The sequence below is a fragment of the Diceros bicornis genome, chromosome 31, assembly GCF_020826845.1.
Source record: "Diceros bicornis minor isolate mBicDic1 chromosome 31, mDicBic1.mat.cur, whole genome shotgun sequence".
NCBI lineage: Eukaryota > Metazoa > Chordata > Mammalia > Perissodactyla > Rhinocerotidae > Diceros > Diceros bicornis.
In genome coordinates this window covers 17,799,423-17,943,601 of record NC_080770.1, presented here as the reverse complement: position 1 = coordinate 17,943,601, position 144,179 = coordinate 17,799,423, and the positions used below count along the sequence as shown (strand labels likewise).

The following is a 144,179-nucleotide window of genomic DNA, read 5'->3' as shown; positions in this document are numbered from 1 at the left end:
GACATTAGAAAAATAATATCAGTAAGCTGCAGTGTTTGCTCACCAGGAGCAAATTCATACATGTGTATACATGTATATACCCTATGTACGTTTGTGTGAGTGTGTGGTTCTATATGCATGGACACACATGTTGAATTGAGGTGGAAGAAGTTGGGTTGTATTTGTTTTGGTACATTTATTTATGTAACCGTAACAGTATTACTTTGATTCTGCTTAATAATTGGCAGGGTAATGTTTATACCTAATTCTATATCATACACACACACACATAATTAGGGAGCACTACATGTATATGTGTATACATATATATGTGTGTGTGTGTATATATATAATGAATTCAAATCAACATCATTTATGACCATAATTTAAAAGAAGATTATTGCTTTTAAAATTTGTGAACAAGCTGAAAATACAGCATCACTACGAAGCCCTTATTTTGAGTTCATATCTTTATTATAAAAAATAATATGTGTCTGTTTTCAACTGGAGAAAAGTCTACTGGAATAGAAAATGACTAATACTGTGTTATTTCTCTATAGGAAGAGAGTAGACCTCTTCATTCAGTGGCGCTTAACACTTCCATCACTAAAGTCTACCCTAATTCACTATGTGGTAAAAATATGCAATTAATTAAGATTTTTCTCCACAATAAATGATGCATCTTTGTTTACAAGAGGTGAAATCTTTTGTTTTAGTGAAACGAAGAAAATAACTAAGAAAAAATAAAATATAAACAAGAAAACACAAAAAATTATTAGTACCTGCAGCTGAACTGGTGGTGTTTATCTTGTACGCAGCTCTATATGCCTGCTTGGGGGTTTCATTGTCGTGTCTGGAATAGCGTAGATTATATATCTATCGCTGTGTCTGGTCCCCGGGTTTTTCAATATTTTATTCTCAGAAATAAGTGACAGATATAATCGTATGGTTTATCTTCTGATGCTTCATATAGGTAGCATTATTGAGAAAGAAGTATAGAATATTTCCCATTGTTCTTTTGCTCCTATCTGCATAGATGTTCAGTCTTTTACCTGATTAAAAATAGGTCATGATCTCCAATCAACCAACATCTATTATTTATGTTTCACCAATCCTGATATAGGTATATTATTTTAATTCCATGATATTAAGCACACAAATGTACATGAACATGCACACTCCCATTAAACACATTGTGACAATTAAGGAAGATTTTATGTAAAGATAGGAAAAGCCAACTGAAATCACACTGCCTAGAGATAACCATGTTTTCTTGTATATATTATCAGATTTTCAAACAAAAAAGAGATTATAATAAACACATTTATATATAAAATATTATCAACAGAGGCATTATGTTTCTTTCCATTGATGTATACTCATTTATTTCATTCATCCTCTGGCTTATATACAATTATTCATACCTCTTTTGCTTTTTTCAACATGGTGTTAGTGGAAAGATGGAAAATTTATACACAAAAATACTCATATACAACTCTTTATATCACAAACAACTTTAAAATGAGCGAAAGTATGCATGTATAATTCATCATATCCAGTGTTTCTTTAAGGAAATCCTCAGAAATGGACTTGAGGGACAAGAAGAGACAATTTTGGAGTTGTTACCAAATGCTAGGAGTTTTCGTATATTACCTCTTTCATTACTATAAAATATCGCATATTTAATATATTTTCTAATTTATTCTAAGTGATTATTAACAACCTCCTTAAACAGATGCAGACATTGACATCTAGACTCCCACAGATATTAGGCTTTTCTGGTTGCAAAGCACTTGCTCTCAATAGGGTCCTGATGACAATGTAATGAAATACGTCCCTCTTAAGAAATAATTATCTTAGTTAATATCATGAAACACTAAAGTATGTTTACATGAAAGTCTCATTTGAAAATTTACAAAATAAGTGGTCCCCAGATTTTTAGAGTTCTAAGCCACTGAAAGACCATCTAAGTATCACCTCTAATACAAAGCAGGATTTCAACCTTGGTGATTGATATCAGAGGGAAGTGTAAAAAGAAGGGTCACCAGATGTGGAAGTGGTCTGTTTAATTTATTACAATGAAACACTTGAACTCTGTTAACCTTTGTGGGAAGAGAAAGTCATGTGGGGTGAAAGTGGAGGGTGGTGGCACTGCACAGTTCCAGGGAGAAACTAGAAAATAAGAAAATTGGTGACCCCTGAGATTGTGCAGCATGGCAGCCCTGGGGGATACTCTCTGTATTGGCCATGTTCTGAGTGATATTTTACAATATGTAAATCAAGACAGCTATGTGTTCGTTGAATGTCTACTGTTGATTGATATTTCATGCATAATAGTAATTCACATCAGCTGTATTTTCTGAGTCTTGATATAGTTAATTTAATTGCCGCTAAGCCAGTAAATGCAAAACTTGAGGGGGAGGAGAAAGTAAGAAGTGTTAGGCGTGTACTAGTTTATGCTGCAGAGCATTACAGGTTCTTTCCTGTTTCTTCAAAACCTCACCTGGACATTAGCAGGGACATAGGATTTCTTCTGTTTTTCCTGTTTGTTTCTTTTATTTGTTTGTTGTTGTTTTCCTCCCTTGCTTTCTATAAAGCTATAAAACTCATCAGGCTAAAATTAGTAACATTAGTACATTTTTAAATTTGGGAGGTGATTCTTAGCAACAATTTTTAATGCCTTCATATATTTCAATGTCATTCTTTATGTGATGTTCCCAGTACTAAGATACCAAACGTACTGCTGTAGGAGATACTGTCAAAGCAAAGCTCAAACTATATAATGAATTGCTAAATATTATCCACCAGTTAAATTCAAGAAACTGATGCATTTGTGCTACCCAAGACATTTACTACCACTGTTTACTTTTCTGGTACATATTTTAAGGATATAGGATTTTTCTTGGTCTTTTCTCCTGAGTACTTTCAAATCAATGTTTTTCCTTCAGTTGCTTCCCTGTGCTCAGGGATGTGAAAATCCCTCAGGTTACATTTTGATCAACTAAGACCTAACTCTAGCTTCTTAGACAGGGCTGTTCTTCCAGAACACGTAGACCACGTTCCCTTCAATCAACCCCCTCCTACGATTTAAACCTGAGTTGTGGAGCTACATTATTACAAATTGGATGAGCTAATTTAATTCCCAAGGGATTTCTGTTTTCATTAAGAATGAAACTACAAATAATTGAAAAAAAATGTCTTTAGGAGAAAGACATTTACTTCAGATAGAAGGAAGTGAGAAAAATTTATCTGTATGTAGGAGTTTCCAGGTAACCTTGGTGACACTACAACAATACTGTGTAAGCAAATGTTTACCTAGAAGATCACATTCTTCAGAAAATAGTTGTGTGCTCCTGAAGCTCTATTATGACACAGTTTTTATTTCATGATATTGGTACCAAAACACATTAAATTTTCATGCTGCTGGAGGAAAGACTAGCAGTGCCTGTGGGTGGATGAAGACGTGGTTATTCTACAAGCAAAGCAGCACTTTAAGTTACATAAAGATTATGTATTGAGATAGTCTATGAAATAAGTGTACTACATTAATTTTACAAATATATTATGAGTACTTATTGTGTACAAGGACTTGAAAAATAAAATCCTGTGGTGGCTTACAATCTGATAGTGAATATACTTTGATTTTGGAAAATCTATTGAGTAAAATATACATATAGAAAATTTTATTTAAAGAAGTATACTGCAAGTAAGTTTTCAGAAGTAAAAGATTCTCTTCAACTAGAACCAAGCCAAAAAAAAAAAAAAATGTCTAGTATCAGAAATCATCCCCACACCCAGCACAAATTAATGTCCAATGTGGTAGGTTAGTTTCTAAGTTTTTGAAGTATATAGTAGTAAAATTATACAGCACTTATACTTTTTTGTCTTGCTTATTTTACTCAACATATGCTTGTGAGATTTCTCCATGTTGTTACATGTGGAGGTAGTTCATTCATCTTCATTGCTGTGTAGTTTTCCAACGTACAAAATTACCATAAAGTTATTTATCTGATCTAGAGCAAGAGCCAGCAAACTATGGCACATAAAGTTTTATGGGACTTGGGACACACCATTTTACTTATGTATGATTGAGCATTGTTTTTGTGATACATGGACAATCCTAAGTGGTTGTGACAAAGAGTTTATGCCCTGTAACACCTAAAATATACAATATTTAACAGTTTAAGAAAAAATTTGTCAACACCTGTACTATTGTGTTGATAAAAATTTGAGTAGGTTTCAGTTTTGTACTATTGTAAATAATGCAGTGGTGAATATTTTTGTAGTTGTCTTTGAGTGGACATAGCCACTCGTTTCACGTTGATATAAATCTAGGAATAGAATTTTTAGGTCAGAGGACATTTATATGTCCAGCTATAGTAGACACAAGATTACATTTTACAAAATAAAATGCCAATTCTCATTTCTACTCTCAGTGTGTAAGATTCTCAGTTGTTCCACATCTGTACCAATACTTGGTATTTCAATTGTTTACATTTTTCCCATTCTGTTTTGAGGCATAATACTCCGTTTAGATATTCATTTTCATATCCTTGAATAGTAATAAAGTTGTATATCCACTTATTGAAGTGTCTATAAAATTCTGAATTTCGATAACAGGTCATGAAAAAGGGTCATATTTATAAGTATTTGGCCTTCTGAAATCTGTACTATCTAGCTGGCTTCAAAATCAGGGAGAGGAAGCCCACAATTAACTGAATCAGTCAATTTTATTTTTATAATTCCATTTATTGGGTTTAAAGTTTCCTATTTCTTAGTTCACACCAACTAGATCTGATAAAACAGTCAATATGTAGATCAAATCAGTCCTCAGATGCTCTAATATATAGTGGTCAAACAGAGGGAGATATATTCATAAGATTACATGTCTACATCCTCTAATTGAATAGCCATCCACTGACACTCTATTTTTCTTGGATTTATATATTTCAAACAATGTTTTCTTCCATGCTGCTGCTCATTAGTAACAATTTCAAAAGAGTGTCAATTGAGAAAATATTGTACAGATGGAAAATATTGTACAATTGAGAAATATTGTACAGATTAAATCCTTTTATCAAAAAGAAATATACTGCTCATAGGTTTTTCCTACCATGATACCTAGTGACAAGTCACAGCGTTCAACAAATGCCACCTTGGAAAGCAGAGGATCCTCTTGGGTTTCACTTCTATTCTGAAATGTTTTGTCACAAGGCATTTTAAAATAGCTGCTAAAAAAGCTAAGACATTCCTTGGCTTTTAACTTTGACGATTGTAATGGATAATTAAGACTTCCCTTTAGTTTTAAGGGCATGTGGTCCTTCAAATATGTGGCCATATCCATGTTGTCTCAACAGCTGAATCAATGCTTTAACCATCAGAAACTACAGCAGAGACAGATGAAATAGACAAATATTAGGAATGTACAAAGACAAATGCTCTTTACTTCCAGTGTGATTAATATGTAGGTCTTTATAGTCCTTAGTATCCACAACCATTTGCACACTATTTTTTTTTCTTTTTTCTGCTGAGGAAGATTAGCCCTGAGCCAACATCTGTTGCCAATCCTCCTCTCTTTGCTGAGGAAGAGTAGCCTGGAGCCAATATCTGTGCCCATATTCCTCCACCTTGTATATGAGACACTGCCACACGTGGCTTGATGAGTGGTGCATAGGTCCATGCCCAGGATTCAAACCTGCGAACCAAGGGCTGCAGAAGAGGAACACACAAACTTAACCACTAGGCCATTGGTCTGGCCCCATGTACTTTCTTAAAAGTTTTTTATATAGATATATATATACATACATATATATATACATACATATGTATTCAAGCTACATACTGTACCCTCATTTAATTGAGTTACTAAATTCTAAAAGGCATGCAAAAGTGTGACCTGGTGTTTTTAATTTATTATTTGTTTGTTTTCCCATTTTGTGTCCCAGACACTATGCAGGGCTTTGGATAAGGGATGGAAAGCTCAGTCCTTGAGAAAAGCATGCTCTAAATCTCATACTGGAGGCAGTGATTTAATCAACATGATATTAAAACAATATTTAAAAGAGATTTTTGACCATTAGCTACCGAATAGGACATTTAATCAGAGCTGACAAGGGGAAAGAAGGGAAGGAAATTTTCCTGGAGGGTTATTGGAGGAGTTTATTGTTGATAACCACACCACAGTGATGTACTTTACCCTTTTCATTGCTCTTTATAGTCAAACCAATTGGAATTATTTGCTTCTTCACTTTTTCCAGCTTTATTGAGATAAAATTGACAAATAACATCGGGTATGTTTAAGGTGTACAATGTATGTTTTGATATATGGATAATTTGTGAAATGATCACCACTCTACCTTGTTAAACAACCCATCACCTCACATAGTTACCATTATTTTGTTGTGTTGGGAACATTTAAGATCTACCCCCTTAGCAAATTTCAAGTATACAATACAGTATTTTTTGTGTGTGTGTGAGAAAGATCAGCCCTGAGCTAACATCCATGCTAATCCTCCTCTTTTTTTTTTTGCTGAGGAAGACCAGGTCTGAGCTAACATCTATTGCCAATCCTCCTCGTTTTTTTCCCCAAAGCCCCAGTAGATAGTTGTATGTCATAGTTGCACATCCTTCTAGTTGCTTTATGTGGGACGTGGCCTCAGCATGGCCAGACAAGCGGTGCATAGGTGTGCACCCGAGATCCAAACCAGGGCCACCAGTAGTGGAGCGTGTGCACTTAACCGTTAAACCACAGGGCGGCCCAACAATACAGTATTTTTAACTATACTCACCATGCTGTATATTAGATCCCCAGAACTTATTGATCTTATAACAGAAAGTTTACACCATTTGACCAACATCTCTCCATTTCCTCCAACCCCCATCCCGTTCCAACCACCATTCTACTCTCTGTTTCTACGAGTTCAGTGTATTTAGATACCACATATAAGTGAGATCATACAGTATTTGTCTTTCTCTGTCTGACTTGTTTCACTTAGCATAACGCCCTCAAGATTCATCCATGTTGTAGCAACCATGACTTTTTACCTCTAAAGAGTCATGGACTTGTCCAGCTCAAGACCTCTCTAATTATCAGACCCACTGCCTACTATCTTTTCCTCTCCCAACTTGTACCTTTATAGATCTGAGACTCAATATCACCATCAAACAAAGCCTTTCTTTTATATTAGATTTAGACATTTTACATTGTATATAAAGCCCCCAGTTTTTGCTTCATAATATCTTGAGGCTTAATATGAATTATTTGAGTACTTAGTCAATTCATGTCAATTACTTCCACTAGATTATAGGATTCATTTGTATAGAAACTACTGGATGTACCATGGAATACAAAGCATTTAAAAGCTCAAAGTTCACTTAGTAAACACACAATTAATTTCTTGTAATAAATTAATGTTCAAACTAACAAAAATTTGGCAAAGTTAGAAAAGTCAGGAAAGATTTCAAACAAGGAGCAAGTTTCATATATAAATTCTAGACACATCATAAAGTAAGGCATGTTTGGGGACCTGAATATTATTATGTTTGAGCTTTAAAATAAATACAAAGTATTAAATCCAAGTATTTGAGACAATTTTGTTTTTCTTGTATCATGCCATATAATGTTGCAAAAATAATAACAACAATATGTGTTTGTGTGTATGTACAATACAAATATTCAAAACCAACTTTTAGTTTCCAGTTTTTCCAGGGCATCTTTCACATCCTTGTTCCGTAGGCTGTAAATCAGAGGGTTTAACATGGGAATCACAAGAGTGTAAAACAATGAGGTTATTTTGTCTTGATCTAGAGAGTAGGAAGAACTTGGCCTGAAATACATGAAGAGCATAGTTCCCTGGAAAATTGCCACAGCAGTTAAGTGGGAGGTGCATGTGGAGAAAGCTTTGAATCTCCCTTCAGCAGAGTGGATCTTCAAGATTGACAGGATAATATAACAATAAGAGACAAGAACTCCTGAAATGGTATTCAGTTCAATGAAGCCAAAAATGGTGAATAACACCAACTCATTGATCTGTATATCAGAGCAGGAAAGGACGAAAAGTGGTGGTAAATCACAGAAGAAATGGTTAATCTCATTTGACCCACAGAAACATAAGCGGAATGTTAATGTCGTGTGTATCAAAGCATCTGCCATTGCCACCAGATAAACCACAGCCATGAGCAGGGAACACACTCTGCTGGACATGTTGGCTGTGTAGAGCAAGGTGTTGCTAATAGCCCTGTACCGATCATAGGCCATCACTGCCAGCAGTAGACACTCAGAATCTGCAAAGATACAGAAGATCAACTACTGCAGAGCACAGCCATAGAAAGGGATTGATTTGTTCTTGGCAATGAGGTCCACTAGCATCTTGGGCCCAACTCCTGTGGAGTAGCAGAGGTCATAGAAAGAGAGGTGGCTGAGGAAAAAGTACATTGCTGTGTGCAGCTGGGAATCCCTTCTAATTAAAATGATCATCCCAAGATTTGCCAGGAGATCAATGAGATAACTAGAAACACGGCAAATAGGGTCACTTTCATCCCGGGGTTGTTGGTAATTCCCAGGAAAATGAATTCAGTCAAGGAGGAGCAATTTCCTCTATCCATTCTTCTTTGTTCTTGTCTAAACTTTTGAGAAAATGATCAAGAAAAGGATAGATGCATATTTAACTCTTCCGAACATCCACAAATATCTATAAGGCAAAACACAGTTTCTTTCTGCAATTGTTTTCTATACTCAGAAAATTTCTCAATCATATGTCACTCTTTAAAGAAGCATTGCTATCTATAAAAAAATGCTAAACATCTGTTATAAGGAGTTGAGAAACTTGGATCCAAATCTAAATGTCATACATGAGGTATGTGACTTTCTACCAGCTCCTTAATTTCTCTGAGCATTACCTTCCTTATCTTACGGAAGAGATTTGGATGATTACATATCTCATTATATATTCAAAATGATATGGTAGAAATACTGACGTTAAAGATACGAGATTGTAACATATAGGACTAAGCAAAGCATTTACTATGCTTGAAAATATGCACATGGACACAAAAAATGATTACACTTGTTATGTTCCTCAAAAAACATAATTAATTTAAAGACTTTATATTAGTTTTAGAAACAATGGGTATATTACACAACAATAATAATGAAAATTATTATGTTACTGATCCTGGTCTAAGTTGTCTTTAGCATTTGAGGAGACATGAAATAAGTATTACTGACCTTTTCTCTAGAAATGTGTTATTGCTCTGCCACAACACTAGTTACCTGTTTGTAGTGGGCTGGTGCCAAGGAGGAGGCTTTTGACCAAAGAAAAGTGCTAAAAAAAGAAGTGAAAACAACAGAATTTAACACATACGTTTGCAGCTCTTTGGATTTTAAATAGTCTTTTATATTAAAAAATAGAAAGTATGAGAGACAATACATTCTTCTGAGATATATAGGCTTCTCTTCCTTGCATACGTGTGTGTTTACGTGTGTGTGCTGTGTCATTTCCTTGCATGTGTGTCTGTCTTTGTTGATATATAAGAACTGGAATGTGGGTGATGGATTCATGTTTTTAGACAAGAAAATAGGGCACATCGTCCACATGGTGTTATTTGAACATGTCATTTTTTGTAACGTGGTACCTCAATCACTTTTGAAATAAAACCAAAAAAACCCACTTAAATTCTTGTATATACTTGCCCAGAGATAAAAGGCATAAAGGCTTTCCATTGAACCCAGATAAAAATTTAAAAAATGTTATTTTGTGAATATTAATAATTTCAATCAGATTCTTTCAGTTCTGAGACGAAAATGTCCTTTGTGGACATTAAATTGCAGTTTGTCAAATTGCTTAAGCAGGCAGAAAATGATTCATTTACAAATCTCTCATTTTTTTTTTTCCAAAAAGGTAAGTTTTTTTCCCTTTATGTTCTTTAAATGTGGAGACTTGGGCACCTACTGGGGATGAGCGTGTCTTCAGCACCTGGACAATAAGCAGACGGCGTTTATTTTACCAGGGAGCATCTGGGACTGAAATCTCTGAAGCTATTGCCCTTAGGCTTTGGTGTTACGTCAATATGTCGTTAATTATATTTCTGGTTCTGCATATTCTCCTGTGAATATAGCCCCGATTTTACTACAGCCTGAGCTTTAATATTTCACTGTTGTCACCTAATGGGTATAGACCCATTTGCAGGAACAAACCTGCAAATCATCTTTACGATGGCTTCACAGCTGCCTCCTTCCCAGTCACAGCAGACACCCAATGAAACTCAATAGAACCTACTTAATCGTTTCCACCTCCTTTCTAGTGTTCATTTTGTTTCTTCCATTTTTGAAACATTGTCCTTTATGACCATATTTATGAATATTGCTAACCTTCAATGGTATTTTTTTCTTTTTTTTTGAAATATGATTCATATACTATAAATCCACACTTTTAACGTGTATACTTCTTTGGCTTTCAGTATATTCACAAGGTTGTACCGCCATCACCACTATCTAATTCCAGAACATTTTTCATCATTCCAATAAGGAACCCATATCTATTAGCAGTCTCTTCTCTCTTTTCCCTCTCCGCAGCTTCTGGCAACCACTAATCTACTTTCTGTTTCTCTGTGTTTGCCTGTTCTGGACTTCTCTTATAAACAGAATCATGCAATATGTGTTTTTTTGTATCAGATTTCTTTCACTCAGCATCTTGTTTTCAAGGTTCATTCATGTCTTTGCAAGTGTCCGAATTTTGTATCCTTTTATGGCTGAATAATATTTCATAGATATAACGTATTTTGTTGATCCATTTATCAGTTGATGAACATTCGGGTTGTTTATATTTTTTGGCTATTATGAATAATAATGCTATAAACATTCTGTTAATGCTCCCTTTCAAGACCACTTTTATCACTGAGCATTTTCTTACTCTCGTCCCCTCACCAAATGTCATTCACATACATTTCATTGATTTTATGACTTAATCACATCCTCTACATTTAGTACTCTTTTTCTCAAATTATATTTACTTTCTTCATATAAGAATTTCTCTACTGTAGTTAAAGCTTCATAAATAAGATCAATGTTTATTTCCTGTATTCCCTAAAGTCTCTAAAACAAGGATTTATAAAGGTAATTGCTTTCTAAATATTTATTGTTAAGGACTTCAGACAACTAAAAGTAGAGGCTGATGAACAAAGAGCAGAAATACTCTGAATTGGGGAACTTTTTTCTACTAATATAGCTCATATGGACAAGTATGATCCATTTAAACATGTTTGCATGGATAATACTTTCTCTAAAAACACTGTTTTTTCTAAAAATAATTTTAGTGTGTGATTATCCTTACTAATTCTTTGCAAATTGAGAAATACAGGAAGTTTCACTTTTATATCCTCCCTAAATATTTCCCAAGAGATAGCAATACCATTCTCTATGCTTCTTGACCCTTGGTCTGCCATCTTGATATCTGGGGTGATATGACTACTTCCAAGGTTCCCAGAGCTAACGTTCTTTCACAATGACCTGAGATTGAAATGTGTCACTCTTCTTTCTATACGTGTGCTGTTTAAGTATTGCTTCATTCAAATATGAAACAATTTAATATTACAGAATGTTGGTGTGCTCTGTAGTCATGAGTGGCTGTGTTTTCCTTTTACCAAATGAAACAACAAAAATACTCAGGACAAGCATTGGTGGTCAGAAATCCAAAGTAGGGATTCTTAGGGGAATTTAAAACTGACAGTGATTTGGTTTGTATGTTTACAGTACACAGTGCATGGGTTTAAATATACTTTTACATTTTGATATTTCCAAGTCAAAGCTTGTAGACATTTATTATCATAGTCAAAATTAATAATAATAAATAATGTACAGCAAAAAATATCATTACTGAAATACATTTTGCAATGATACACGTCCTGCAATTTCAGTCTTCAAATGCATGTTTCCTGTGTGGTATCCCAACATGGCATGTGGGATGATCTCCCCACAAGGACACAGGTGATACGTTAGATAGCTGATTCTGTTTCTAAGATGCCAGAGAATGTTCCACACTCTCAGTAATACTTTTGTGTGTAAAAAATGAAAGATAGAAAGGAAAACAATTATTTTGCCTTGCAATTAACCTATATTATTCAAGCTGATACTTAGAAAAAGGTTCCAAATTACTTTGGAGTAATTGAGTGTAGAAGGTTATCAACTTTCTCAAACTACACTTAAGAAAATGTATTTGATTTTGTATTATTGCTTTCTTAACATTCCTGACTCTCACCATCTTGTTGTAGAACATACATTCTAATTAAGACTACATATCATAAAGTATATATAATGAACATCTATTAAGTGCTCAAAATGGTACAAGCACCATTCTCAGCATTTATTCAGTTAACCATCCAACAATCAATGACATAGGTACCATATTCTTCTCATTTTACAGATAAGTTAACTGAGGCATAGAAAAATGAAGTAACTTATTCAAAGTGCCACTGACTAGCCAGGTACAGAGCTGATGTATGAACCAAGGGAATCTGGCTTCTTCCTTCATCAAGTAATCTACTCTTGTAAATGAGACATTCTACACATGAACACACACACACACACTTTTCTGAGGTATTTACTATATCCATGAAGACAGCCTGATATAACCCATTTTAGCATTAACTCTAAGCTAGAAATCATTGAAGAGTAGTCTACTATTTAGCAGCAATTTTCAAACTTTCAAATGTTTTCTTATATCATGGGGTTATGACATGCATTTGGCTGAGTAAAAAAACAACTGTTTGATAAAATCTCAATTGTGTGAGAAATTGTGGGTGTGCTGGTGGGGTTGTTGCAGGTTCCAATTAGAGTTTCTAATTGAGGATTTAGATGAATCTTGGAATGTTATATCTCACGAGGAATTTACCTTTGATTTTATGGCTTTCTTAGCAGCGTCTTTCACATCCTTATTTCTCAAACTATAAATCAACGGATTCAGCACTGGGATGATAATGGTGTAGAACACTGAGATAATTTTATCAGTGTTGGGAGAATAGAGGTAGCTGGGCTGTGAGTAAATGAAGAGAAGAGTCCCCTGATAGATGGCCACAGACGTCAGGTGAGATGCACACGTGGAGAAGGTTTTCTTCCTCCCACTGGAAGAGCGGATCTTTAAGACTGAGAGAAGAATGAAAAAGTACGAGATGATGATGATGATGAAACAGATAATTTCCACTGAGCTGCCGTATGTGGCAAGAAGCCACTCATTAATTGATGTGTCTGCGCAGGATAGCTTAAGCAGGGGAGGGAGGTCACAGAAAAAATGATTGATGACATTTTTATCACAGTATTTCAGAATAAAAGCAAAAGATGTGTGAACCAGGGAACTCATGCTGCCTCCAACGTATGACAAGACAATCAGCCCTACACAGCTGCTCCGAGACATGACAACTGTGTAGAGTAAAGGGTTACAGATGGCGACATAGCGATCATACGCCATGGCAGCCAAGATAAAGGATTCTGTATCTGCAAAAGTACAGAAAAAATAAAACTGCAGGGCACAGCCACAATAGGAAATAGATTTGTTCACTGAGAGGAAATTGACCAGCATTTTGGGAACAATGACTGAGGAATAACAAAGGTCCACAAAGGATACGTTGCTAAGGAAAAAATACATGGGGGTTTGAAGGTGCGGGTCAATCCTGATTAACATCATCAATCCAATGTTCTCTGTTAGAATCATACCACACAATGTCAGAAACGCGAGGAATACGACAATCTGCAGTCTAGGATGAGTCGGAAACCCTAATAGAATAAACTCAGTTACCAAGGTGTAGTTTCTGTCTATAAATTCCATATTCTGTGTTGTTTTCATTTTATGAGATTTCTAACATCCTAAAATATAATTAGATATAATTATAAGGTTATTTTATTGTTTCAATAAACACACAAACAAGCAATCAAGTAAAAAATTCAAGCCCAAACTTCCTTTCAAATATAAACTCTGAGAAATATATTTCAGAATTTAGTAGTGATCACATTTCATGGTTGTTAGTTTTATTTTATTTCTTTGATTAATGATTATTTCTTCCATTGGAGAGTTAGCTCCCTGCATGCAGGAATCATGTCCGATTTTGCTTACCTTTTTTTTACCCCAAATATAGCACAATAGCTGGCCCAGAAGATTAAGGAAGTAACAAATTAATTAATAGACTGGTGATGACATTTAAAAAAGAATAAAAAATATATGATTTTTTATTTTAATTTTTAAAATTTTTAAAATTTTATTTTACAAATAAATTGACTTAATTCTAGAATATGACTTGGAATGATAATTATAGAACATTTTGCTCTTTCTGTCCAGATTAAATAGATAGTGGTGTGCCATTCTCTTGACAGAGCAGATGGAGTGGTATAATGAAACATATGCAAGTTAATCATTTTTTAAAAAAATGTAATGTAAAAGTAATATTAATTAACAACAAATGTCAATAAACATCAACCGTGAGTGTATTTTTGATAAGAAAAATGTTTAGGATAGCTTCATAAATCCTAATCAAGATACTAAACTAAAATGACTAAATTAATCAACTGTTTTTTCCTGTCTTTGACACTTATTATGATTCTTGGCCTCTAGTAAGCGCTCAGTGACTATTAGTTGACTGACTGAGTAAAGTGGGCAAAAATTTAGTCATAAGTTGAGTTCTAATTAGGTAAAATTACTCTATATGGCCTCCTCACTGATTATATGTTATGGGAGAACAAAATAGTTAGCTGCCATTGATTTTTATGCTAGTATAATTCAGAGTTTTGAGTCTAAAAATTCTGTCAATATCTGCTTCTGGGGTCTCAGAATTTTGCCAAGAGTAGGAGGAATTTGAATCTGCCTTTGAAGTACAAGCAATACCTTAACCTTGAAGGATGGACTTGGAAATATATAAGACAAACAAGCAAAGCATCCAATGAGCTATGTTTGTGTTGCCATGGTGAGCCAGGAAGAGAACAAAATGGTTTGGGGTCATTCTTTCAATTACAAAAGTGACGATGCTAAGACCTTCATTTGTGTATATCATCTAATCATTAAAACCACTGGATGACAGAGGCCCAGAGACGCCTAAGAGAATCAGGAGAGTTAATGTGCTGTCTATGTTATTGCCTCAGAGAACATGAATGAGGTGCAGCACTACGTGAGGACAGCGGTTAATTTATTCTGATGTTGCCTGTTTTAAAAGTAATCAAAGTATTTAGAAAAGATAAGACTTCACTTTAGAGTTAGTAAGAATGTGGTTAGAATCTCATCTTGGCCACATGTGGGCTGTGTGACCTTGCAAAATTTAACATATATATATATATATATATATATATATTTAAATCTGTACCGTGAGAATGACAATAGATATCTCACAAGGTTGCTGTGTGGGTTAAATTAGAAAACACCTATTTATCATCTATCTACCTACCTACCTGTCATTCCATGTGGTCTCATTTTAGACAGACTTGCACATACTAAGGTAAAGAACAAAAGTTAGTTTCAGTTGTTCCAAGGCTCTATCTTATCCTTAGCTTATGACTAGCACTATGTGGCAAGGTTTTATTGATAATAGCTGTCATTTATATAATGATTATTACATGCAATGCAATATTCTAAATACTTGACACATAATTTATTTAATTGCCACAAAAAAACTATCAAAATTACATGCAGTTACTATCACTATCATCTTTCTTTTACAGATGGGGGAACTAAGGCATGGAGAATTTAAGAGCTAACATGTAATAGAAACAGGATTGGAACCCAAGCTAGTGACTCAAAGCTTTATAATACAGTGGCTCCCTATAAGCTAGATTTTGTTATTAATTCCATATTTTGTACGAGAATCTTGAGGTTTAAAGTAATATCCCAAGTCATTCAGCTAGTAGTTGACAGGTATAATTCAAATTCAGATGTGTTTGAAGCCAAAGCTCATGACAGCAAACATGAGGGTGGATAGAATATTAATAGCGTGGCCACTGAGACAGGCTGAGGTGCATAGCGTTGCTGAAGGGAGGAAGGAATGGCTCATATATTTACTAAAAAAGCGGAACATGTGTTCTGGAGAACTTCACATTGATCCTCCTTTCTGATGGTCTAAGAATCTCATTCAGAGAAAAGTGAGAGAGAAGAGAAGAAGCCATGAGGGTAAAGGCAAGAGAAGATAGAGAATCTTGGATTCTTGCTTTAAAAGGGAAAGAATAAAAAGATTCAATCAAATACTATGATTCACTAAATTCTTCCCAAATATATAACAAAAACCATCTTAGGATAGAAAATAAATTAATTCAGACCATCAGGTAGCCAGCCATGTTTCAGTTCTCTTATCTGTAACAAGAAAGCTTATTTTAAAAAAAAGTGTGTCAGATCCTTGTAGAAGCTGTATAAGAAAGAGTGACACAAGACAGGTGACTTTGTGGGTGCAATATGAACTGATATGTGGTTTACCAACTCTTTGGACACAAATCAGTGGTCTTGCTCTCAGACCCCCAGAAGCCAATTTTTGCACCATTAAAGCCAGCCTAGTAACCACAGAAGCTACTTACCAAGGAAAGAGCTGTTTTCCAATTACCTAGATGAATCATTTTGCCAATAGAACCAGGGGCTTTTATATTCATTCTGGTGTCATTAGGGGCCTAGTACTTGAAGGATTCCAAACAGGCTCATTTTCAAGGGACACCTAAGGAATAATTAGCAAGGTTTTTGCCATTGTGAATTTTTTTCTAAAAAAAAAAATAACACATTGGTAATATTAATTGGTATAATTACACATTGATAATTATAATAGAAATACAGTTAGTATTAGTTTGAACAGGCAGTTTTCATTCTCAGTAATATTGGGCTTGTTTTTAATGACACTTGGGATCCTACAAAGGATCCTCTTTATTGTGAATGTCCTTTGCGAACAGTTCAAATATTGAAAAATGTAACTATGAGAAAATGTCTGTTCATATCCTCTGCCCGTTTTTTGATTGGGTGGTTCATTTTTTTGTTGTTGAGTTGCCTGTATTCTTTATATATTTTGGAAATTAAGCCATTTTTGGATATATGATTTGTAAATATTTGCTCCCCGTTGGTGGATTGTCTTTTCATTTTGTTCATAGATTCTTTTGCTGTGCAGAAGGTTGTTAAGTCTAACGTAGTCTCATTTGTCTATTTTATCTATTGTTTCCCTTGCTTGAATAGACATGGTATTCGAAAAGATACTGCTCAGGCCCATGTCAAAGAGTGTACTGCCTATATTTTACTAGGAGTTTTATGGTTTAAGGTCTTACATTCAAGTCTTTATTCCATTTTCAGTTAATTTTGGGGTATGGTGTACGATAATGGTCTATTATTATTCTTTTGCATGTGGCTGTCCAGTTTTCCCAACATCTTTTATTGAAGAGACTTTCCTTTCTCCATTATATGCTCTTGGCTCCTTTGTCACAAATTAGTTGTCCATAGATGTGTGGTTTTATATTTGGGCTTTCAATTCTGTTCCATTGATGTGTGTCTGTTTTTCTGCCAGTACCATGCTGTTGTGTTTACTATAGCTTTGTAGTATTTTTTGAAATCAGGAAATGTGACACCGCTAGCTTTCTTCTTTCTTCTCAGGATTGTTTTCGCTATTTGAGGTCTTTTGTTATTCCACATAAATTCTAGGATTCTTTGTTCTATCTGCATGAAGAATGTCATTGGGATTGGGATTGGGATTGCATTGAATCTGTAGATTGCTTTAGGTAACGTGCACATTTTAACTATGTTTATTCTTCCAATCCATGACCATGGAATATATTTCCATTTTTTTATGTCTTTCTCAATTTCTTTCAATAATGTCTTATAGTTTTCAGTGTATAGGTCTTTCACCTCCTTGGTTAAATTTATTCCTAGGTATTTTATTCTTTTTTGTTGTGATTGTAAATAGGATTGTATTCTTGATTTCTCTTTCTGTTAGTTCATTGTTAGTGTATAAAAATGCAACTGATTTTTGTATGTTGATTTTGTGAAGATATACAGATGGCCAACAGGCACATGAAACAATGTTAAACATCGCTAATTATTAGGGAAATGCAAATCAAAACTATAATGAGATATCACTTCACACCCATCAGAATGGCTATAATTAGCAACACAAGAAATAACAAGTGTTGGAGAGGACTGGGAGAAAAGGGAATCCTTATACACTGCTGATGGGCATGCAAACTGGTGCAACCAATATGGAAAACAATATGGAGATTTCTCAAAAATTAAAAATGGAAATACCCTATGATCCAACATTCCACTACTAGGTATTTATCCAAAGAACATGAAAACAATCATTCAAAAAGTTATCTGCACCCCTATGTTCATCACAGCATTATTCACAATAGCCAAGATGTGGAAGCAACCCAAGTACCATTAATAGATGAATGGATAAAGAAGATGTGGTATATATATACAATGGAATACCACTCAGCCATAAAAAAGACAAAATTATGTCATTTGCAACAACATGGATGGACTTGGAGGGTATTATGCTGAGCAAAATAAGTCAGCCAAAAAAAGACAAATACCATATGATTTTACTCATATATGGAAGATAAACACATAGATAAGGAGAATAGATTTGTGGTTACCAGAGAAGAAAGGATGAAGGGGCACATGTATATGGTGATGGATAAAAACAGGACTGTTGATGCTGAACATGATGCAATCTGTACTGAAACTGAAATATAGTGATGTACACCTGAAATTTACAGAATGTTGTAAGCCAATATGACCTCAATAAAATAATTTAGAAATAAATCAATAAATAAAACTATTTCCATTTAAATAATTTCAAAAACCACATGGAAACTCAAAAATGTTACCTAGTATTATCAGTACTGAAAATTGATCATTTTTTTTAATGACACTGAAGAGTGAGACCAGTGGAGACTTCTCTACAATTTGGTATCAGCAGGTCCTTTCTGAGAAGATGGAAGGACTTATAGAGAAGCATCTTATGCCAGAGAGCATCAAAGTGATGGCAAAGCCATCTCAATTAGTAAAATACAGGATCTCATCACCAACTTAGTCTTACATGCGCCGTGCGTGACAGTTTCACTAAAATAATATTTAAGGGCTACTTGTAATTAGTGGAACTCCACTGATTACATTATAGTCTCTACATTTTTTTCACAGCATAAAATGGGTTTGTTGACTTCTATATCTGCAGAATCTTAGTGGGAATCTTGTTAAAACTTAGATGCACTTCTAAATCCAATGTAAAAATCCACTTCTAAATCAAGACTGAAAAGTGATCATACAACTTCAGTTTAATCATTTCTTAGGGTATTTCAATGCACTGTGGAAGTTCTAGCTGTTGAAAAAAATGCCCATTATGGTGAGCTTAAATTCAAATTTTTTTTCCTCTTCATTTGCATTGTGATGCTTCTACCTACATGCACAATATTGAACTTATTTTGTGATTTGGGACCGTTTAGTGACAGAGTTGGTAAACTGCAAGTTAACTCTTTAAGCAAAAATGAAAGTTAGTTATTTTAGCATAATGTGGCCATACTGGGAATTTACCAAAATTTTTATTTACTGTGATAATAATGATGGTAATCAAATAATTTGAGAAATGTTTTAAAAATTTACTATATAAAATGACTTTTCTGAATATGCCTTCTTTCCGAATTTACATTTTACAAAAAGCTGTTTACAACTTCACCCATTAAAAATACCCATTCTCTTTTCCTATTCCTACTCTTCAGAGAGGAAAATTAGAACTTAACACTGAATAGTCTATTAGAACCTGCGGGCAGAGGTCCAAGCCTCCAGGATTGTTGTGAAAAGGGACCTTCTCTCCATTAAAAGCAGCATTGCTTCTGCAGAACAACACTTGCAATCTCTGCATAACCCCTGAGACTCAGCACCACACCATTGTGATTCTAAATGTCCCTGATTTAGAGTCCAGGAGAGATAAAGGGCAAGGTGAGATGAAGGGCACATTTCTTATAGCAGTAAGCTAATTGTAGTCAATATTCAAGTGTTCTAGAAAAGCATAGTTGTTAAGCATATAGATAGAGTTGAAATTTAGCTTTTTAACATCAAATCGGCTGGTATATAGCAAGTATGACACAGGCTGTTAGCTTTAGATTTGAGTTTAGAAAGAAGGCACCACAGACGGTATTGCTTTGCTACATTTGATTTTATATTATCTGATATCAGAAAATGACACAGGACTTTGCAGGAAACTGATCAGATATCTCCCATGTATGAAATACTGAGAGAAGAAAGAGATGTAGCACATACAAAATTCAATAGCCTCTGTTATTTTCATAAAAAATTTTAAAAAAATATAAGCCTTCCACTTGAAGTATAATTCCATAATTCACAGTAGTTTTTTGCTCCCATTGAGAACTTCTAGGAAAAAAGAAAGATAAATTACAAATATGTAGAACAAAAATTGTCTACTGCTGCCATACTCCACCTGAACACTAAGAACTAAGACCACACTTTAACGTCTACGTTAACAGATCTTTGCTATTCTGCTGTTTTCATTAGTGTGACAATTCTTCCAGGTGTTTCTTGCTCAGGCAAGTGTTTTGACTGCTCTTTACAGAAATTTCATAAACAATCATTGGACGCTTCAGTGGACAATATCAACAGAGAGTTTACTCCCCAAATTCTTCAAATCTCTTTCCACAAAGTTCTTGCCATGTTTCCACCAAGCTGAACTGTTGTCTTTTGATCTCTAACCAATCCTAATCAAACGCTTTCTTCGAAAGACCCACCTTAAACCAAACTTCTCATTCTTAATAAATTCTTTCCCTGCTTCCTCCTCCCCTCAGAAACTGCCAAAGCTCTGTGAGATGGTGTTCTCCCTTACTAAGGTGAGCAATAATCTCAGCTTTGTCGTATCAACTGGCTATGTTGGTGATACTCAGGGAATCACCTTTTGCATCATATATATAAAGTCATCAATACAGACTAAAGTGACTATAATTCAAAAAAGTTATAACTATTTAGAGGTGAGCTAAGACATGTAGATGTCACTGTAGGATTTTACCAATTATGAGTATGGGCAAGAGACTGAGAATATGGGCTTTTCTAGAGATTTGGGCAATTACAGTGCTGGAATGTCAAAACTGGAGATGTGAGGAATCTCAAACAAATGGCAGGTTTCTTATTTTAGGCACTTTCTAAATTCAAAGCTTCAGCATGCAATAGATGAAAAGCACTAAAAATCTAGGAAAAGCAAAGTGGAATATCCCCCAATTTCTTAGCACTTATGATACAGAGACCTGCTATGAATTTTGTTCTGAGAAGGAAAAAGTGTAAAACCCTGGAGGGATTTGTCATATGATACTGACAGTCATAAACAACAATTCTCTGAGAATCTGGGCACACGTAGCATCTAACAATACAGGAAGAGGGATTCAGCTGGGCTCAGGAAAACTTGCAGAACTTTTGGTAATTGCACAGGATTAGAGTGACAAAATGGAGACTTGCATGACCTCAAACACACAGTGATCTTCTTTTCACAACATTTGCCAAATTCTATAGTTGCTTGAGGTGAGCGATATAAGATATAAGCCAGAAACTGATGCAACACAAGAGGAGAAATTCTTGCATTCTCTTCTTGCTGAAGAGACAAAGGAAGCTCAAGCCCTTAAGTGGGAGCCCTGAGTTGCCATGGCCGAGAAATAGGGGTGCACTGGAGGTACACTGCATCTTGCTGAAGTCATAAGGAAGATCCAGCCCAGATCAGTTTCTGATTGGATTGAGCTTATCGGCCTTAACTTCATCAGAGAAATTATTGAGCCCCCTTTAGTGAGAGAAATCATCTAGAACATCTTTCTTTATATATTATGGCAAACATGAGAACAGGCAAGACCTTATGACCAATGCACAAGTGAAAAAAATGCTAAAAGCAATTTGGTGCTGGTAAGCAAGGACTTTAAAATAACTATAATATCTTTAAAAATTATTTTAAAAAATTTGGAAATGACAAGTGAAGAAATTCACCAAGGAAATGGAATCTATAGAAAATAATCAGATTGAATTGAAAAATAAAATATCAAGAATGAGCAAATTATTGAATAGATTTAATGTCATATTGAATATTAGACAACAGGGAATCGAGCAGAAAGTAACAAGGGTCAGGAGGGTTTAATGTGAATATCTTTTGCTTGGAACTTGCAACTAATGTAGTATAGAAAGTCATCAGAAAATATGTGCTGCTGTTACCCAAACACGTAGAATGTCCACCTTGAACCAGCCTTAAATCAGACTTTCCAGCAAATACTCTTTCATATTGGGGTTGCATGACAATGAATGGATTCAGAGTGTTTTCCTTTTACCAGGGAACCTGCAGAGTTCTTACGTCTTCCACACACTAGATGGTACCAGATACAATTATGTAATCACCTAAATAATAAGTCAGTCTCTAAATCCTGGAGAATTCCCTAATCTTTCAGTATTCCTAAGATCTTTGGTGCAATCAGTATCTCTCATTCGGTGGACAGTATCCAGTTTCTTGCCCTATACATATGTTTCCCAGATCTGTTTATTTTCTTTTAAGAAACTCTTCTGTTACTTTAGTAAGCTGGTATCACTCCTCTCTGCACATGATACCCTGACCCTCAGGTTCCAGTAAATCAGCAGCAAAGAGCTCCAACTCTATACTACCCCACCCCTGGTAGCAATACTCCAGTAGACTGGATTAATTTTAGCAAAGTGGAATTTACCACAATTTCTTAGTGCTTAGGATACAAAGACCTGCTATGAAATTGGGTGGCATATCAGTTAAAATACAATTGAATTAAAGTTGAACTCATGTTCTAGAACAAGTACCAAATTAGCAAAGGCTAATGGTAATTTATCCATAAAGCAGTTCTGGAGAAACTTGCAAAGCCAGGGGAAAATGTAGTTTACATGAACTAGCAAATATCTTGTAAAAGATGAGATTCTTCTTTTGGGAATAGGCTGAGATATTCAGAACAACTCTGTTACTAGAAACGAAGAAGATGTTGAATGATTCTATTTTAAATCTACACAAATGCATCAAAGAACAGACAAATTCCATTTTTACCAGACCAATCAATGGAAAAGGACAAATCTTGATCCCTTTACTATGTATAAATAATAGAAATATTTAGAGTTAATGGGGAAATGAATTTAATTAAAGCTGCAACAAAACCTAGACCAATCTCAACCACAGATTTGATTAACTCAGCCCCACATCCTAGTAGCTCATCAGAGGAAAGTTAATGATTCTGAGGGCAAATATTATCAACCTGAGTCTCTGTTGTTCTTTTATGCAAAATTTCCAGGGTAAAATGAAAAAAAAAAATCTTGAGACATGTGTTGAGACAGGAAAATATGATACCTAAGAAAGAAAAAAACAATCAATACTACAAAAAAAAACAGAAAAATTTCAACAAACTCACATGTAGAATTCTCAGTGAATATAAAGCATAATGAATGCAACGTGAATCACATCTAGGCATATAATAGTTCAATAAAAGAAAATGACACAAAAACAACTATAAAACAGACAAAACAGCCCAAACAACAATCAAATGAAACAAACATAAAAATGACAGTTTATTTCTGATCAGAAATAGTGGATTTCCAAAGACATTAGAATGACAACTTTGAAAAGATGAAATTTAAAAAGTCAAACTATTAATCTGTATTCATAAAAAATTAAAAACTTTCTTACAAAAAATGTCACTAGCCCAAAGGGCTTCTTTGGTGAATTCTAAGTATTTTAACAAGACATAATTTCAAATTTTGTAAAATGTTTAGGAAATAGATAAACAGCATAGTTTCATACTTTTTGTACGAAACCAAAATAACCCTAAAATCAAAACCTAAGAACTTTTAAAAAATAAGAACATTACAGGCTAATATGACTTTTAGAAATAGACATAAAAATTCCTTCACAAAGTATTAGTAAATAAAATCCAATGCTATATAAAACAGATAATATAACATGTTTAAGAAGAATTTATTTCAGAAATTCAATGTTGATGAACATTTGAAAATCAATTAATTTATTTAACCATATTAACAGATTAAGTGATAAAAGCCATAAGATTATCTCAATAGATGCAGAAAAAATGATGTGACAAATTCAATACACATTCAATATAAAATATTTTAGTGAATTCGGACAAGAGGGAACATTCTCAAGCTGATAAAGGATATCTATATTAGTTATATATTGCTGCATAACAACAAATTACCAAAAACTTAAGAGATTAAAACAACACCTCTTTATCATCTCACAGTCTCTGTGGAGCAGGAGTGTGAGCATAGCTTAGCTGGGTTCTCCACAAGTCTGCAATAAAAGCCTTGGTTGGAGCTGAGGTATCATCTGGATGCTTGACTGGGAAAGGATCCATTTTCATGATTACTCAATCAGTTGGCAAAATTAATTTCTTTGCTGTTATAAGAATAAGGGCTTCATTTCCTTGCTGGCTGCTGGCTGGAGGCTGTGGCCCTCAGCTCCTAGAGGCTGTCTTCTGTCCTTTGCCACATTAGCTTCCAATATTCCTGCCTGCTTCATCAAAACCAGCAAGAGAAAGAGGATGTCTTAGTAAGACATGTCAAAATGGAAGAAGCAAAGAAGTCCCTGGTCTGTAACAATTGTGAGATACAACCAGGCAAATTTCCAGTTCTCAAGAGCTGAGAGTAACTTTCTGTGGCTCTCAGCTCCACTCTGTGGGGTTTTTGTTCCATTGTCCTCTGAGTCATCCTGCTGGGGGAATATGTCCATAGAGTGAGGATGGACATCCCATTACACAAATTTTTGTTTCAGATGTTGAGACTGTTGATATCACACACACCAAGAAGGCATGAAAAGGTTGATTACATTCTGGGGAGAGCAGAGTGACTCCCAAGGAAGACCAAAAATGGTTTCAGAGAGCAAAGAAAAGAGACTGGCTTGGGGTTTTCATACTAGTTAGGTGGGAGAGCTGGAAGGAGGGTTTCCACATGCATTAGTTTTCCATGGTTCCTGTAACAAATTATCACAAATTTAAAAGCTTAACACAACACATACGTTTATTCTCTTATAGCTCTTGAGCCTGGAAGCCGGAAACCAGTTTTACTGGGCTAAAGTCAAAGTGTTGACAGCGCTGTGTTGCTTCCAGAGGATCTAGGGGGAAACTTGTTCATTGCTTCCTCCAGCTTCTGGTGACTACTGGCATTCCTTGGCTTGTGTCTTCATCACTTCCATCTCTGCCTCCATGATCACATCCATTCTTCTCTTCTGTGTTGTGTTAAATCTCCCTCCTTCTCTCTTATGAAGATATTTATGACTGCATTTTGTACCCACCCAGCAAATCCATGATAATCTGCCCATCTCAAGATTTTAATAATATCTGAACTTATCAAAAGATTATTAACATATGCAAAATACCTTTTCCTTGTAAGATAGTATTCGTATGTTCTAGGAATTATGACTTGGTATCTTTGGTGGCCATTATTCAGTTCACTACACTGTGCAGGTGGGCTAGGCCTTTCAAGGTTTGAACTTTCCACCACTGCCAAAAAGAGAGTACACTTTTTTTTTGTTTTTGTTTTCCGTTTTCTTTTTATCAGCTTGCCTAGACATGGGACAGATGTGGAAGAGAGTGAAGTGGAGCTGTCATCAGTCAAATATCAAAAATGGAGTCAGACTCTATACTACCATTCATCCCTGATGTTTGACTGACACTGAAATAAGCCATGTTTCACTTAATTGAATTTGAACTCCATGAGGCCTGCATCCTGAGACTGGCAAGGGAGATGGAAGTTTCATTGACTATCCTTTTTAATGGCCCAGTGTTATGTATTGTAGAAGTGAAATGAGTGACTTCATCACTATCAATAATATCTGAAATTCTGAATGGGACTTGTGAGGAATTATCTTTGTGAGGTCTTGTATTGTAGTTTTAGCACACATGGAGACGTGGGTGATTTTGATCTATATTTTGAGTATCTGTGAAGCAACAAGTTTTTTACCTCAAAAGGGAAAACTTGAATAAGGGATTATCGTCACTGCCATTGTGCAAACCAGACAACCCAAAAGTCTATAAAAAGGTGAAGGTGGGGCTGGTTATTGGCCAGAGAATCCAGTACTAAGGTGGCTGCTTGAAGTCTGAGCAATTGTGCTGATCCTTGCTTCTCATCTGTGATTAGGGATGTCCTGATTAGGGGACAAGAAGCAACTGCTCTGGAGAGCTCCACCTTGTGCAATGGTAGGGATGCTGTCCTTAGTATAAACTCCCTTTCCTGTTCATTCAACTGATTCCAAGAGCTCCTCAGTTATCCAAAGAGTCCAGGAGAAAAGTAACTCACCGAGCACCATGGTCTCTGGCAAGGGACTGAGGACAGGAGAGGCCACACACTTCTGCAAGTGGGATACACCAGACACCTCAGGTTTGGCTCTATCCTGTAGCAGGGAGGCCTCAGTAGCTGCACTAAGCTTGTGGGGGTGCTGCTTCCATGTCCAAAGGCATAATGGGCAGCTAAGGACAGAGGCCTGTGACAGCCTCTATTTTCAGGAGAGCCCAGCATGCACCTTACATCTGCCACTCTAATGGTGTGTAGCATGGAGCTGAGGAGGGCAGTTTCTTGTACCAGAAGTCTTTGGCAACTTTTGGCCATCTTGGGTGGTCCAGAGACTATAGGACCATGAGGAGGTTGCTAAAGTATCTAGAAGAAAGGAGCCTCTGGGAGACACTAACAGGAAATCCAGGTGTATTGTAATTTGGACAGACACTAGAAGCTCTTTTTAGGAGGCTTTCTTAAAGTTGGGCCAATTTGTAAGAGCATAAATTGGCTTAAGTAAAATTTTAAATTAAGTATATAACATCATAATGCCTTTCTTACTCAAAAGTATTTTACAATTTATTTGTAATTTACATACAGTAACTTTTAAATTTACATACAAAGTAAAATATACTGTTTTGGTGTACGTTCTATGAGATTTGACAAATCCGTGGTTGTGTAACTACAAATACAATCAAGAGACAGAGCAGTTCCATCACTCTCCAAAATCCTCACTTGTTGTCTCTTTATGATTAACAACTTCCACCAACTTTATCACCAGGGAACCTATCCTATTGTTTTGGTTTTCCCGAATGTTATGTAAATGGAATCAACTATAGTAAAGCCTTTCACGTCTGGCTTTTGACTTGGCAGAAAGCATTTGGCATTCCCCAAGTCATTGCGTGTATCAACATAGTCCTTTCATTTATATTGCTGAGTAGAAATACAATTATTATGATGTTATATATGGCCATTCCCTCGATCCAGTCTAAAAAGTACATTTTATCCTCCTTTAACAACCAATCTCCCTTGGCACCTCCATTTAAGAAACTATCTTCTAGAGTCGGCCTGCATATTTAGAAATAGTCTTGGTTAGATATTGGCAGGAGGTCTTTGTTGTTCCCCAGAGGTCACTTTTGTTTGTCATGGGCATTCTCATGCACTGGGTCAATACAGAGAGACAGTGGCGAATGATAGAACAAAATACACGTAGTTTGTTATATCACAAATATTACTAAGATATTTGCACAACATTGTTAAAACGTCTATATTTCAAATACAACAAACTGAAGTCTCTCAAGACAAAAGGATAACTCATTCTTCCTTATGAGGCCATTTGTAAGTATTTAGCATACTTTATCTTAATGATGAAATTACAGTTACAGGAACTTATTATCATGATTGCATGAATGTTCAAAGGAAAGACAGATTGAAACATAACCACAAATAAGTACTGATACAGGTACTATTCATCATAGGCTCTTAAAATAGTTTTTCCTTATTTGAGGTATCTCTAATAATAGTAAAGGGGTCATATTCATTGTAAGCTAAGTAATAAAGAAAATCTGTAAAGTCTGCAGATTTAACAATGCTTGTAATGTCAAAATCATATATGAGCAGCAACAAATTTGATGACAAAGTGGAATATCTTTTAAAATTTAAGAGATTTGCACAGAAACTTTTTTCAAATCATCAATTGTCTGGCTGTAGCTTAATTATGAAAGCCTCATCTACAGAAACATGCCATTCTTTTCTTTGAAATATCAATAGGTCATTTTAATACCTTTCTGGCTAACATAACCCCCACCCACCATTGCTACTTAGAGTATATTAAATTCTTGAAAAGTATTGTTGAAATGTGCCTATACCCGGAGCTATTTAGACCCAAAAAAGTTCATACATCAGGGGAAGGTGTGTTAAATATATGAGTCAAAAAAGAAAAGCACCCTGTGAACACCTGTAGTGTTCAGTCATATACACTCATTAAAAGTACCCAAACCTGCATTCCTGAGAAACATTTCCTACCACAAAAGGATTTCTGCACCAGCTGAAAAGACACTAATGAGATACTATCCCACCAAACATGGTGAAACATGAATATTGTAGATATTTTCTCCTTTAGAATCATGTTCAGGCCTGTACAATAAAATATATTTATTTACCTTACACAGCAAAGTTTCTGGAGAGATCGTGTAACTAGTCCAGTGCTTTTAAAATAACGACATCAAAGGGCCAAGTTTCTTACATCTTCCTGTTTTCCCATTCTCAGATGTGTCTTCTGCAACCTTCCAGGTATGAAAGGAAGTGGAAGCAGAAGACACAGCACTCGCTGACGTCTCCAGTCATCTCATGAGCAAGACCTGGGTCATCTCCTCATACTTAGCTGGAAAGGAGGCTGGGAAGCTGAATATGTCAAATCCCCAAACTCCAGTTAAATTGGTTTGGGTTAGAAGATTTAGATTGCTATATCCTGAGCCAGTCTACAACATCTCCTAAATCATTTTATGTGAATCTATGTACTAGTTTTCTATTGCTGTTGTACTAAATTATCACAAATTGAGTGGCTTAAAACAATACAAATTTATTATCTTACAGCTTTGTAGATCATAGGTCCAAAATGGGTCTCACTGATCAAAAATCAAAGTGTCAATGGGGCTGCATTTCTTTCTGTATGCTCTAGTGGGGATTTCATTATTGCTCAATTAGATTATTGCTCAATTGATATAGAATTCAGTTCCTTATGGTTGTAGGACTGAAGACTCTGTTTCCTGGCTGACTGTCAGGTCACCAGGAGATCACCACATTCCTTGGCTCATGGCCCTATCCATCTTTAAAGCCAGGAATGACAAATTGAGTCCTCCTTTCTCTGCTTTTTCTGTCATAACATATCTTTCGACTACCCTTCTTTCTTTCTCTTCCTTTTTTTACGGCTCATGTGATTAGATTGGGCCTACTACACCCCATATCAAGATTTGTAACTTTAATCATATCTGCAAAGTCCATTTTGTCATGTAATGCAGCATATTCACAGATTCCAGAGATTAGGACTTGGTCATCGCTGGGGGACAATTATTCTGTCTATCACAATCTCCCAATGAAATAAGATGATTAGCTTATGTGGTCTTCATTTGATTGAATCTCTAACTGCCATAAATAATTCACTGATGCATTATAACATTGTGTTCCAGGATAAAGCTGGTTAAGTTGTTCAGAAGTCAAACTCCACTGTGTTCATGTTAATTGGTAGGTTTTATATATTAAGTTTAAAGTTCAAATCTCAGGAGGAGAGCACCAAGAATAGATTTCCTCTGACTCCCCCAGGCACTCAAGACATTGACTCTTGTCCAGCTGCCAGGTCTCTAGTTTAGACGTGTGCTTAGATGGATGTATCTAATGTATTTAGACTGGCATCATTCCTCTAACTCCTCATTTGCCATCCTCATGGCATAACTCTAGGTGCTGCTCTTTATTGCTAACTTCATCTTGCATAACTTGTTGTACACTAAGAAACTATCCTCCTCATATCTAACTCTAAAAAAATTCTCTTTGGCCATCTGGTGAAGACTGTGAAGATTGCAACTCATGAGACAAAATGACTTAGCGAGTAACCCCCTTTCAGTCAATAAAGAAAAATCCAATTGAACTGTAACATCAGAGAGTCACCTCTCTCTACTGAGAGTTAGTCAACCTCATGATACTGTTGTCATGTGGTTTCTCTCGCCAGGTTTCAGATGACACTCGGTCCTTTGGATTTGCACAAAAAAGAAATTGTACATCTACAGCAGAGATATTTGCCTTTTAAATATGAAAAGATTCTTGCCTGGGTTTATTTCCAAAATGATCATTTTGTGTGTCATTACTGTTTGTTATCCTCATTGTTGTCACTATGGTTGTATACTCATTGAAAAATTATTGAACAAAGATTTTTCAAAAGTCAAAGATGGAAAAGCAAGGTAAAAATGTTTGGATCAGTCACAAAATTATATGTTATACATTCCCATACAGGTCTTGGAGGCAGGGGGTGGAACAGGCAGGGTTCATTGATAGTATTTGCCTTTCGGGTAGGAAACGTATAGTTCCATAGAGTTGATTTTTTTTTTTTTCCCATGAGCTTAGAGGTTTGAAGAGGTTCATGTTCTCTTGTCGAATCCATTGGTCTCTAATGACATAATGAACATGTACCTAGGACAGACATGTGAGTTAAAGATCTAATAAACCTGTAGTGAAACATTATCAAAGGGGCCCCACCAATCTTAGTGGGTAAGAAGTAAGCAGTCATTTATGACAAGCAAGACACATTGACAAATACTCAACTACTTCTTTACACCAGCAAAACAGGCTATTGGAAGTGAACAGGAAAATGATTTCAAGTGGACTTAGCATTGAAGTGGTGTGATCATGGATCGGGTCTTGTCACTAAATGCAAATTCATCATAATGTCAAAATAAGCACTGAATTATATATTATGACATGTTGTAGCATTGTCTTATGTATGATGAACTGTAGTATGTATGTAATTTGATATATATTATACTATACTGTATATATAACATAATGCAAATTATGTAATTATGTGTAACTGTATAACTCTATATAACTCGCTCTCTGTCTCTCTCTCGCTAGATATATGTGTATGTATATTCGTGCATCTAAAACAGTAGCTATTCCCACTTTTTAGTCGAAATCATACTTTTTATCCTCACTTAAGAGTCAATCTTCCTTGGCAACTCCATTTAATGTGACTTTCTTCCCAGGAACCAAAGACTAAGGAATTTAAAAAGAAATGTGAATAGATTTACCACAACTTAAATTCTTATTACTACAATTTACTACACCCTTGGCAGAGAGTGAAGTATTGAAGGAGGCAACACAGAAGATGTTAGGTGTAGTTCAGAGAAAACAGGCCACAAATTATTTTGGGGTTTAAAGTTACTATGTTAAAATCTTTTATATGTCCTCTAAGGACACGTATTTCTCACGTCATTAAATTCTTTGATGAAACAAGTTTCTGTGATGTATAATAACTACCACATTCTTTCCATATTATGGATAACTATGCTTAGCTTTCAACAAGTATTTTCTTTAGAGAGACGTTATGCCAAAGGTGTTACTATTGTTAAAGAAACAATGCGTAAACAGTCCTTGTGGAGAGGCAATCTTCTACATATAACAACACTCATCTGAAATGAATCTAGACAGGAATGTGTATGTGTCCTTTCTCATCAAATGTATATTTTTGATGATGAATATATTGATGCCACTATTTTAACATAACAGAGAATCTAAATCTTCAGTGAATGACTCACCAAGTCATATATTGGATCCCTCATATATTTGGGGTGCAAAAGTCAGTTAATGCTACTATCCAGAAAAATGGAGTAAAATAAAAATCAGAACAAAGCAAGATACATGAGAATAATTTTTTGGTCTTCACTTCAAGAAATGTATGTAGCCCTATCTGGCAATGTGGCTAGTCAAAGAATTATATAAAAACAGGTGACTGTTTTTATAAACTATGTCACAAGTTTCTTTCCACTCAACCTCAGTTATATTAGCTGGTAATGGATAGCAAATAAATAATTAAATATATCTAGGGAATAATTCCTAGAGGCTGCCTCATTGTGAATTAACAGATTGGGAAGACAAGGAGTAAAGAAATATCAGAGAAAATACAAAGGTATCAAGGAATTTTGTAAAAGTATTAAGGAAGTCATAATCCTAACTTGTTAATTGGCACTGAGTCCATGATGATATAAATGATAATATATTTCTTGAATATTAACAAAGATTTAGCTCTTTTCCATAGTCCCTGTTTAGATGAACAAAGATTTGACTAGCACATTTTTGAAAAGCTAAACATAGCACATTAGTGAAAGGTAAATAATTCTAATGTGTAAAGAAGCAAGTTTTCTCTTCTAGGTAATTGATATAGTGGAATGTCTGTTTTCCTCAAAAATAGCACTATGAATTGTCTATGAATTGGAATATAAAATAATACAAAGCTAGTGATTTCACCAAGAATTATACCAAAATAAAACCAACACTTCAATTTTGGTGCTTTAAACTTTTCCAAATACTTCTCCATGCCAAGTGGATATTAAGCCTTATAATAATCCCAGGAGTTTGTAGAAAAGAGTGCATTTTCCTCATTTTACTAATTGTAAATTGTTCAAGACAAGACAATTGACCCAAAATAGAGTTGCTTATGCTAAGTCCCATATCACCAAACTGAAACTTAACTTAGTTCCGGTTTCAACTCTACCAGAAATGAGATCTTAAAACAGTCAATCAGGATTGCCTGACCAGCGGTAGTCAGGTAATCTGCCTGATAAACACCTGCCCTTATAGGAAAAGTCACTTTGTAGAAAACAATCCAATTTTTGCCTAGTATAACTTCCTTGTTCCTGCTCCCTTCTGCTTATGAAATCTATTGCCTTGTGTAGCTCTTCAGAGCTTCTTTCTATCTGCTAGATTGGATGTTGCCTGATTCATGAATTATTGAATAAAGCAAATAATATCTTTAAAATTTACTCAACTGATTCCTTTGTTTTTTAACAGAATGTAATGTAAATAGTAGCTAAATGACTTGCTCAAGATTTTAGTAAACAGAAGCTTAAAAATCAGTTATCTGAACTCCCGGGACAACACTGTACCCATGACGTTGTGATTCCTGCTTTACTAAATTTCAGAAACAAAAACTACCATCACTACTATCTCCATCATAATCATCATCTTTATCATCACTATTATCATCTTCATTATGGTCTTCATCATGGACCATGGATAACATTCTTATAACATGTAAAACATTAAATGAGAAGGGATATATGCACATATACTTCCATGAATAAAATACATTAATAAATAAATGTGGTACATCATGTTATATGGTAGAGGATGTAAATGAGTTGATGAAGTAAAATATAACTGTTTATAGAACAGGAGCTAGCACTGTCTTATACGTGTGTATTCAGTTGTAACTAAAACTACAGAATGGCTAATTTTCAAAAGAACTGCAAACAGAAGTTCTCAGAGATGGATGCATTAAATAACCTCTTAATGTGAGTTGCTGACTTTAGAATCTGGAATTGGGAGGATAGGCATCAATGGCTCTGTTGATAGATACTCACTTTCCTTGATAATACCAGTTCAAAGGTTTAATAATTTCAAACACTTTAGAAAGGGTTAAAGACATGGAAGATTAGACACACCAATGTATTTGCAATTGCATGGATTTTGGGTAATCCTGAAAATAACTTTTAACACTTTACTTTTAAACTCATAGATATTTCATTTAAAAATTGGCATAGGAGTAGCTATTTGGAATGCAGTCTTGAAGGAGAGGAAAAAATTCAAAGTGAACTATTTTTGGGCCATAACTGCTGAGTAGAACATAGAATATGTGCAAAGTAAACTGGCTGAGACAGGTAGGCATTCTCTCTTATACTGTGTGTTGTGACAAGAAGTTATTAGGAAGCGAACTAAGTGCACACAAATTTTCTTTTGGTATTATGATTGGAATAATTCCACACAGGTGCATAGTAGGTTGCATAAATATGCTCCCTTTGTTGATGCTCTAAAATCTCTAGACTTTTCCAGGAGTCTGAGGTGGGGTGTAGCAATACCTGTTTATCTATTCACTCACTCAATCACGCACTCAACAAACATTCCTTATTCAACTGCCATTGCCAGTCTCTGTGCTATAGAATCAAAGAATGCTAACAAAAACAAATGTGAAGATTTAGGAAATTAGTTAGGTAAATAATCTTGTATATTTTCAAGTATATTTAAGGCAAAAATATTAATATATTGAATTCTGATTTCAGTGTTTATGTGAAATATGTGCTACACATTACTATTTTGTTCACTAGGTCAGATTATTCTTTAGGCATGGAGACTGAAGATAGATTAATTTGCCTAGTATATAACCAAGCACAGTAAACTGTAGATTAGTGCTTAAAACTATCTGAAAGTACATCATAAGCTGAAAGTAGTTAACTTCTTAAAGGGAGAATGTAGAGATTTGAAATGTTTCTCTGATAACTGTGTGGCAAGTAGTTAAAATATTTACAATTAAACTCATGACACTATTTTTTAAGTAATAATTTTCTCAGTGCTGCAATAACATCCTTGTTCCTTAGGCTGTATATCATGGGATTAAAGATTGGAGTCACTATGGTGTAGAAAAGAGAGAGCAGTTTGTCAGTTCTTGAAGAATGATCAGATTTTGGTCTTAAGTAGGTAATGGTAACAGATCCAAAGAATAAAACCACAACCAGCAGATGGGAAGAACATGTGGAGAAGGCTTTGGCCCGTCCTCTGGCTGTTGGCAACCTCAGAATGGTGGAAATGATTTTACAGTAAGAGGCAAGTATCAACATGAATGGTATTGCAACAAACAACATGGCTGCTACATAGACCGACATCTCATGTGCAGAAGTGTCTCCACAGGCCAGCTTGAGGATGGGGGGTATGTCACAGAAGAAGTGGTTAATTTGGTTCGAATTACAGAAATGCAGAGAGAAAATCTGACATGTTTGCCCTATCTGGACTGGGATTCCACTGATCCAGCAGCCAACAGCCAGTTGGATACACCTCTCATTGTTCATGACTAGAGGATAGCGCAGAGGGTCACAAATGGCCACATAGCGGTCATAGGCCATCACAGCTAAGAGGAAACATTCGGTAGCTCCCAGCATAAGGAAGAAGCACATTTGGGTGGCACAGTCCAGCATAGAAATGCTTCCATCCTGAGTCCAAAGGCTTACTAAAATCCTAGGGAGCGTGACCGACACATAACAGATTTCCAATGAGGAAAAATTTGCCAGGAAAAAATACATGGGTTTCTGTAGTGTAGTGTCAAGCCTGATTATTATTATTATGAGGCTATTTCCAAGTATGATAATAATGTAAATGATGGAAAACACTCCAAATAGTAACCCCGGGAGGTTTGGAAGGTCAGAAAATCCCAGGAGTACAAATCGAATCACTGTGGAAACATTGTCTTCTGCTTTCGTCTCTTGATATTGCATCTGTGGGGATGATTCAATCAGGAGTACAAGTTACTTCATTTCCCTGACTTTTGTTTTCTTATGTATAAACAGGATGGTATGCCTTCCAATTTTTCCAATTCCTTATTAAGACAAAACGTATAACTGCCAGGTGCTCTGAAAGTGTGGTGAAGTGTATTTTTCCTTATTATTAAATGTATCTGTAAGAAAATAATCCCCTTAGTCTTGTCTTTTCTGTTACAGATTGTCATATTTCTTTGTGTCTGAAGATAAGATATGTAATTGTAATTTTTCTATTCATCTGATCACTCAAAAATGCAAAATCTGAATTTATGTTCAATTGTAACAATGATTCCATTCTTTCAGCTGACTTATTTTCCTCCTCACCTCTCAATTCTGTTTTCTATTATTATCAACTAAAAATCAATTTCATTGCACAAGCAAATATTTTGTAAGTCATATAAAATAGTTTTAGGGATGAATATTGTTAATTTTTAAATGTGATGGTTTTTTTGTGGTATTTACAAAATCTTGTTTAGCTTTGACATTCTGCATATTTAGACTATTTTATTATAAAACAAAATGGATGAGTCAACTACTATAATACAGATATTATAGTCTGTTATTTAATCTTTAAAACTATGTATTTCAATGTAAGGTCTATGAATAAGCAGTCATAAATTTTATTCAGATTTTGCAGTGGGGAGAAAAGGAACTCTAAGATCATCTTCCTGTCCCGGAACACTCAAGAGGTAAGAGGCAGGTTCATTTAGCATTTATGTTCAATAAAGCAATTCCAACTAGAAGGTACACCCCACACATGCTTATGCTATGAAAGAGACATCAACCACAACTTATCTCTGACATCTTTCTAAATTACCCACATCCTCAATAATTTCTATTATTCTGCCAACCTCATTTAATCCATCATTCTTTTCCTTGCACACATGCATGTGTGTTTCATACACATGAGTGTGTTGTGGTTACATTGCTCATCTTTATTATGTACTTTTCTTATTGCTATAGCTAGATTATAGTCTTCTTTTGATATTCTATACATCTTTCTGCACAATGCGTAGTATATTTGCCCCTCAAAATGTGATTTACTAACTTCTTAAATAAATTACAAGTAAGTCAAATTGATTGCTTCTTTCCAACCAACCAATTAAGCAGAGGTTACTACCCAAAATGCAGATCTCCCCTCCTTATCCATTCTGGTGTAGATCAAGAATGCCTTCTGTGTGTGTATTTGTGTGTGTATGTAGGAATTATACTCTTTTCATTCACTCTTGCAAAAGTATCAAATTACTTCATTGTTTTCACTATGTTCTAGATAACTTCCATATTATGTGTTAACCAATTTGAAAGCTGATAGAGACTAACTCACTGCAAAGAAGAGACACACCTATAACCACATTCTAAAGTGTTAAGTGTGAGCAACAGTCAAGATTTCAGCAACAAAATGTAGACACAAATGGGGCAGGAGCAACAGTCCATGAAAAACTTGAGCGTCCTGAGGGTTTTCTGTGAAAACGTTTTCTGAGAAAAAGAAAGTTAAATAACAATTTCTTTTGAAATTTACAGTATTCTAGACTACATATTAAAGTACTAAATATATTTAAATCTTGCATCATTATTATACAATTCTCCCAATTAAAATTTGATTGTAGAGAATGTAAAAATGCTATAACTGAGTCTCTAAGATGGTCAAAAACTAGTAGCTGACAGACGACATTACTAAGATATGATTTCATGCGTATAAGACTACTCAACTATGCCTTTTTTCACTACACCATCCTACACATGTTTGACCATGTTTTATTCATCTATTTAATTCAATGTAGAGTCTAATACTTGGACAATGATTAAAACTGTTTGTTGACTGAATCACCACATCTTTCTAGGCTAGCATGCATCCTGCACTCACATTTGATGAGCTAACCATTGTCTTCAGAAACTGCCATCCTCTTTATTCTCCTTATTGTCTCTGCTCTTTATGTGCGTTCTTCGCTCATTCTCCAATCCCCTCTCTAAATTATTCCTTACTGTTCAAGCAGGGTAGTATATTTGAGAAGTAAACTGAAACTAAGGTGACGAAAAAATTAGCAAGAACAACAGAATTTGCAATCAAGAATATAGTGTTCTACATCTAATGAAATCTTTTTTGTTGGCCTCAACTTTTTATTTGGCAAAGGGAGTGACAATGTCATGAATATTAAATGGAACTGTCAATGTAAAACTATTTGTAACATAAGAAATATTATAATCATTCAAATTCTATCCAAATGGTACTTATCTTCTAAACACAAGCTCACCTGTGAAAGCTTCCTCAAGTCTTGCAGCATAGCTACTGATTTCTCTGACTTCTGGAAATGTTCAGATGCTTCTATTTATGCAACTTAGTAAGAAATACAATATATAATTAGCTAAATGTAGCCACTTTCGTTTCTGTTCAAATACTTTATGTTTATTGTTCTGATCTTCCCACTGAATAATGATTTTCTTTGGTGTGGAGATTGTGATAGCCATTACACCATCTATCATCAGAATGTAATAGTGCTTATATTCAGAGCAAGTTTGTTAAATCAAGTTGAAGATAGGAAATAAAATCAGAAATTGATGAATGCAATTTAGAAAGCTTTTTCCTTTAGGAGAAGTCTCTAAAGATAAAAATAAAAACATACAATATCTCTACAGCATTTTTCAGATTCATTTATCATGGACCTTAACATTTAACAAACAAGGAATCCCATTGGTACTAGTAAAACCCATTTCAGTAAAGTCAATTCACTTTCTTCTTCCTTAGTTATGAATAATTAAATTTTTTATGAGATAACGACTTCCAGATTTAATACATGCAAACTACTTAAATGCATGCTTAGCCCATGGTAATCACTTAATTAATGTTAGCACTTAAGATGATGATAATGATGATTATGATGATGAAGATGTCAGTAATCTTTGGGATATTGGCCTGTTGTATTGCAAAGTACTTAGTATTTCCTCATTTATAGTAATGAGCGTCAGAAGAGTAAAAAGACTATTCAAATCAGAGTTTTGAAATTAAAGAGCAAAAAACAACAAAGGATTTATTTTTAAATTTTCTGTAAATGAGTGTTCTTTGCTGAGGCTTAAAAAATACAAATATATGTAAAACTAGATTTGGTATTGGAAAAAAATAATTCACGCTTACCTGTTTGGATTGATGTTAAATATAATGCTTACGTTTATTGATTGAGTTAAAAGACAGAGAGAAAATGAGAAAAAAAAATATTTTTGAGAGGTAATTTACTTTTATTTGAAACAGAGCTTAACTACCTTCTAAAACATGCTCTATGGTCATAACAGACAGCGCTCTTTAAGTAGGAAATAGTCTTCACCCTCGGGATCAGCTTCTTTCCCACGTCACTTTCTAATTGAAGTAAACCTTTCTGCCTGCCCCTCAAGGAGTTCGGTACAACAACCACAGCGTATCTGGCCATACTCCTTCTTCTCTAAACTCTCTACCTCTCTTACTTTGTCTGTGATTATCAAGAAATATAAGCATTATAAAATCATAAATTTGTAATGACATATAAGTTATGATATAAACTAAGATATCCTTGTAAAGATGCAAGTGTACAGGGTCTTAAATTAACAATAAGTTAATTTCTTTGTTATTAAAAATTCAGAAGCAAAAAGTCTAGGGCAGTGGGGCAGTTATGTGATCTTCAACATGAATCTTCCATCTCCACGACCACATTAGCCAAGTAGGCTGCATCGTCTCCTACACTCAGAAAGGAGAAAGGGGGTGAAGGGGAGCACTCATTTATTCCTTTTTAGATGGACAAACTAGCAACAGCATGCAGAATTTCCAGTCATCATCCCTCATGTCAGATTTAGTCACAAGATCACCCCAAAATGGAAGAGAAACTGGAAAACATTTCTAGCTGCACCCCCATGTGACCGGCTAAGACTCCTTGTGTCTATCGTTAACTGCCTTCATTTGTCAAAACCTAAAATTCCAAGTAGTTACTGCATTGAGTTCTCAGCCAAGGATGTCCTCAGGTTAACTGTGGCTCCTCTTAGTGTAGTGATTATAAAACAATGGAACAAGTTTCTATGACGCCCCTTACAAAGAAACACACATAGACACACATTCACAACATATGATGGATGAGAATATTACATCTAACTAAAGATAGCAGGAATAGATTTATATTTGTATAAAGATTAAGGAATAGAGAGATGGAAAAACAGATTTTAGAAACATCATGGTTCCTGCATTGATTGTTGTCACTATTCAAGGGCTATATATGTATTCATCAATTTTGAGTTATACCATTTTGTGATTTATTTTATTTTAATTCTAGCCACTAAAATACATGTGTAGCATAATCTCATTTTGGTTTTAGTTTGTGTTTTTAATAATGGCTAACGATGGTGAGCTTCTTTCATGTGATTATTTGACTTCTGTATATCCCCTTTAGTAAAATCTCTCCTCAAGTTTTACTACATTTGTTAACTAAGTTGTTTCTTCTCTTACTATTGCGCTTTGGGAGTTCTTTATATATTCTATATACATTTCCTTTTTTGGATACATGATGTGCAAATATTCCTCCAATGATTGAACAGTGGAGATTGAACAATGTCCATCTCAGAGCAAAATATTTTAATTTTGATGAAGTCCAATTTATAAATATTTTCTTTTATGAATTGTGTTTTTGGTAACATATTTAAGATCTCTTGCTTAATCCTAGGTCACCAAGATTTTCTCTTATGTTTTCTTCTAATAATTCTATAGTTTAAACATTCTACCTTTAAATCTATGATCCATTGTGAGTTAATTTTTTTTATAAGGCATGAATTTTAGGTTTAAGCATTTGCACCTTTGTCAAAAATCAATTGCCCAGACTTTCAGAGAGTAACTCAAATTCACAAAAATCAAAAGAGAACATTGGTAAAAGTAATTACATAGATAATTATAAAATTTAGCACAAAATATATTTTTCTATTTTCTCTTTAAAAAATTTTAAAGACAAATATTTAAAATAGTAGTTTATAAACAATAGTTCAAAAACTGTATTTTTGTATACATCATGACTGATCCTAAAGAATAAAAAATGATTATAAAGGATGGCATGAAAAATTTATACCAACCAATTAGACAGCTTAGACAAATGAACACATTTCTAGAGAGACATAACACTCCAAATGATACACACATAAAATAAAATATAATATCTACACAGATCTATAACAATGAAAGTATTGGATTGGTAATTTACAAATCTCCACACACAAAAAAGCCAAGGACCAGATGGCTTCACTGGTGAATGCTACCAAATATTAAAAAAATAAATAAATAATACCAATTCACAAACTCTTTCAAAAAAATGGAAAAAGAGGTAACAAATTTCAAATCATTTTATCAGGAAAGTCTAATCTACTACCAAAATGATTAAAAACCTAACAAGAATAGAAAACTACAAACTAACATTCCTCATGAATATAAAGAAAAGTTCCACAGTGAAATATTACAAACCAAATCCAACACATATAAAAAAGGATTATTCACAATACCAAGTGGAATTTATCCCAGGACTGCACATCTACTTCAACATCTAGAAATCAAGGTAACCCACCATTTTAATGGGCAAAAAGTGCACGATTATGTCAACAATGCAGAAAAAGCATTTGACCAAATGCACTACTTATTCATGATAAAAATTTTCAACAAATTAGGAAAGAAGAGAATCTTTGAAACTCATAAAAGCCAGCTATGAATATTTCATATCTAACATCATGTTTAATGGTGGAAAACAGAATGATCTACACCTAAATCAGGAATAAGACAAGGAAGTCCACAATAACCTTACATTTAACACTGTACGAGAGGTTTGGGGCTGTGCGACAAGGTCAGAAAAAGAGAGAAAAGACATCCAGATTAGAAAAGAAGAAGAAAAACTACGTATTTTCAGATGACATGATCTTTTATAATTATATACAATATGTTTTATATTATACAGTAAATATATAAAAATATAAAATATAAATAAATATAAACATAAATACAAGTATATTATATAATAATAGTAGATATTAAAAACCCTCCCATATCTCAATTATAAATCGACAATTGACCCAAGTAAAATGGGACAAGCCTTTGAATAGATGTTTCTCCAAAGAAGATATATAAATAGACAATAAGTACATAGAAAATTCTTAATGTTATTAGCCATTAGGGAATTGCAAATCAAAATCACCAGGTGATACCAATTCATGCCCAATAGAAAAATTATAACCAAAAAGACAGATAATATCAAGCATTGGTGAGTATGCAAATTAATTAGAACTATCATATATTCCTTGTCTGGATGTAAAAGGAAGCCACTTTGGAAAAAGTTTGGTCATTTCTTAAAATGTTAAACGTAGATTTATCTAATGATCTTGCAATGCCACTCCTAGGTATATACCCAAAAGAAACAAAAACATATGTCCACATAAAAACTTGAACACGAATATTTATAGCAGTACTATTATAGTAGCCAAAATCTACAAACACCTCAAATGCCTGTCAACTGATGAATAGACATGCAAAATGTTATATATGTATATGCTACAATATGGATAAACATTAAACATAACGTTGTGATAAAAAGTTACAAAAAAATCACATATTTTATAATTACCTTTACGTAAAAAGTCCAAAACAGGCAAATCTATATAGACAAAAGTAGATTAGTGCTTACTAGGGCTGGGAGGAAGAGAGGACAAGATGAGGAGTGATGAAGGTTGCATAATTCCATGAACGTACTAAAATTACTAAACGGCAAATTTTAAATGTGTGCTATTTTTTGGTAAGGGAATTATATCTCAGTAAAGCCATTAAAATGAGTTGTAACAAACGTAATTATTGATGAATAATACAAAATGAAATTAAATATACAATTCCATTTACAATAGCATAAATGAATAAAATGCTTAGGAGTAAATTTTAGAAAAGAAGTGCAATACTTGTACCTTGACAACTACAAAATATTGCTGAAGAAATTTTTTAAAGTTTAAATAAATGGAGATAAATCTCATGTTCATGGATTGGGATACTTAATATCATTATGATGGTAATTCTCCACATGTGACCTTTAAATTTTATACAATCTCAATCCAAACCTCAGCTGGTATTTTGCAAAAATGATGAGCTGATTGTAACATTCATATGTAAATCTAACAAAGTGAGTCTTAAAAAAGAACAAAGTTGGGGGCCGGCCCCGTGGCGTAGCAGTTAAGTGTGCGCAACCACTGCTGGCGGCCCCAGGGTTCAGATCCCGGGTGCCCACCAATGCACCTCTTGTCAGGCCATGCTGTGGCGACGTCCCATATAAAGTGGAGGAACATAGGCACAGATGTTAGCCCAGGGCCAGTCTTCCTCAGCAAAAAGATGAGGATTGGCAGGGATGTTAGCTCAGGGCTGATCTTCCTCACCAAAAAAAAAAAAAAAAAAGAACAAAGTTGGATGATCAAATTTCCTGATTCAAAATTTACTACAAAGATACAGTAATTAAGAAAGTATAATATTGATAAATCTATAACATAAATTAATGCAACCAAATTGCAAGTCCAGGGGAAAAAAAATATGTTTATGTGAATTTATTTTCAACAAAATTGCCAAGGAAATTCAGTGGGGAAAAAGATGCCTATTTCAAGAAGTGATGCTGTAGTAACAGGTTATATATATGCAAAGATAAATTTTTACCTTATCTCACACAATATACAAGCTCTCAGGGAGAACCTATCTTGAGGCAGAATTTCTTCTTTCTCAGGGAAATCTCGGTTATATCATTAGCAGATAAAACAGAGAAATTTTCCAGTGTCCTTGACAAAAAAATCCCACCACAGCAAAAAAATCCTCAATTATAAGGACAAAAGAATCAAGTCTCTGTTTACCTTTCACTTTGAAGGACTTCTGAGAAAGAAGGTTGTGAGTTGTGTTAATTTTAGGGTAGTGATATGACATTTCTTTGCCCTCCTCTGTGTATAATGAAGGCATATGTAGAAGCAATAAAATTATACTTGTAATACAAATCTTATCTCCAGTGTTAGGCATGGATTTAAAACACTGGAAACCATATTTTACTAGTCATTAAGGTGAATGTTTCGTTATGAAAATACTTAGATGTCTTAGATTGTGGCTTTTCCATCCCTCCCTCCTTTCCTCCCTCCTTCCTCTTTCTTTCTTTCTTAATTCCTTCTATGTTTCTTTCCTTCCTTCTTTCTTTCTCTCTTTCCCTCTCTCTTTCTCTCTTTGCTTCTGTTGCTTGAATTTCATCCCGTTTCTTTCTGTTACTTAAGTGTCACCTGAGAAAATAAAATGTGCACAGCCTTATGGTAGATGTGGATAATACCACCACCTCCGTGTTGCATAGCATCATAATTTAGACGGATAATTTTGGGAAATTAAATATAAAATCATTTAATAAAGTAGAAACTGTCAATCAGAGTCTGAAATATATAGTGGAATTAGAATAGAGTTTGTAGCCAGAGAGTGTTGGGTCTGTGGATTGATTCTCTGTAACTTAGTTCTCTCAAATTTTCTGGGTTATTAAAAAGTTTAAGATTAATTTATTAACACAGCACAATGTCTAATCAATATACAACATCTTTAAATATAATAATAAATCTCTTTATGATTGGCGTTACTGGAATAAACTGAAAAATTTCCAAATTCATAGAGAAAATGCTGAATATTGCTATATTAGGGAGTTTGTGATACTATAATATTTAAGGAGGCAATTAGAAATTGGGTAGAAATTGCTTAATGATTCTACTTCCTACATTTCCAAAGGCTTTATCATGCAATAGCTCATTTGATATTCACAACGTACATGGAAAATATTTAAAATAGTCATCATTACTTGTTTTCTCAGAACTTGCCTCAAATTCTGTTTGAACAAATTTGTGACTTAGTCAGTTATAGATTATTTGTTTCTAATTTGTTTTCCAATTACTTGTTAATTTTACTTTGTTCTCTTTTCTTTTTCCAAAACACTCCCCTGTTAGAATATTGGAGAAGAATGAAGACAGGACCTCAGTGTGAGGGGGTAGAGAGAGGTGAACACAAGACACAGTAATGAGAATAGCATATCCCACATCAACCATTGCTGGAGTGTATGGTACATGCTGGTTAATAATGGAAATTGTTATCCATTCATAAATCAGATGCTTATTGAGTGATTTGCATGCATTAGATACCCAGAAAGAATATACTATACACACATTATTTTCTAGAGTCCCCTGGTATTACCTGTTGTGGTAAAAGTAACTTGGCTTTTGAGTTGCACAAGCCTGAATTCAAATCTCAATAATACCATTTGTTTGCTGTGATCTTGGTTGATTTATATAACATTTTTAAGTTGAAGTTTACTTATAAGCACAATGGTGACAGAAATGCCTCACAGCACCATTGTGAGGATTACCTAAGACAGTATCTGCTCGCACACCTGATGCCTGGTGAACCACTGCAGGTGCTCTTTAGCTTCCCACTTGCACCACCTGCACTGACAGTGTGCAAGCTGATTTCAAATAGTCTCTCCTGTCTTCCTGCGCATGAGCCTATCTTCAAGAGGCTACCTGCTTAAAATACCATCCTCAGATACTAGATTAAGTGCATGTCCTTCATTCAGCACCATAGCAATGATACCATCGAGACCACTAGTGTGAATAACTTTGAATTATACAATCACTCTGTGAATCAAACTCTTGTGGAGTTCAACCTTGTGCTGTTGGTATCACAGAAAGATTTGTAAGATGTGCTTTAGGAGTTTATTTGAGAGAGCGAAAGTGTACTGGGAGACAATAGAGCTCAGGAAACACTTGGATGGTCTAGGAGAACCTCAGAAAGTAACTGGGACTTACGTGCAACTTACAGAATACTGTAGTAAAAAAGGATGGAAATAGGCAAAATGAACAAATGATCAGAGTTGGATGGACAGCTTTTTGCTTGGACCAGAAAACCCTTTTAGATTTCTCTTCCTTTATCTTAGGTCTTCAATGAAAAGCATGGCTATTAATCTTAGGAATTAACACTCAAATATAAAACCAGTGTTTGAGATTTGATAAATATCTTTTTCCCCTTTGATAGACAGTTCTTTATGACTTGTTTCAGTTGAAATAAATTGACTATAACAACAATTAGAATAAAAAAAATCACAGAGATCACCCAAGAAAATCACTTTCTCCAGCTTATTTTTTGCGTATAACTACATAATGTCTCAAAAAATATTCCAGACAGCTTAAATGAAAATGTGAATAAATACAATTATTTTAAAAGAAATGAGATGAGAAAGAATTCAGCGAAAAGGCCGTTCCAAACAAAATTGTCAAATTACCTGCTACAATTAATATTTTTATTTTTGATTTATTTTTACTAACATAATTCCAATTAGACTGATATTCCTATCACTGAAGCTGAATAACAAAACACAGTATTACATATCTCACCATCAGTAACAAGAAAATATAGCCATCTCTCAGTATACCTAATTCCTAATAAGAGTGTTTTCTGATGGATAACTTTGAGAGAAAGAATAAACATTTTTTTTACTACAATTCAACATCAAATTCAGATATTTTCATAGGACTGATTCTTAGTGACTGCGATTTTTTAAAGCACAACATACATAATTATATTTGAGCAAACTGCAACTCAGGCAGATAATGTGACTTTACATATTGAATTCCTTATATTCACAAATGTTACCCAGAGACCAAATAGCAGAAGGCAATTTATGCTTAGTCATGGCATGTGTTCTCCTGGGATTTTCTGATCTTCCAAACCTTAGGGGTTCCTATCTGGAATTTTCTTTCTCATCTATATCATCTTAACAGGAAATAGTCTTTTAATAATTACGAGAGTAGACTCTGTTGTCCAGACACCCACGTATTCTTTTCTTGCAAATTTTTCCTCACTGAAATCTGTTATTTTTCTGTCACTCTCCCCAGGGTTCTGGGGAACCTTTGGACTCAGGTTAGAAGCATTTGTTTGCTGTGTTGTGCCACTCAAATGTGCTTCTTCCTTGTCCTGGGAGCCACAGAGGCATTTCTTCTGGCAGTGATGGTCTATGACTGCTACCTGTCCGTTTGTAACCCTCTGCACTATCCTCTTGTCATGAACCACAAGATGTGCATCCAGTTGGCTGATGGTGCCTGGTTCAGTGGAATTCCCGTCCAGATAGGACAAACATGTCAGGTGTTCTTGCTGCCTTCCTGTGGTTCTAACCGAATCAACCACTTCTTCTGTGCCGTCCCCCCATTGATCAAACTGGCCTGCGGGGCACCTCACTTAATGTGAAGTGTGTCTATGCAGTTGCTGTATTATTGCCGTGATTCCCTTTCTACTGCTACTTGACTTTTATGTCAAAATCATTTCCACCATCCTAAAGCTGTCCTCAGCCACAGATGGGTCCAAAGCCTTCTGCACCTGTCCTTCCCATCTCATAGCAGGGGTTTTATTCATTGACTCTGTTACTATCATCTATTTAAGGCCCACATCAAATCATTCGACGTGAACTGACAAAATGCTCTTTCTTTTCTACACTATTGTGACTCCAACATTTAACCCCAGGATATGCAGTCTAAGGAACAAGGATGTGATTGCAGCATTGAAAAAATTACTACTTAAGAGAACAATGTGAGATCTTAGGGCTACTCTTTAATACATTTGTCTCATAGTGATCAAAGAAATATAATTAAATTTCACTCTACGCATTTTTACTGACAGTGTAATCATTCACAATTATGTAATCATTTACAAATATTATGCGTTTTAGGTTCCCTGCCTGAAGTTACTTGTGACTGCATCTTTTTTTGTGTGTGTGTGAGGAAGATCAGCCCTGAGCTAACATCTGATGTCAATCCTCTTCTTTTTTTTTTTTTTCTGAGGAAGACTGGCCCTGAGCTAACATCTCTGCCCATCTTCCTCTACTTTATATGGGACGCCGCCACAGCATGGCTCGACAAGCAGTGCGTGGGTGCACGCCTGGGATCCCAACCAGCGAACCCCTGGCTGCCACAGCGGAGCACCCACACTTAACCACTTGTGCCACCGGGCCGGCCCCCATGACTGCATCTTTAACAAGCAGATTAATCAATTTTCAAATGCTCTATTCTTTAGGATAAATCTTTTTCACAACATATTATACGTTTACCCATCTTTACAATGTTCAGATAATCTAAACTGTTAGAATTGTGTTTAAAGATTTACAGAAGAAATCTTTTACAATTTGTCAATTTGTCAAATATTTACAATTTGTCAAATATTTACAAATATTATGCTGGTATTGCCATTTATATTCATGACACATTCATTTTTTCATGGTAGGCTTACACTACATATGTGTTGAGGGAGTAAACAGAAAACTAAATTGTAAATCATATGTTTCATTATGAAACAGAATTTAAAATCAAAATGAAAACCTTGCACCCACTTTCTCAGTATGAATTCAGAAAACGTTTCCGTGTGTATCCAGAGGGAGCTGAACATCTGGATCTTTCCTTCCCAGCTCTTCCCAGAGTGTATGGCAATTGACTAGCAAACATCTGACCTGGCTCTGTCATCCTGCTTTAAATATCTTTCATCATTGTGCTTCATACCAGTTTTTGCAATGCGCTTCCAACTTCTCAGAATCCTTTGCTATAGCTTACTTGATTTATCAAATTTGCAATGAAAAAAGCATCTATGACTTTTCTCATACTTAATTTAAAAGAACACATTTGAAACTTAGAAGGGGAAAAAGAAAAGCTAAAACAAAGATTCACACATAATTACTTAATATCACAGTGACTAATATATACACATTGAAGATGCCTAACACCACCTGCCTACAAGTTATATTTAAATTAGTATAACCATAACTAATCTTGTCCATTTTATCTTTCTCTTATTTATATGAAATTTATCATAAAGTACAGATAAAATCAAGAACTAATCAATCATACATATCTTAGGCAAAAAAGACTTGTGAGATTTAACAAAATTGCACTTAACACCCACTCTTCTGTTTTGAATGTGCAACTCAGAGGATACTCAGTCTATTTCTAAAATTTTTGTTACTACTTGTTGACTGTATTTATCTAACTATTATATCACTTTACAGCTTTGATTATCTTTGTAGATATTTGCCCCTTCAGATTAGTTTCTCTTTATAAGGGCTTGTATTTTAATTGTAACATTTGGTTTATAAGTTTTAATTTTCATTTCAATGGCTTACATTTTAACCTTCCCTCAGTTAGCATGATATCCTATATCACCTTTGTTTTTGTATGTATGTATGAGTGTAAATATCTTAACCTACCTCATGTATTTTCTTGCATGTATCAAGTATTAAATACATTTTCCATGGTGATAAGGATGGTATTGAAGATTACAATATTTGTGGGAGTGCTATTTTTCTGCTCTTACATAAGCACATGACACGGTATAATGAAAAGAACATTAGTTCAGAAATCAAGACAACTGATTTTTATTTCTAATTTGCTCTAAATTGTGCATTCTTGAGTAACTCAACTGTTCTTTGTATCAATTACTGTGTCTATAAAATGGTAATAGTGCCTAATATCACTATCTCACAGAACATATAATTATGGTCTTGGATCCAAGGAGTCCTGTTGGAAAATTCAAGAATGTTAGAAAAGCAGGCATCTGATGAAATCTAGTTTTCCAGAAAATGAAGGCTACACATTTAAACATGGAAATTATTTTAACGTTAACTACATGCCAATGTAAATCCTTCTATAAGAGCTTCAAAATTTCCCTACCTTTTTAAACCTTTGGGCAGAGTTTTTTCTACTTTGGATTCTCAAGATATGCACGAAAAAATATTTGGGCTTCTGGGACTCCAGGGCCTGTTGTTGTTTGTAGACATGGAACATCATTTAGCTTTATATCAGCCCTCCATGAATCACGTTATTTTCCTCTATTTATCATCTCTTCTTGCTGCTAGTCAATTGATTTTCAAAGTATCAGCCTCTAGAAATATTTTCTAATTAATTAACTAATTTTATTTTATTTAATATGTTTCCAATTATCATTTATTATCATGCTTTATACTGAAAGAAGGAGATGGTTTGTTAAATTAGTTATCTTATTTTACTTACAATTCTAAATGTGACCTCATTTAAAAGAGAAAAGGGCAAAGATTTTCTGAAGTTTCTTTCTTTTATTTGATTTAGGATATTAAACAGTTTTCTAATGTTTATATGTACTTTCAATATGGAAACCAAATGTATAGGGTTGCCTATTGATAAATTAATAGACTCACTGTTTTGCCAAATATTTGGTCTGTCGTAGAATAATGCCCTTCAAAGACAGATCATATATATCAGTATATGTGCATGGCAACCATAATCATCAGAAATATAATTAGTTGCATGAAACCATCTAGAAATTAAACCCCACAAATATGTTGGTGTGCGTACACACGCACACACACACACTCTATCTATGTATCTATCAATCAATAGATCTATTAATCCACCAATCTATCTATCTATATTCTATCATCTGCCATACACACAAAAGGTAAACATACATACATACATATGTATACCTTTTGTGCCTAGGGCTTATTATAGCAAAGTTCAACAATTGTCTTCTGAACTTAGCATTATCTTTCCAAAAACTTTGTTGCATAATTTATACAATTTCTTTCTTCTTAACTCTACCTTTAGTCCATATGATCAACTACCCTTTATCTTCTAATTTATTATTCTACTTCCGCCTATGTGCTCTGTACTAATTATCTGACTTAGTGAAATGTTTATTTTTTTTTAATTAATTTATTTTTTTTGTGAGGATGATCAGCCCTGAGCTAACATTCGTGCTAATCCTCCTCTTTTTGCTGAGGAGGACCGGCTCTGAGCTAACATCTATTGCCAATCCTCCCCCTTTTCTTTTCCCCCAAAGCCCCAGTAGATAGCTGTACATCATAGTTGCACATCCTTCTTATTGCTGTATGTGGGATGCGGCCTCAGCATGGCCAGAGAAGCGGTGTGTTGGTGCGTGCCCAGGATCTGAACCCGGGTGGCCAGTAGCAGAGCACGCTCACTTAACCGCTAAGCCATGGGCCAGGCCTGAAATAAGTTTATTTTGAATGTTTTGATGTTTCAGCTAAAGGAACAGTCTATCTACAAAAGAGTTACATATGGCACATTACTGTTCCAAGTAACAACTGTATTATATACATGCATATATATACATATTTAAAAAGAAAAAAGAGAGACTAGATTGTCTACCATTACACCTTGCATATTCTTTTACAGCCAAGAATCCATAACTACAAATGCAAATTCAAACTGTAAATATATTTAGCTTTTTCCTTCCCAAACTCAAGCTGCTTAAAGATTCCACAGATATTGCTGGTCTCCCCCTTCTCCCTTATCAATTGACTTCGGTCCAGGAAAGCATTTATCTTCTCCTGAAGTGCACACATACACATATACACAAACACACACAAGAGTGAGTACCTAGGTAAATAAATGTCTGTGTTTATAAAGAAGTTATGTCAGTTTCTTAGAACTGCAGACGACTTGTTCTAGGAATAATACAATTTGAATAATAAACAAAAGATTATCTTGGTAAAAAAGATATTAATAATTTACAAAGCACATATATTAGCTGCACATATTCATCATGTTTAAAAATTAGTGGTACCAATAAATTTTTGGCATATTGTTTCCATTGATAGTGGTGACTATTTTAGATTTTTGTTTGTAATTCGTCTAAATAACTGAGAAAATAATTTTTGGTACTGTTCACAGATTTTGAGTGGGTATAGAACTTCATTACCTAGCACAAAATAATCATAGTGCTTCAAGAACATAGCTCTTATTTGCCCCTCTATAAAAAGAAGTTTTATACTAGTTCACATCTATTAGAGTTATTAATATTTCATAAGTATTCTTCATCTTGTTAGTTATCTCTTTTCTCTCAGCTATTTTTTTTTCTGTATTAGGCAGGAGGAACACTGAAAATGAGAGAACTTCTCAATATCTGTCTCACTCCATTCCACATCTCATAGCTTCAGGAATTACCCAATTTCTGCTAGAATATTTTCCTGGAATTTTTTTGTTGTTATTATGTTTCTCTTTCTTTTATTCTTTCCTTATCTCCAATCATTTTCATAGTTTCTGATAGGCCTGTTTATATACCTGTGAGCAGAACTGACTTTTTCACTTCTGGGCTAAAGCTTTAAGAGCAAGTCAAGCTTCACCACATTCTTTTTTAGCCTTAAGTACCGATGACAGGTCACGGTTCCTTAGAGACGTGTTACCTGCATATACAAAGGATTCATTAAATAAGCACCAATATGGAAAATTAACAAGATTAATTGTATTAAAACAAGAAATTGACCATAATGAGTTTCCTGATACACAATGATTACAAATTTATTGTTTGCTTTTCATGATTATGTGAATAACATAGACACTGTAGTAAACTATAAATATGAATAAAACAGAACAGAAAATAAGAGAATATTTTACTCTAAGATATCCATAATTAACGTCTATTATCATGTTTTTATTGATCATTTTCAATGCATTTTTGTGGTATACAAGTTATGTGTGTGATATCTGTGTTTTTATAGCAGATATATTTTTTGAAATCTTATTTCCTTTCCCTCATTTTCCCCTCACTACTATCATCTCTAGGAAAATATATTTAAAAATTAGCCCGTGACTATCTCTTCTCTTATCATATGCAAATATTTTAATAACACATTTTATTTTTATCATATCATAGGGCTATATTATATAGAAATATTTAATCTGATATAAACATAAATCATGCTTAATATTCACTACTATTAGTGTACCAAAATCATTTATAACACTACATCCCCAAGGAAAGGTTCTTTTTTTCTCTGAGAAATGATTTCTTGTAGAGTCATTACTAGACCAAATACATATATATATATATATATATATTTATTTATTTAATGTTCATTGCCAAAGTGGTGCTTAAAGTGGCTGTTACAATTCTATGGAGATGAATGATATGGTTTCCAATAAGTGATATAACAGAGTCTCTATTACAATTGAGTTTATAACATCAATCCTTGTCAGAAGTTGTTACTGACAGAGGACATTGCATAATAAAATTATAGAATTACCAATAGGATGATTTGTTATTTGATGACATGTACATAAATGCATAACAAGACATTATAAGTAATTTTTAACTTGGAAAAAAATTACAATTGTATAGACAGATAAACAGAATTTAATATAAATTTCTGTTGAAATTTCAATACCGATATAAAAGAGCCAATTCCTGCAAGTATAACTTATTTTGTAATGAAGTAAATCATTTACATAGCAATTTTCTCAGTGCACTAATGACTTCCTTGTTCCTTAGACTGTATATCATGGGGTTAAACATGGGAGTCACAACAGTGTAGAAAAGAGAAAGCACTTTATCAGTTCCTGCTGAATGACTTTTCTTAGGCCCAAATAGGTAATAATGGCTGATCCAAAGAACAATGTCACGACCATAAGATGAGATGAACAGGTTGAGAAGCCTTTGGACTGACTTGTGGCTGATGGCAATTTAAGGATTGTGGAAATAATTTTGCCATAGGAGATAAGTATCAACAGACATGGTACTGTGACAAATAACACAGCAACTATGTAGACCATCAATTCATTCACAAAGGTGTCCCCACAGGCTAGCCTGAGAATTGGGGGGATGTCACAGAAGAAGTGGTTGATGTGGTTAGAACCACAAAAGGGCAGAGAAAAAATCTGAAGTGTCTGCCCTATCTGGACGGGAACTCCACTGACCCAGCAGCCAGCCACCAGCTGGGCACAAACTTTGTGGCTCATGAGTAGAGGATAATGCAGAGGCTTACAAATGGCCACGCAGCGGTCATAGGCCATCACCGCCAGAAGGAAACACTCGGTGGCTCCCAACACAAGAATGCAGCACATTTGTCCAGCACAGGCAACTAAAGAAATTGTTCTTCTCTGGGTCCAAAGATTCGTGAGCATTCTGGGCAGAGTAACTGATACATAGCAGATTTCCACAAAGGAAAAATTTCCAAGGAAAAAATACATGGGGGCCTGGAGAGCAGGGTCCAGTTTTGTTATTAGAAATATGGTGCCATTTCCCATCAGGGTAATGATATAGATGATTAAGAATAATGCAAATAGGAACCACTGGAGATGGGGAACATCAGCAAAGCCCAAGAGAACAAATTCCATCAGTTGTTAGATTTTCTCCTGGTGGTTTTTCTTGGTGTTTCATCTGTGGAAAGAGAAAATTCAACATGTACTTTCCATTTTACCTTCATGGATCAGTGTTGGCTCTCTAAATTGTATCAGGACATCAAGATTGGTTCTCATGATCACTGCAATTGCTTCTAATTTAATATGTTACTATTTATGTATGTCCCACATTCTCAGTTTAAATCCTATGGATTATCATTGTACAAACTCCCTTGAAATTTCCTTTAAGATCATTCCATATACTTTCTGGATACAGCCCAGGATAAACCAAATTATGCCTTGCTCAGCACAGACCCTGGAAAAATTGGCAACTGTGGAGATAGACCCACAGCTTTGCCATATGATCTCACTTTTAATTACTTACACTTTTTGATAATTCTATTGTATTTCTCTATGATTTTTCTCTATCACATTTCAGTAGAACTATATCAGAAATTATCTTCCCCTGATATTTTCAACTGCCGATTTCAATTCTTCGTTTCCCTTCCAGCATTTGATGTTCTTGATCATATGTGTCCTTATTATACAGTTTATATTATTAGGCAGTTTACCAAAAAGAATGAGACAGAATTTTATTTTAGGCACACAGAGAAATAAAACACGTATCTTTTGGTAGGACACCAAGTGGGGAATATAAGAAGGTTTTATTCAGGAGAAGTTGCCTGGGAACACAGATACAGGTGGAAACAAGACAGAAGGTAACCCTGGGAAAACAGGAATGGCCTGGAGTGTCTTCATTACCATGTGCAGGTGTGTGGGCAGTGGGGAGGGGAGATATTGGCTGTTATGTTTTACCCTGTGTGCGCCTCCACAATCTTTGTTGCTCCTCAACAGAACCACTTCAGATAACCATTTCTAAACTCACTTTCCTTAGAGATAAAGATATTGAAACTTACTAAAGATGGATAATTTGATCATGTATGCATAGATTTGTGATTGTAAGTCAGTGTCTATTTTTTTTTATTGGACTGAAGTTTGAATACTAACTCCAGGGTTTATTATCTGTGTGATATTAAGCTATTGTTTAAATTTTCTAAGGTTTGCTTCTTCATTTGTGATAATTAAATGAGAAAATGTCAGCAAAATTGCCTATCAATTTTAATCTGATTATTTATTAGTTATGGTTCTATAGCTATAATTATGAATATGATATTATGTTCTTAAGTCTTTAGTCCCCAGGGTAGTAACACATTGCCAAGTAAAATTTTATTTAATAGAGTGGTTGAGTTGCTTTTTATTGAATTACTTTTAAGTTATTGAATTACTTTTTCCTATTCCTGCCTTTTATTGGGGCCGGTACTAGAGTAAGGTGAGTGAGACTCCTCGGGTATAAAATTTAAGAGACATTCACTCATTCTCAGCGCTGATTCTGCATTGCACAATCCTGCAAGTGTGTGCCTCTTTAGATATTGCACCCCAGGCATCTCTTGACCCAAGATCGGTCTCAGCCCTGCCTTTCATTGCTCCATCCTGGTGTGTTTGGACCTTGTCTAGCATAAATATAGTGTCGTGGATAAGGTATACAGTCCTACCACGAGGAACTAGATTCGAATTATGGCTCCACCACCTGCTAGCTGTCTGACCTCTTGCAAGTTGCTTAATCTCCCATGCCACAGTTTACTCATCTATAAAATTGCCTTACAATTGTGCCAATGCTTCGGAATGATGTAGGAATTAATTCATTTAATACAGTCCTGCATTGCTTAACGATGGGGATACATTCTGAGAAATGCATTGTTAAGTGAACATCATAGAGTGTACTTATACAAACCTAGATAGTATAGCCTACTACAAACCTAGGCTGTATGACACTAACCTTATGGGACCACCGTTGTATATGTGGTCCATCATTGACTGCGACATTGTTTATGCCGCACATGACTGTATATGAGAAACAACTTGAAAATGTCCTAGCATTTACAAAAGTCTCTATAAAGGTAGCTATTATTGTTGTTATTAAAAACTAAATTTTATTCTTCTAAATTTTTCTCTCTATTCTAAGCAACATCAAAATATTTCTCTAATTTAATTTTTTTTGTATCACATGGTTATTGTGGGAATGGAATGAGATCCTAAAGCAATCATCAGAGTGTTCTAAAAATATCAAACTCTTAAGATGCAAATTTTCCATCAATTCTCAATATGTTTGTTTATGTCATTATCTCTACTCTGTGAACCTTATACCAAGAGTACACATGACAGTTCAAACCATAGTGTAGCAATTTGGCTAGTTCTTTTTGTATGCCTTTTCTTTCACAAACATTAAATGATCTGAGAGGTAAGGACTGTGACCGTTGTCCTGCTTGGGAACAATACAGATCTTAGAAAACGCTTACACACCTAATGTGGTGATCAGTATTTGTTTCTGAAATTAGGTGAAGCAACAGACACTTTTTAATTGGAATCTTCACTGTTAAAAGGGAGAAAAAGGATTGATATGCAAGAGAATAAAAATTCCAATCTTTATGTATGACTGTTATGAATGGCAGCATTTAATAGAAATAATTTCACTCATTCTTTGAATAGAATTACTTCCAGTGCTAAATAAAATACAACTTATAGTCGTGCAAACCCAATGTTTTGGTGATGAAATCATAAATGTATACTATATAGATCATGTCAGATTGGTGTATGTTTTTCTCAAGAGGAGAACAAGTAGAAAGAGCAGAGATTTACTCTGTGTGCTCTCCATACAAAATTATGTATGTTACTCTTTTTTCTTCTACATGTTTAAGTTCATATTAATCAAAGGAAATAAAACTTAATGTTCTAATAGTTTTATTTTAAATTCATGCCTCTATTCCCTTAATAAATACAAATGATTCAGGGAATGTGAATTAGAATAATAATATTCTAATTCAGTCAGATATGGGAAGCTACCCTAGCTTCAGCTATATTTGTACACTTGACATAAATTAGCGACTTAAACCTTGAAATTAATTTAAAAGACAATATTAAACTTAAAACTTTTACATGACATAACAAAGTCCTTATTTCTATATTTTTTCTTTAGAATAAATGTTTTTTGAATCCCCAATGATTATAAATTTATTTCATGGATTGTTTTACTTTAAATCTCTTATTATAACATCAAGCTAAATACATAAATATAATACTTATTTGTTACAGTATGTTGGTTCAAAACGAGATTTTCCTATAGCATTAACTATACCTAGAAAAAATACTTCAATTATTAGTTTTCAATACTTCAAAGTGATTTAATATTCTAATTTATTACTATTATTTCACTGTAAATTATATATAACAGAGTCAGAAATATATAGGAGCTGCTTAAATAAAATGACACCTTTGCTACTATATGTTGAATATTAATTTCAAATGTAAAAATAATAGGCACTAAAGCTTAATATCAGTATAAAGTAGTTCATATTTACCTTTCTTATTTGGAGTGTTCCTGATTTTTCTCACCATAGATGGTTTAAATATTTAAATTATTGTAGGTGAACCCACTTGTTTCATCAAAAGAGAGTCAAGCCACCTTTAAAATACTCTCTTCCTTCTAAACATAAAGTGCTCTTTAAATAAAAGTAGTTATCTCCACCCCAGGGATCTCTTACACCTGACACATTTAAATTTTTAATTAAAAGCATGACTTTGGCCCTCTCTGATTTGTCACATGTTATTTTTTCCAGAGAGCTCTCACTCTACCCAGAGTACTTTCTCTTCAGCCTCTCCATGGAAGAGAGTGCACAGCACATTTTATTTCTTAGACATGAATAGGGTGCTGGGCAATATTATTTGAGAGCATCTAAAACTGACACACATCCAATTCTTACCTTGTGTATTATGAATGCTCCATGTGGAACCTCTGTTCCTGTTAGACTGAGCTCTTGAACATGTTTTTCTTATATTCTCCTCTATAGTAGTTCCTTGATCCCTAGTTAGAGGGCTGGCCTGTGTAATAGTTGAAAGAAATATCTTGATGACAAATATTTTTATGTATAAAACTAATGTGTTATTGGTTTCTCAATGACCACCTGAGCAACCTGAGATTTAGCTGTTAAATATATTAAACATAGTTCAAAAAATTAAAATTTTAACCCAAGATTATAGGTGAGAAAATTTTCCTTTATTTTGTAGCATGTCACCATCTTTTCCTAATTTTAGTTTATACCTTTAAGATGTGAATTCTTTCAAACTTTATTTACAATAAAATGAGAACCTGGAATAAGCCCAGCTGAGATAACGGGAAACGGCCAAGCAAATAGTCTGTACATTCTGGGCTTCAATTCTGGGCAAGCCAATTTTTTTCCAACACTTAGTTTGTTTAAGAATCTTGGCTTGGAGTCAACTTCTCATGACAAACATAGGACTTGCTTCCTATTATTTAGTAAATAGTGATTTCTAAGGGTTTATGATTATGAAGAGAAAATATTTACAAGAGAGGAAAGTCCTCTAGTAATGTGATAATAGAGAGTGATTGGGAAAGTTAAGTACAAAGTCTCAGGAGCCATGTGCCAGAAATCATGGAAGGCCAGTGAGGAGCGGGTGATGAGTGAGGTATCACAGGGGACCATATGCAAAGGAGCACAGTACGGGGGTGAGAGACCAGCCAGGCCTGAGCTACTGTGGATCCACATATAAGAAGTAGCTATGCTGAAAATGAGTTCTAATACATTGAAATTAGCACAGTGTAGTGGTATGCAAGGATAAAGAGATCTTCTTATGCCGTAGAACAGAAATTCCAGAAAAGGGCTCAAGTACAAATGAGGATTTGTCATTTAATAAAGACAGTTTATCACACTGGTGAAGAATGGACATTTAAAATAAATTCTCTTGGGACAACTAGGCAATCTTGGATAAAAAATGATAAAATTTGTTAATACATTATATTAGAGAAGGAAAAACTCCAAATGATACACAGGTTTAAACGTTTTAGAGAGTGAAATGATGAAGCATTCTAAGAAAAAGGTTTTATAATTTTTGAATATGGAAAGTTTAACTCTGACTTCAAATTTAGAATGCAGGACAAAAGTTACAAACAATATCTCAAATAAAGTATTCTTGGCTTGTTCTTAAATATTGATGGAAAGGCCAAAATAAAAATAGAAAATTGGACTAAACAGATGAAGTAACATTTCACAGAAAAGAGAGGAAAATAATCTCTTTAACATAGGGATACTCAAATTCATTCACACACACACAATGATTAAATTTTCTTCTGAACAATGATCTAGCTTTAAAAAAAAATCGGAGACATTTTCCTAGGCATATATATATGGAGAAGAAGCAGGCACCATTGACCAGTATCACAATTATGTTTACTCTTTGAATCAATCAATATACTGGCACACATTTGAAGTTATGCAGTAATATGATATTGCAACAAATTTGTACTTGCAAAAGATTGTCAGCCAACTAATTGTGAAGAATCATGTGGGTTTTCTTTCTCTGACTTACTGAGTCTCAACTTTGATATTGTCACGTATTCTATTTTCTCCCACAGCTATATGATGCCTCCAAAATATGAATTTTGTAATTTATCCAAATTTTTCTAGTGCTTGCGACAAGACTGGCTTTCTGTGACCCAGTGCATCTTAACTAGAAATGGAATCTATTTCTTTATTTGTTTTAAATCTTGGAAATTATATGTGGCTTAGTTTTAAGTATGTCTATTTATAGAAGTTTTGATTCATCTCTTCAAAATGATTCAGTAGTATCACCAGTCTTGAATCATATTTTTGTTGTCAATTTTATTTTTTTTGAGGTAAAAGGCAATTAATTTTTTTCAGGAAATTAATTTCAGGAAAAAATAAAAGTATGGCATAAAAATGATAAAGAGCATTAGGTTTTTCTCTCCATTACAAACATGATATGTTCATTAATGAAAATTTAGGAAATAAAGGGAAAAATGAAATATATGTGTATATATAGTTAATGGGCATTCCAAATTCTGTCTCTTAACCTTAACTGAAAGGATATGTACAGATATGTGCAGTGTGATTATGGCTTGTTTAGCTCAACAATATGCTCCATCCATGTTGTATGTAATTGTGTTTTATTCATTGTTATCACTCTCTGATTTTCTTCTGTGTGAAGTTATCACAATCCTTTCCATTCTAATTTGATAAGGATTTGACATTACGAATGATGCGAAGATGAACATTCTTGGACGTGTCCCCGGGCAGACATATGCATGGACTTCTGGTACATGCCTAGGAGTGAGGTCCTCTAGGTACAGGCAGGCTGTCTGCTAGAGTGGGGCACCAATTCCAACACCAGCCTGGGGCAGAAGCTGACATCGCTCCACATCCTTTACACATGTGGGATGGTTATTTCTGTATTATTTTAGTCTGTCTGATGAGTGTGTCATCGATCTCATTTGGTTTTAATTTGCATTTTACTGGTTACTAGTGAGTTATTTTCTTTCTCTCCTGCCCATCCAGATTATCTCCTTTTGTGAAATCTCTCTTTAAGTTTGATGTCAATTTTCTCCTGTGTTTTTGATTCGGAACACTTCTTTATATGTGGTGTGTTTAAAACTTCGCTGTTGAAGAATTTCACTCTGAACTGCTTCTTTGGATGAAGGGTACTTCTTAGTCAATGCAGTTCAACTTATCAATGTTTTCCACTATGGCTAATAATTTTATTAAAAATATTTTTCTCACACTAGGGTCATGAAGTTAATACACATTACCTTTGAAAAGATTAATTAAGTTGCATTTCATATTTAGGTTTACACACTATCAGGAATTGTTTTTTCTACAAATTATATGAAGTGAGTCAAGTTCTTTTTTATACATTTAAATTAATATAATTTATCAAAAGATCATCTTTTCTACATTATTGTGCAGTGCAAAATTTTACATGTTCAAGTGTATCCATGTTCTGTGGTCATTCAATTCTCTACAGGCTTTCCATATACGGTAATCTTTACTAGCTGAAAACTTTTTTTTTAAGTAAATGATAACAATAAAGGGGAGAACTAGAACATACACTACCAATTTATGGAAAAAATATTGGGATATGAATTACAAGATTAAAAAAACTCTATTTTTCAGTAAACAGTCTCAGACGGGCAGTGAATTTGGGCTGACAGACTAGTTCACTAAATATGCGATTTGCTAAAAAAAAAATACTATCTTGTTGTAAATACCACTTAGGATATAACCCTGATCTCAGAAAGTCCAACATAAAATGAAAAGTTCAAGAATGAGTAAGGATAATCAATCCATCTTAAGGCAGGAAAGTAAACTACAAGATAACTTCTGATTAAACAATAGCAGAATTAAGTGGGAAAACAGGTAATAAGTTCAAATCAGGGATGAATGCATTAAACATTGAGGTAAACATTTTCTCAACGCCATCATGACGTCCTTATTCTTCAGAATGTGTATCATGGGGTGAAACATCAGGGTGACAATACTATAGAAAAGAGAGAGAAATTTGTCTGTTCTGGAAGAATGTTTGGATTTGGGTCATAGATATGTAACGATCCTGGATCCACAGAACAAAGTCACAGCTATCATGTGAGATGAGCAGGTGGAGAAAGCTTTGGGTCTTCCTGTTGCTGACGGCAACTTCAAGATGGTGGAGATGATTTTACTCCAGGAGCCAAGTATCAACAGAAAGGGGATAATTACAAAGAGCAGAGCAAGTGTAAAGACCAACATCTCATTCAGAAAAGTGTCCCCACAGGCCAACTTGAGAATTGAGGGGATATCACAGAAGAAGTGATAGATTTGGTTAGATCCACAAAATGACAGAGAGAAAATCTGGCATATCTGCCCTATGTCAGCTGGAACTCTACAGATCCCAGAGCTCATCATCATCAGCTGGATACGGAGCTTGCGTTCACAACAAGAGGATATCGCAGAACGTGGCAAATGGTCGTGTAGAGGTCATAGGCCATCACTGTCAGGAGAAAGCATTCTAGGTTTCTAAGCATGAAGGAAAAATATATATTTTTTTCATTTTCTAGGTCCAAAGGTTTATGAGTATTCTAGGAAAAATGACAGATAAATAACAAATTTCCAAGGAGAAATGACTGAGGAAAAAATACCTGGGAGTTTGGAGAGCCTGGTCAACTCTGGTTATGAGAATAATGATGCCATTTCCCATGAGGATTATCACATAGGCAAGAAAAATATCACAAGAAGAAATATCCAGAGATTGAGAATACAAAAAAGTCCCCTAAGAACAAATTCCATCACTGAAGTGAGATTGGATTCTGTTTGGGTTTTTTGGTGTTCCATCAAAAAAATAGTGAAATTACTCATTTATCCTTTTGGTTTGCTTTTTATTGACTAGAGGAGTTTGAGGAATTAGTTACATACCATTTCTTATCTCCATTCAAATTCCAGCATTTTATATCCTAACACCAAAGAGCAAAACTGAATCGAATGGTGAATGCATGCTAAATTCTAAACATATCAACATATTTAATGTATAATAGTAGGTTTGCATTTAAATGGAATTGAAGGGTTCTAGAAATATGCATTTTCATTTTTCATTTGTGGACAGAGCAAAGCGAGTCTTCTTACTCCATATATTAACAAACAGAATCCTACAGCAGAAACTTTTACATCTGTCCCAAATCCCAGTGGAATGCTCACCATAAAATTTTGAATTGTATTTTTCAGTAAGGCAACACTTCCATGGAGCTTTTTGCAAGTACAGCATGTGTCTCTCCTCACCTATAGTACTGACTCTGCACGAACTTTGCTTTAAAATTGTATACCTCTTTCATTTATCTATCAAAATCAAGTAAACATCATTATCACCAGGCATTATATTTCAAGATCTTTCACTTGCCATATCCCATTATGCAGCAGATAGTCAACAAACCTATTTTGACCTATTGGTTGGCTTAATAATAATGGAATAAATTGCACAGATGATATGATTTCAGGAACTCTGCCTAGTCCGTATAACCTGAAGTCTCTCGCTATCTGCCATTAGTTAATTGTTCTCATTAAAAATTTCTTATTTTAATAACATATCTGAGATGAAGCATATGGAAATCCAAATTGAACAGTATTAACTATTATAGTATATAATTAATAGACAGTTACCCAAAAGATCAAATACTGAAGTGTTGGCTTAAAGTTTTTAGTTTTCCTTTTAAGAAATAAGGAACCATCCTATGAGGGGGAAAAAAAAAATCAAAAGATGACTAAGAAATGAGAAGTCCCACATTTGTAAATTATTATTTTAATTCTACCCTTCTTAATAAGAAAAATCACTTCTAGAAAATTATTTTAGAAAAAAAATTATAGGTTTAATCTCCCTTAACATAGTATACATGTTCTTCTGTAGTGAGTCATAGAAGCATATATAAATAAAGACAAACCAATATTTTGCTTATTATAAGGAAATTGGTCCAAATAAGTTTCAGTTATTTACCTGATTGATTAACACAAACATACTGTACTTATATAGGGTTCTGTAATCACCTAAGTGTTTTAGTGTCAATTTTGTTTTCAATTTCCCCTACTATAATGAAAGTGAGAAATCCAAATTTTCAGCTTTGATTTGAGTGCAAATTTTGAGCATAAAAACTTTACATGTTGAGTAGCTGTTGAATCTTGATTCTCAGAGTCTTACAGTGTTCTAAAATAATAAAGAATATCAATACAATACTCATATTGACATAAAGTGTTATACTTTTTCTTCCGGATTTAGTTATATCTGTTTTTTTCCCCTCAATAGAAAAGTTTAACTACATATACTTATATCTATCTATGTATCTGCTTACCTACCTACCTATCTATATACATATCTATCTATAACTACATATATCATGTAAGAAACTTTTGTTTTAATAAGAAATTGCGGGGCCGGCCTATTGGTGCAAGCGGTTAAGTGAACGCACTCCACTGTGGCGGCCCGGGGTTCACTGGTTCAGATCCCAGGCACACACTGACGCACTGCTTCGTAAGCGATGCTGTGGCGGCGTCCCATATAAAGTGGAGGAAGATGGGCACGGATGTTAGCCCAGGGCCAGTCTTCCTTAGCAAAAAAAAAAAAAAGAGGTGGATTGTCAGATGTTAGCACAGGGCTGATCTCCTCACAAAAGAAAAGAAAAGAAAATAAGAAATTGATATTTTTTTCTCACAATTGAAACTCATAGTTATTTTAGATTATCTGTGCTTTCAAAATACCAAGTCCTCTTTAAATAAACACATTCCTCTTATTCTACTGGTTTTATTTATTTCCCATGTATACCTTAATATTTAACTTTATACTTCTGTTTAACACTCATTCTAATTAGTTTTTCCAGACATTCTGGACAAAGCTATCCTTCTGGACAGTCACCCTATGGAATTCAGGTCCCCTGACCATCCACCCTACCACCTATACCAGATCTTGGCAGGGAGGAAGAATGCCCTTGAGAAAGCAGCATCACATAATTGTCCACTAATATTCACAGGAGAATATTCAAACTCAAAATTGTACATGTGAGATGCTTTCTTATCTCCACTTTTTTTAATGTTTTTCCCTTGATTCTTCTGCCTGGGCCCTGGAGTAGAGCAACACTAGACTTCTCGACCATTACACGTGCATGCTTCATTTACTGTGATCTGTTTCTTTCTCTGACTAATACAATCCTGTTGGAAAATTATTGTTACTTTTTTTGTCATCAACAACAGGGTTCTATTTCAAGGTGTATATCCAGTCTGTGTTAAATATAAATATTTTAAATCTGAAATATATCAGAGGAAAAAAAACCTACAGTGCCTGCTGTTATCTCCAATCTACTTCCCCAATCTGTGTGAAATTGTTTATTTGATATAACTGAGACGTATGTGCTTACTCTCATATCACATTTTCATTTAGAATGAGATGTTTGATCCATGTTCTTTTTTTCTCCCCTCTCTCTCTCTATTTGATTCTAAGACCAAACTCCCCATGATTGTCTCAATTTCTAAATTTTTAAATGAAAGTAAGATAAATTTTCAAGTTGCTTTCATATTTTTCAAGAAAATGCGGCACCTTTTTCTTTGAATCATTATTGTGACAAATTATATCAAGCCCCCAAAATGACATCTAGCTTACAATGCAGTGCGCATTGAGTACAATATTCTCAAAATCAACTGAATTAAATGATTTTAAAATGTTAAGCAATGCTAAACTTTCATGCGTCATGGTTACAATTGTGGTGATACTACAATTATGAATTTATATATGTATATATGTATGAGCATATTTACCTATTTGTGGAATTCATGTTTTCTTGGAATTCTATGCTTTTTTTCTATTATTTGTAGTTTCAGCAATGCTATATACAAAAGTCTATCTTACATTTTAAACAAATAACACCAGTTCCTGGGATCATATTTTCTCGTGTATTCCTAGTAGTGACGATGTTTGCTTTGTCCTCCTTCAATACAACTTATCAGATTACTTGGCTGTGTTTTTTTCATAGAATTGCTCCATCAAATTTAGCTAATTCCATTTTTCAATATTTTATTTAAGTTTTGCTTTTATATATGCTTATAATTTCTTCTGATTTTGTCTTTTTTTTTTTTTTGTAACTGCGGTAGGTACAATTCCAAGATGACCAAAGATTTCTGCTCCCTGATATACACACACCGCCTCCTTGCTGTTCAATCACACGCTAACATAGGCATTATCGTAAAGGCATTTTGCAGATGTAATTAAGGTCCAATATCAGCTGACCTTAAATTTGGGAGGTTATCGAGGTGGGCCTGACCTAATGACATAAGTCCTTTAAATCTACATATAGCAGCCAGAGCCAGAAAAAATATTGGAGATTCAAGGTGAGGGAAATGGAAGAAGGCGGGAGACATAGAATGCTGTTGGCTTCTAGGAACTGATCATTGTCCCCAGCTGATATCCAGCAAGGAACACTGACCTCTGTCTCATAACTTCAAGGAACTGGATTCTTCCAAGAACCTAGAATCAAATATTCTTCCCCAGAGCCTTAAGACAAGAATTCCACACGGCCAGCCCCTTGATTTCAGCCTCTGAGACCCTAAGCAGAAAAACAAGCCACACCATGCCAGGCTTCTGACCTACAGAAACTGTGGGATAATAAATTTGTGTTGTTTTAAGTTGCTAAGTTTGTAGTCATTAGAAGACTAACGCAATAACTTAACAGATATTGAATTTAATCGTTACCATTGTGAAGATAGAGTGGATATACACCCGGCCAGGAAACATTCTATCTTTTTCTCTGGGAGTGTCTGGGTGCCTCCTATTTCACTCTTAGCTAAGATAAGGCCAGTGGACTTTGTGACATGCTGTGTACGGTCTAATAGTACTCTGGAGACCCTAGTCAGTTTCTTTATTGATGGTTTGTAACTGTCCTAAAGGGTTTGACAATCCTGGCTTGATTACATAACAGAAAAATCACAACCCCAGCCCAACTCTCCTGTTCTCTGAACACTCTAAAAACCTAGATTCCTTACACAGCTCATCCAATCTCAAGTAAATGTGCAGTCTTACATATGGGGGAAAAAAAGCCCTGGAAAGTTCCTGGAGCTGAGTGTCTCTCAGACCTCTAGGGCTTGCCTGCATTAGAGGGAAGGGCACATGCGCAGTGGTGCGTAGCAGCTTCACGGGACTCCACAGGTGCTCCTCTGCGCATGCACTGTGGTTACGCAGTGCTGGCGTGGTAGAACTTGCCGGAGCTCTGCACCATGTTCTTTTAATTTTATTTATTTGTTTATTTTTTCTCCCAAAGCCCCAGTAGATAGCTGTATGTCATAACTGCACATCCTTCTAGTTGCTGCATGTGGGACGCGGCCTCAGCATGGCCGGAGAAGCGGTGCATCGGTGCGCGCCCGGGATCCGAACCCGGGCCGCCAGCAGCGGAGCGCGTGCACTTAACTGCTAAGCCATGGCCCCGGCCCTGCACCATGTTCTTTGACCATACTTAAAATTATTTTGTGAGTACGGTCTGTGGAGTCTGGTGAATCCTTTCAAATAATCAAACCGGAGAAAACAGTGCAAATGTGTTTGTTTTCTTTTAGGTTTAATAACGTTTTTACAGATTGGAAATATTTGTTTAATTATTTGGCATATTCAGAGATATATATTTTCTTATTTGGATTGATATGGTGAAATCCCCAAAGTTTTAACGTATCTATTTTATTGTCATTAAGTTTAAATAAATTTATGTTATCAACTTGCTATTTCGTATAAACCTAATTTATTAAGTGCTTTAATATCCAACATTTTTAGTGTGTTTTTTTAAGCATTTACATTTTTGCTTTTTTTTACTTTGGTAATTTTGAATTAGTTTAAATTATTGTCAGCAAGTACATGAAAACATTTTTATACATATTTTTTGGTACTGAAAAAGAGATATATGTCCAATTTATAAAATTACCACTTACATAATCTCTGATAATCATACACATTCATTTTTTTTCTTTAGATTTGCAAAAGATCCAAAAATCATATTTGTCTGTATTTGTATAATTTTTTATATTGTTTATTATTTTTCTGATTTGTCAAGTACTGAAAATCCCTTCATTGAGTCAATACTTCTTGACATTTTTCTCTTTCTTTTTTTGATTTGAGAATTCTTTCATTTATCATCATTCAATGCTTACTGACAATCATTCATTTTTATGTATATCCTTTTTTATAATCTTAAATTTATTCATCACTGTATCCATTGTTAAAGGTCTCTTAGTAATTTAAAAAAAATACTCTAAATGTTATATATTCTAATTCCTTTTAGTTCATAAAAAATCTGTTGCTTCTTTCAAAAATTAAAGGTAATTTGACTGATACTGAAATTTCTCTGCTAGATGTTAAATATTCTTTAAGACATTTTGTAGCAATAAGAAAGGGAGAAATGTAAGAATTTTCTTTGCTATGTAGTTTTATGTTTTCTGAATAAAAAGTTATTATTTCCTGTGATTTACATATTACATTCTCTTTGTAATAAGTCCAAACTAGAAATAAAATATAATAAATGAATCAGACATTACTTGAAATTCTGCTAGTGTGAGGAAGCCAAAATTCTCTTCTAATCCGCATCCTCCCAGATACTGCTAACATGCATACACACGCACTACCGACATGCACATGTAAAATGTTATGTGAAATTATGGAGTGCTATCTTTCTTTGTTTTACAAAAATAGAATTATGTTTTATACATACATTTACATTCTTTCTCACATGTTGAGAAAGCTTGGAATTTCTTCAGCAAAGGGCTCTAAAACACTGTACTCCAGTGTCTTAACACTTTCCAACTGAGATTACCTCATCTTTGCTTCCAGTTTTCTTTTGCACTGTAAAATATTTAATAAACATTCTTGAACAAATACATGTTCGATAAACCTTCTTAAACACATGTAATAATAATTCTTGGACAGATATTATTTCTACAAGATGAGGTTTCATTGTTACAGTTTTTAAAATAAAAAGATAAGTATTCCGATTTTTCTTTCATAAGAAAAAAATGCAAAATTACTGCCCCCAAAAGACACAGAATTCATTCCAGAGAATTCACATAAAAGCACTTCAATGAAAAGACTATTTACATGGTATATTACTTTCTTAGATCTGCTGTAACAAAGTACCACAAGTTGAGTGGCTTAAAAGAACAGAAATTTAGTCTCTCACAGATCTAGAAGCCAGAGTCCAAATCACAGGGTTTGCAGGGTCTTCCTCCCTCCGAAGGCTCTAAGGAAGGATCCTTCCTCGCTTCTTCCAGCTTTCGGTGGCTCTTGACCTTCCTTGGTTCATCACCGCGTCATTCCAATCTCTGCTCCATATTCACGTGATGTTCTCTGTGTCTCTGTATTTATTTTCTAAACTTACTCTGCCATTCTGTCTCATTAGGACACTGGTCACAGGATCTAGTGCCCACATTCAACCAGGATGATCTCATTTCAAAATCCTTGGCTTAATTACAAGTGCAAAGGCCTTTTTTTCCCCAAATAAGGTCACATTTACAGGTTCTAGAGGGACATATATTTAGAGGGGCCAATATTCAACTCACTGCACACCTATATGGATAGCTCATAGTGAAAATTGGGGGGGCCGGCCCCGTGGCTTAGCAGTTAAGTGTGCGCACTCCACTACTGGCGGCCCGGGGTTCGGATCCCGGGCTCGCACCGAGGCACTGCTTCTCCGGCCATGCTGCGGCCGCGTCCCACATACAGCAACTAGAAGGATGTGCAACTATGACATACAACTATCTACTGGGGCTTTGGGTGGAAAAAAACAATTTAAAAGAAAATTTGGGTAACTTCTGATACTAAATAGATATTAGCAAAGCAAAACCTGTAGTAACAAGGGGAAAGAATGATGTTACCAGAGAACAGAAAGTGCTGGGATAATAGAGGAGGGAACACTCTCAGGGTTTGTAGTCTTAAGGCAACATGGACAGCAATGAGATAGAAACAAGGAAAAATGCAAAGAAAAGACTAAGATTCCCTTGCTTCCGCCATCTCAGCTGCTGCTGGTTTTTCTCATTGGCTGAGTCCACTCATAGGTACAGACAAGGACAGCAAATATATCTGAAAGAATGGGAAAGTTAAAGAAAATTTATCACAGAACATGACCCTAATTCTTGGTTATATGACACACTAGGTTAACTAACATTGTATTGCTCAGACAATCTCTTAACTCACTAGTTCACAGTGAGGGGAAAGATGGATCTTCAAATTAGATCATTGCAATTGAGATAATTTTTGCTTTGATTATACAGAAGCCCTTATTTTAATCCTATGAATCTAAGGTCCCATAACATAATGTGATGCTGCTATGATGATATTAATTATCATTATTTAGGAACATAGGAGCAAAAGTAGAAGATATTTTACATTGTATCTACATATTAGCAAATTCTTTCTATAATTTCCAGTGTTTGAGTCAATGTTAACTGAATAGTTTTCTCAGTGCCACCATAATGTCTTTGTTCCTCAGCGTATATATAATAGGATTCAATGTTGGGGGCAAAACGGTGTAGAAAAGAGAGATCAGTTTCCCGAGTCTTTCAGACTGATTAGGTTTGTGTTGTAAATAAGTGATAGTAGCCGTTCCATAGAATAAGACTACAACTATCAGGTGAGAAGAACAAGTGGAGAAGGCTTTAGCCCTCCCGCTGGCTGATGACAATTTCAGAATGTTGGAGATAATTTTGCCATAGGACACAACAATCAAAAGAAGTGGAACCATAATAAACACTACTGCAGCTACATAGACTGGTATCTCATTCACAAATGTGTCTCCACAAGCAAGCTTGAGTACTGGGGGGATGTCACAGAAGAAATGATTAATTCTGCTAGACCCACAGAAGGGCAGAGAGAAAATCTGACATGTTTGCCCGATTACAGCTGAAACTCCACTGATCCAGGAGGCAGCCACCAGCTGGACACAGACCTTGTGGTTCATGACTAGAGGATAGTGCAGAGGGTCACAAATGGCCACATAGCGGTCATAGGCCATCACTGCCAGAAGGAGACACTCTGAGACTCCAAGCATAAGGACAAAGCACATTTGTGTAGCACAGGCCAAGAAAATATGCTTCCTTTCTGGGTCAAAAGGTCCATGAGCAATCTTAGGATAGTGACGGTGACATAACAAATTTCTAGAAAGGAGAAATTGCTAAGAAAAAAATACATGGGGGTCTGGAGAGCAGAGTCAATTCTTGTTATCAGTATTATGATGCTATTGCTCATCAGGATACTCAGATAGATGACTAAAAACATCCCAAAAAGAATCCATTGGAGATTGGGAATATCAGAAAACCCCAAGAGAACAAATTCTGTCTTTGTGGTGATATTTGATTCTTCTGTTTTTAATTTGTTCTTCATCTGCAGATATAGTAAATTCAAGATGGTTAATTCACTAGTGTTTTTGAACCACATTTTCCTCTTCTATTAACTGGATGGATACATAAATGTATCTATATAATCTCTTAAACTTTTTCCACCATTACTTTGCTCTGTTTCTAGGAAAAGGGATTTGAAAATTCAGAAATGAACTGACGTGCAATTAAAATCAATCCCAGAAATAAAATCTTAATATATATTTTTCATACTTGGATGTAATGATACCAAATATAATGAGAAGTGTGCATTGTTATTTAGAGTTTATTGTGAAAGAATAATATATAATTATTATGTCTAATAATATCTAATCACTCTATTATTTAAAGCATGGAATTGTGAAACAAGCTTTTTCTATTGTTTTTGTTTGAGTTCATCATTTTTTTGTGTTGGTTGACTTATTCCATCTTCTTTCATTTCAAATCATTTCCCATAAAGCTTTTGTTTAATTCTTCTTCAAAATGAGTTTTAGGTCCTCGCATTTATATTCCGATGAAAATCCATTTTCTTAAACCAATCCTTTGTTTTTGAGGGAATAAATATATGCAATGTTATCACTCCACCCTATGTACCTCTCCCATAACTTATGCTAAATATGGAAAACATTAATCCCATCATGTTCTTCAATAACTTTCCCTATTACCCCTTATACAGTGTATGATAAGTATCAATTAACTTTTAACTCAATCAAGAATGTAACCCATACACCGCAATATTTTTTTCCTGTTTCTCTCCATACCTATATAAGATTTTATGATCCATTGTCATGTAATTTCCTTGCAACCAAATACAATTCCCTACTTCTATGTTCCCTTCGTAATTGTGCCTAATAAAGTGTAACTGATTAAACTGAATTTTTTTTTTTTTTTTTTACTTTGGGCATGCAAATGGCTGGAGCATATGAATGAGACTGAAGAAAAACAAACACACACATCACATCACATTAATGTCATCCGATATCAGGCAGTCAACACTGTTTGACAGTTCCCATTACACTGTATTAATATTTGTTCTCCAACTTTCCAAAACAAATATTATATGTTTTCCTATCTCATCATATCTACTGTATCTGTCTCTACCTTCTAGCTTCATCAGCTGATATTTTTGCCTTAATACTCTGACAACTAAAACTGAGCAAATATTCTCTCATATTTCTATATTTCCATTTGTACTAGTCTTTGAAATTACTTTAAGTGAATAATTTTTGTTATAAATATCATTATTTTAAATATGTCTAATTTTATTTTACTTTATAATTGAGAAAGTTAAGAACTATATGAGTTATCTTAAGTAGTTCACTCATTTTCAGATAAAAATCTCAGATTTTCATGCTTTTCTGTTTTATTCTCTGTACGTTGATCCTCAAATTTAGAACTATCCTTATATAAAATAGTCTGACACAATTATAGCTTACCTTTATAGATTGGCATGAAACTATCTGAGTGTAGGTGTTTTTTTAACCTATAAACTTTTTAAGTTCTTTCATGTCAGGAAGTCTCTGTAATTCTTGCTAGCTTCACAATATCCTTGCTAGCTTCAAATATTAGCTGCCCTTAAATAGGACGCAGTCATGCGCACCCGGAGGACATCTTCTCTTGTGTGTCAATTTAATTTCCAGAAGACTGCTTCGTTTTGGGAATCATCCAGTTTTAATTTTTAAAACTACTGTCTCTGTAGATGACCTGTCCTTCTCTTCAGCCTCTTCGTGGCATAAAGTTCCCCCACTATAGGGGAGTCCCCTGGTGGATGGGTGGGGGTCCCTGGTGGGGAAGTATCCCCTAATCGTCTAGTATTACTTTCAGGAAAAAGTTAAAAATCTTTCCATCAATTGTATTTCAGACCTATGGCAATTGGTGTTGATTTTTGCCTTCTTTACTCTTATTTCCATAATTCATCCAGATATGGATCATCCACGCTTTTAGAAAAATGTGTCACATGTTTCATCACATGAACATGATTTGCTTGGTCTCTTGGTGGAATACTCCTTCCTAGATTAACTTTTGTTAAAATTAAAGCATGTAGTGTCTGCTGACAAAAGTCTGGATGTATCATTCATGTTATGATGTCTACTTGGGCATCAGAGAAGTTATCTAGCTGATTGAAAATGTAATTTTAGAAAAGATTGAGACAGAAAAAGAAAAAAGTAAGAAACTTTCCTTTCAAAATCATTTTCCCAATTCAACTACTTCTAGGCAGGTATGGAAATAAAATTATCAGGCATGAAGTTGCAAGCCCTATAGCCACTTCTACATGTAATTACATTTGTTCTTTCCCGTTATGGAGTTCTTGGACTGTTTGACAATGTGTTTTTAAATTGCATTTCTTTTTGAATTTTAAGCCTGCTTCTCCTTACTACAGCATGCCTCTCCTACATTGCCCCTCTGTATGCTTTATTACGACTGATTCAGTATCTGTGTAGCGGCTTCTTTCATGTTTATCTACAAATGAGAACTACACTCTTGATTTACTTCAGATAAGCTTGTCAGTTACAGGCTGAGACAAATTGAATATCCATCCACCATCAGAGCAGACTGACCTAATCCCTAGCCTATCATTCAGATGGAGAACTGGATATTTCTTTATTCAATTAAATATCTCCATCTCCTGCAAAAAAATCTAAAAACTGAAACAACATCTCAGATGTATCAGTGGCTTAACAAAATAAAGAGACATCTTACACTCATAACACAGTACAGTTTTGCAGTCAGTGATTAAGAAACTCTGCTTCCTTTCATCTGAGTCCCACTCATTCCTAGTTCCCCTTTGCAGTTCCCTATGGGATCTTCAGCATTCAGAGAGCTGAGAATTAAAGACGGACAGAAAATAAGGAAACAAATGCACTCTTGAAAGCCTCCACACGTAATAGACATATCACTTCTACCCATATGCTGTTGTAGAAGCTGATCACGTGGTCTAACATTGACATGAGGGGTCTAGGGAATCTTGTTTACTGTATGTCAAAGAAACAGAAATATATCTGGAGAGCATCAAGCCAGACTCTGTCACAGTCCTCACTCTTGGTCACTAACAGTGTGTTTCTCCTATATGCAAATTTAAATTTCACCTGTTTTTAAATCAAGTTTAAAACACAAAATAGCATGCTGTAACGTGTATACCTCTATATTTAAGTTTTAACATGAAATTTACACAGCAGAGTAATTTATGGTAAATACTTATGTATTTTAGATTGACACTATATATAGCCATTTGATCATCAGTAATTCTCATTTTATAAGGTAAAAAGGCAGTAACAAATTATCGCCTTAATTCATTTGTATGTTTGGGGTTTTTATTTAGATGGTATTACTTATGTGGTGATATCTATTTAGACAATGAAAGAACTAGCTGGATAAATTAAGGTTATGCCAAAAATAAGCAATCTGAGCAAATATTATGCTAAAAGAGAGATAGATTAAAAAAAAAAAGACTCATCATTTACCAGTCCAGTTTGATTGAAAATGAATCCAAATAAGTTGCCAGTATTTTAATAGGAAACATCTGAAGGAAAAAAAGACAAACTTGCTGTTCTTAGTGGTAACTTCTTGCAATTTGTTTGGGCAGTATAATGATTCTCTCTGTTCAAGTGTCAACATGCTCAACTCGAAAGACTTGGCAAAATAATGCAATGAATATCCCTAGCATCTTAATTTTAATTTCTATTGCTATTCTCCACAAAAATAATTAATAGTTCAGGCAAGAAATCTTGGAGAACAGGTGATTCCATATTGTGGCAAAATAGTTAACTCTACATCATATTATTTCTCTGAAAATGCAAAGATGCATTCATATTTTTTGTATTAGTAAAGAATAAGGTATAAAACTCTGGGCATGTCACTATTATGATTCTGCCCTACAGTCAAAGCTTTTCTACAGAGAATCAGGAAAACAGGTACAGAAGCAGAACAGAGAGATGACAAAACAATCCTGACCTTGTTCAGATAACTAGTTCCAATTTCTCCTAAGGGCTGTCTCCATCTCTGCTCGTTTAGGGGGTGGAAACAGTTAAAAGATTCATTACCACATCTGAAATCCTCTACAATATCTTTGTGTGAAGGCTCTATTCTTAGTCTGTCCTTATATTAATCATAGGTTAATTTTTAAATCAGAAAGAGGTAACATCAATGTGTTGACTGGGTAAAGCTTGTGAAAATATAAGCTAGAGTCATTAGAAATTATTCTCCAGAGGCTTACCATACCTTACTCTATATTAGCTGATGTCTTTTGGAAAAAAAAAAAAAAAGTACCATGATAGCTAAATAAATGGGAAAGAAACAAGGATGGTTATAATGACTTGTAGGGAAATAGTATTAGGACATCAATTATTAAATAAGAGATAATTTTTAAGTAAAACAGTCCTTAATCACCAGTGAATTTGTTGGGGACAGTAGACTAGTCTGCTAAATATGAGATCTGATGAAAAATTAGTTTCTTATTGGCAACACAACCACCATGAATATATCAGAGAGTCCATCATAAAACAGCAAGCTCAGGAATGAGTCAAGATGATGGGTGTTCACAGTTAGTTCATCCATCCATCAGTTGATGGACATTTGGAGTATTTCCAGTTTTGGAATAGAGTGAGTAAAGCTGTTATAGATACCGGCATCCAGGTAATTGTGTGGACATATGTTTCCTTCCTGTCTTGGGTAAATAACTCGGAGTGAGATTGCTGGGTCACGTGGTCAGTGTGTGTTTCACTTCATAGGAAACTATCAGACTGTTTTCTGAAGCGGCTGCACCATTTTGTTGTCTACCAGCAGTGGATGAGAGCTCCAGTTGCTCTGTACCCTTGTCAGCACTTGGTATTGTCATTTATTACCATACTTTAAACATTCTAGTCATTCTGATACATGTATGGGATCACATCGTGGTTTTAACTTGTATTTCCCTAATCACAAAAATGGTATTGAACAGATTTTTAATGCACTGGGTTGCCATCTGTGTATCTTCTCTGGTGAAGTATCTGTTCAAGGTTATGTCCGTTATTTTATTGTTTATCTTTTCTGTTTTTTCGTATTATTGAGTTTTTAGAGTTCTTTATATATTCTGGATACATGTTCTTCATTGGACAGCTGTTTAGCAAATATTTGGTAAAAGTCTGTGGCTGGCTTCTTCATTCCCTCAACAGTGTCTTTTACAAAGCAGAAGAATTAATTGTGATGAAGAACATTTTACAATTTTTCTCCTATGATTCATGCATTTTGTGTTTTATATAAAAATGTGTGACTAACTCATGGTTACACAAATGCTGTCTTATGTTTTCTCTAGAAATGTTATAGTATTAGGTCCTATGTTAAGGTTTAAGATTCATTTTGAGACAAGGTTTATATATGGTGCAAAGAATGAGTCCATGTCTCTTTTTTGTGGCATGAGGCTGTTCTACAGATTCAATGTCATTTTTAAAAAAAGACTGTCCTTCTTCCATGGATTTTCCTTAGCAATTTTGTGAAAAATCCATTGAGTATATCATGTGAATTTATTTCTGAAAATTGTATATTGTTCCATAAGTTTAGATGGCTATCTTGTCATCAACGCCACACTCTCTTGCCTATTATAACTTGGTGGACAATCTTGAAATAAAATTATATGAATCCTTCAACACTAGTCTTCTTTTTCATAACTGGTTTGACTACCTTAGTTCCTTTGCGTTTTCATTAGAAATTGTAGAATAATCTTATCAATTTCTGCAAAATGCCTCTTTAATTTTAATTAGGGTTACTTTGAATAGGTACATGATTTGAGATTGCATTTACATAATAGGTACTTTGTTCGCAATTGGGCTGTCTACAAATATCATTTTTCTTTCTTTGCTTCCTCCCTCCCTCCTTTCTTTCCTTCCTTTCTTCTATTCTTTCTTTCTTTCCTTTGTCTTTTTCTTAACATTCAGATTCCATGGCCAACATTGCCCAACTACTAATTTAGAATCTCAGGGTTTAGGGCTCAGGCATCTATTTTTCACAATTTTTTCAAAAATTCTTTAAGTACATTGCCAGGTACTAATCTATAGATTAGTATGTGGAATCCCCAAGTAAAGACACGACCATACTACTCCAAAAGCCTGACCTTGATCTCCTCCAGATCTCTAATATCTGATGTTCTTTTACATCAAATATTATAGTTATCTGTATTTTGTCCCATCCCCCTTGTCAATACTTCCTATTCATGTGTTCATATCTTATCTCCTCTATTAAACTCTCAATGAGCTTAACTGTATCTCTCACACTTAGAACTGTAGCACTTTAGCAGTTATAGTAACATGTAAGTGATTACGAATTCTATCATAGGTTATGCTTTCTTATTATTTCATGTTTACAGGATTTTGAGAGCAGTAAACAGATTATTTTCCCAGGTAGAGAACACTGGATTTCAGAGAATTTAAGTCATGAATCCAATGGCACATAGTTATTTAGTATCAGAGCTGGAACTATGTTCATATCATTAGATTTCTTTTCCACTCCTATGCATATTCCTTTTCCACTGAGGGATCATTATATACTAGAGACCAAAGATCATTCATGTAATCATTTCTTATTATATTGTTCATTTCTCCAGAACCCTTCACTTGTTTACTGTGGAAAAAAACAAAATCATCTTGTTACTTTTCTTTCCCAGAAGACGATGAGTGTGTTTCCTCCTTGGAACATCCCTGCAGACTTCAAGAAGAGCTGGAGAACCTGGTACAAGGGTCCAAATGCTTAAGATTCATAGCACACCTTAATTGAGTGAGCAGTTCATTTCCACAGGTAAGAGCAAAGTGTTTTATCACTGACAAAATATTTTAGAAGCTATAACCTTGAATGTAAAACTACATTCTATGTTTTGACATTTGAATTTGAGAGAGACATTTCTAGTTATTTCAGAATTGAATTAAAAATTAAATCAGAGAACTCCAGGGAACATAAGGGGGCAAATAGGAAAGACTCTCAAAACATTTAGGACAATAGAGCTCTAAATTGGAAATTTGCTTTAATTTATTTGATGGAAGATAATAGTCAGAATAAGGATAGTAAAAATAAATGACTATATTTAAAATTTAGAAAAATTATTAAATGGAGAGAAAATTATCTATCAACCAGCCACTGGGTATAGGCTATTGGGGGATCATAATTTTTTTTCTCATGGAAAGATACAAATGAATTTTAAGTGTATTTTATTATTTAGCTAATTTACCTAGAAACTACTTCAAGTTTTTTTTTTTTTTTTTTTCAATATCATGGTACTTAAGCTTGATGGGTTTATAAAAGAATTCTGGTACATGAGGATGTTATTTTGCATTATGTCTAGGGCACAACATTTCCAGAATTATGGCATGTCACAATGAGACTGCAGCATGGTCAAGTGTAAATAGTTTAATGTGTGGCAACACAGAAACCTGGATTGAATCCTTGCTCTACTAGAGATTTATTGTGTGAGCTTGGTCAACTTATAGGTCTAGCTGGTCCTCAGTTTTCTCGTCTATAAATGGATGCTGAGTGATTTAGTTTGCAGGTTTCTGTACAGATTACATAAGATAACGTACACAAAATTTCTACCCTATAGTAGCCACTTAACGACATGCGGTAGCCGCTGTGTCAGCTTTCCTTCTTCTCAAGATTGGTGTTTGTAGTACTGTCCTCATGAGGGTTGAGGAACTGATTTTAGTTTTCTGGAATGATCATGTTTTTTTAAAAATTTGGGATCTATATTTTTATCTTTCTAGTCTCTATCTCTTAACGTGAAATCAACTAAATGTAAACACAATCAGTTCCAATTTCCTTAAATATTAGTTGACAGAAATACCTGTCTAAAGAACACCTTGGATGAAAGAAATAAATCCCATACGTTTTGTCTATCCTTTCTCAATGAACTATGGTGAGGTGGATAATTGCTGTAATGGATTGGGAATAAAACATATCCCCATTCATAAACCACCTTCTTGCCCTACAGACAAGATCAGAGATATTGAGGGTTATGAGAAATTTATGAACCAAATTATCGGGGGAATTTAAGAAAACACACTATTATTTTACTGATATGCCAAAGTTGGAATATAATGACAAAGATGCATTTTTAAGGTGTCTGATAACATTTAGTATTGGGATTCATTGGGCTTAATCTCATGAGAATTGTATTTTAATGTATATTGTCATATAACAAGCATACGTACATTTAACATAAGAAATACTTAGCTTCTGGTTTGGAGCCAGTTCACTGCTCAATGCTTAGAGGAAAAATTACAGCTACCTATTTATTTTGTTGTAGTTAAATAAAATTTGAATGTCTTATTTCAATCATTTGCACTTGTCGCATAAAACGAACACTTTAATTTAATACAAAGTATTTTAATGCATCTCATAAATAAGCACTCTGAAATCACACCATGTTCATGTAGTGCCCAAGATATGCCTGAAAATTTGGATAATCTTAGTTATTGTTTGGTTTGGAAGAATAAAGTTACTTTTCCAAGGTTATACTGTCAACAGGTGCTAGATCTGAGATTTTAATGCAGGGTTTTAGCTTCTAAATATAATATACTTAATCTCTCACAGTTGTCTGATCTCAAATACATCGGTTAACTAACGGTTAGAATTGTAATGTAGCTAAATCTCCCCTGTGTATGTCAGTTAACATGTATTTTGCAATGAATTCCTTTAGTAGACCTCCTATTGGTGCCTTTCTCAAAATTTGCTTGCATCATGTTATGTCTTTTCACTGTGCTTCTTCCTATCTGCCCAGTTCCTCTTTGGTCCCTGACTCAATTTAATAAATATTTTTGCTTGTATTCTGTGTGTTCTCGAAAGAGAGAGAGGAAAGAAAGAAAGGGAGAGATGGGGGAAGAAAGAGAAAAAATGAGGAAATTTGTAAACATAAATGTAGTTTTCGTGATGCCTAAACTATACATCAATATTTTATGTTAACGATTGAGGATTTATGTTATTTTATTAACAGAACCATTCAAACTAAACTAGAATTATTATAATTCAGTTGGGAGTGTGAGTTATCGTGAATAATGTGTGAGTTTTCTGAATTAAAATAAATATCAATATTTAGCTTAATTATATTTTTTTACTCTCGAGTTCTGTAAGGATTAAATGAGCTTTTTCGTCATAATCCCACTCTTAAAAAGCTATTTAATCAATGTATTAGGAAAATCTGTCACATAAAACTGGGAGTACATCCTGGGAAAAGAAGACACGTGACTTTCTTTTCCTTCTAATGATAGTTTGCTCATTCTCTTCTTGCTGCATGGTCGTCTCAATATGACAAAAATGTAGTGTGTTCCATGTTAGGAATATAAATCATCTGTAGGTCACTGAATTCAGCCAGGCCTGCACACGGCAGATTTTTCATTCCTTTAAATACATTTTGATCTGTGACAAGCTGAAGGAAACACATGAGTCACCATGCTGACACCCTGCTCCTAAATATAATAGACGCAATATTTAAATATGTTTCAATGGTAGAGGCTTTCTGTCCAGATACAGGTGACTCTTTAACTTTTTGTTTATCATGCACTTTCCTTTCTTTATACTCTACTGACGGAGAAACAGTTTGACAACATGGAGAAATATTCCAGAAATAAAACACAATACTGTGATTTAAATAATGATTTTATTCTGTTAGCAATAGTGTCTATAATAAACATGTCATCTATTATTAGGTAATATTTATTTTATAGAAATTTTAGAAACTTCTTAAAAAACTATAGTATATTAAAAGAATGGCCATGATTGATTTTGACAGAAATATTTCTCAAAAATACACCCAACGACTTTGCAGGGATAAAGAGTATATGTATAGAGAAAAATTTTACAATGGTATTTGCTTAAAATTTGAAAAAAATTAGTAGGAGAATAACTTGTGGAGGACAAAATGGTCACAGTGTTATGTGTTTCAAAGAAAGAAAACTGAAAAACAAAACAAAACAAAACACCATACTCTGTCTTTGTTTGCAAACAAGTTGTATCTACCTCCAGAATAACATTTATTGTTCTGTTCACCACTGTTCTAGAAGTCCTAAGGAAATGGGAAAATAGCCAGAAAAGATATCAAACGGTTTGGTTGGAGAAGACAGCTTCGTACAACAAGTTGAAAAGTAAGTTTAACTCATTGCATTTTCTAGCCATCCGGGACTATTTTAAGATTTAAATAATTTTTCACACTGATTTTATAATTTATTTCAACCCAATCTTGTGAGGTAAGTGTATTTGCTCCCATTTTATTATTTATGAACATTAAGGAGAGGCATTTCATGCACACTGTAGAAAATCTAGGGTTAGTACTCAGATGTGTAATACTTTCTATGATAATACTTTCTGATTTAAAAATTTGTATATCCATTTGTCTTTGTGAATTTTAAGATGATGTAATAGGAAGACAGGAGGGAGTAAATTTAACAGAAAATAAACTAAAAATTAAACCAAGTAAATTGGCTTTTTTTAACATGACAGACTTAACCAAACAACTGAATGAAATAGTTTCTTTACTTATTTATACAGGGTAACACATCCACGTGGACCCAACTTCTTCCTCACTGCCTATTCCCTCACTGCCAAGGATTCCAACAGGCCCTCTCAGAAGCAAACATGAGGACGAAATTGGGTGGGTTCTATTTGCAAAAAGATCACATTTAGAACATATAAATAACTGAAATGTCGGGGTTGCCATCAGATGTAGATTTATACACGATCCACGTGAAGAATGTGAGTGAAGTCACCGTGTTTGTATTGATGGGCTTCATAGGGGATTTTGAGGTGCAAGTCTTCCTATTTTTGCTCTTTCTAGCAATCTATCTTTTCACTCTGGTAGGAAATTTGGGACTGGTTGTATTGGTCATTGGGGATTCCCGGCTGCACAACCCTACGTACTATTTTCTGAGTGTGTTATCATTCCTGGATGCCTGCCATTCTTCAGTTGTCACTCCAAAATTGTTAATCAATTTCTTAGCAGAGAATAAAACTATTTCATTCCTTGGATGTGCAGCACAGATGTTTTTCTATGTTACATTTGGGACCACAGAATGCTTTCTCCTGGCTGCAATGGCATATGATCGCTATGTAGCAATCTACAACCCTCTGCTGTATTCAGTCAACATGTCACCCAGGGTCTATGTGCCACTCATCATTGTTTCCTATCTTTGTGGCATTTTGAACGCTTCGGTGCACACAGGGGCGGCATTTACTCTATCCTTCTGTGCATCCAATGAAATTAGACATTTTTTTTGTGACATCCCTCCTGTCCTCGCCATTTCTTGTTCTGACACAAGCAAAAACCATCTTCTAGTGTTCTACTTTACGGGCGTTATTGAGATAGTCACTATCTTGATTGTCCTGGTCTCCTATGGTTTCATTCTGGTGGCCATTCTGAGGATGCATTCTGCTGAAGGGAGACGAAAAGTCTTTTCTACATATGGCTCTCACCTAACTGGAGTGTCACTTTACTATGGAACAGTCTTCTCCATGTATGTGAGACCAAGTTCCAGCTACTCTTTGGACCGGGATATGATAGTGTCGATTTTTTACAGCATTGCCATCCCCATGCTGAATCCCATCATCTACAGTTTAAGGAACAAAGATGTAAAGGAGGCAGTGAAGAGAGTGTTTGGGAAAAATTTGTTTATCAATAAAGTATACTCTTCACACTAAATGTTAAATTGAAACCAATTAAGATTAATGTTCATTGTCTCCATATCAAAACGTTATGAATAAAGTGTTTTTCTTAGTTTGATAGTTTCTTTCTGTTCCTCTCAGAAATTTTTAAATAAAGATCATAGTCAACCCAATATCTATGCAGTCTTCACACATGCAGAAAACTGTCATCCATCTGCTTCTTAGTTTATATATATATGCACACATACATACATATATATGCTGACACTGATTGTATTATTTTGCCACGGCTGCCACAAAAGAGTACCAAAGACTGGATTGCTAAAACCACAGAAATTTATTTTCTCTCTTCTGGATCCTAGGCTTTTAGATTGAGGTCTTGGCTAGGTTGACTTCTTCTGAAGGCTTTCTCTCCCTGGCTTGCAGATGACCATCTTCTCCTTATGTCTTCACGTGATCTGTTCTCTCTGAATATTCACATCATGATCTCCTCCTCTTATAAGGCCAACAGTCATATTGGATTAAGGCCCACCTTAAATGCCTAATTTTAAGATAATTATCTCCTCAAAGACTCTATCTCCAAATACAGTTACATTCTGAGGTGCTGAGGGTTAAGATTTCAACATACAAATATTGATTTATTTACACATATGCACACAGACATATATGTATGTAACCTTTACATTAAATTGTAAGTATTATCTTTCATCTCCATATCACTCAAATTGGACAGGCTCCCATAGTTGAAATCATAAGTAGCTTTATATCTGCCTACTTGAGCAAATACCACCTAACCGATGATAAACCACAGCTCACATAATCCCAATCCACTCTCCATGGGGTCATTTGCATCTGACTCCAGTTCAAAGCACTCTGCTCCATCCTTAGATTAATGTGTCTGCAGCAATCTAATTCCAACCTGTGGTTCAAGGACCACAGAGAATGTGTTCAAATTCCTGATGTCCATTATCATGTTGTTTGTGAGGGTGCATTTCTCCTCCTTTTATTATTTCATTATTTCATCCAGAGTATGGACATTAAACCCATTCTTTTTCACAGACACTAGGCATTAGCATTTGTCAGGATTATACTTAAACTCAAGAGTGACAAAATACAAGCACATCAGAAAATAAGGTACGACTGGCTGGCAGATTGGCCTCTTCCCACAACTAAGCCCCGGCCATCTTTATGGGTTTTCCTACGGGGCTTAGGCTTTTCTTGACTCCTACCCCTCAGTGTCCAGGCCTGTGGACCAAGGCACAGAAGAGAGGCTTTACTATGCACGTGTTCAGCCCTGTCTCTCTTGCCAACAGACCTTATTTGCATTGCAAGACATGTCTTCTTCAAAGTTTATTGTAAGTGGTAGTGCTTTTTTCTTCTTTACTTTATTTCATCATCATCAATTATTGTTATTATTATTATTACATTTTGTAAAAACCCATGTAGTACCAACAGAACAGTCTCCTAGAAAATAGAGTATAACCTTAGGATATTTCCCTAAAGTGCGATTATTAAGTTTAAGTAACACTTCAGCAATACACACACAAAGTTCCTCTTACCACAATAAATTCCCCCCACAATTTTTCTGCATTTCCTTTCCCGTGTTTGGAAGGCTTTGTGATACCGAACCTCTTAATCTCAAATTCGTGTGCCCGATGCCCAGCAAGCCAAACACTGAGACATCGGTGCTTGGAGATGAGAAAGGTTTATTTGAATTGGCTAAAACAAGTAGGTGGGAGCCTGGGTCGGCTCAAATCCACCTCCCCTAGAACAGAAAGCAGGGGGAGTTTTATAGAGCTAAGGGGCGTGGCAGGAAGGACTTCAGGGAAACAAAGGGGTCACTCCTGATAAGCCTCTGGGCAGTCTGACTTCTGGGCATCAATGGCTGCTGAGGGCCGGCCTTCCTGTGATTGCAGCAACCTCCCTGAAGGCATTCTCTTTCTCCTGCAAAACAAGCTCACAAATCCTTGAGACCCCTGAGTCACCCCTCAGGTTAAACAGGAAAAACAGCAAATTGGTTTAATACCTACAGTACCCCTCAGATAGCCGGCTTCATTTGCACACTGCTATTCACATGATTCTCTCCTTTCCATGTCTCTTACTAGTGAGGATCTCATTGACTATGTTATAATAATTGCAATTTATCCCCATTGTATCCCCTCATATTCCATCTTTCTTAAATTTTCCCATTGTGCTTATCATTATTTTACATAATATGCATTTTAATTTATATTTAATTTATTGTCTAATCTATTTTCCAGAGTCTGGAACCATGTCTGGCACATATTGTTGCTCAATAAATATTCCCTTAATGAGTGAATATTTTAGGCAGCATACTGTCAAAAACAGTTTAATTCACTTTAGAGATATATATGAAACAGAGATGGCATTTTTCATTTAAATATTTGTTATTTTTTTTAGACTATCTGGTTTGTTTTTCCCTTTTAAGTTTGTCCTCTTCCTTCCATTGGTCTACTTCGCTGTTCTTTTTTAACTTTCTGATTTGGATGTGGATTTTCCAGTGACATCATGTCAGTGGCATCCCACATATTTTACTCTCACACTTTCAGTAGCAATATTTCTGACTTTTTCCTAGTTTCTCTTTGAATTAGGAGCAGTTTAATTATTTTTAAATGGCTAAATGGAATATTTTGAAAAATTTTTTTAAATTGTCATTTATTTCAAAACAGAATGCAGTATGTGTTCTTTTCTGTATTCAGACCTTATTTTTTGCTAATATTGACATTTTTCACAAATGCTGCACATACTCTTGAAAAGAAGGGGAATCTTCTCTTATTGCGGCTAATGTATAATACATCCTTATCTGTAAAAACCATCTTATTGCCTGGGTAGTAATTCTGCTATGTCCTCATTAATGTTTGGTTGACTAAAAATAATAGAGGTGTGGTAGGTTTTCCTAATGTTAAAATGTTTCTATGTTTGTCTTTGCATCTCCCAGATGAGAAATTTCCTGATTTAAGATATTTGTTGCTACAATACTTTTTGCATAGATAACACTTACTGCTAAGTCTTCATTGTGAATTACAGTCTATCATTACAGAATATCCATTTTTAATTTAGTTTGATGCTATTCTTGCATTCTGTGTTTCTTGATATCAACATTAGAACCAATGCTTTCTTTTCATGTGTATTGCCTAAATATATCATTGCTGGGGCTTTTATTTTGACATTTTGGAAACAATTCATAATATATTTGCATTTAAAAGACTATACTGAAGGTCTTTTTTTTTTTTTTAAGGTATGCTAGGTGTATTTTTAATTATTGCTAAATATATATTTAGTCTTTGCTCTGTCATAATGTCCATGTTACAAATATGCATCGTAACACACAGAGGCATACACAAGCATATATACACGGTCATACAAACACATTTAAAAATCACCTTTATATTACCCCCACTGTCCTTTTTTAGATACAGCCTCTTGGTTTCCTACTATGAGAAATATTGACATGAGTAGTTGACACTTAAATTTCAGTTTTGCTACCTTTAATCTTACATTCATTTTCATGTTTTTTTTCAGTTTCCTTGATTCCATTTTATCTTGACATGAAGTATTGCTTTTGAAAAATGTGTTGTCAATTTATTTTCCCAGTCCTTAAAAGTAATGAAGTTGTTTGCTCTGATCCTGTATAGGAAATACTGACTTAATACATATAATTTAGTGCTGATCATCCCTTGCTGACGTAGAACATAATGGACTCTTCCAATAGGAAGTTTCAAATCTTCTTTCAATTCAGAAAAGAATTCTTGATCATGGCTTGTGATATTTCTGCTGTCACTTTGGCTTTGTTTTCTTCTGTGAAGGATCAATTCATACGCATGTTCTACTTTCTTTGTCTGTATATTCTTTCTATCCTCTCTCTCTCTTACTGCTGTATTTTTATGGGATCTTTTCACTTTTTGTTTGTTTGTTTCATATGATCTTTTTTTCCCTTATCAAATGCAAATGATTTTTAGAACTAGATAAGGCTTAAGACACAATTTTTGGTATGTGTAAAGAGTTGTGAATTTTCGTCATTCCAAAATGAGAGCTTGCGCTGACTAACAGTCATTCCCCATTCTCCCACCCCCAAACCTAGGAACCGCTAACACATTTTCTCTTTCTATAGATTTGCCTATTTGGGGCATTTAATGTAAATCATATCATGCAATATGTGGTCTTGATCACCTAACTTCTTAGAAATATGTTTTTGAGGTTCATCTATGTTGTAGCATCTATCAGTACTTCATTTCTTTTTATTGCCCAACAATATTCCTTTGTGTGGAGATACTATTTTTTGTTCATCCATTCATCAGTTGATGGACATTTGAGTTGTTTCCACTCTTTGACTATTACCCATAATGCTTATGCACTTTTTTGTACATATGCTTTCAATTATCTTGGGTAGATACCAAGGAGGAGGCGCAGGCCCAGATGGTTTCACTGGTGAATTCCACCATTTAGAAAAGAATCGCTACCACTCTTTCATAGCTTATTCCAGGAAATAGAAGAGGAAACACTTATCAACTCATTCTGTGACATCAGTATTACCTTGATGTCAAGCCAGACAAAGACATCACAAGTAAAGAAAACAAATGGTAAATGGGCTGTTAACTCTTATGAATACAGATGTAAAAATTCTCAACAAAACACTGACAAATCACATTTAGCCATTCTTTGTATTATTTTGTCATAAATTTTACTTTTATGTAATATTTAAACTTACAATTCATCAGCATAGTTTTTCTTGTCATTCATTTTTTGAAGTAATTAAAATTAAAAACTCAATATATTTTATACTTACCTTCATTTTTACATTTTTTTATGTTTTTTATTTCTTTGTCTAGACCCATGTTTCCGTCTGTTATACTCCTTCTGCCTGGAAAATTCTTGAAGCATGAGCTTGCTGGCTGTACGTTATTTCAGTTTGTGTCCATGAGTGTTCATTTGCATGTCTGCAAGTTTTAGTTGTATAGCATAATGATTTGACTTAAAATGATTATGCAATAAGATTAGTTAGCATCCATCATCTTGTATAGACACAATAAAAAAAAAAAGCAGGGGCCTGCCCAGTGGCGTACAGTGAAGTGCGCGCGCTCGGCTGCTGGCGGCCCAGTCGGATCCCGGGCGCGCACTGATACACCACTTCTCTGACCATGCTGAGGCCGCGTCCCACATGCAGCAACTAGAAGGATGTGCAGCTATGACATACAACTATCTACTGGGGCTTTGGGGAAAAAAAGGAGGAGGATTGTCAATAGATGTTAGCTCAGAGCCGGTCTTCCTCAGCAAAAAGAGGAGGATTAGCATGGATGTTAGCTCAGGGCTGATCTTCCTCACCAAAAAAATAAAAATAAAAAGATCTAGTAGAGAATGTTGAATAATCTTTTGAACAACATTTAAAATAGAGATTGTAAGTCTGTTTAAATTTGATTTCATCGATATATGGTTTATATATGAGCTGTGGCTTCTTTCTGTTTTCCTTCTCATTGTCCAGGAGTCTAGTTTGATATTCTTGACAGAGTGGTGGAAAGATTTCCATTGCTAGAGAAGACACGTCCTAATGCCCAAGTGCTGTTTATGTTTACTAATGACGTACTCACCAAAGACAATCACATGGCTAAATCAAGAATCAAGGGATGACCAAAAGGCATGGATACAAGAAGGAACGGTATATTGGGGGCCATTACCGTATATGTGTAACGGTCTTTTTAAAGACTCCATAAGTGTTTGTTATGTTTATGCACCATATTTACTAAAATATTTTTCAATATAAGCATTCATTTTTCCAGTTTTTTTGCTCAGAAAAAAAGTGCTTCAATAAACATTATATTACACATTCATTGTTTGTATTAGTCCTTCTTATACATATATCCTTATGCACTTAAGCTTTTATTTCTATAAAGGAATCATTTAGTAATGACTCTGTAGCATCTAAAGATGTTTTATCTCTTTAATAGAGAATGTTAAGATAATGTCTAGAAAGGTATCAGTGAAAGAATAAAAAACGGTATGATTTCAATTATAGAACATACTACATATCACATCATCTTGTTTATTTACACATCTCTATTTACTAGTTTACAGTGAAGAGGACATTGATCTTTAAAAGTAAAACTACTAAATAAATGAACACAATTGTCACAACTCTGAGAACACAAGGGTTTACTAAAGGAAATTACGTCATTAGCTTACTTAAAAATTTAAGACAGTAGTGAAAAGTAGATTTCAATTAAATCTACATACAAATTAAATATGTAAAACAATAATTTCTGTTAGTTCAAATGTCTCACAATGCTGATAATTTGAGAAGAAATTTTCTTAGTGCCTCTCTAACATCTTTGTTCCGCAGACTGTATATCAGAGGATTAAACATTGGGGTCAAAACGGTATAGAAAAGAGAGAGCAGTTTGTCTGTTCCTTCATACTGGTTGGATTTAGGTTTTAAATAGGTGACAGTGGCTGATCCATAGAATAAAACTACAACTATGAGGTGGGAAGAGCAAGTTGAAAATGCTTTGGTCCGTCCTGTGTTTGACGGCAGCTTCCAGATGGTAGAGATAATTCTGCTATAGGACCTAAGTATCAACATAAAGGGAACAGTGACAAACAATACAGCAAACATGTAGATCACCATCTCATTCACAAAAATGTCTCCACAAGCCAGCTTCAGTAATGGGGGGATGTCACAGAAGAAGTGGTTGATTTGGTTGGAACCACAAAAGGGCAGAGAGAAAATCTGGCATGTGTGCCCTATCCCAACTGGAACTCCACTGATCCAGGAGACAGCCACCAGCTGGACACAGACATTGTAGTTCACGACAAGAGGGTAGTGCAGAGGGTTACAAATGGCCACATAGCGGTCATAGGCCATCATGGCCAGAAGGAAACACTCGGTGGCTCCCAGCATAAGGAAGAAGCACATTTGTGCAGCACAGGCAAAAAAAGAAATAGTTCCTTTCTGGGTCCAAAGGTCCGTGAGCATTCTGGGAAGTGTGACAGATACATAACAGATTTCTAGGAAGGAAAAATTGCTGAGGAAAAAATACATGGGGGTCTGAAGAGTGGAATCTACTCTTGTTATTAGGATAATAATAGCATTTCCCAACAGGATAATCATATAGATGACCAAGAACACTCCAAAAAGAAACCAGTGGAATTTGGGAATATCAGAAAAGCCCAAGAGAACAAATTCCACCAGAATAGTGAAATTTGTTTCTGTAATTTCCAAATTATTTTCTCTCCTTGGGCTTACATTTTCTGGCTGCATTTTCCTCTTTTATAATTGGATTGGGACATGGGCTTTGGTCTTTATAATTACTAAATTACTCTCTGGCACTTTTATTCTATGATTCTGTGCGATTTGATGTGAAACCAGGAGCTATGAACTCATCTGCATAAAAAAAATTAAATCCATAAATAAAGTGCTTAAATGATTTATAATGTTAGATTTGCATTCTAATTATACCAATAAGATACATATAGCTATACATTTTTACTTAACATAACAGTGTGAGAAGGGAGATTGCAGACGAACTATTTCTTCCAGTCAAAATCCCAACTCAATTAACTATCAATTGACCGACATCCATGAATTTTTTCCAATCAATCTAGTCCATAGTATAATATCTGACCTATGAAATCTAACATAATGTTCCACTGACTATTCACAGGTACGTCTTTTCTAACCTTGACATTACATCTCATGATTCATTCTATAAAGAATACAGCACGAGTCTCTTCCCTAACACATTACTCTGTATATGATTCTGAATTAAATTAAAAGTAGAAATTATTATTAGAATTGCTTATTTTCTATGAAGTGAAAGACGGTAATTAAAAATAAGAGGCTATAAAAGCCAAATCTTTAATTTTCAAAGTAATAAGTTTCTAGTAATTCTCATTCTAATGTGTTGAACTAAAATAGATTTTATTGCTTAAAAAACACAACTTTTTGGCATTTATCTATTTTTAATCCTAATAATATTTGGTCATATTTCTTTATTTTGACCAATTTTTAGGAAGAAGTAAAATCAATATATAAAAAGTTTCACAAATGTAGTCAGATATTGTGTTCAACTCCTGCCTTATTTATGATCTGATTTGACTGGGTAATATAAACACCTATTAGGATATGGGCCTAAAAAGTTGAACCAAATATTTTTTTCCAGGAAATTATAAATTGGGAGAAATAAATGCTTCATATTTTCTCCAGTAGAAGGATATTTCCTAATAAAAGGAGAGTCTTTCTCATAGAAATTCTTTTATTTATAATGGCAACATTTACTTTATTATCAGTATAGGAAACTATGTTTAATTAATTTCATTATAATACATCACTCTTTAATTATAGTTTCCTTACTAGATTATTTCTTAAAATGAATAATTTTAGGACTATTATAATTGTTAATAATAGACAAATTAGGGATTTATATACTTCAAATGCTTCAAACTAATTACTTAACTTTTTAATTCAGAAAATCAGAAATCTACAGGTGCTGTCTTAAATAATGAATGCATTTTTGACCAACATATTTCATAATATGATCTTACTTGTTTAATATTATTTCTTGAATCTTGATCCTGAAATTTAAAAATTGTTTTGAATTGAAATAGAATATCAACATATCAATAGTTCATATTTACCTTTTACAATTTTGGTGAAGCCGCTTATTTCTCATTGATGACATTTTTATATTTTTAAATATTAAATTGGTTAGGATCTAGACCATTTTTAAACAGGAACTTAACTTCCTTTTTAAAGAACAAGTGCTCTTTACAGATGAAGTAGTCACTTCTTCCCTGTGGGAATACCTCTTTTCCCTCTTTACTTCTAAATTGCTAGTTAAATGCTCCCGTTTGCAATTAATTTGGTGTGTTTTTCCAAACAATTCTTCAATGGTAGACCAGAGTTTCCTGCAGTCTCTCAATCAAATATAGTTTTATACACTCTTCATTTCCCAAATACAGTCAGAGAGCATGGATGTCCCAGAAGATGAATCACTCTTAATTGTCTGATATCACCTGCAGGAAAATGTTCAAATTCCTTATCTGTTGATTCCTTACCTGTCTTGTTTTATTTTCTGTAATTCCTCTGAATAGACTTTTTCAGCAAATCATGCTTTATTAGCATCCTCTGGACATGTTCTACCTATTCCCTCATCTTTCTCAATTGCTTTGTAGAAGTAGACATTTGCGGATGTGGGGTAAATTTTATGAAGACAAAGGCAATTCTTTATTATAAAAACTAAGACTACTTTGTTCAAATTATGATTTTCTCTCAGACACTGTGGAAGCCCCTGCATAGACAAACCTAGCTCATTGTTGAACCCTATAAACAAGGATTAACAAGTATTATCTATAAAGTTTTTTGTTTGTTTATTGTGGTAACGTTGGTTTCTAACACTGTATAAGTTTCAGGTATACATCATTATACTTCTATTTCTACATGGATTACATCATGTTCTTAAAAATTACAAGTTCCTCTTTCTTATTGCAGCATTTAATAATTTAACATTTCTCATTTTCAACCTTCCTCCATGCTGTTTATGGGGAGAATGACTTCAAGCATGAACCTAATATTTCCAGCCCTAAATTGCTACTTTACTGTTGACAAGTTTTGTTTCAATATCAATTTGCCATTGTTTCTGTAACAGAGTCATTAACATGCCAGAGACTCTGCTCATCTTCACTCTGATGGGAGAATATTTCTTCCAACTTCGTCATCAGCATTTTTCCTTAGTCAGGAGGTTATAGTCTCCCTGAATTCTTTCACTATACTTGGTTTTGGAGATGATAGGTGTTTCCAGATCTCTGACCTCCACTGGCTGGGACAAAGCGTCCTCCAACTCCATTGCCAGGGAGGTAGAATTAGATACTAATGGGCAGAACAAGGAATTTGTGTTTTCTGACTCTAAATAATGCGCCCCTGCTATCCCCACTGGTTTCACGGCCAGTGCTTATCAGATAGCAGGGGCCAATGGGAACCTTATGACTAACTGATCGTGTAATACACTGAGTTTTGGCCAGGTGACTCAATCACATGTTCTTCATAGGAAAGGAATACCTAAAAGCTCAATTTACACCTAGTGAGAATTTGAGGACTATAAATAGGCTTGACACAAGCCCCCTATGGCCAAAAAAGAGAAGATGCATTTTCTTTTTCTATTTTTATTTTCCTTTACACAACACTGCATCAGTGGGAAAAAATCTGACAAAGGACCCCTGGCTGAAGCTGGAAAATATTCTTATTACCATCTGACGTCATGTTTGTTTATGGATGAAGTAGGGAAGCAATATACAGCCCATTCCCCATATCCCCGGTTCCGAATTCTGGGATTCAGCCATCTGCCAATGGAAAGGCCTACCATGGTTGCATCTGTACTCAACACGTACAGAATTTTTCTTGTCATTATTCCCAACAATACAGTACAACAACTATTTACATAGCATTTACGTTGTATCAGGTAGTATAAGTAATCTAGAGATGATTTAAAGTATATGGGAGGATATGCGTACGTTACATGCAAATACTACATCATTTTATATAAAAGACTTGAGCAACCGCAGATTGTGGTATCCACAGGGCTCCTGGAACCAATCCCCAGCAGATACCCAGGACTATATGCTGTATGCAGTGCATGCTACTGTCTGATACTTTTTATTCCATCTTACTACTACTTATACATTGGTTCCTGCTTTCAACAGTTTCCTTTCACAGTTGTCTGTGCTTCTGATTTTACTTTTGATGGATGTCTGCTTTATGCTCTACACACGCCTCCATCGTCATCTCCTTATAATCTACTGTATGTATATCTTTTCCTTACTCCTTCTTCTTTCATTTTTTTCTTTTCCCCATCCTTGCTCAATTCAAAAAATATTTAACAACCTGTTATGTGTAAAATACGTAACTTTTTCATTTCTTTTACTTTCAACTCGATTTTGTCTATCTGTTTAAAGTGCAGCTCAATTTGGCAGCATGTATCTGTGCTCTGCTTTTTTGTTTTAATGTCTACCTTTTAATTGGGCTGCTTTGTCCATAAGTATTTAACGTCGTCATGGTACACCACTATTTGCTTTTTCTTTCCATTGTTTTCTTTTGCTTTACTACTTTGTTGTCTTCTGCCAATTTTAAGGTTATTTTATTTTTTCCATTTTATTTCTTTCCCTGCCTTTTTATATATACTGCTTTTTATTGTCTTTGCATGATTGTTTCAGGGCTAACAGTTAAAAATATGCATCTTTAACTTATCAAAGTTTACCTAGAGTTAAAACTGTTCCACTTTAATCTTCGTCCTTTACAACTGATGCTTCCACTTTCCACATTCCACTCCATCCTTCCTGTTTCACAATATCCACTTCCCAACTCACTCCACAAATGTGATAATCTTATAACAGTGCAATTCCATTTCCTCAAGTTTCATTCTTTGTGTTACTGATATCATCTATTTTGCCTGTGTCTATATTATAAACCTCGTTACTATACCATTATTTTAGTTTGAAATAGTCAGTGGTTTCAATACGATGTACATAGATGGATTTTCTTTCTGATTCATTCTACTAGGATTCACTGGGATACGTATATTGATGTTTTCCATTAAATTTGAAAAGTTGCTGCCATTATTATTATTTTCTTACACTAGGCTTTCAGTTATGCATATTTCAGACCATCTGATACTGATCTGCCTGTCCTTGAGGCTCTAATCTTTTTCCTCTAATCATTTTTTAAAAGACTTTTTTGGGTTGTATAATTTCCAGTAATTTGAATTAAAGTTCACTGATATTTTTTTAACATCACAAACTGCTATGAATCTAATCACAGCATTTTTTCATTTCACTTACTTTTCAGTTACATTTCACTTCCTCTCATTTTATCTTTCACTCTAGAATTTTAATTTGGTTCTTTATTAGATTTTTATTTCTCTGCTGAAACTCTCTGTTTACTCAATTTTCTATTTAGTAATATATTTTTTAAGTCTTTGCCTATGCTTATAAGACATGTTTAAAAGTCTTTGCTAAATCTATTATCTGAGATATCTTGGGGTCATTTTCAATTGATTCCTTTTTTCTTGTTTATGTTTTAGCTTTCCTGAGTTTTTCTTGTCCTGTAACTTTTACTGATATTTTAAATTGTCAATAATACATTGTAGAAACTCTGGGTTCTGGTATCTTCCTATGAAGATTGTTAATTTGTGTAACAAGCCATTATTATTGTAAGATCATTTTGACTCATAAAGTCTGGGTTTTATATTTTGTTAGTGTAAAGTTGTCAAAAGCCTATGGTGTTTCCCAGGTCCAAATAACTTGGGGAATTTGACATATAAATTCTGTCTTCCCTACAGATGTTGTTGAGGCTTAGATTTCAACTTTTTCTAGAGTGGGTCTTGAGAAGGCTAAAGACTTCACTCTAGCGGTCAGCCCAACGGCATAGCAGTTAAGTTCACGCATTCCACTTTGGCAGCCTGGGGTTTGCCTGCTCAGATCCTGGGGGTGGACCTACTCACCACTCATCAAGCCATGCTGAGGCAGTGGCCAATATAGAAGAGCTATAGCTCTACAACTTTATATGCAACTAGGTACTGCCGCTTTGGAGAGAAAAAAGAAAAAGAGGAAGATTGGCAACAGATGTTAGCACAGGGCCAATCATCCTCAAAAAAATAAAACAAAGAAAAAGAAAAAATGAAAAGACCTCACTTTAAGGAAAAGGTCTTATTCCAAAACCCCAGAACTTCTGATGACTCAGATGGCTGCCTGAGATACTATTAAAGTCTTAAGCGTTCTGGGTAAGATGCAATTCCAGTGTCTCTGAGCTATGTTTTATCATTAGTATCTCCATTCTTTCCCCAACCACATCGCAGTCATTTTCTTAAAAGCCTTCTGTAGCCTTCTCCAGCATATGCATACCCCATCCTTCTTCCAATGATGTTCTCTCTGGCACACTTCATTCAAGTCTATCTTCCCCCCAGCCAGCACTAAGCTCCCTCATCTTTTATGCTCCGTAAACAGACCATAGCCATTTTAGTTGCCTTGAATGCTGATTTCTGCCTCCTCAGTTCGACGGCACATCTGGGTTCTTCTTTGATTCCAGTTCATCTGTACTTTGATCAGGAAATTATCTCGAGGCTCATAGCTAGAGTGATCATAGGATTAACATTGCAAATTTCCCTTCTCTGGTGGACAGACTCTTCAGGTGGCCCCATGGTCCCTGCCTCCTGATAGCTGTACCTTTGGACAATGCCAGGCAATTTAGTGTAGGTAGTCATGTGACTTGCTAATAGTCTAAGCATATGGCAAAGATAATAGGATGTATATGATTACATGATTTCATTACCTAAGATCCTGACATCCATCTTGGTAGGAGACTCTATTGTCCATGCTGGTTTGATAAGTAAGCTTTTATAGTGTGGGCTGCCTATATTGAGAGGCCTATGTGGGGAGAATCAGAGAGGAACCTCTAGGAGGTGAGGGTTTCATTAGCCAACTGCTAGCAAGAAATAAAATCTTCAGTCTTACAACTGTAAGGAGTTGAATTCTGCCAATAAAAATGAATCCTTCCCCACTCAAGCCTTAAGATGAGACTGCAGCCTTGGCTAACATCTTGATTGAAATCTTGTGAGATTCTAAGCAGAGGATCAGGCTAATTAATGTGTAGACTACTACTCACCCACAGAAACTGTGAGACAGTAAATGTGTGTGAGTGTGTGTGTGTGTTTAAGCTGTTAAATTTTTGGTAATTTGGGGGCCGGCCCTGTGGCATAGCAGTTAAGTGCATGCGCTCTGCTGCTCGTGGTCTGGCTTTGGTTCCTGGGTGCGCACCGAGACACCGCTTTGTCAGGTCATGCTGTGGCGGTGTCCCATATAAAGTGGAGGAAGATAGGCACAGATGTTAGCCCAGGGCCAGTCTTCCTCAGCAAAAAGAGGAGGATTGGCAGGATGTTAGCCCAGGGCTGATCTTCCTCACAAAAAAAAAAAAAAAATTGGTAATTTGTTATGCAACAATAGAAAACTAATACACCTTTGTCAGGTATCACAATCCTTTTATCTTATGTGCAATGCCTAAGTACAGTTGTCTCATATAATTCGTCCTCTTTTATCTTTGCTCATGGTGGAAGGCCTATTCTGGTATTAGTGTCTTAGCAGGCTGGAAATAGGATGTTCTTGATGCACATTTCTGGTGTCATATTTTCATTTTGAAGAGCTTATTTTATTATCTTTACATAAAGATATTTCACCAAACATATTGCTTACTCATTACACTATACTTCAAAACATACTGTAGTTCTCTTATTTCAACACAAGAAATTCTCTATTCCATTTTCCAGCTACATATAAGTTGCTTGATTTATTATGTAAATATTGAGTAGATTATATTTTTATTATAGGTTTCCTAGAAATGACTCAAATCCAAAAACACTTTCCAGCTGACTAGATATTTCAAGTTCCACTCCTTTTTTAAATGATTTTCTTATTTTAGTAATCCCCATTTAAAAATACCATAAGAAGTGACTATTATTCAAATATGTGATTATAAATCCCCTCTCAGACATGTCTGAAGATGTTAGGAAGCCAAGGCAGAGAGTAGCCCTGAGATTCCTGGGAATATTATGAAGTCTTTAGCTAAATGGAGAAAGCAAATGAAATCTGATATTACTAAATACGTATATTTTGTGCGAAATAGTGTGGTAACTGCTTCTCAGACATTATCTCATTTTTATCATTTATCTCTATTATCTCAAGTACCTAGATCATTTCTCTCTTTGAGAATACAAAATAAAGACTACTGACTTTATTGTTTTTTCCATTTTTACTTGCTTATTCTTTGTGTCTTTTATTTGTTTTTAATGACTAAGCCTCGGCTGGCTAAGAATATTTTTTACAAAAGTTATAATTTAAAAGGATTATACTTCAAAATGTTATATAAATACCTATGTAATATTGTCACATAAAGCCTAAAATACTTACTTTTGCTCTCTTCAAGAAAAATTTTGCAGGCTCTTCTGCTGGATGAAGACTATATCAAGTATCTTAACAGTATAGATAATATCTATCCAATGTATTCACATCCATAACCTGAACATTTTTTGTTACATAATATTGTGCATATGCATGTGTTTTTGTGTGTGTGTGTGTGTGTGTGTGTGTATGATTTAGTCCAGAGATTTTTGATATAGTATTCATGTTGTTTACCATAGCCCTCAGCATGTAAGCATATATAAAGTTGAAGTCATGATAATTGAATTGATTTAAGGCAGAAGATAATTTCAATCACTTCATCTTTTCAGAAAAAATGTAGAGAAATTTAAGCTACAGTTTAAGCAAAACACAAAGTATTTCTTCTGTTATTGCTTGGTAACCGTTATTTAGAAAAAACATCAAATAATGCATCCATGATTAGATGACTAGAAAACACTGTCATTGATATATGAATTGCAACTGGCAAACTGAATTGCACTTTTTTCATTGGGATTGACATTTTGGAGAAATAAAATAATTGCTAATACTCTTCCTTATTGGTAGACAGTTAGTATAGCAGTTGGTATACAGTTAGCAAAGCAGAAAACAATGAAAAGACCTCTATTATTCACTCACACTTCTTTCTTAGATCAATTCGTAAACTTTTTACATGATATGGAATCAGATCCCTGATACTCTTGGACAATTAATTTGGACCACATGAAGACTTTTCCCCTTGTAAATGAATTTTTTGTAGAACATGTATTGAGAGAATGATGTCAGTGTTCCGCTCTTCCAGATCTCCAGTGTGTGATTATATTCTGCACACATTCACCACTTACTCATTAATTCTTGACGGCTTCATATACATGCATTATTTTCACCTCTTATTTTGTTTTCTCTTACCAATAAAGTCAGAAACTTATGTACGTGTGTGCATATACATGTATATATAGAGAGAGAGACATCTAAAAGAGAGGTGTCCTCTCAATAACAAGAAATAGCTTTTATAATTTTTATGAATATTTCTGTTTAATTTGTTAAAGCCTATCTAGTAAACAAAATCACCCAAAAAAGTAATAAATAGAAAACTACACTTTAAATTGCTACATTTAGACTGAAATAAACTTTTTTCTCTATATATCTATGTAGATATATTTTTATTAATTTATTAAATAAATATTTTTTAACCCTTACAATATAGCAGATGCTTTTTAATCACTGAGATAAAGCACTAAACATAGCAATAAGTTGCTTTCTTAATAGTGTCTAGAGTCTAGTGAAGAAGATTGACAGTAAGCAAGATAAGAAATATATAACATGCTATATAGAGCACTAACAGGTAAGCAGAAAAAAATGAATCAGACAAGCATTTAAGAAATGTCATGTGAGGGAGAATTTAAATTTTGGTTAAATGGGATGGGAAGGTCTTACTGATAAATGACATTGAGATAAACAATGGAAAGAAGTAAGTGGGTGAAAGATGTGAATATCTGTGTTTAAAACAATATAGCAACACAGACAGAGGAAGGAGCTGGAAGGGGCTTGATAAATTCAAACAGCAGCGGAGGCCAGCATGGCTACGAGAGGTGAAAGATATTAAATGCTAAAGCAATAAAACTATAGGACTTTTTATTTTTCCAACAAGATTTCTCTTCCCTTACAGTATATTTTACTTTTCAAAACACTCAAAATACTTAAAAAACTTAAACATTTGTTTCTACCCTGTAGACATTATCACTTCCATGTTGTTCCAAAATCTATTTTTTTTTAGCTTTATAGCTCTTTGCACCACACAAGTATTTGGATATACGACTTAAAAATCTTTTACCGGATTGATTTTCTCAAGTTTTCTGTAATTTATATATATATAATATGTTTATGAACCTGTATATAAAATATACTAAAATAAAATAAAAACTACTATGCACACACCAAAGTTCAAAATTTCTTATCCATGGCATCTGTGTTGGTCCACACGTGCCCCAAATTCATGTTTCTAGTAATAGCAATAGGAATCACTTCCTCAACTTCTCTGCAACTGAAAGTGGTGTTCCGTTCAAAATAGTTTCCTGCTTGTACCAAGGGCATTCAAACACCTACACATTTTCCTATTTTCTCTGAGCTAAAATGCTTCTCTACTTTCTGCCACATGTGATCATCTCACCCTCTTTTCATGCTTCAAGCCAGCTCTACACCTTCCTTAAGAGCTCGCCAGAGAGGTGAGCTTTCCCTCCAAGGAATAAGTAGCCTGGCACTTATTTGTATCTGTGACCTAGGCAACTCTAACCTTGATATTTACCTGGTAATCTGCAGAATTTCACATCCAAATTCTATGTAAGCCCCTTAACATGGGAGCAGAGGCTTCCAGTATATGTTACCAGACACATACCCAGGTTCTTTACCCACCACACAAGAGGGGTCAAATAAAATTAGAACACCAGACTTATGGCAAGGAAAGAGTTTTTATTTTGGGTGACGTCAGCCAGGGGACGTGAGCTTTCAAATTTGTCCCATCTCCCCAAAATATGGGAGGCAAGGGGTTTTAAAGGTTTTGAGAAGTGTAGCTGTTTGTAGGGAGGGGGAGCCTGTGGCCTGGCTGGGTGGTGCTTTCCCATCAGCCTGCGTTTGGCGTTGTGAGGCTGCTGGCAGGGAGGAGGAGGGTGAGATAAGGGAATCGCAGGTGGGTGTCCTTCAACCATCTCTGTGGTGGATGGTGGATTTGGGTGCCAGGAAGCCAAGGAGTTGAGGTCTGAGAAACTTTAGCTTCTTGATATTTTCTGGATATCAGTTTCCCGGTAACAAATCTCAAGACCGGATAATTAGTCACAACTTCAGTGTGAGCCCAGCATGAGGCCACCTGGGCTTTTAACAATTTGTAACTTCTGTCTACCTTGTAAAGTTCAGGGATACAAGGGTAAAACGATGTTTCCATGTGAATGTAACTTAGAGAAGCAGGGAAAGAGGATGAGTGCTTTTGGTTTTATCCCCATATATGCTGGGTTTAATGTAGGGGAACTGATATTATGGCCGGCATCATATAGAGGGTAAAAGCATTGGCACTGGATTCTGAGAGGGGAGTTGGAGTTTTTGTTCCCCATAATTATGTTCCATGTCATTATTAAAAATTGCTCTGCTTCTCTAAGACTCAGGTTTTTAAACTGTAATTAACTTGTGACTTAACTTCCCTGCATCTCATTTTCCTCATGAATAAAATTGGGTGGATAATATCAAACTTCTGAGATGTTGTAAAGATTAAATGAAATAATGTTTGTCGAGCACTATGCAGAGAGCCTGGCACAGTAACCTTCAGTAAATATAAACTCACATTAATATCTCAGCAAAGGAAAAGTCCATCTCTTCACAAGTACCGAGTGACTACTCCAGGAATACAACATTGTCATAATCTCATATCCACCTGTCATTTATAAGTTATCCAATTTTTTCACAACATTAACTTTCTTACTCCCTGCAAAAGCACTGTGAGATTTTGTAATTGAAAAATATTAGTTATTTACATCTTTTATCACTTTCTAAGATGGATCTTTTCTATTACGTTGAAGAGTAATTATTTTCTTTGTGCTTCTGAGAGGCCAGCAATACAAGTTTCCATTAAGTACTGAGACTAGATTTAATTGATTTGAATTACAAAAGAAGGAACAGTTTTAGTACTTCTTGGATTTCAGGGGAAAAGCAACAATGCAATTCGAGCACTTTATTGGGGGAGAATCAGAGAACAAGCCCCTAAGAACATCAAGGAAAAAGGAATTTGAGTGGACTGATAAATCAGTTGAGGATTTAAAAATTAGTTTACAAGAGGGTGCACTGCATAAAATGTATCCTTTTCCCCCCAACGAAATCATCAATAAAATCTACTTCGCATGCTGATGCTAAAGAATTGGTTAGCAACTATTGCATAAAAAGTATGCCACACATGAACTATCAAACTTGAGTTCCACATTTTCCATATTTGGTAGTTGCTAAAACAAGACTTTAACAATGAGACCAGGTGAATCACTTAATCTAAGTCTACAATCTGTTCTGGCCCATAAACTACATCCAAAAACAATATAGTAGTTTAGAGTGTGACAGCACAGGTTTTAAGCTTGTTTCTGCCACTTTTAGATGGGTCACTTTTTAATGAGTCATTTTAGTCATTGGTAAAATGAGATAATTGATACTGTCTTCCCATTAATTGATGAGGATTTGTATTGGTGTGGATAAATTACAATTAATATTAGGGACTCCTCAAGACTGAATCACAAACATGAGTATGAGGGGACAAGAATAAGAAAACCCTGGTCTTCTGGTCTTCATCTTTCCTCCTCTAACTTACTCAACAATTAATTCTTCCCCCTGACACATGGTATGAGCTTAAATCTTTGTTGCTTAAATACTTCTCCATAGTTTTTAGCTTTGGTATTGGCATTTTCACAATAGTAAAAACATAAATGTTGGTTAGGCATCTCTCTTCTGCCTCTGTGTTATGGAAGGATGATCAGATAATATATGATATGATGTAGACTGGAAATAGAGTCCTCAGATACCAAAGCTTGTGAATTATCATTAGACGCATGGTAGTAAATATAGTGTATATGTAGTTTAGTGCAGTATATATAAGCATGCTTTAGACCTAGAGAAATTCTTATGTGTGACTGGAAAATTGCTTAAATTATTTTAGCTTAATTGTTTCTTTTCATGCCATGAAAATTAAATTAATTTTTATAAAGTGTGTAGCATAATTCCTGATGTTTAGTAACGGACTCAATAAATACTATTCACTCATGTTAAACCTTATTAAATAAAATGTGAATATAAATAAAGCAATTCAGTCAAGACTCCATGCATTACATGTTCAATAGCTGAAATAATTTTTAAAGAAAAAAACCTGAAAAAGTATATTTGAATTCCTTAAGAAAAAATCAAGTTGGAGTCATGCACAAGCCAAATTTAAAATGTCTCTTTATTTCTTGTCAGTTCTCTCATGTCCTTTAGTTATTCTGGATTCTCTCATATGTTAACGTTTTAACACATCCTTATAATTATTCTTTCCTCACCAGATTTCAGAACATATTGAAAAGTGAGACAAGAGATAGATTGACATCAAAACATCAATATTATTGCTCAAAGTATAAAAATTGGAGAACAAGACTCTCATCATGTAGCCTGGTAGGTTTGAAGCCTTTCACTCCTGAGTGAGAAAGAATTATCTATCCAGTTCCTGAAGTTCTGGGAAATTATAAACTTTCTTCACAGAGGCAAGTTTCTTAACATATAGCAGAGAACAAAACAGGTAAACCCTCTCTGCAGGTAGATCTGAAGTGAGAAGGATGGGGCTGAGTTAAGAAGTCGAATATTTTCTCATTTATTAATTAGTAAGTTTCATCACTGAATAACCACAGGAGCCAGTAGATATTGTAGGAAACGACCAAGACGACCTCTATGATAAAGTAAGACTTTGGAATGTCTAAATTATTTCAGGGCCAAGACAGCAGACAAAAGAGAGAATAATTAACATGCTATCACCTGTCCCATATACGTGTATTTTCTTGGGCCACAAAAGGAAGAAGAATATTTAGAGTCCCCCACCTCCCTGACTTCACTGTAGTTGGAAAATGTTTCCAAGAAAAGACAAAGTCATTTGTTTCCTGGAGGTAAAGCAACAGGGATGCAAAGACCTTAGAAGATATCAGAAAGGCCTGAAGAACTAGACCCAACATTTTTTCCTCCATCTGAATGTGTACCTCCTTCTTGACCCCTTCTTGTGTTGGTTAAGTTCTCTCCACCTATACCGTGGGGAGACACAGAAAGTGAGACAGCACAGAAAACCATTTCAGCAGGCCTCATGGAGAACTAAATCTTTGCTCATTTGTAAACACAACCAGAAGTCCCGTAAACAACAGCAGATTTGGGAATGAGTTATTTTCTTTCTCTTCAGAAGTAGGTGTTTCTTTCTCTCTAATTTAGTAGATTTCAGCTTTAATGATGCTCTATGATGCTTACAGCTCACCTTTTATTTGTTGACTTTTGTCTGCTCTTTACTCCTCTACTTCCTCTGATTCTAGATCTTTGCCACTTACTTTTTGTTTCCACTGCCTTTTCTCTGTTGTATTCATGGTTAAAAGACCCAAGGACAATGAGATAGGGTCAGTTGATCACCAGGGCACCCCAATTCTGAAAAAGGTTTACTCCAAACCACCCCATAGGCTGCTTCCTAGCTGGAGGTGGTTGCACTGGGATATAAGATATATTCTCTCCTCTATCAGTTTCAGTCACATCAAAGGTCAGAAGACAAAGCAGGGAAATGTGTGTGTGCATGCATAGAAAACAGTGATTGTGTCAGTCTCATGGATTGAGCATGTATCCTATATGGGGGGGGAAAAAAACAGAAAAAACTTGCAGGATGACCTTATCTAGTTATTCTGACAGCAAGTTCCAAACTGAACCCACTAACTTCCTTCCAAATTATCGTATTCCTCCACACACACACACACACACACACACTGCCCATTTGGGTTTAAAAAATACAAGGCAGAAACCTGAGAATGACGTTTTCGTCCCCAAATTAAACTGAACGTTCTCCCGCTTTTTGGAATGGCTTTGTTTTCACTTTCCCTCTCCCTTCCCCATGCCCTTAACCTTTAGTAGATTCTCATTGTTTTCAATCTACAATAAAGAACCAAACTCTAAACCGCTCACCTCGCCTCTAAACCCTCTGTCCTATATTCACCCACTAATCAAAGGGTCTGGATTCCTTCTTCAACTCTTAGTCTGTGTGAGACATCTTATCTTTGTTTTGTAAAGAAATTTCATTCTAATATTCAAGATATTTCTCATACAAGTTTATTCTTACAAAACGTCACTTAACTATTCTCTCTAATCTCAGAGGAAAATGGGCCTCTTCACTCTCAAATGTTGACCTAGACATTTAAGGAAGGATAAGAACATCCCAAAACAAACAATCATATGCAAAATGTTAAAGGCACATTCACAGAGAAGCACCAGTTACAGATAGGATTCTGGAGCTTGAGTAAGTGACCGGCACCAGAAAGTTATATTTGGGAAAATTGGCTCTGTGTGTTACATTGAAAGAAATCTCTATAGGAGTGATCTTGTACCCAGGTGAAAATTGAGTTTGCCATTGATGGAAAATACCTCTTTGATACTAAGCACTACCAGAACAATGGTTCTTCCCATTAAAAAAAAGATATTCTCATGCAGGCAATACATATCAGGTTGAATATTATATTCAGAAACCAATATCTGAGGATGCTCTACTAGCATAAATGTTGGAATCTCCAGATTCTGCCTTCCCTAATTTTTGTTAGATAACAGGGTTATGGGTAGGAGCATTACACATTCTCCATGTCTCAGGACTCATTGCTTTCTATCAACACAGGCAAAATGCTTTCTAAATTGTTTGATGGTAATACAGCTATCACCTCTTCTCATCACTGCAGTCAAACCTGTACTGATAGCTTTAGATGACGTCATCTTCCAACAATGTCTAGTTTCTTCACTCTAGAAGACTGTTTCAAACGTTGCTATCATGACAGATGTAGTAAAGGTAAATAACCACAACTTGATGACCTGCCTTGACACATTCTGCCAGGAACATTTGGAAAGCTTTCCTCAGTTCAAATGCAGCAAATTATTACTGCTTTTCCCATTATTCTGCGGGGTCGGCAAAGGTAAAATTGCCAATAAGTTAACATGTTTCATATCTCTAAAAACCACGTAGTATTTTGCAGCTCAAGCACTCATCTTCATAAGGGATTCATGTGTGTCATTCTTGCTCTCCTTATCCAAGAAGATGAACCTAGCAAGTCCATCCTTCTCAGTGTGGTAACATGACTAGGACAATCCTTTGGACCACACAAGGGCTTCCCCATTTTCATAGCCCTTCAATGACTATTCTTATTCCTTTCATTTTCCTCAAACTGGATTTCCAATATATAATGTCTGATACAAAATTCTAAGATTATATATTTTAAAAGGAAATAAAATTCTGATGTTTGTATGCTGACTGAACATATAATTTGGAATACAAACAGTGTGTACACCGATACCCACCCTTTCTTCTGCTGCTGCAGAGATCTTTCACAGTTTAAATATTCCAAACACGATAGACAGCTCTGATCTTATTGGGGAAGAGGCAGCTCTAGAGGTAACATTAGTAAAAAAATATATAAATGAATAATTCCTCTAATATTTGTTTTGATAGCTCTTTCACACAGAATTTAAGATCTATAATATCTACTTATTTATAATATGTTTGATAATCTCTTTATAGTGATAAAAGGGCAAAACTACTTTTTGTTCATACGCACCCTCACATTACCTTCTAAAGAACTCTGAAGACAAATTTGACAGGAGTGATGGAGAAGGTGGAGGCGAGTAAGGGTGTTGTGTATTGTGAAAGGAACATTGTGAGAAGCCTGGTGACTGTGCCCAAGAGCTTGGAAAGGTTGGTGCCAGGAAGTTTAGAGAATGAAAGATCATGTGGAGGAAATAGAGGAGAACAGAGATGCCTAATGTGGATTTTATCAAATTTTGCTGCTTTAATGTTCAAATTTACCTTTTCTTGTCTTCCTATATAGCTATTCCTTTATCATTAAGACCCTATAAAGTTTGTTAAAAGAAATAACGAAGGAAAATTACTGATTTCTCCCTCAAGATGGGAGTTGGAAGAAAATGACTCCCACATAGCCCAGAGCTAACATTTTTGTAGTTTTATATAAAACTCCTTGTTTCAGTTACTCAAATACCTTTATTTTTTCCTCCTACTCCTGCCCACAACTTGTAAGCCGTCTGCATTTAAAACCTGTATATCAAAATTATAATCATTTTCTAATTAATACAATAAAAGTGAAGATGATTAAGTAGTATTCTAGAGGAAGACAATTCTGAAACTAAGATAACGTGGCCATCTTTTTCATATGTGAATTCAGCTTTAGAGAATTAGCTGATGAATCACCAATAAAAACAGATGGAATGTCAACTTTCTTTAACACATCAATTGTACATACTGTTGTTGGGTTCAAATCCTTCCTTTCTTTGTATTACCTCTCCCGATTATAATGCAATTATTGATCATGAGCAGATAAAACACCGATAGTTAAACTTCTGCTATTAGTTATATTTTCAATCTAACAAAGTTAACTAGACGTGTATTATTTTTCAGACAATATGCTGGGGTTGGAGATATAAAGATGAGTCATCTTTTTGTGAAACAGAAAATTTAGGCAATATTCTGAAAACTTAAAAAACAACAACAGCAACAACAACCTTTAATGGCTCCAACGTGCTATTTCAAATATTTTAACACCTTGGATTGAGTTTGAGATTAATTTACTATTTAAAAATAACAGCAGTTTATTTCACGTGTGATAAAAGTAAGAGGTCACTCATTCAGAATAATTAAGATTCCTAGCAAATTTGGGTAAAAATCAAAATTAATGTATGAAGACGGTGATAAATAAGATATGAATTTTTTGAGTCATAGCACAATCCATTTCGGTAGGAATTTTCTCAGTGCCACCATAACATCTTTGTTTCTCAGACAATATATTATAGGGTTAAACATTGGTGTCATGATGGTATAAAAAAGAGAAAGGAATTTGTCCATTCCTGTTAAATGACTGGACTTTGGTGTCAAATACGTAATGATGCCTGATGCAAAGAATAAAGCCACAACCATGAGATGAGAAGAACAAGTAGAGAAGGCCTTGTCTCGTCCATTTGCTACTGGCAGCTTCAGAATGGTTGAGATTATTTTCACATAAGATCCAAGTATCAATGTAAGAAGAATAGTGACAACTAGAACAGTAACCACATAAATCAGCATCTTAATCATACAAGTGTCCCCACAGGCAAGCTTAAGTACTGGAGGTATGTCACAGAAAAAGTGATTCAACTGGTTAGATCCACAGAAGGGTAGAGAGAAGATCTGGTAGGTGAACCCTGTGTGGACTGGAATTCCACTGATCCAACAGCCAGCTGCCAACTGGATACGCAGCCTATTGTTCATGATGAGAGGGCAGAGCAACGGGTTGCAAATGGCAACATACCTGTCATAAGCCATTGCAGTCAGAATGAAGCACTCAGTGGCTCCCAAGATGAGAAAGAAATACATTTGAATAGCACAGGCCAGAAAGGAAATATTTCTATTTTGTCTACAAAGATCTATTAATAATCTGGGGATAGTGACTGGCACATAACATATTTCCAAAGAAGAAAAGTTCCTAAGGAAAAAATACATGGGGGTCTGCAGGGAAGGATCAACCTGGGTTATTATGATAATGAGGCTATTGCTCATCAGAATAATCATGTAGATGATCAGAAACACCCCAAAAAGAAATCCCTGGAGGTCAGGAACATCAGAAAAGCCAAGCAGAATGAATCCCACCAATGCAGTGAGGTTCCCCTGTGCAGGATTTTGTCCGGTGGATCCCATCTGTGAACAGAATGATTTCAAGGTTTAGAAGTCACTTCAACCTGTTGAGCCCAGCTGCAAATGAGACATATTAAATAGATGATTTCAAATCCACTGATACAGGACAGATATACAGGTTTTTTTGGTTTGTTTCTTTGTTTTGTATTTTTGGTAATATTGATAACATATTTGGTAATAATTTGGTAATATATTTCAAATCCAATATCACAAAATTCCAGTATGTAAAAACAGAAAGTAATCTTAAACTCTATTCTTCCTGCTCATATTAACAATATGGATAAATGGGCAACACAGCAAAACAGGCACCAATAAAATAAGACCAAAATGTGTCAGGTAGCCTAGTCTCAGGGTAAGAACCTCTCTAGGGAAAATGTGACATTCTCTGATGAGAAAGTTTTCTCCTTCCTGATCAATCTGATCTATATTGCTTTTTATTTGTGTTTTTTCTGCCTGGCACCTTGTAATTTACAATCTGTTTTTATGATTCTTTCATATTTAGTTTGATTTTTCCCCTGTGAACTGCATCTCAGGTAACCAAAGGGCAAGGTGCTCAGTAAGACTCTAATGCCAGGCCCAGTCCAGGCCAGCCTCGGCCACCACTGTCTGGGAAAGAGACTTAGACACTGGTCAGAAAGTTAAAGGAATATTACCTTGCCTCCATCATAGAAAAATATTTCATTTAATATATCATACAAATTTGTACTGGAAATAATGCGTCATAACAAGTCACATGTTCACTTGAAGTCTAGAATGTGAAATAAAGTAAATAAGATTGTGTTCTAATATGTCCTCACCCTGTCTTGGTCCCCAATAATCTTAATTCTGCTTGTATTCCAAATTCTATGCCTTTAGGAGTAGTTAGATAAGTTTAGAGCCTTTAAGGGGTAATTAAACAAGGAAAAGAGAAAATAGAAAGTGCAAGAGAACTTGATCAGAGGGTTCACACACCTCACACCAGACAAAATGTAAAATCTGTGTTAATAATATTATTAAATACTAAGTATACATTATAAACATAATATGTATTATATAGTACATATTCTAAACATCTATATCTGAACAACGATCAGATAGCACAGTGCTAAATGCAGTATAGACTTAGCCTAATCAGCTTCTTCAAGAATTAAGCATTTTTATGTCAAAAAAAGTTCAGTCTCTCCTCCACCGGACTGGATCCTAGACAGCACTTTTTGTGATTTCCATCCTGCCATCACTAATGCTCAACTGTGACATTTTCAGATTGTCACATACTCCAAAATCCACATTGCCATGAGACTTTAAGTTTCTCCTCCATTTCCCAGACTCCAAATTCATCTTTCTTCCTGCAGAATACAACCTCCCTTTTTTTCTTTTAAGACCCCCAGTTCCCCTTCCTTCTCACAAATTCCAAAGGACTAAAACAAGTTAACAATTTCTTTTTGTTTCTCACTTCTCACTAATTATAAACTCCTCCTTTTTTAGTTCAGTGGATCCTCTGTTCTGACTTTAATTTTTCACAGCATGCTCTAAAGATAAATGCTCCATCCTGGCTCATCTCTGCTTATCGCTCAGAAACATCAAGAGGAGGGACAAAGGACCTAGGACATTTCAGATTCAAATAATATAAGATTCTCTATAAACCGAGTGCACTGCCCAAAATCTTCTCCTGTCCTCCCTCTCTTTAATGTCTGGTCTCCCTTTTTTTTCTCCTCTTTTCACATTTTGCTAGTTATTTCCCCATTTTACACCTGCTCAAAACTTTCTAGATTGCATATCACCTTCTCTACACTTTTTTCTTCAGAAGTTATACCTGATGAAAAAGAACTGAAGCAAAAATAAAATTGAATTTTCAGTGACCCAGATATGTTTGATGAATATATCAGGCTGTCATCAATATATATTTTCTACCATATATTGAAGTTTATTATGAATAAACACTAAGTGTATGCTAAATACAAAGAGAGTTAAATACTAGGGATACTATTGGTAAATATTTATGAGCTCAGTTTCTGTTTTTACAGAGTTTATGGACTAGTAGGGAAGGCGGACAGGTAAGTCAGGTGTTACCCTACAACGTGCGGAGTCTGTGTAGAAAGAATTGCAAGGTGTTAGGGGAGCACCAGACAATTTCTTAAGGAAGTGACATCTGCTCTGAGACTTTGTCAAATCTTAAGGTATCACAGAATCATTCTATTATTTTTACTTTTAAGAAAAGAGAATAAAACATATTCCAGGAAAAAAATGCTTTCATGTCCTCATTCAGTTTTGTGTTCCAATAGATAGTCCAACGCTTATGTGAGTGAGAGATCTATAAATATATCCAGGTGGGTAATTGCATGAAAGATGTCCCACTAATTTCAACAATTTTGCTCGATTTAACTAGATTTAAGTACTCACTGACCAAAGAACTTGACACTGAGTGGCTTAAAATGGAAATTAGATATATTTGGGTAACATGTCCTTATTTAAATTATCAGAGCTTAATTTTCCTTGTTTGAAAATATGCATGGTAATAATATGTAAGTCAGGGAGTTGTTTTGAGGAGTAAGGAGCATAATCTATGTTAACAGCTTGACTTAAAATAGGTAGTTGAAGTTCTATTAGGCTTTGTTGTTATGATCATTATCATACTCATTGTATTTATCATTGTTATTTTCTCATTATTATTTATCATTTATATCTCTTTTTTTTCTTCTTGAACTTTGCTCATCTTTTATCCTGCCCTGGAGTAGTCTCTTCTCAATCTAAGAGAAGGGACAATGTACGGGGTAGTGTTGTGGCAGAAATATTGAGCTAAATATGAGTGCACTATTCTGTGCTGGGTGGATGCAAACCAGCAGCTATATCTAAAGAAAAACCACTCTAACTTAGTGGGCTTTTATTTTTAGTTCTTTCTCTCGTCTGTGCCAGTCTCCTATATTTGGAGCACGTGAGAGAAGCAGACTTTACTAAAGAAATATAAGCAAAGTTAAATTTAAAAGTCTAAGTCAAATTCTACTTAAGATATGAAAGCATCCCGGAGATAACTTGGATTATTCTCTTTCTGAACTTGATCTACTCTCTCCACTAACAATTAGGTCCTTTGGCAGTTCTAACATGAAATTTCAGCTCTTCCTCTTCCATTTTTTCTATTAGCAGGAGCTAGCCTAGCTTTGGAGAGTAGAGATGCCTGATTATTTGAAACTATTTTGCTATTGTTGATAATTTTTGAAACTTTATTGTGTGCTAACCACCCTGTTAATGACTTTACCTGTATTATCTCACTTATTGCACTCTGAATTAAGTAAGTACTGTTATTCACATGTCACATAAAGAGCCAAGGCATAGAGAGGTTAAGGAAGTTGCCCGATATCAAGAAGCTTCTGTGCAATCTTGCTGACTTCAGACTCAGCAGTGTAACGCCAGAGCCCATGTTCTTAATCAAAACTCAGTGGGCTTCACAAAACATTCAATACGAAATATTATTTGGAATAAATATTCCAAATAATATCCATAAAAATAAGAAATATAAAACTTCACAACAGCAAGGTGATTTCACGTCCATTTTTTATCTCATTTACTGTTATAAAAATGAAGGACTAATTACTTATAGTTACAGTCTGTATATTTCAAGTTGAGAAGATTTATCTCATCAAGGAATCTGATTGGAAGAATGTATTCTCTTTGACGACTTCTGATTCTTGAGCTTAAAAAAATACACTACAATGAAATAAGCAGAGAAAATAATTACTTCTTACCTTTTTATATTATGGAGAAATCACTGTGTTGCTCTTTTATAAAGAATATAGTCTTATATAATATAAATTTCTGGTTTGAATCATTGAACTAACAAATTCAGCCGTTCTTATTTTTCCTTGAAGCTCATGCTTCACTTAAATCAATTGGTGTTCTTTAATAGGAAATAGATTCTTATTCATTGTGGGGGCGTCTTCTCCCCATGAGATGTTGCATTTTTAAATTCAATAATCTGTTTATCAAGTGGCAACTTAGAAAATAACCAAGGCCGTCAGTGGTTGGATTAGTGCTGCACTAAAGTCTCTCTCTCCGTGGAATATGGTCTGAGGAGCACTAGCCTCCTGGCCACTCCTCCCTACCTGTCTCCCCGTCCTCTCCATCTTTGGAGAGTAGAGCAATTCCCCTACTGGGAAAGGCTGTGTAAGATATTCTCAGTCTTAAAGTTGGTCTATATCTATGTATGAAATCTGAGCTTACTAAATTTGAAATTGTTAAAACACTATTTCTTCACCTCAAAGAATGTAACTTGGAAATTATCTAGAGTTCATGTATCATCTAGAAGTTTTATGTAAGTTCTTCTGTTCATACCGTGGATAGAATTTCTTTTTGTTACAGGTGCTTACATAAGAAAAAAAAATGAATTTGGACAAGAGGGTATAGTACACGGAGTCTCAAAAGGTTCTATGTCAAGAAAGTGAGGATGGGAAAATGACATTACTAGGGCTTGAAACTCATAAGAGAGAGAAGATAGAGTGAATTTTTATTATTGCTATGAATCTTTGGTAAGCTATGTAAAATAGTTAATTCATGCATTCAGCTTTTCTCTATTTATTGAAGTATTCAGTAAATATCTAACTTTATAGGTTGAGTCTTATACACTTCAGGAACCATAGAAAAGTTTGTACCCTGTAGATTGGTCATGTTTTCTAACTACCAAGGTCCTGTTCATCGTTTAGACTAAGCTGGTGTATCACATCCTATGACAAATGACCCTTTATTCCTGCAGATCAAATGAAATATTTCTAACATAATGCTCCAATATAACTCATATCCCTCCAATATAACTGATCTTTTGACCCATTCTATACTATGTTTTAATTTTTATTGGATAATTTGACTTTCAGTCCTCTCATAAACTCCTTAATTCCAGGGCATTTCCAAGTATGGAGCCATCTATGTAGAACATTCTGGAGCTTTTTAGGGACTCTATAATTTACACTTGTATCATTTAATCTTTCAAAATCACTAATCAGATATATTGCGTTCACTTCCGTTGTTAGCAGTGGGTAAAATGTCTGAAAGGTGGTGTGAAATAAGAACACAATATACATTAGTGTGAATAAGAGTGTATGCAGGGAGACCAGTTAAGAGGTGATTCCAGTAATCTATGTGGGAGATGGCAGTGAGCAGGATCAGGGTTGAAGTAGTGTTATGAAGTATATTATGAGAAGTGGTCACAGGATTTACATAGAGGTTATGCCTAAATATTTTCTTCTGTTTTGATTCTCAATTTCACCATACATAAGATGGTAAATATTAGAAAATATGACATATTTATCATTCTCTATCACTTTTACCCACACTTTCTAGTCAGTCATCAAATTATACTGATTCTGTCTTCTAATTATCAATTAATTCCACTCATTTCCCTCTATTTTCAGGGCGATTTCCTTAGTTCATATCTTTGTAAATTTTTTAAACTGAAATACTTTTTAAAAATTATTCTTGGTGGGGTTGGCCTAGTGGCATAGTGGTTAAGTTTGCATGCTCCATTTCAGTGGCCCAGGGTTCGCAGGTTCGGATCCTGGGTGTGGACCTATGCACCACTCATCAAGCCATGCTGTGGTGGCATCCCATATAAAGTAGAGGAAGATGGGCATGGATGTTAGCCCAGGGCCAATCTTCCTGAGCAAAGAAACAGAGGAGGATTGGCAATGGATGTTAGTTCAGGGCTAATCTTCCTTCACACACATACAAAAAATTATTCTTGGAGCTGGGCCCGTGGCAAAGGGGTCAAGGTCACACGCTCTGCTTTGGTGGTCCGGGGTTCCCTGGTTTGGATGTCGGGCACAGACCTATGCACCACTCATCAAGCCATGCTGTTGTGGCAGCCCATATACAAAATAGAGGAAGATGGCCACAGATGTTAGCTCAGAGAGAATCTTCCTCAAACAAAGGAGGAAGATTGGCAAAGACGTTAGCTCAGGGCCAATCTTCTTCACCAAAAAATAAATAAATAAATAAACAAATAAATAAAAATTATTCTTTATTTTTAGTACTATGTCACTTTCATCAATCTTCTCTTTCTTAATTTAGTGATAATATTTGTCTACAAAGTAAATCAAACTATGCCATCTTTCTCCTTAATTCTCTTCCCTGGCTCTCCTTGGTCCTCATGGCTGTACTGTTCACGATGCTAGAGCCTGATATGCATCTACCAAATTCAATTCTCCTTCATTTCTGTTCTTTTCCCCATAGTAGCAGGGATATGTTTCCATTCTCACTTGCAGCTTGCATGACCATGTGACTTAATTCTTGGCTATGAATTCGGAGAGGAAACAATGCGTGCAGACATACTCACTTGCTTAGAAGAACATCTCCTGAAATTCTACTTCCCCCACTTTGGCTGGCTGGTCAGGGAATTATCAGAGCAACCATGGAAGTCACCAGTGCAAAATGCCAAAGTCATTTGTCCCTGAATAGTTGTGTAGAGTTGAGCCTCACACTAAATCTGGGATCCTGTCCTAGATTCTTCTTCTTTATAGCCCTCAGATCTTAGAACCACAGAAGTTTCCTATTCTTCATCTTAGTTTAACCTAAGTAGTATAGATACATTGCTTTTTTACTCCCATCTGCATAAATTATCTAAGAACTTTCCTCAGTCTCATCCCTTACATTTCATGTGATCATTATATACCACATGAATGCACACACTTGGCCACAGTTAATTGGTTCAACAATGGATGTTCTAACAAAGGGTTCAACCAGGACCATTTCCTGCCACTGTCTGAATAAGAATCAAGTGAAAGTCATTCTCCTGTTTGTAGCTATAAATTTTTTTAAACTTGGGAATTGTTGGCCATACCTCCCTTTATATTGATTGGAGGAAGGGTAGAACTCAGACTTCAGGGACATAGAGGAGAATTAAGCAGATGTACAATCATTAGCAGAAATGACATAAGGAATATGAGTCCTTGCTTCAAGTTGCTCCCTGGGTACACATACTGAATTCAGGCTCTTGTAGCTTCTGTGGGTGCTGTGAGACACCCTATTATTTATGCAATATATCCCACTATCTTGATTAGGTGAGTTTGTTTTGTATTTCTGCAGGTCAGTGTTAGAAATTTCGCTACCGTGTCTCTCCCATGCCTAGCCTCAGTGAAGATGGGCATACAATTAGATGCTGACATGAACTGTATATAAGAAATCGTTTGTGAAACTCTTCTCATCTGAACCCTGAAGTGTTAGGGTCTTTCTTCTCTCTTCTCCGTAGTGACGTGGCACCAATGACAAAAAACAATGACATTTTCATTGAGAGCAGGGTGACCACAGAGTATTAACAGGGAAGTGGTGTGAGGATGCTGGAGCAGAAAATGTGAGTTGGATGGTTTTTGAGCACATAGGATGTAGTCCATCTGCCTAATCCCTTCTTGTACTGTTTATCTCGTGCATCAACTTCTCTTGAAACATTTAGAAGTCTCTGATAGAATCAAGTTCCCTCAACACACTCTAAGTGCATGAAATAATAGAAAATGTATACTCTTAAGAAATCTCGTCCATTTCTCTTTTTTCTTTATAATTCATTTGTGCTGATTTTCACATAGCTTTTTGTTCATACTTTTTAATTATTTAAGGCAAAATGTTATGTAATTTACTTTAACTATGTCTTCGTTAATATTAACAGGACACAAACTTCTTTAATGAGTTTTTCAGCAACTACATCACTTTCAGCATGTAGAGCTCTTTTGTATGTTATAGTATCCTGTACACAGTTTATATTCTCCTTTTGGGCATGCTATTTTTGTAAATTTTTAATATCCATGTAGATGGGATTTTTCATTGCTGTTAATGTCTTTTTGTTGGATTATGATCTAATATAAAAGCTTGTTTAGCCTTATGTTTTATAGAATGTGTTAATGATTGCTCTGAGGATGGGACATCCTTGGAACTCCAAACCCAGGCTACACAATCCAGTGTCTGCAAGGCTGCTGGTTTTCAGTTACCATTGTTGTCAAGCTACTAGTTTTTAATTTGAGTTGATTTTTGTGTATAAGATAGGGGTACAATTTCATTCTCTTACATGTGGATATCCAGTTTTCAAGACCATTTATTGAAGAGACTTTCCCCACTGTATATTCTTGATGACTTTATTAAAAATTGGTTGACCATTTATGAGTGGGTTTAATTCTGGGCTTTCTATTCTGTTCCATTGATTTATGTATCTACATACCAATACTATACCATTTTGATTACTATAGCATTGTAATATAGTTTAAAATCAGCAAGTGTGGTGCCTCAAACTTTGCTCTTTTTGTTCAAGATTACTTAGCTATAAAGGTTTATATGCTGTTTAGTGCATAATTAAGCTCAATGTAGTTGGATGCTAACTAATGAACAGTTTCTTTTAAAATATTTTAGCAAATCAGTGCTCTCAAAATAAGTAGCATTATGCAAATACATTGTTGCTGGCACTGCCACTTTTTTCCTTACTCTGTTTACAAATCCATTAATGCAACATAAGATACAATTAGAATCCAGGCAAGGAGTGGACTGAGTCATGCTACAAAGATCCTTGAAATGGACAATGCCATCATTGCGAAGAAGATGAAGAGAATGGAATCAGAGCCTGTACTTTTGAAAAGAGAAAGTGAAATTGAGGAAGAGATGGATCACAAGATGTTTGTGAGATGTATACTGGAAGCAACCTCTGGGACAGAGTCTGCTCTCAGTGACTCAAACTTTAGTATTAAGGGTCTCAGTAGAATGTCGGTATCTTTAAAATCCCATGTGTTTTTTTTTCCACATCAAATATGTTCATCTGAACAGATCAACAGTAAATAGCTACTTCATGTGAGTCTCATATAAAGTTATACATCCTTATCCTCAGGGGAAAAATGTAATATGTCTGCATTTTTAAAGGGAAAAATCAAAATTAAGAAATAGGATAACAGTGTATTTTGCAATTTTGTTTACATTTTTAAAAAAATTACTGGCAATGGTCAATTTAAAAATAGAACCTGTTTCTTGACACTCTGCTTCTGATCTCTGTTGACACCATTTTAAGGGCACGTGTTAATTTCTCCATTGGGCATTACTATTGGAGGAAAAAGCTATGTCATTACAACCATATGTGTATATATTTATTTATTTATTTACTTATTTATTTATTTTTTGCTCTTTATATATGTTTGTTCCTTTTGACTAACTCTCACCAAATCTAGCACATGAAATGATTTTGACACTTAGTCCTCTTCTGTAACACGTGATTTACGCATGATAATTTTATGATGTGTAAAGTGAAACCTCAAACTTTATTCATATTTTTATGCTGCTTATTCTGTTTTCCAGTTAAATAAACCTATTTCCTTATCCTCTACAATTCTGTACCTTTTTTATCTTTCTGATTCTCTTACCGGTATATTAATGAATCCACCACACCCTCAACACAAATTGAGCTAATAAATTATATTTTATTAATTTTATGTGTTATACAACACAAAGTTAAAATGATCATGCAATTTCAGGAGGTTGAGGGTTTGGAGCCCAATTCAGAAACTCAGATTGTTTGACATAGATCTTCATCAAGTTGATCTCTTATTTGCAAAACCTCAAAATTCTTTGGTTAATGTTCACCATCTCCTTCTTTAGTAACAAATGTGCAGGTAATAATTTTTTTTAAGTGGCTGAAATACCATAAGCACTCTTCTGAGACATAGGGATGGTGCCTGGATATACGCAACATTTTCACAGCAGAATTATAATCACAAAATTTAAAGAGAATCTTAAAAATAGTACATGCTGATTGCTGAGTCAAAGCAGTGAATTATGTCTAACTTTAGCAACAAATGACCACATTTCTACTTACTGATGCCACACATTCTATTTGACATGCATTTTATATATTTTCAATTAAGCTATTTGTTTCAAAATTATTTCAATAAAGCTATATATTTAACAAAAGCTATATATTTTCAATACATTTCTTTATGTTTTCCTCTTCTACAGATTACATATTCTCACATGAATTCAACTACTTTGTATTTGATGTTTTTTTTCCCATGCACCCAACCATTTGGGTATTACCTTCTTGACATAATGTTTGTCTCTGTCCTTTGAAATGTGCTATGAATTAACAGATTATCTTTGATTTTATTTGACCAGTGTGAGTTAAATGGGATTATCACTTTACTTAATCTTGGCACTAGCTTTTATCTACTTATTGTTTACAAAATATGAGACTTCCTGTTTTTAATAGATTCACGACAATTACATTGTCCATGTTAGTTTACATTAAAAAATTAAATTCAAGATTATTTTTATATATTAATATCAAATTATTTGTATGCACTTTTTTCTGCCTAGATGCAGGACTCCATCTATTAATAAAATCATCTTTTTCTTGTTTTGGTTTGTCATCTTTATCTTTATCATCATCTTTGTTTGTATCCCTGTGCTTCTTGAATATTGATTCTTTCACTCCTTCCAACATGTTTGCTTATTTTCCAACTTTGTGACATTCAAAGGTTTTGTAAGCTGTTCTCTATTTGACCTCATCTAATAACTGATGAAAATATTAACCAAAACACAGCCTAAAGGCATGCATTTCAAACTTCATTCATTAATTTTAATAAATAAATTACTCAAAAAACATTGAATAAGGCAAAACTTTGATTGATATACATATATTTGGGGAATATGATAACAGTAAATGTCCCAGTGCAATAAAAGACTGGGAAAATTAGAAAAACAGAAAGCAGTAGAGATAGTATAGCAAAGAGGCAAAAATAATATTACATTCATAGAGGAGGGTTTAATAAATATCAGATTCTAGAGAAAGAAGAGAATGATAAAATCACACAAGACAATAATTAGAAGTCTCAATGCTTTTACAATTTAAATTTCATTTGACTTGAAAATAAATATATTTGAAACATTTTTCACATAAATTCATTGAACAATAAGCAAGAAAATATAATAATTTAAAAATATATTCACAAATAGTGATGGGTTAAAGAAATAATCAAAAATTACATAACAAGCATATATTCAATGAATTAAAAAGTAAAGAATGTTATTTCCATCAAAGTTGGAAATATTTGTAGACTTTGTAAATGAGATTAATTAGATGTAGGAGAGCTGAATTAGAGAGTAGAGAATAAGACTTAAAATATGATATACCCAAAAACCCAAATCTCAGAATAAATGGATTTCCTCTCCTAAACATTCTTTGTGTTCCTAAGATTTACTGAAAATTAAAGCATTTAATTGAAAGAATACAATATTATTATTTACTTGCGAAATATCTTGGTCCTATACGTGATTCCGTTAAATACACAGGACAGGGAAAGCAGAAAGAATCCAGCCAAAGAGCAGCCAGCTGGTGCAGAAGAATGTAGGTGAGCCACTCAGTGAAAGAATGAACCATTTCTGAGAACACCCTGATCATTCTTCTTCAGAGCGTCCAGGGTCAGGCAACCACTGTGGACCTGTTGGGTGAGAGCAGGGCCCACAGGTGCACATACAACACCAATGCCTTCATGAACATTCATCTGACAAAGGTCACCTATCTAAACCATTAAAAGCATCGGATGGTCAAGCTGGATGACCTCTTCGTGACAGGCCATGACGTCGGTTATGCCACATCTCAGACGACTTGAACATCACAACTTCTACGAGGTGCACCTTCAGCAGCAAGGGTAAGGGAAGGGCCATGGGGAATTTCCCTCCAAAAGCTATAAGTGTGGCTGTCGTCTTAGCAAGCCCTGGCCTCCACTCAGTTTCCTCCAGAGTTCTACTAAGCTAACTCCCTGTCTACTTCCATATTAATAATGCTTAGCTTTAATGTCAAGATTAATTTTAATTGATTTTTATTGGCAATCTATAGAAGATTTCTATATGCAGGAAATCCATGAGCCTATTGTAAATTATGTGTGTTGGATTAATCCATTGAACATTAATCTTTCTCCTTTGGAACAATGCACTGATTAAACTCTTTGCAGCAGCTGAATGTGTGTGCAGGCTGCTTTGCATGTATGTGTCAGTCTGGAAGAGAGAAAGTGAGAGAAGAATTGGAACTTTTTAAGGAGAAGGGAAGGGAATAGAAGGAGAACTGTTGCAATTGGTGCATTTTAAGCAGACAGCAGTATTCTTAATTGCACAATTTGCACAATCTCACACTTATTCTTTGGGAAAGTATGTGTACGGGAGGGATAAGGGAAATAAAAGGTGGGAGGTTTACCGTTGCAATTAAAACTATAGTCCTGAAATTTGATTTAAGTATCTCCCCAGCAGATAATTTAATAAATTAAAATAGAAATCTATTTTAAATTTAAAGCACTTTTGACGTATGTAATACATAACAATCTCTTACAAATCATAAATGGGGAAAAAGAATGCATGATAAAAAATAAAGGGAAAGTTACAAGTATTCTATGTGGCTGGTTTCATGTGTTATTGTGACTTTTGTCTCTAAATACTTAATCTGTTTTGTTCCCTAACTAAAATATCATTACAAATAAGCCCTATTTTTGAGGACCCAGTGAAAATATAGAATGATTAGATGAAAGTTCTATTGTCTTATATAGATTTGACAATTTACTTTATACCTAATTGAATACCTATACTTAAGTATTACAGAACATGATTAATCAAAAAAGAAAAATATTCTAATAAACAACTGTAGGCTTGTACTAGTTTTTGAAAGCACATTAACTACTCTATTTAGTTGAGAAAATTAACCAAATAATCACAGAAATGAAGGGATCCTTTTCCTAGTAACTACAATCCATAAAGCCTTCTTTACTTCCTGATTCCTGAGGCTGTAGATCAGAGGATTCAACACGGGGATCACCACCGTGTAGAACACAGAAACCACTTTGTCCTGGTTCAGGGAGTAGCTGGAACTGGGTCTCAGATAAGTGTAGATGGAGGTGGAATAGAACAGAATTACAGCTGTCAGGTGAGACGCACATGTGGAGAATGCTTTGCGCCTCCCCTCCTCCGAAGGCATACGAAAGATGGAGAAGAGAATGTAGGAGTAGGAGGTGAGGATGACCAGCAGAGCCCCGACCATATTCACACCAGCAAAAGTGGAAATGACACTTTCATTCAGGCGTGTGTCAGAACACGAGAGCTTAAAAAGCGGAGGGCTGTCACAGAAGAAGTGGTGGATGACATTGGAGCTGCAGAATGGCAATCTGCTTACATAACTGGTGTTAACCATGGAGTTCAACAATCCTGCTGCAAAAGCCCCTGCTGCCATTTGAAGGCAGACAGCCCTGGACATAATCAAGGAGTAGAGTAGAGGGTTGCATATGGCCACATAGCGGTCATAGGCCATTAACCCAAAGAGGATGCACTCAGTTGTGGCCAAGGCAATGAAGAAGTACATCTGTAGGAAGCAGCCAGCAAAGGAGATGGTTTTCTTCTCTGATAATAAGTCTACCAGCATCTTTGGGGTGATGATGGATGAATAACAAACATCCACAAAGGACAGGTTAGCGAGGAAGAAATACATGGGTATGTGAAGTCGAGACTCAATCCTGATTAAGAGGATCATCCCAACATTCCCCAAAACTGTAAGTGTGTAAATCACAAAAAAGAGCAAAAAGAGGATAATTTGTAGCTCCAGGGTGTCTGCTAATCCCAATAGGATGAACTCCGTCAGCGAGGTATAATTTTTTCTGGTCATTTATTATGAATATAGTTTGCTTAAACTTGTATTCAGTGTAAATATTTCCCTCTCCAAAGCTTGCAGGAAATATTAGAAATGTTAATGAGGTCATTTACACATTAAAAAAAAACAACCTAGGATAATATGGCATAGTAAATGGAGTGACTGAAGTAAGAGGAAAATTAGTGGACAAATGGATAAGTATTTGATTTTATTAAGCAATTAATTGTCTGTATTGAATCTGGTTGGCAGACTTCTCAGATCACTGGTCTAAGTCCACATATTTCACTTCAGGTTCTACAAATGCAAGATATGTTGTTCCATTCTTTCTCTACCAGCCCACATCCAAAATGCAAAGGATAGAATATCCTTACTGATGTCTCTTCCATTCTCTGAACAAGTATGTGGGTTTAACTCAAATGTATTTTTTCTTCTCAAGACCGCTCTTTATATTCTTCAACTCCAGAATTTATGCATTGCCTCCCAGAAATCGCTCTTGTGTACATCAAGCAGCAAAAATAGCAACAATTTCAAATAGCCAATATCTTGACATCTATCATATCTTTAAGAATAGTTTTGTAGTGTTTTAAAAGTGAAGCAAACAATTGTTCTGATTACAAAGTACACTGTCAAATTAATGTCATGTGGTAGACACAGTACCTGTCCACTGCAATGAGTAACAGCACCAAATCCTTATGTCTTCCTTCCCAGTGTGTTATTTGTGTAATCTGTTATTTTCCGTTTTATTAGAGATTCTCAGTTGGAGCTTAAAAATAAAAAGAAGACAATTTTCATTTTTTAAATGAAATAAAATGCAGTAAAAATTTGAATTACCTATTGGTAAAAATCAGAGACACCTGAGTAAATACATGTTGCTGCATATTTATTTTGTTTTTCTTAAAGAGGATTGGGTAACCATGGGGAGTAGATTATAGGTTTTAATTGTGGAGTCAATCCTCTAAAGACAGAAACTCTAGTCTCAAAAGAAAATAAAATATGATCATATGCAGATATATGGAATCAAAGGTTATGTGGGGCTTGCATCAGAAAGCGCTTCCTGATCTCTATGTCACTTTAAAGTTTTTTGACAAAGTAAAAAAAATAAAATTTTGTTTTTAATTTACTATTTACATTGCCTCTCTCTTTGTATTTTTAGGTTATTCCAAAAGGGTACACAGCCTACAACAAAATTATTATTCTCTACTTTGCCTGTGTGTGTGTGCATGTGTGTATGTGTGACCCTCCCTTAGTCTGGGTGAGCTTAACCTTCAATCCAATTCTATTTCTGAGTGAAATTAATGAGAAGTAGAAACTAACTAAATCCATTGTACAATGTTTAAAGAATTAGTATACCCTGAGCAATAGGACAATGGATAAGAAAACCTAACTTTGTTTTTATGATTTCAGGATTGTGTTGGCATTTTGCAATTATTGTCTGTAATTCTGATCCTACAAAGGGTGAAACTATAGATTTTCCAGATCTAAATACACAAGTAAAACCAGGTGAAATAAATCACATTGAGTATCCATATGCAGGGACAGTCTCTTTGAATAGAGAACTTATAATGCATTGAGTTCTATATTACAATTTTCCATTTAAATTGTCAATTAGTCCTCTACATCAGTCTTTGAGGTTGACATTATTTTACACATTTTGCAGATAAGGAAAGCAAGACTTTAAGCTATTAAATGACTTTCCAATAGACAAACTGTTAGGAAGTGGAAGAATTGAACACAATCTTCAGCAGAAAGAATTAATACCTAGCTACCTAATTTTACTATTGAGTTTCATTTTATTTTAGTCACTTAGAAGATTGTAAATATATATATACATATATGCACACATTCACACATATATATGTATAAATATATGTGTGTGTATCTTCTAGCAAATCCAACCTTCCAATCATCAGAGCAGGTAGAGTACTTCTGCATCTAAAGAAAGATCTGTAACATCCTGTAAGAGACTGCTTAAAAACTTGACTTGTAAATATTGCATCACTATGCCCTTAAAAACTACCCCAACTGACATATATCAAATACATAGTATTTATTTACTAATGTATGGAACTTAATGAACAATTTAAGAAAAGGAAGTACTTAAAAATAATCTGTAATTGAGCCACTGGAAATGTGGAGGAAGAGAGACAGGAGGAGAATCAGCATAGTGAGTTATCTTGGAAGAAAAGGAAGGAGAGAATTTCTAAAGAAAGAAGCAATATTATTAAACCCCAAAGAAAACAAAAATCAACAAAGGAGGTAGAATTTATTGAACAAAGGATTATAATTGAAAATCATGAAAGAAGTTTCATTCAGGAAGAAGCAGAAAAAAACAATAAATAAATATTTCAAATTAAAAAAATGGTTAAAAATGGTCAAATAATGAGTTGGAAATCGTCCGTTTTTTACAGTCAGGTCTATTGTGCCATAGGTTTCCTATAGTTAATTGTCACCATTTTGATGTGTACAGTTTGGTGAGTTTTGATAAACACAAACAGTCTTGTAACCAAAACCACATTCAAGACAGGATATTTCCTCCAGCCTAATAAGAAGTTCCATTATCTTCCCTTTATAGACAATTCTATCCTCTCCCCCAGCCTCTGACAACCACTGGGAAACCATTGGTGTGATTTATGCCCAGTTTTTGGCCTTTCCAGAATGTGATCTAAGTGGAATCATATAGTTGTTGGAGGAGGTCATTGAGGGGATGTGACTGCCAATTGACCCATGAGCTGGACCCAGGCAATTGGAGGCTCCTCACCCCCTCCGCTGTCATTGAAATGTATCTTCTGCCCAGTATTCCCATGCTAGCAACCATTTCAAGGATGCAGCCTTGAGAGAGCAACGTGTTGTTGAGACCATCTGGAAAGAATAAGTGACTGAACCCAGTTAAGGTCTCTATATAAACTTTCAAGATTCTGCCGGGTGGGTGTGGAGGTCTACTCACCTTGCAGCCACCCAAGAGAAGCCTGGTGTTTAAGTTCCCTTGCTTAATAAATCTGCCACTTACCCATCTGGAGTGCTCTGCCTCTGTCTTCAGTCTCTCTTTGCCCTCTGTGTATGACACCAGTTTCCAAACCAACAATTGTGTAGCCTTTTGAGTTGGGCTCCTTCCCTAATTTTAAAGTTTGGGGTTCAATAATATTGTTGCTTTTACAATATCACTTTTTTTTCTTTTTATTCCTAAGCAGTAGTCCATTCTATAGATGCATCATCAGGTGATGGCCATTGGGTCTGTTTCCAATTGAGAGCAATTTTGTATAAAGCTCCTTTTTGTGTGGGCCTATGCTTTTATTTATCTTGAGTAAATAGGAGTAAAATTGCTGGAACCCATAGTAAGTATAAGCTATTTAAGAGACTGATAAACTTTAACAAAATTATTGTGCTGTTTTGTATCGACACCAGCAACGTTTGAGAGTCCCTGTTGCTTTAAATTGTCACCAGCACTTGTCATTCCCTTTCTTTTTTCTTTCCTTTTTTAAAGTTTTAGCTATTCTAACAGTTAGGAATATATTTCTCCTTATGATTTGAATTTGAATTCTCATAAAGGCTAAACATTTTGAATATTTTCCATGTGTTTATTTGCCATCTTTATTTTTTCTTTTGTGAAATATTTCTGAAAATCCTTTGCTTATTTTGTTACTTGGTTGCTCGTTTTATTATTATTGAGTTATCAGAATTCCTTATACATTCTGGATACAAGTCCTTTAATAGATAACTCATTTTGCCAGTATTTTTTTTTCTTTTTTTTTCATAGTAAAAGAGATCAATGTATTTGACTACATAAAACAAAAACAGAAATAAAAAACACCTGCATTGCAAAAAACACCATATGCAAAGTAAAAAAACCAAAAACAAATTAAGAAAAAATATTTGCAATGTGGCAGCCCTGCTATCTGGTTATAAAGTTTTCCCAATGTTATTTTCTTGAAAAAGTCTTTTTCTTACTGATTCAAAACATCATCTTTATCATACGTAGATTAGCTCTTCATTTTTTGACAGTATCTTTTTCAAAACAGATTATGATTTTAATTAAATCCTGCTTATTACTTTTACTTATGTATTTGTTCTTTTGGTATAACATCTAAGAAAAATGTTTCTAATTCAAGGTCAAAAAGATTTTCTCCTATGTTTTATTCAAGATTTTTTATTGTTTTATATTTAGGTCTATCAGTTTTCCCTTATTTTGGTTTATAATTTGATGTAAGAGTTATGGTTCTTTTCTTCCTTCCTTCCTGCCTGCCTGCCTGCCTTCCATTCTTCCTTTCTCCCGTGTATATTTATTCAAGAATAAATCTACTCTTAGATGACCATCTAATATGTTTCCTTATATATTTATCTCTTCCCTATGTGTGATATAGCTCAAAAGTAGAGAATCTCAACTGTTTCATTTAAGCCAGACCTTTGACTTTATTATCTTTAGCTACAATTTCTATAAAGGTTTACCTACAAGAAATCTAGACATTTCTTCTAACTCTCCAACTATTGGCAGTATAATCTGTAATGAAATTTGCTGTCATTTCCACTCCTGCTAAAAAGGTCAAGCGCAATCATAGTATCTGCAAAAGTTACCAACAGTGAGTATGAATATCACACCAAAGGCAGTTCTGTGGCTCATAAGGAACTGTAAGGCAACATGATCAGCATTTTCTTGGGAATGAGAAAGATGAGGATAATTACTGATATGAGAATTTTTTAGGCCCTTGAAGGTGGCTTTCATTTTCACAAAAGTCTATTCAACACCTATCCAATTATTGACTATAAATTTTATAACCTTAATTAAAAGCTCATTTTCTTTTTATTTCAATTATTTGATTGAGGTCTTCATGGTTTATAGCATTGTGTAATTTCAATTATTATTTATCAGTGTCTGTATAGACTGCATCATGCTCACCACCTATATATATATATAAAACAGATTTTAGAAATCACATCTGAGGGGACTTTGGATATTGATTGGGCTCTTTTACAAATTAGTTAATTAAAAATCTTCAAGTATTTTTATTTTTTGTCTACAATCTCATTTGTCTACCATCTCATTATATTCTCTCAACTATGTTACTTCCCATTAAATCTACCCGAATTGCCTTGCTATTGCTGCTGCTCAATCAGCCTATTGGGCAAACCTCCTCAGTGTTGACAGTGTATTGAAATAGTTGCACTGATTACAGGATTAGGAATGTGGAGAAGAGTAGTTTCTTTCTTTCTTTCTTTTTTTTTTTTTTTTGGTGAAGAAGATCAGCCCTGAGCTAACATCCATGCCAATCCTTCTCTTTTTGCTGAGGAAGACCGGTCCTGAGCTAACATCTATTGCCAATCCTCCTCCTTATTTTCCCCAAAGCCCCAGTAGATAGTTGTATGTTATAATTGCACGTCTTTCTAGTTGCTGTATGTGGGACGCTGCCTCAGCATGGCCTAACAAGCGGTGCGTCGGTGCGTGCCTGGGATCCGAACCCAGGCTGCCAGTAGCAGAGTGCTCTCACTTAACCACTAAGCCACGGGGCCGGCCCCTAAAATCTTCAAGTATTTTAAATAGAAAATATAAATATTATACTTGATTTTATTTTAAATAATGTAAACTCTGAACTAACAAGAAGTAATAGCTAAACAAATAATATATATAAATCTAATACATTTAACATACATAGAGTTAATTTAAAAACTATTAAATACTACAATACTCATAGTAGATTTCAACTTAAATTTTCAAGTCAAAATCAATTGATCATATAAACATGGAGGGGTACCAAGGCTGTTACTATATTAAATGAAATCCTGTTAAGTAATACTAGCACGAATGATACTAGACATGCGCAGACTCCTTGTTAACACACACACAAACCTAGTAAGCTAGTAATGATTTTGTTGAAACTTTTGACACAATTTAAATCTTACCATAGTTGAATGAATGTTCCCACATGTAATGATATTGTCATCCCAGTTAGGTAATATTATTTCTAATCAGAAAACTTAAAAAAGGGTTTGGCCTAATCTTCTTTGACCCAAATCTGGATTACAGTTATATAAATAACTAATCACCTTTTATTTTCTAAGGAACTCTTGAATGAGTTGCACATTTTATTTCTTTCTAAGATACGTAAGTGTATAATATTTAAACCTGATGGAAAAGTAGAGTATGTAAGTATATTTCCCAACTGATAAATGATTGTAAGATTGATGGGAATCTTAAAACTTGTAAATAAATTTTCCATTAAACTTTAAAGGTGTTGAATTTAATAGAAACCTATATTATTTTACATTCTCCATACCATTAAGCTCTTACAAATATCTACAATGACTGTAAACAGGCAGGATTTTGTGACTTTTACCCTAGGAGTCATTTCAGAGTCACCCAGGAAACCAGTGGCTTTTTTATCCCATCTGCACCTTTCTCCACCAGAGGGTTGACTCTTTCCCTGGGTTCCAAGGTCTTCAGGTTCTGGGAAACTGGCATTTTCAGCAGCCCCCTAAACGACGACCCAAACCCAGGCTTTGGCGCCTGATTTCATAATATTTGTGATTTGATGATAAGGCCACACGCACATACTGACCCCATGAAAAGAGTGAGGAACTGAGATAGAGGTCTTCTGGAATGCAAACTCAGTACATATCTAGCAGGTTTCCCACAGCTCCAGAGGGTAACAAGGAGATGAGGGGGATATGTCGCCTCTTTTGAAGACCTTTGGCTTATAAATTTCCACCAAATCCTTATCCTTAACCCAAAATATGTGGTATGGTGTCTGCCTTCACCTTCCTCACCACAATAACTAATTGAAGTAGCCGTGACTTCTATGACTGTCAGACTTGGAGGAATTTCTTATGGGCTTATTCTCTCAATGGCGGTATAATGTTCATAGGTGCAAACATTACTGTTCTGTCACTGATGACTCCTCTTGCGATAACACAGGAAAAATAGAAAACAATAGAAGTTACTCAAGCAGTAGCAAATTTAAAAATGCTCAGACAGACTTAGAATCCCACAAGAAATTTGCCACGACAATAATTGATGTTCTTAGTTCTTTTATCAGTTGCATTTTATAAAAATAAATATTTTAAAGACTAAAATGTTGAGCTAATTAGGATTATTTTCCACAGAGAGAAGGACTGGGAAACGGATCCTTGGGTAGAGACATCATAGAGTTTGAGACTCCTACATTCTGCATTGTGCCATTGATACCGACAATTTTCTCTTCAGTGCCATTAGTGACTTGTTTTTCCTAAATCCAATGGATTTTTTTATTCTTTCACTTAATAATGTTTCTGAAGAGTTTTACACATCTGTTCAACCTTCTTTCTATGTGTTTATGTATTTATTTATAATTTTTTCCTTATGATTATTTCATGAGGTAATATAGACATTGACTTTCACCAAAGATGCATAAGAGATAAACTCCAGTGTTCAGAAAATTATAGTCTCTTGACTGGTTATAAATTGGGCACTCATCAAAGGGACATTACAGTTTATGGGATGTAGAGTAAGTCTTATATTTTCATGTCACTTACTCAATGAATACCAAAAGCAACTCTATACAAAAAGGAGTTTGAAAGGATAATTTTAAATGAGCTGAACATTTTTGTTAATCATTGCATTATCTGATAAAGATGATACTCATTTTTTGTTGATTAAGATTTCCACATGTCTTGATTTTATTAGATACGACTGTTGTATACTCTGTAATTAATTTTTCTTAAAAACTTCAACCTCAAAGGTGGAATGAAACTCTAAATTACAAAAACTTATTCAATTGTATTCATAGGACAGAATTTATCATTTTCAGCTACTTGTTTATATTTTTTTAATAAACGTTTTTAGAGCACAAATCTTTGCAGTTATTGACCAGATTAATAGAACAGTGTCTGTCAGATGATAAACATTCAACAAGCATTTGTGGATAAATGAATGAATAGACTTGATTTTATTATAAAATGTGAATTTAAAAATCTTTATGTCAGTTTTATAAATGATTAGATTTATGATTCATCACCTCTTAGATTGTGAACATTTTTATGTATGTCATTTATCTAAAGATTAACCTCAGGATGCTAATATTTTACTCTAATAAGTTTATTCAAGTTAATAAGGCAAATGCATTTAAAAATTTTAAATTAAGCATGTAAGATAATTAGATCCTTTATTTCATCATTTCTGTTGCTGAAATGTATGTGTGGGTTTTTTAATATATAGAAGAGTGAAAAATATGTTGATTCATTAAATAACTGTAATGTCTATTGATTTCACTTGAGATTTGATAAGAAATAACATTATTAGGAAATATTCTGTTGCTGAGCCCTATATTTTCCCCAATGCAAAAGGCAGTAATTCACAATTTTCAAAGGGATTCGTTACACTAAATTAAAAAAAGGTGTGGAGGAGTCCTCATCTCTTTATCGTATATCCCTTAATTTTCTCTCAGGATAATCACTGCTTATGGTACCTACCCATTCATTAATAATTGGTCTGTATACTCCTCGAATTTAAGCTAAAAAAATCCCCAAAGATTTTTGTTATTGAGGCTCACTGGGCATTCACTTGAATGGTTAGTCTGTCTCAACAGGTGGCAGCGTTAGTACTGCAAAATTGAGGATTAGAAAAGTAAAATGAGGCTACTTTCAAAAATAGTAAAATGAGGCTACTTTAAAAATAGTAGACAATCACCTTTAACTTCATGTCTTCTTTTGTAATTTAATGGTTAAATGTTTATTATTTAGTTGCTTGAAATTTGTTCCAAAAATTTATCTTGGCAAATGGGTTTTTTATCTTCCTTGATGTCAACAAAGGTGCAGGGTAAACCAGATAAATGGCATCTGGAGGTTCAAACACAATTTCAATCAGTACTTGATTGAATTGACATCCTGTAATCAAAGCTAATAAACAGAGGTTTAGTGATACTCACTTTAAAATTACGTAAAAGACAATGATGTCCAATGTTGACAATTGTAGGTGATAATTCACTGGATGGTGCAGCTAGCAGAGGAAAAACAAAACAAATTAAAAAAAAAATAAGGAATAGATTCATGTAAATAGGCAAAATGATAAATTATGAGAACTAATAAAACAGTTCATCTGAGTTGCTGAATATAAGATCAGTGTTTAAGCTAAATGTTAGTTGCATTTCCTCATCACTGTAGAAAATATTTAGGATGCAAGTTTTTAAAAGATACCATTTATAATACACAATATCTTTAGGAAAATAGATCTAACAATAGATACTCAACAATTTTATGGAGAAAATGATAAAACATCATTAAAAGTTTTTAAATAAGCAATATAAATAGGCAGTGACAACACGTTTATGGGGATTACTCAATATTTTAAAGATACAAGTTTTACAAAATTAGTCTACAAATACAACACAATTCCAAAAAAAATTTCGAAAATGTTCTAAAAGTGACAAGCTAGATGTGGAGTTTTGGGGGATAACCTGGAACAAAAAGACCAAGCCATCCCTGGAGAAGTGTCTAGATATCAATGCCATTATAAGAAGGAAAGCTTATCAACAAAAAAAGTTTAACATAGACTGATGATCAAAATAGACAGTCCAGAAACAGATGCACATATAAATTAAATTTAACATATCAGAGGGTGTCATTGAAGATGAATGGGGAACATATCTTTAAAAAAAGTGGGGAAAATGTGTTGTCTGCATTCAAAAAAGAAAAGATCCCTACCTAAAACAATGGACAAAAAGTAATTCAAGATCTGTTCAAGATTTAAATATCTGTCACCCCCACTGTGTTAGCAAAAAATGTTAAATTTCTGACTATAACAAGTGTCAGTGAGAACATGAAACCTGAGATATGATGTGCTATTGTTGACAGCATAAGTAAGGACAAAAAATTTAGAAAACAGCTTGTTATATTTTAAAGTTGAACATATGCATACCCTATACCCAATCAATGCCATATCTGGTGATGCACCTAGGCAAACTCTTACACCTGTGCCCAGAGTGACATGTAAAGCATCAGCATTGGCATGATAGAAGGCAACAGACAATTTAATTTTCACACCTTAAAGAAAAAGAATACTACAGAATTGTGAAATTAAAGAGTGCAGGAATACATATGAACATAATGGAATGTTAGAAACACAATATTGAAGAAACACACAGGCAATACAGAGGGCAAATTGTATGACATCAGGCTTATAATATTCAAAAATAAAAAATAACCTTAACAATATAGTTTTAGGGATAGGGATGAATTTTTTTAAAAAATGAAAACTCAGAAATAACAAAAAGTACAGAAAAATGGTTGTCACTGTCAAGGAAGCAGCGTTATGGGAGTAACCACAGACAACTTCCAATTGTGACAATACTCAAAGTTCTGTGATTTTATTTAATTTGGGAGGTGAATTTACAGGTATTCATTTATTTTGCTTCCTAATTTACATGTTTATTTTATATTTTTAGAATAAACTAAAGTTACATATTTTACATAATATAAAAATAAATAAGTTTGAAATCTTAATTAAAAAAAAGAAAAAAAACTAGAAAAATATTTTCAAATTTAGTACCTTGTGTCACAGGTGCCCAAGACCACTATCAGATTCAATGATTTCGTAGAAGAATGCACAAAACTCAGAAAAACTTTTATACTTATGGTTATGGTTTATTACAGCCACAGAAATAGATGGAAATTGGCAAAGGAAGAAAGCATATAGGACAGTGTCCAGGAGAAACCAGGCGTGAGCTTCACTGGTCCTCTCCTGGAGGAGTCACACACACAGGACTCAGTTCTCCCAGCAGTGCTGTCTGATGACTTATATGAAGTATTGCCAACCAGAAAAGCTTAGCCAAGTCTTGGTGTCCAAGGTTTTATTGGAGGTCAGTACACGGGCATGGAGAGCCCACATAACTGTCCTTAGTTACCACGTCTCCAACTGAACCCAGCCCAGGGTTCAAACTGATACAGCCTAGCCCAAAGGGTACAAAAAATCTACAGGTGTACATAAAAAGGAATTCACCGTATATCACATCATTAGCATAAACTCTTTGTTGTGGGCCCGAGGATACAAAGATGCTATCATCAGGTAGGCTAGTCCAAGGTTTCAGAGGTTATCACTCAGGAGCCAGTCAAAAGCTGGTCCTGAAGACCTTGGGAATATGCAGTTTGGGCAGCCTGGGCTACACAGTACCAATATAAAAAACATGGTAGCAATGAAAGGGTGGGACTAAAATTTCCAAATCTTCCATCAGAGCTTTGGTTCCCCTGGCAATCAATACTCATCCTTAGGTGACCTAGAGGCATTCAAAAGTCAACTCATTAACATAACAAAATACACCTTGATCTCTCTCACCACTTAAGAAATTCCAAGGGTTTTAGAAGCTCTGTGCTAGAAACTGGCATGAAGATCATATTTGTATTGGCATTTCTTATTGTAAATCACATATCACACCCTTCCTCTGTGGAAGCACACTTTTCTAAATCCTATGTTCCTTACCACATTGCAGATGCAACATATTGATAAGCTGCTTTCAATTTTGGAGAGTACGTCTTCCATATGGGTGAATGCACTTTTGACTCACTCAGTGGATCCTTTAAAAGCTGTCAATTTTGTGTAGGATGCATAGCAAGAAAGGACTCTTCAGACTGCAATGTAAGTAGCTCTGTACCTCAGTCCTTTAGATACAGCAGCCCCAAAACTGACACTGGCAATCAAGATGTCATATGTAGTAGCAGCAGAGAAGCCTTTAGAGATTTTGAATGGATCAAATTTTTGCTTCAGCAAATTTACCTCTCTCATTTTTAGAAGTGATGGTGCTCAAGACAGGCCACGCCAAGATGCACCACTCTGGTATGCGGATTATTTCGAGCTGAAGACAATAAAGACTCAGAAAATTTGGGAAGAACATTTGAGTTTCCCCTCCCAAACTGCCTAAAGAACTTAACATAAAAGATCTGTTTCAGGAAGGAGTTACTATCATGATGACTGTAATATAATGTAAAATAGATGTTACAATAGGAAAGGCACCAAGCCCCTCTTGTCATAATTCTGTCTCTTCCTGGCCATATTCTCTGGGTGGCCCTGCTGGGAGTTGCCAGACATTTACCTTTATAAGGGAAATCTCCATTTGTAAACGTATCTCCCTGGGAGGAGGGGGGGATGACCTCATCTCTAAAAACTTATCAATGTGAAAGGTGAGGCCTTAAATCTGCATAATAACCTTACTCTTGTTTACTGTGCTTTTCTGGTAATCTCCCTTAACTGACTCTGCCCACCCCCGACATTCTCCTTTGTCTTTGGCTGAAGATAGTATTTAAGACGAGAATCTCTGCTATTGTGTTGAGAAACTCGGTTTCCTTGGTTTCTCCCATGTATACATGTTATTAAACTTGGTATTATTTTGTCCTGCTAACCTGTCTTTTTAATTATTTGGCCAGCCAGAAGAACCTTAAGGGAAAGGGCAGAGGGGGATTCTCCCTCTTCCCCTACAGAGTAAGCATAGTCTTGCTACTGGGTTCTGGTTGAGATAGAATACCTGACCATGGGACACCAGGTTATCACGTGTCCTAAATTATTTATTATGAACATGCAGTCATAAGGTCTCTTTAGTGATAAAGTCAGTCATTCCATGAGGAACTTCATTATTTGATGGAATTTGCATAGTGGAGCTGGGCCTGAGCAAATCCTAAAGGTCCAAGTGATTTTCAGGAGACTTTCACTTACTTTTCCAGCATAGGTGGCACCAAGGGACATCTCTATGATTAATTAACAAAAGAGCTAAAACAAAAAAAAAAAAACTGAGCGTGGTTGTTGGCTGGATCTATTATGCTGCAGTGATTACTGCAAACAATGGTTTGCTGCACTATTATGACCCCCAGACTAGGGAATTTCTAAAGAGTATTAGAGAATATTGAAAAATTTATCATATATGTACAGCTTCTAGAAATAAATATTTTTATCTATATTACTTGGTAGAAGACGTCTATTTTGGTTTGGCCAGGGGATCAGGAACCTGAAGGAATACAATTGGTAATGAAGGGGAGGTTCAACGGAGTTGTATGTGGATGAACTTCCTGAGTCCATTGATAATACACTTACAAAAACGTGTCTTCTCTACTCTGTAACTCTTGGCTCAGTCCCTTTAGAGGGTTTGGTATGCATGAGAGTGTTACTGAACCTCTTAATCTCAAATTTGTGTGCCTGATGGGCAGTAAACCAATCACTGGGACATTGGTGTTTGGAGATAGAGAAAGGTTTATTTGAATTGGCCAAAACAAGAAGACAGGAGGATGGGTTCTCTCAAATCCACTTTAACAAGAGACGAAAGCAGGGGATTTTATAGAGCTAAGGGGCTTGGCAGGGGGAGTTTAGGAGAAACAAAGGGGTAACCTTTCACTTCAGAGAAGCCCTTGGGCACTCTGACTTCCGGGCTTCAGCAGCAGCTGGAGGCAGGTCAGCTGGCTTTGGCAACCTCCCTGAAGGCATCTATTTCTCCTCCAAAACACGCTCACAAATCCTGGTGACCCCTAAGTCACCCCTCAGGTTAAACAAAAAAACAGCAAATTGACAAGGTGTGTCTGTGTCTGTGTTGGGAACAAGGTCAAAAGGCAATCATGTTCTTATTGAATGTCTACAGTAACCCTCAGGTACCCAGCTTCAAGAGCAATATTTCCTCTAAAGAGATAGGTTTGTTCTAAATACACTGATCTTCATTTGTTAAATAAGAAACACTTCTAGTAGCAACAAAACTGATTTCAATCTTCCCACTGGATGTAGGAAAGAAGACAGTTGTTTGCAATGAGTCTGGCAACCTGTATTTATCCATTCTCTATTCTGTCCACCTTAAGTCTTAAAGTATAGAGTCTATACCATTGTCAATAATTTAAAGGAAGTTAAAATTTAGAATGCATTTTAAAATATTAAAAAATACTGCTATAATTGCAAAAGAAAGTGAATAGTCATTAAATGAGGACAATCTGCTGAAAAGGGGCTAAGTATTCACATGTGTTATCCCAATCCTCACAAGAATTTGATGAGGTGGGCAATTATTATTCACAATTTAAAAATTTATAAGAAGAAGATTAAATAAGAAGCTCAATGTCTCACAATTTTGAAATGGCGAAACTAACGTTCAAACCCAGATTGCCTGAGTCATAAACTTGTATTTTCGCATCTTACTCTTATCATTCAAGGCATATTTCCTTATAGTAACTCCGATAATTGAGGAACAAACAAAAATTAGGGTGCCTGGGATTCCTCTCAATAGTATTGAGCTTATATTTAAGAATTCTCTCATATAACTAAATGCTTTAAAGTATCTTTAAGTATCTGATAGAAATTATAGACTTTACTGGAGAAATCATTCTTTTTTTTCATTGGCTGGTATAAGTGGGGGATTTTGGTTTCCTTGCTCCTGTTTTGTAATCAAGATCTCCCAGTAAAGGAGACATAGGTTGTGTTTTAACTGGCTACATTATAGTCCATTATGTTACCAGTCTCATATTTCGCATTTAAAACAAATCACTCAAGCCATGTCACTGTAAAGAAAGGAATTGCCTGTTCAAAATCCTCCTGGGGTTGGGAGATATCATGGGGTAATGTCCCACTTGTCGCAGACTAGAAGATAAATACTCATCTCCTATTAGACCTATTTGTAAACTATGGAGAGAAATGTTGTCAGTCTTTTGTACAAAATAAATTCTGCAATTCAAAATTTTAGATGGTGATAAGGTAGGTGATCAATTCCCCAAAGCATCAACAAAATGTCTCTTGTGAATGTAGCAAAGAAAATGAATTTACCTTAGTTAAAATGTATTTTCACTGACTCGCTGATGTGTTCTCAGTTTGTGTGTGTGTGGGCTGGAAGAACGGATGGGAGTTGGTGGGGGCATAAATCTGACCTTACCGTACCCATGGCATTTTCCAAAACTCACTTCCTGATTCATTTGTGTTCTTATTGCCATGAGGGGGAAGCTGATTGTCCCTATTTTGGAATTTTGGGAAATCCAATGGTCTAATTAATTTAGTAAGCTAAGTCAGCTAAACCTCATCAGTAAGCCGAACCTCAGTTTCTATGAGCACATACAGACATTCACATAGAGTGTGACTATTTTGTGTTTGTTCCTACAATTATCAACTCAGGGAACTTAGATTTGAAATAAGATATTGAATTATTAAATAATCATACCGACATTAACAGTAATAATAGATAATAATGGATACATTTTTATGCATCTATACTATAACAAGCCCTATAAACAGTGCTATAAGTTGTTTAGCTTAATCCTCGTTTCAAACTTATGGTATATTATTATGCTAATTAGACAAAACAAAGGCATTTAGGCATAGAGAAGTTCAACCACTTGTAGAACATTAGATGTCACGTCTGTTAAACTCGATCCCGCCTAACTCTAAATCCTATGTGTTTAACCACTACAGCAGGATGCCATTTGAAAAGGAGAGACAGCAAATTCAGTGTGGTTAGCTCTTATTTTTCTCTCCTCTATATTCTACATTCATACTTCAAACAGAGTAGAAAATAAAAACTTGTTCATGGTCACCTTTTAGTAATAGCAACTTTTTCAGATAAGATTTCCCTGAGAAGCAACGAGGCTCAACTTATTTTAGGAGATTATTCTGATCTTAGTTTTGTGTGGTATTTGATGACTTCTTCAAGTAAAGTGAAATTGCTCTGGGGTGCTCAGTCACTCATTCAACAAGTGACTACAGAAACTTTCTAGACAGTTTTGTAGGTTTTGTGGGGACTCAAGGAAGAAAAATCAGACAGATCTCATAACTGGTTCATGGATAGAAGATATGCACTCACCAAAATCATTAGTGGACCTGTCACCTACTAGCTGATCTTGTGAATGTGACTTAGTCACCCCATCTGAAAAATAAGGGTGTGGATTAGATAATTGCTGAGGTTCTTCCAGCACAACATTCCATATTTAAATAATATGTAATCAAATTTGCTTAGCAGTAGAAAATATGTCAACATTAGAGGCACCATAGTATTTTGGTTAAGAAGTGAGAACTGGAATCTATCTATACTTAGGCAATTTAACTACATCTCTGTGCTTCAGTTTTATCATCTGTAAAGACAGAAATAATAAGATCCATCTCATAGGACAACATGAGGATTAAACAAAATGATGCATGTCAAGTGCTTAGAAAATATCTTGGCCCATTCTCCATAATTTTAGCTATTATTGATTGCTTTCATCATCATCATTATTCATTAATGCAGGTAATTAGTACTACAGCAGAAGATACCAGGGTTCTAGTTCATAGAAAACCCAGATGAAAACTGTTCAAGGAAAAGAAAAGTTACAGTTTCCCTTTGTTGTCGTGGTGGTGGTGGCTATGCTTCACTTCTGTTTGGTGAGAGTTTGTGTAGTTTTTAATTTTCATGTCTGTCCATTTGTTGCTTCCAGTAAAGAAGTAAAGCATGTTTTGATGAACTTGCCAGATTTTAACAGTTTCTATTAATAATCTCTAAACAAATATATAAGTTAACTAAGGAATTATGAAGCTCTTGAATATGCACAGTCTCATTTGCCTTAGATGACAGTCTATGTTATAAATAGAGTAGGTCTGACTTATGAATGAGGATATGATGACATAAAGATGGAGTGATTTATGGTAGTAGAACCAGAATTAGAGCCTAGGTCTCAGACAATGCATTTGCATAGAACACATACACACAACACACACACAATGGCTTTTCTTTATGAGAGCACATCTCATGTAACTATGATGCCAAAGATAAGAAGAATTTTGAGACAACTATCTGGATATTTTAAGCTATTAAATAAGCAATTAAAAAGAAATAAAAAGTTCAATTTATTTGCTTTAACAAATTGTATTAAATAAATACTCATATTAATGTTTATTATGTACCAGTTACATAAATGTTTTATAAATATCTACTTGTTTATTCCTCTATCCATCAAAAAGTGGTTAAATAATTTTATCAAGGTCACACAAACAGTTAAGTAGTATGGTAGGAGTTGAACCCAGTCATTGCTTACGTAATTACTGTGCTTTAACTGTTATGGTAAACTACCTCCCAAGATCACAGATATTCTTCTGTGGAATTATCTAGTTTACCTGTAGGCACTTTTCTCCCTAGAATTTTTCTCAACTTTATTTTCCTTTACGTGGAAGAGTATGATTTTAGGGTTGGCAAATAGAGCTCTGCCTCTAAAGATTTTATCAATTCTCATGATTCTGCCCGGTCTTATCAACTGAGCCATATTCATCCCCTCTCAGCTTGAAAGGAGCTAATATCATCTCTTAATGTGCACAGCTTTTAAAGAGTTACTGCATCTCAAAACACCACTTCTGAATCACAACTTCTGGTATCAATAAAGATTTTTTAATTGCCTCTATTAAAGAAAAAGACGAAAAAGAAAAAAAAAATATGTCACAGAAAATGCAATAACTGATTTTATTATCCTTCTCTTTACTTCCTTAGAAGGGAGAATAAAGATATTGGTTTATTGATCACTCAAGTCAACTCACATATTCTGATACCATCTCTTTCAGTTGAGAAAAACAAGAAAACCAAGATGTTGGAGAGAAGTTATACCATGCCAACTGAGTTCCTACTTGTTGGATTCACAGATTATCTTCCTCTCAGAGCCACACTATTCTTGGTATTTCTCATAGTGTATACACTAACTGTGGTGGGAAACATAGGTTTAATAATCCTAGTTAACATCAGTCCGAGCCTTCAAACCCCCATGTACTACTTTCTCAGCAACTTGTCTTTCTTAGACATCAGCTATTCTACAGCAATTGCTCCTAAAATGCTGGTGAATTTCTTAGCATCCAGGAAAAGCATCTCTCCCTATGGCTGTGCACCACAAATGTTTTTCTTTGGTTGTTTTGCTGATGCTGAGTGCCTTATCCTGGCAGCAATGGAGTATGACCACTATGCAGCCATCTGTAACCCATTGTTCTATCCTACACTTTTGTCTAGGAGAGTCTGTATCTGCTTCATCGTGTTGGCATACTTCAGTGGAAGCATGACTTTGATGGGACACGTCTGCCTCGCATTCAGGCTGCCATTTTGTGGCTCCAATACTGTCAACGATTTTTTCTGTGATATCCCACCTCTCCTGGCTTTATCATGTGCAGATACTCATTTCAATGAGGTTCTACTCTTTGCCTTGTGTGGTTTCATCCAGAGCAGCACTTTTGTGGTCATATTTATCTCCTACTTCTGTATCCTCATCACTGTTTTGAGCATACAGTCCTCAGGTGGTAGAAGCAAAACTTTCTTCACCTGTGCTTCCCATCTCATAGCCGTCACCTTGTTCTATGAAACTCTCCTGTTTATGTACTTACGTCCCACCACCAGCTATTCCCTAGACACTGATAAGATAGTTGCAGTGTTGTATACTGTTGTCTTTCCCATGTTTAACCCAATAATCTACAGCTTCAGAAACAAGGATGTAAAAAATGCCCTCAAAAAGCTATTAGAGGGGCCAGCTTGGCGGCATAGTGGTTAAGATCCTGTGCTCTGCTTTGGCGGCCTGGGTTTCCCAGCTTCGGATCCCAGATGTGGACAGATGCACCGCACGTCAAGCCATGCTGTGGCAGCAACCCATATACAAAATAGAGGAAGATGGGCACAGATGTTAGCTCAGGGCTAATCTTCCTCAGCAAAAAGGAGAAGATTGCCAATGGATGTTAGCTCAGGGCCGATCTTCCTCACAAAAATAAATAAATAAATAAATAAAGCTATTAGAAAGAAACTGGACTTTCAAATGAAAAAGAATTTAAATCATTTAAAATATTGGAAGAATATCTGTTCTTCCAATCTCATCATTAGCACTATGCCAAGAGCACCTTATATGTCAAGTATTTTAAATATATCACCATTTTCAAGAAATAAAAATAACTTTTCATCTTCAATACTGTAAAATGTTCTTTTCCTCTCACAGAAATATTCTTTCCAAAATTCTCCTGCTCTGTGAAACATTCCTGAGTTAAAATAAATAATAATAATTGCTCTCCAATTAATATTCTCAAAATACTTTGTACATTGATTCCTTATATTTTTCTATCATGTTATATTGAAGGTATATTTTGACTTGTCTTTCAGCCCACTCATATTGGAAGCTCCTTGGCAGCAGAGAATATGCATCTTGGTTTATTTTTCCAATACCCATATAATACCGTGTATAAGGCATAGCCTCATTACACGTGTGTTTAATGGATAAACGAATAGAATAGAATGGATGGATGAAAGAGTAAATTGTACCTTTCCATGTTTGGGAAAATAAGTCTAGATTCTGCACTTACAGAACATTTACCATCAGGGAAATCTGATATTACTCATGATGGATGATGGTGGTTTCCCTGGCTCTCAGAAAATAAGATAGAAGGCACATAGCAATAGTCTCTTTGATATTAGGACAGAGTGAAGTTATAACACATTGTTTCTCTTTGGGCTAGATTGGTTACTGTAAGAGAGCCTCTACCCTTCCATTCACAGTGGGTTCATGTGAAAATCAAACAAGTCTGTGAAGATCATCAAGATTATAAACCCTATACATTACTAATTACTTGCACATAGGGTATGGACATAATCTTTGAGGCTCTATCTTCAGGAAGAGGTAAACGATTGCTCTGGTCATTTTATTCTGTAAATTGACACTGCAAACCAATTGAAGTTTAAGCAATTCTTTGGAATCAATTCATTTTTTTTTTTTTTTCTGGTGAGGAAGATTAACCCTGAGCTAATGCCAATCCTCCTCTTTTTGATGAGGAAGATTGGCCCTGTGGTAACATCCGTGCCCATCTTCCTCTTTTTTATATGTGGGATGCCTGCCAGAGCATGGCTTGATAAGTGGTACGTATGTCTGTGTCTGGGATCCAAACCTGAGAACCCTGGACCACTGAAGCAGAGTGCGCAAACTTAACCACTACACCACCAGGCTGGCCCTCTGGAATCAATTTTTATGATTAAATTATCAGACATTTTCTGTGGCTGCTTTTCATCCTTCAGTCTCCACTTTCTTTTTGTTTTATCTTGACAAAGTTGAAGAAATAAATTGCATACATGTGAACATGTAATATTGTGTATTTTGTAGTAATTATGAAAATAGAAATTACTGGATTAGTTTATACTGGCTGTAACCCTGTGAATGGAGACAATAAGATATTGCCAATGGAAATAGGTTGTTTTGAGGAGTAAATGAACTAATATATATAAAGCTACTAGTATATGTATTTGAGAATTAGATAATCGAATATGTATAAATATCCCAGAATATATGTAAAGCTTTGTTACAATGCAATAGCATATCATTGTTCATTATTTTATCACTGTTATATTACTATTTGATTTCAAGACAACAGTCAGGGTTTGAATCCCTAGAAGAAGCTGGGCAATTTTTAAACATCTGTGAAGCATTCCAAATATTCTGAGATGTTGCTAGAGAGCAAAAAAGCAAACTCAGTATTCAATTTAGTCACTTCTCATCAAGTTAAAACATTTGCCTTACTGTGAAGACTTTGTCAGAGTACAAGGTACAGTGCCATTCATTTGTTCTTATTTTTTTAGTAATTTCAGAAGTTTATGGGTTATTTTGAATTGTTCTTTTAATTTTAATGTATTCCCCTGTTAGAAGACACTGACAAGAGTATAACGGAATGAGCTGATGTCTTCTAGTCATCCATCCATTGTGTTAATGGACGTTAGGCTGCATGAGGAAACCCACCCACTTCTCAATAGGGACCTATTAAAGCACAGACTTTTTTTTTGGTGAGGAAGATTGTTCCTGAGCTAACATCTGTGCCAATATTCCTCTATTTTTTTGTATGTGGGATGCTGCCACAGCATGGCTTGAGAGCGGTGTGTGGGTCTGTGCCCAGCATCCAAACCTGCAACCCTGGGCCATCGAAGTGGAGTGCGTGAACTTAATCACTATGGCACTGGGCCTGCCCAGCTAAGACCTATTTTTAATTTTCCAAAGTAAGCTAGCCTAAGTTAAGTAAACTACAATCTATATATAAACTATAAAATTGTTAAGAGTTTATCTGGCCCAGAGTTTCTAAAAGCAACATTATTGATATTTTGGGCCAATGATTCTTCGTTCATGAGTGGAGGGCTACTGTGTACATTTTAGGGTGTTTAGCATCATCCCTGGTCTTTATTTACTAGATGACAGTAGCATCTGCCCTATTTATGACAACCAAAATATATCCAAACATTACCAAATGTCCCCTTGGAGGGAAAATTATTACTGGATGAGAACCACTAAACTTGTTCAAGATAATTTTTTGTCCATAAGGCAAATGAAACTTATAAGACTGAGATCGAGGCCAGCCTGGTGATGCAGCAGTTAAGTTCACGCATTCTGCTTTAACAACCTGGGGTTTGCCGGCTGGATCCTGGGCACGGACCTACTCACCACTCATGAAGCCATGCTGAAGTGGCATCCCACATAGAAGAACTAGAAGGACCTACAACTAGGATATCCAACTATGTACTGGGGCTTTGAGGAGAAAAAAGAAAAAGAGGAAGATTGGCAACAGATGTTAGCTCAGGGCCAATCTTCCTCAAAAAACCAAAAAAAAGCACTTTAAAAACAAAAAAGACTGAGGTTGCTGCCTGAACATGTCAGAATAAAATTTGGTAAGAACATCTCAGATATGATTTTATTTATTTTGTTCTACATTATCTTATTTCCCTAATTTTGATTCATTTCTAAGATCTACCTTGATAATATAAACAAACATAGAAAAATCCCTTCAATTTTCAACAAAATCTCAGCTCTACATCAATTTCTGAATTATTTATTTGGAGTAGGTTTCACAAATATGATCAATCTGATGATCTAATTTCCCAGATTCTCTTAAACATAATGTTTAATGAGTTTAAGTTCATCATTTCTATGTTTAATCTAAGCTTGGGGTCAAAAATACTTACTCGATTATTATGAAGCAATTAAATCAGCTCAGGAAAGTCAGGGATTCCATCTCAGAAGATTGAAGTTGCATATCAGCCAAGATATTTTTGACTAGCATATAGGATTGTCTTCTTCTCATTGACACTGATCCCTTGTTAGAGTTATTGTAACAGTGACTTCATAAATTATTAAGGAGTTGGTTTACAACATGTGCCATTGATTTCACTACATTTAACCATACTGGTTTTTTTTCTGCTTTTAATCTGCAACCCTGCTCCATTATGTAGCAAACTCCATTCCTCCATTGACTGTTTCATTGGATTTTGAAATTCTTTTTTCTCTTATTATATGGTAATATCTTCCATTTTTTGTCTAAAGACACTCTAATATTTTCCTATTGGGGTCCTCACAACTGTATATAATTTTGTAATAGTTCCCTGATTTTTGTACAATATTTGGATTGACACGAGACTTCATTATTTTATTTATCTGTACATATTATAACTTACACTGTTTTTATGCTAAAATACCTAAGACATGCAAATGAATTAATTTAACAAAACCATCTGCCACTCTCTCCCAAACACAAAAATAATGGGTATATTATTTGTATGATTGAAGAGAGCTAAACATAAAATTACGGAAAAAGCTAACAAACCTATGTGAAATATACGCAAAATCCCCACACGATATTGTGCGTTTACTCCTGCTTTAGTAAAATGGAAGCTACAAAAGAATTATAACACAAAATCCACAGCTCTAGGATGCCTATTGAATTATTAGAAAGAAGAAAAGCATAATTTTTATGAAAATAAGCCATGCGGGAACATACCATTCCATTAATTCTGTGTGCAAAATCTCTCATAAAAATTTAATGTGAATGATGGTTAAAGTTTTTGGAGTGTGATGTCATGCATTAATTCGTATCAATTTCATAACGAGCCAGTGAGGTTGATAGAGCATGTGTGAATGTTCCCATTTTATAAGCAAGAAAACAATTTCAACTGTTTCATCATTAGAACATTTGAACACTTGTCTGAGTGACATTGATGTGATTGGAACACATTTCTTTAGTTTCTGCAATTGCATTGATTCTCTGTAATGTGCCTTTATGCCAAGATGTTTGTGTTTTAGAGAACACACCCATTTTAAAAATTGTTTTATTTATAAAAAGAAGTACATTTTATCAAAATGAAAGCAGAGGCATCTCCTGAACAACGACTGAGAAGACCTGCAGCTCTGTGATTAGTTTCAGTCACAAGAGACCAGAAAGGATGCTAATGATCCAGCCCGTGGACATCAGAGATTCACACCTGCACCATGAGCTGCAGTTTACGGCCCCAAAAGAGGAACCAAGAATAAAAAATCTCTCCTCTCAAAGATGAGTCCTTTAAGAATTGTGAGAACCTG

General features: G+C 34.9%; 7 protein-coding genes and 5 pseudogenes across 7 annotated transcripts; 3 read left to right on the top strand and 9 right to left on the bottom strand.

Annotated features, from left to right (window-relative positions):
• Positions 1-7,654: 7,654 nt before the first annotated feature.
• Positions 7,655-8,586, bottom strand: LOC131395632 (olfactory receptor 5W2-like; annotated as a pseudogene).
• A 4,265-nt stretch (positions 8,587-12,851) lies between these two features.
• LOC131395631 (olfactory receptor 5I1-like) lies at positions 12,852-13,796 on the bottom strand. The gene has a single exon (XM_058527488.1). It carries the CDS (start codon positions 13,794-13,796, stop codon positions 12,852-12,854), a length of 945 nt encoding a protein of 314 aa, XP_058383471.1.
• Positions 13,797-34,330: 20,534 nt separating this feature from the next.
• On the bottom strand, positions 34,331-35,275 carry LOC131395630 (olfactory receptor 10AG1-like). The gene has a single exon (XM_058527487.1). It carries the CDS (start codon positions 35,273-35,275, stop codon positions 34,331-34,333), a length of 945 nt encoding a protein of 314 aa, XP_058383470.1.
• Positions 35,276-45,985: 10,710 nt separating this feature from the next.
• On the top strand, positions 45,986-46,926 carry LOC131395369 (olfactory receptor 10AG1-like; annotated as a pseudogene).
• Positions 46,927-52,595: 5,669 nt separating this feature from the next.
• LOC131395629 (olfactory receptor 10AG1-like) lies at positions 52,596-53,558 on the bottom strand (annotated as a pseudogene).
• A 7,231-nt stretch (positions 53,559-60,789) lies between these two features.
• LOC131395368 (olfactory receptor 10AG1-like) lies at positions 60,790-64,624 on the bottom strand (annotated as a pseudogene).
• A 4,717-nt stretch (positions 64,625-69,341) lies between these two features.
• On the bottom strand, positions 69,342-70,297 carry LOC131395367 (olfactory receptor 10AG1-like; annotated as a pseudogene).
• A 10,583-nt stretch (positions 70,298-80,880) lies between these two features.
• On the top strand, positions 80,881-81,994 carry LOC131395628 (olfactory receptor 5T1-like). The gene has a single exon (XM_058527485.1). It carries the CDS (start codon positions 80,926-80,928, stop codon positions 81,916-81,918), a length of 993 nt encoding a protein of 330 aa, XP_058383468.1. The 5' UTR covers positions 80,881-80,925; the 3' UTR covers positions 81,919-81,994.
• A 6,180-nt stretch (positions 81,995-88,174) lies between these two features.
• On the bottom strand, positions 88,175-89,155 carry LOC131395627 (olfactory receptor 10AG1-like). The gene has a single exon (XM_058527484.1). The coding sequence runs from the start codon at positions 89,153-89,155 to the stop codon at positions 88,175-88,177; it is 981 nt and encodes a 326-aa protein (XP_058383467.1).
• Positions 89,156-106,336: 17,181 nt separating this feature from the next.
• Positions 106,337-107,293, bottom strand: LOC131395626 (olfactory receptor 10AG1-like). Its single transcript, XM_058527483.1, has one exon. The coding sequence runs from the start codon at positions 107,291-107,293 to the stop codon at positions 106,337-106,339; it is 957 nt and encodes a 318-aa protein (XP_058383466.1).
• Positions 107,294-119,972: 12,679 nt separating this feature from the next.
• LOC131395625 (olfactory receptor 5F1-like) lies at positions 119,973-120,917 on the bottom strand. The gene has a single exon (XM_058527482.1). It carries the CDS (start codon positions 120,915-120,917, stop codon positions 119,973-119,975), a length of 945 nt encoding a protein of 314 aa, XP_058383465.1.
• Positions 120,918-138,416: 17,499 nt separating this feature from the next.
• On the top strand, positions 138,417-139,361 carry LOC131395366 (olfactory receptor 5AS1-like). The gene has a single exon (XM_058527273.1). The coding sequence runs from the start codon at positions 138,417-138,419 to the stop codon at positions 139,359-139,361; it is 945 nt and encodes a 314-aa protein (XP_058383256.1).
• Positions 139,362-144,179: the final 4,818 nt, after the last annotated feature.

Excerpts from the sequence above, each read along its gene's own strand:
- LOC131395631 (XM_058527488.1), bottom strand. The coding sequence starts at position 13,796 with ATGGAATTTATAGACAGAAACTACACCTTGGTAACTGAGTTTATTCTA.
- LOC131395630 (XM_058527487.1), bottom strand. The coding sequence starts at position 35,275 with ATGCAATATCAAGAGACGAAAGCAGAAGACAATGTTTCCACAGTGATT.
- LOC131395628 (XM_058527485.1), top strand. The coding sequence starts at position 80,926 with ATGTCGGGGTTGCCATCAGATGTAGATTTATACACGATCCACGTGAAG.
- LOC131395627 (XM_058527484.1), bottom strand. The coding sequence starts at position 89,155 with ATGCAGCCAGAAAATGTAAGCCCAAGGAGAGAAAATAATTTGGAAATT.
- LOC131395626 (XM_058527483.1), bottom strand. The coding sequence starts at position 107,293 with ATGGGATCCACCGGACAAAATCCTGCACAGGGGAACCTCACTGCATTG.
- LOC131395625 (XM_058527482.1), bottom strand. The coding sequence starts at position 120,917 with ATGACCAGAAAAAATTATACCTCGCTGACGGAGTTCATCCTATTGGGA.
- LOC131395366 (XM_058527273.1), top strand. The coding sequence starts at position 138,417 with ATGTTGGAGAGAAGTTATACCATGCCAACTGAGTTCCTACTTGTTGGA.